Source organism: Pristis pectinata, chromosome 6 (assembly GCF_009764475.1).
Source record: "Pristis pectinata isolate sPriPec2 chromosome 6, sPriPec2.1.pri, whole genome shotgun sequence".
NCBI lineage: Eukaryota > Metazoa > Chordata > Chondrichthyes > Rhinopristiformes > Pristidae > Pristis > Pristis pectinata.
This window is the reverse complement of record NC_067410.1, coordinates 104,097,341-104,214,570: the sequence shown is the minus strand read 5'-3', so window position 1 is coordinate 104,214,570 and position 117,230 is coordinate 104,097,341. Positions and strand designations below refer to the sequence as shown.

The following is a 117,230-nucleotide window of genomic DNA, read 5'->3' as shown; positions in this document are numbered from 1 at the left end:
AGACAGTAATAGTGAGGTAAGGTTACACTGAGCTCAGCCACAATCTTATTAACTGCCAGGCTTCAGGGGCCACGTGCATCTCCTGTACCCAATCTGTGCATTGATATTTCCTTTCCTACCTATCACCCCCAATCAAATGATAGTCTATGCAAGTCCAAGAACCAGCTTGCACTCTTGTTATACTGTTTTACAAGCAGTCGAATTCTCGTCATCAATTTCAACCCTTGCAATTGAAGTTAGACACAAGGAGAGATTTGTTTTTTTTTAAATCTATTGCTGCAGTTTTGCACACTTTAATTTAACCACTCAGGACAAATCGCACATCTGAATCGGCACGTTGCATTTATTAAATACAATAAAATCTGCAATGTAACAAAACTTTATGCATATGAAATTCAAAACACCATTTAAACAAAAGATGGCTCACTCCATTTTTTTCTGACTAGCACTTAACACTAGCTCGAATCCAACAGCTGTTTTTTTATAGTTTTCATTGGACATTGTTCACAGACTAAACTTGTTACAGTAAGAGTGCTCAGTAAAATCATGAGGTAAGAAACTGGTTTGACAAAAGGGATCATGCAGAACATGCTGAAGATTAAAAAGAAAATAAAGGATGCATGTTACAGCTCAAGAAAAAAAGTATAAACTAAAATACATACAGAATAGGTGTACAAAATAAATGAATTCAGATACAGGTTTGCTTCTTTGGTTACAAAGTAGGTTGAACAATTTCACAGCTTATCATTCCCCCCAAACATACTGAGGAAAGGAGAAAAAAAAATGTAGAACTATCATGGCAATTCCCCCCTCCTCCCCCCCCCCCACCCCGAGCTTCAGAAAGAAAATCAGCAACAGAAGTGAGCACAGTTTATTTTTCTTTATCCAAAAAAAAGCCCAAATATCCTTTCAAGGTCTTAAGTCGCAATGTCTGGTGCCTACTTGTACATGTCTGCTATGGTCTTCCTTACAATACTTACACACTATACAAAATTTACATTCAAATCGGGATTCAACTATTACAGAAGAAAACCCCCAAGGTAAAACTGCCATTAGTGTTAGAACTCAAGCCAGGATTTTTTTTTTTGAATTTTATTGCCTATATATTTTTTAAACTAATATATGCAATCCCAACTATCGCTTGCTTTTACCAGTAATCTTATCTTTTAATTTCAAACTTACAAAAAAAAAGATTCTGTGACATTGTTCATTTACATATGAAAATAGCAGCCCTGTAATAAATAAAAACAAACAGTAAATGAAAATTCATGTATGCAAAAAGTTACTAGAACAGTGGCTCTTTTCGAACAGAGCTGCTAACAGGATCTTGATGTTAGACAGAAAAGGCTCATGGCCTACAGATTCCTATAATATGTTTTATATATATTATTTATATATATATATAAAAACCTCAGTAAGCCAGAAAGATGTAGGTACCCACTTGTCCAAAAACCTGATGAAAATCAGCTTTCCTCCAACAAGATACAGATCCTTCAACCACCTCTCACTGTGCAGTCACACACTTGCTGATGCCAACTGGGACATCACACGCAGAAAGCTCTTGCAGATGATTGTCTAATACTGAAAAGGCCAAGGAGCAAAAAACACATTTAAGCATGGCTATTTGCTGTTCAATGGAGAGTGGTAAGAACACCAGTGGCACACAGAGACAGGATTTTTCTTTTTTTTCTGAAGTATTTCCTATGCAGGCGAGCAATTTTCATGCAGAAGGAACATTAGGCTGCAGAGGAGGCTGCGTCTGTTGTGCGCTTTGTTGAGGTTGTGCTACTGCTGTCGGCTGCTGTGGTTGTGAAGTGCTACTGAGATTGGTCACCTGGGTTTGAAGCTGAGACAGCTGGTCATTGTTCGCTAGTGATTTTAATAGTGAATTCTCTCTTTCGAGTATACAGTTCTTTTCAATCAGCTCTTTGATTTGCTCCTTTAAGACTTCCACTTCTTCTCTCACCGCGTACATCAGATGACTCTTCACTAAATCCTGTGTTAAAAACATGTAATCAATGACACATACAGTGAAATATATTTCACGATGATCTGAAATCCTTCCGCAAAACAGAAATGGCCTGGTCTGTTATCAAGATAAAGTGAAATCAAGGCAAAAGTGTGGGCAAAACTGGAGTATCTTTTGTTGAATGTAACTTGCAAACAAAAATTTAGTTGAAAGAAAACAATTTCCTTTCCAAGACAGAGTTGTAACGTACATTGTTGATTACCACTCCCATTACCTCAGCTCTACAAGAGACCCATGCAGTTCTACTGCAGGAATTTATAGTCATGGTTTCAGACTGGCCTCCAGTCCAGATGGAACTGCAATGTTTGAACCCTGGAAGTATTTAAGTGCTCAGAATAGAGTTCCTCCCACATTGCACTATCCAGGAAATAATTTGATAATTTTATTATATTGACTTGGTTTAGAGGGTTACCTACAATCATATTTATAGATATTCTCAGGATTTGCCCATTCTAAAGACAGACTGCTTATGATGATTTACTAGATGAACTCAGGACTGACCCAGTTCTTCATCCAGCAGTTGTAGCACTCAGTGGAGGAATTCTTACATCCAAGAGTCAAGAGCTAGCAAAACTCTAGTAAAGAAAACTCCCCTAGGTGGCAATAGCCCAATAAACATGTGGGGTTAAGTATCAAATATCATGAAAGCATGCAAATGACCCACCTGGGCAGCAGTATTGCTGAGCTATTTATTGTATTAATTTCAAATCGGTTTTTGTTAAATTTATTCTTCAGTATTAGGTATTACTGGCGAGAACAGCATTTATAGCTCAGCCACAACTGCCCTGGAGGTGATGAGAAACTTCCTTCAACCACTGCAGTCAAGGTACTCCCGTAGCACTGCTGGGGAGGGAGGTCAAAGATTTAAAACTGAAGGATTGGTGGTATCTCCAAATTAGAACATTGCACAACTTGGAGGGGAACTTGCACGAGATGGTGTTCCCATATGTTTGGAGCCTTTGCTCATCTTGGTGGTAGGGGTCAAAGGTTTGTGAGGTGCTGTTCGACAAGCCTAGGCAAGTAATGCAGATGGTGCACAAAGCAGCCAGTGTGTAGGTGGGAGAGAGAATGAATGTTTAGGGTGGTTGACAGGGTGCCAATGCTGCCTCATCCTACACGCCATTGATTTCTTGGAGCTGCACTAAGGCTAATGGAGGCTAAACTCCATCACACCCCCAGCGCGTACCTTGCCTTGAGGTTGACAGGTCACTCATGGCAGACACCAAGCTCCTGACCTACCACAATTACTTGTGGCTTGCCCAGGTTAGTTTCTGGTCAATGATGACCCCCAGGACATTGACAATGGGACAGGGTAATGTTAATGCCACTGAATGGTGCTTCGATTATTGTTGGAGATGGTCATTGTCTGACCCTTTTGTGGCACGATTATTACTTCTACTCGTCAGCCCATGCCTAATTGTCTAGATCTTGCCCCAAGCAGGCATGGACTGACAAGTGCATGGACAGCTCCATTTGCTGAGTTATGACAATGGACTTGAAACACTGCAATCAGCAAACATCCCGCATCTGACATGATGAAAAGTGGTCATTCATGAAGCAACTGATGGTAGGGTGTAGGACATTGTTCCTGCAGCGATATCGATGGCAACTTCCGTCCATGTACGACGAGGAAGGCCCATGGTTTATCCCTGTTCTATATAAATCTTATTGATCTCAGCTGGAAGGGACAGAATCAAGACAGTAGTTGGATGACAAACTGGAAAAAATCTACTCCAAGGGAGAGCCAAGGTAAGGGGATTTTAAAAAGTCAAACTGACTGCTTTTACTATGGGCTGGAGATGTTATGATAGAGGGTGAGAATAAGACAACCACCATTTTAATTACCGTTATGTTGCTTACCAACTTCCATCAGTAAATCAATTTGTCAGCAGGAACTGCTGTACAATTTAGATTTCTACCCAAAAGAATGTTACCAGTAATACTGTTCAGCTGAGTATCAAAACATAACCTCCATTTAGCCACAAAAGTGCCAAGAAATGCCTACCACCAAGTGTCCAAGCACCTATCCTAGGTATTCAACAGCATTACTATCACAGCCTTCATTACCAACACCCTACAGGCCTCCATGACCAAAAACTTAACTGGGGCAGACGCAAATACTAAGGCCACAAAAATACGTCAGAACTTGGGGATCCTCCAGTGACCAACTCAGACTTGCTTCTGCCAGCCAAAACCATTGCACCAAGAAAACGGCACAAGTCGTAAATGCACTTGCCTTCAAATCGGTGGTGGTGCCGAGGATAAAAGTCAGGAATTTACGCTGTAGCTGTGTAAAACTTTGGTTATGCCACATTTGGAGTATTGTGTGCAGTTCTGGTTGGCTCACCACAGGGTGAATGTGGTGGCTTTGGAGGTGGCGCAGAAGAGGTTCACCAGGATGTTTCCTGGATCGGAGGGTATTAGCTATGAGGGGCTGGACAAACTTGGATTGTTGTTTCTGGAGTAGAGGCTGAGGGGCGACCTGATAGAAGTGTGTAAAATGAGAGGCACTGAGAGGGTAGATAGTCAAGAGTCTTTTTCCCCTAGTGTGGAAATGTCAAATAGTAGAGGGTATAGCCTTAAAGGAGAGAAGGGGAAAGTTCAAGGGAGATTTACATGGCAAGTTTTTATTTCCCCAAAGCAAACTGGTAGGTGCCTAGAATGCATTGCCGGGGAAGTGGTGGAAGCAAGTATATAAAACATTTAAGAAATGTTTAGACAGGCACATGAACAGGCAGGGAATTGAGAGATATAGATCATGTGCAATTTAAATTGGAATCATGGTCAGCAGAGACGTGTGCCAAAGGGAGTGTTCCTGAGCTGTACTGTTGTGTGTTGGAATACCCTCCCATTTACCTTGGCAAGTATAGATCCAACAACGGAAGTAGTTCATTATACAGGTCAAAGCCGCTCACTTGATCCCATCCACCAACCTATGCATTCACTACCTCCCACCACTGGTGGCAGTATACATCAAGAAACACTGCAGTTACTTGTTAAGCCTGCTGCAACACCATCTCCCTTTCATGTGACCTCTGCCACCAAGAAGTGCAACAGGCAAATGGAAATATCACCTCCTTCACGTTCCCCTCACACTATCCCGACTTGGAAATATAACACCATTCCTTCAACATTGGGTCTAAATCCCAGAACTTCCTAACTAACAGCACTGTTGGGAGAAGGACTGCAGCACTTAGGAGGGCAGGTCACCACCATCTTTAGGACAAATTGGGATAGGCAATGAATGCTCGCCTTATCAGTGATACCCCCACATTCCATAAAATAAATTAGGAGTGTAGTGCAGTAAGACATGCATTTATTTACAAAATATAGATTTTGGACCACAGAACAAACAGCAAGTATTAACACTTGATCAAATTATTAAAAGACATTAATACCTAATCAGTAAAACAGTAAACTTGCTCCATTTTTCGACAAATACTAATTTTTTTTCTTTTAAAATAGAGTAAATGCAAGGTTATATTTACAACTCAAACTTGCAAACAGGAAACTTTTCATTATTAATTTGAAGAGGAAACAAATTGAATAATAAGGAATAATTTGACTTACCATGGCCTGTTCTATTTTGTTGTCAATTGCTACCACACTAGCTCCTGAAGCACTGTAACAGAAACAAAGTGCACCATGGTTACAAAGTACAGCACTTTCAGAAGCTTCTAATGAGCCACCAAACCTTTACTGCATGCAATGTTGCAAAACCAGAGGCTGGTAAACATTGACACAGATTCTGCAGATGCTGCAATCTGAAGCAACATACACACACAATGCTGGAAGAACTCAGCAGGTCAGGAAGCATCTATGGAGGGCTCTGCCCTCTTCCTTTCCAGTCCTGATGAAAGATCTTGACCCAAAACGTCAACTGTCCATTTCCCTCCATAGATGCTGTCCAACCTGCTGAGTTCCTCCGGCATTGTGTGTGTTGTTGGTGAAACCTTGCCTGGAACAGTAGCTGCAGATTGTAAACTACATGACTGACTGCTTAAAAAGTGAACTAAAGCCAGAAAAGAAAAACTACATTTAGAAAAGGGTTTTAATGTGTTTCCCCAAAACTCCAGTAGCTTTATTCAAACTCCACTACACTGATTTATTATGGTTTTACATTTCTCAGTACAAGTTTCAGCACAAACTTAACATTCCAAAACCTGTGTTACCAATATCTAAAAAGGCAAAAGTATTTTTTTTACTTGTACAAGGGCAACCCTTAAGCCCATTATATAGATCAATGTAAATCTTGGTTGATTTGTTTACAATTCACCTGCATTCAAGACTCTCAGTAATATGACGTTTGTCTTTACAACTTAGAATATTGAGCAATACATGGAAGGCACTTGGCAGCAACCTGTATTAACACCTACACCAGTGCAAGGCAGTACATCACCACATTAAGACCTTAAAATAACTTTCTGATATTCACGTTTACTAAAACAACTGCGGACAAGTTTAAATTTTAGGTAAAAAAAATGAGAGATTCTGGTCAGATGCTAGTACTGCAAGTGTCTTAACACCACCCAAAGCAAACTTGCCAGCTTATCAAAACTCACAGGAAACAATTTGTGTTTGAGCTGTTGCCAGCTGTACATTTGTACTAACACTTCTCTAAACAAGATCTAATAGAAACCATATAAAGGCACAAACTTCTTCCAGTTTTTTTTCCACTTCACCCTCTCTACTGAGATCAAGGTACACAGATTAAACCTGGGAAAGCACCATGACTAGATTTAGATTGGAGTGCCTCTCTCACACCAGGTTGGTCAGCAGTATCATAGAGCCTGTTTCTATGACTTTGATGCAACTTAAATTTTCTACTCAACAGGAAGTTCATTGAATCACCAGCTTATACTAATCTCCTTGTATTGCAAGAACGTGATTGCTAACACCTACTTGGGGATGGAGGCGGGGAAGACCCAGGGAAGTGCTCAGCGCACTTCCCTTTAAACAAAAAGAAACCGCTGGAAGATCTCAGCAGGTCATGTAATGTCTGTGAAGGCAAAGGGATGGTCGACATTTTAGGTCGAGACCCTGCATCAGGGCTGGGAGTGTAAAGGGAAGGTAGACAGGATATAAAAGTGAGAGGGAGGGGTGAGACAGAGGTTGATGGAGACAGATGAGGGAAGAATGATGGGCAGATGGAACTAGGTGGCGGAGGAAGGGATGGAAAGGTTGACCGTAGGGAGAGGGAACCTGGGTGGAGTGGGAAAGGAACAAGGAGTGTGGGTTACCTGAGACTGGAAAATTCAACATCCATGCCATTGGGTTGTAGGCTACCCAAGCAGAACTCTAAGGTGCTGTGCGAGAACAATTAAGCAAAAAAAAATCTTAGCTCAAGCATGCTCCAAAAATAGCAATGCTTTGGAAAAAAGAGTCACAACACCGGATATTAATTTTAAAGCCAACATTTTATACATAAGTGTGGTGAATAGTATGCAGGCAACCACTCTACATAAACAAGGTGACCAGGTGATAGGCAAAAGAATTAGAGTAATGAGGAAATTACACTGTAGAGTTTCAAACTTAACTGCAGTGCCTCAATGAAGTGAGAAGCAGAAGCAGGTTCATTAGTTACTTTCAAAGGCAGGTTGGATAAAACTTTAAATTTACATGACTGTGCCATCTCATCCTATGACTACATTTTACTCATTGAGACCAGAACACTGATGGTGGGAGAGGTCAAGGTTTGCCCACAGAACCTTCAAACACCCATTTGAAGGGCATATTTAATGAAAATCTGTTGCAGATAGATAGCAAACTAACTTGACCTTGTCCTCACTAAACGCACCTAACCTACAGCAGCACTGGTAAAAGAGACCACTGCACAGCCTCTGGAGTTCCATCCTCTCACCATTGTGTGTGTAGGACTACGGTTGCACCAACTGGGATAGCCTCAGATAGCTCTGGCACTGCTAGACTGGGCATCCATGAAAGTTCTATAGCCAATCTGCAGTAAAAGCTCATCCCGTCATATATCTCCACATAATCACACCAGGAGATCAGCCCAGGCTCAGTGCAGACAGTCATGCTAAAAGTATGCCAGGCATACTTAAGTGCCAACCTGCTGAAACTGCAACACAGAACTAGTCACTAAACAGCAAGCAATTCAAAGAGCTTAAAAAAAAATCACACAACCAAAGTTTTGCAATGGCCCCAAAGCTAGACATGAAGGGTGGCAATACGTTAACAGGCAAAGACTCCAAGGATATCCCATCCTTAAAGAAGGCAGAGATGCATCGGGCAAGCTACATTCACAACAATATCTAGCCAGTGTTCAATGATCCACCTTTGTTTCCTCCTTAGATTACATTCACAGTAGCCTGTCTTCAGCCAGTTCAATAGACTTCACATGATATCACGATATAGATGAGAACAATGAATACAGAGGCTATAAGACTGCAAAACAACTTGTGTACTGAAGACATGCACTCCAGAATAAATCCTGCTTCTAACCGAAATCTTTCAGTACAGTTGCAATACTGGCAACTACCTAACAATGTGGAAAATTTTCACTATACCCCAAGCACAAAAAGCAGGACAAATCCAACTAGCTAGTTCCTGTCTAATTAGTCTACTCTCAATCATCATTAAATTGATGAAGGTATTGGTGACAGTGCTAGAAAACATGGACCATAGTGAACGAGGGGAATTGAGAGCGACTTTCTTTGATGGTATTTGCCAGAGTATGGCATCAAGGGGAAAACACTCCAATGGTTGGAGTCGTACCTCACATGGGAAAATGGCTATGATTTTTGGAGGTCAACCATCCCAGCCCCATGATATCACTGGCATTCTTTAGTATAGTCTCCTAGGCCCAACCAGCTTCAGTTGCTTCACTGGTAGAGAAGATCTTCACCGAGTCTGTTGTTCAGTTCCAGAATCCAAACCTTTACGGTTCCATAGTGGTATCATCTCACAATTAACAGACTGGGTTTACCTGACCAGAAACTAAAGCAAATCAGTTGCTTAAACACTGTAGCCACTCGAGCTCTTCAGTGAGCAGGTATCCTGCAGCAAACCTCCCAGACCTGACACTTCAAAACTTTCCAACATCTGTAAAGCCACACATCACAAGTGTGATAGAATACCCTTCATTTGTTAGTATGAATGGAGCTTCCAACAAGTAGCTCAAACACACTTGAGAAAGCTTGATTGGCACTTCATTCACCACATTAAAAATGTTCCCTCCATCAACACTTGCTGCATTTTGTAGATGGTACAAGCTGCACTGGGGTTACAGGTCTAGGTCACTCCAATAACAACTCCCAAACAGACTCTCCATCACCAAGGGCAAGGGCAGAAAGCATACGAGAACATGTAGGTTCTCTTTCAATTCTCACACCATCCTGACATGGAAATGTTTCACTTTCTTATCGTCACTAGGTCTAAATCCAGGAACTTCCATTCACAATGGCACTGTGGAGTACCTTCCTCAGGAGGACAATAATTCAAGGTGGGCCAAAACCAGCTCAAGGAAGAATGTTAATAAATGCTGGCTTTGTTAGTGATGTCTACATCTGAAAAAAAATGAATTGAGCTCAAAAGACAGACAGGCAATGAGCTTCAACATCCCATGAAATGAAGCAGTGGGAGGAATATGGATACATGTCACTGGCCTGTGTTGTTTAAGGAATGCCCGAAGTTAAAAAAAGTGAGACAGTGACTATGTAATTCACAGGGACCGAAAAACTACCTCAAAAGCACAGAAAAATACAAATAAAGAAATACCATTTTATTCAAATATTATGCCTACATATTTGAATACAGATAGTTGCACATTTTGGAATCTGATTTAAAACAATTTGTAGATAATTCAACCAGACCAACAGCAGCAAGATTTGTTTTTACAACTGCAAAAAACAAATCAGAACTACAGAGGTTCTCAATCATCCTCAGCACAAAAAAAATATAGTTTCAATGTACTGAGTTGACGGTTTCCTTTGGGCAAATTGGTGCAAGAATTCACTAGAAATCCAATCCAATACATTCAGCTAATCAGATGCATACCAGTGGCAAACAAAATTGGAGAAAGTCTATGATTTATTTGTCAATCAATTGCATAAAACCAGAAATTTATAATAGCCAGAACTACAGGTCTTTGGCTAAGTGAAGCCCAATTCTCCAGTTCAAAATGTGTAATGCCACACAAAGGCAGTACCCTGATACAGAATCCAGTGGCAGCACAAATAAAAAAATCCAGATGCCTGAGCAATTGGCACACAGATCTTTAATTTGCCATGTCAGGAAAAAATTTAATTGCACTAGTGGTTTCTGTAAATTTGTCTATTTATATATAGATACACTGACTTATATAAATATTTACAATTCCCCTGTGGCCAATCTTTCATAAATACTCTGGAATTCTTGGCTATGCATCTCCATTCCCACCTCTTCTTCACATATGCTTGTTGCTACTCCTAAACTCCTTCCTTTCTGCCTTCATTGTGTCCAGTTACCTTTCAGTGTACAGAGTGCTCATACACTCATTAAAATGAGTGCTATGAAGTTGTAAAATGTCTAGTTAGGGTGGTTTGAAATCAAAACACCCAAATATTAATTAATGCTCCTCTCACTTTGGCAAAGCTAGTACAAATCAATATCATAAAATTTAAATAGCTTAGAAAGAGGCTAAGTATACCAAAAATAAATGGAGGTCTTTTAAGTGTAACCAGTGATTTCATGCATAATACAAGTTAATGACAGTTCACGTACGATTAAGGTGAACACTACAAAACCAGCCAACACACAGACCAAACTGGCCAGCATCCCAAAGGCATTTTCTTTTTATTTTAACAGTCACATCTTTACATTGCTGCTTCATCCAACATTTGTCTGAATTGCAACCCTTGTCCCAGTTGTCAATTTTAAATCTGCTTTCCTGACATCTTGCTTTGTCATCTCCCGTTTGATTCCGCAACAGAGTCCCAGGCAAGTCCAAATTAAAGGAAACATCTCCATTTTACAGTTTGTTTGACATCACTGCTGGGTCCCCAACAAAACTGGTTAGGCAAATCTGTCAGAAACTGCTGAGCAGGGTGCTTTTTTGCCCAAAAGAAATTAGTTTCTGATCTTGTAATTTTTATGCACCATTTTGTAGCACCAAATAGCTCAAAGGTTAGGATTGCTAGTGGAGCAAATAGATTGCAAGTAGCATTTTCCTCGAGTTTAATGGCACTAATGAATGGAACTTGTATACTTGATGCCAAACATCAATACTATTTCGGAACATGAAGCACCCTCATTTTATTCCCACTCTCCAAATTCAAAAGAACTCACACATTACAATACTTTAAACAGTTTGACAAATTCAACTAACCGGCATTTACATAGTAACACTTATTAAAACGTTTTCTCCTGCATCTTCTGTGATCCCAGTTCAATTGGTTTTACTGAAAGTATTGAAATCTTGTTAAAAAAAACTATTTCACTGATCATATTTTTAAGTGTAATGCTGTAAATGATCACAAACTTGAACATCAGTTGATCTATAATGTTAAGCGATCATTATGTGTAGGTCACAGCAAATGAAATCCCGCTGTTAAGACACAATAATGAACACTTACCCCATAGCCTTACTTTTAATGCTGTACGAATTTCTTCGGCAAGTCATTTTTAGAGGCATGGGTAATTCTGAAGAACAAACTCCAAATAACTGTAAGAGAACAGCAAATGCTGTCTGGTAATATATGCTACAGCCTTCCGGCTTCGGTAACAGGATGTATCACATGAAAAAAAATGGCAGAGTCAATCAGCAAAAGGCAAGTAGAGGCAAAACTCAGCGTCGGCATTTGCATAGGCACTGATTGTATGAGTGTCTAACCACCACCTCTTAGCTATCTACATCTAGGAGATACGAAAAATGACACTTATCTAAACGTAAAAATAATTTCCGCAACCTTCACAGGAAACAGGTCAAACTGGCTGCTGTTTAATAGTAAAAGTAGTTTAGGGTTATTCCAAGCAAGTTTCCAGTTACTTAAAAAAAACAAATGATTTCATATCCTCTGAAATTTAAAGAACACAAGGCCCCCAGGTGACTCCGTCATCATTACTGATGCTGAGTAATCATTTGTCATGTGGCTGCATGTAGCTGAAGTCTCCAGCTACGTGAAATTTTGGGAAACATTTTTACTAATCTTTTGAAAAGCATCAGCAACGTGGCACACTAGCCCCCAGCTACAAGACTATTAGCAAATCAGGTTGCAGTAACCTTTCACCCCTTACTTTTCAAGTTTCAAACTGTGCCTCAAAAATAGTCAACACCATGCTTCCAATGATCAAGGAAGGAGTTCTAAAGACTAACAACCCTCTGGGGGAAAATACAGTAACCTTCTTAAAACAGTGATCTCAGTCTAGATTCTCTCATAGAAGTAACATCCACTCTGCAGCCAGTTTGTCTTGTTTCTATAAAGGACCCTCTTCTTCTTATAAACTGAAGCCTGTCAATCTTGGCCCAAGACAACCCACCCATTCCAAAATTTAGTTTAGTAAGCCTTCTCTGAACTGCTTTTAACACATCATTCCTTAAATAAGTAGACCAATACTATTCCAGGATTGTTTCAACAATGCTCTAAATAAATGAAGCATAATCTCCCTAGTTTTTTTTTGTTCAATCCCTCTAGCAGCAAACCACAGCAATCAGCTTGCCTAATTACTTGCTGTTGTTCCAAACTATCCTCTTGAAAATCTTGCACTAGGACACCCAAATCCACTTGAATCTCAGAACGGTGCATTATATTTTTCCAGCAAAATTTTCCTCACATTATACTCCATTTGCCAAATCTTTGCTCTTAACCTATCCATATCCCTTCTGCAGCCTCCATTATATCCTCTTCATACTTTACTTTTCCTTTGTCATCAGCAAATTCAGCAACTACACTTCTGGGGACTTCATATCAAGTAACTTGAGACTCCAGCATCATTCCCTGAAGCACACTACTCATTACATCTTGCCAAACAGAAAGACACATTTATGCCTTTTGTTTCTTGTTGGTTGGCCAATGATCTATCCACACCAACATTACCTCCTGCACCACTAGCTTTTATTTTCTATAATAACCTTTGATGCAGCATTTTTTCCATAATCTTCTGCAGCTAGTGGAGCTACCTCAGCACTGGGAGGTGAAGGTGTGAGTGGAGTTTTCATGTTATCCCTGTGACTGTGTGGATCCCCCCCCCAGTGCTCCAGTTTCCTCCCACATCCTGAATACGTGTTGATTGTACTGTAAATTAGCCCTGTGTTTGTGGCTGGAGACTCAGGAATGTTAATGGATGAGGGCATGCAAACGATAGGATTACTCAGAGCTGGCACAGAATGGCCGTCTTCTACATGAAGCAAAACAAATGAAAATATACGCATCAGTTGTCCTTTTTCTGCAGCATGCATTATTCTACTTTCTTCTCTTAAATCTCTTAAGAGTTGCTATTTTCAGGGGACAGGAATAGTTGCAGAGAAAATGGTTAAAACTAGGAATAGGAAAATGAAACAAAACTTAGAACTGAAAAAACAAGCTTAAATCACATACTGCTCAATTGACTTCTAGCTTCTCCCAAAATTTAAGCATTATATCTTAGTTTTGCCCTTGTAAAAAGATAATGTATTAAAAATAATTAGCCACAATATTCTAATTTGACCAAACCCTGCAGGTGATACTTAAAGGCTAACAACTGTACAATCTCCAATGATAATAGCCCCACTAAGAGGTAAATTAGAATAGGCACTTGGAACAGTGTCACCACTGCCTCGATGTTTCTGACCGCAAGGACACCTCCATCCAGAAAACACCACTCCTTTTTTATTTCCACCCAGCATGACTATTCCCTTATCAATCATGAGCTTATTGTCATCATTTGTATCAGCTCTTTCATGAAAATTTGAGGTATGCGTTCCCTTTAACTTCAGCCTTCCTGTCTAGTTATAGCTTACACCACTTGCCCAGCCCAAACTATGGTAGACACAAATCCAATCACAGTGCTGTCTCCATGCTGCTCTGGCACCTTCTTTCAATATCTAAGTCTCATTCCAGCCCTCCCATCTCAAAGTCTCATTCTCTGCCGCTCATCATAGAAATTCTTACCATGATTCCCTCTCTCAACCTCTGCAAAGTGATATTTCATTCTCATTGATTCAATTGTTTCGATACATCATGCACTGTGCGCTCCAAGTTCATCGTTCTGTAACTGCTCCTTCAGCAAACTGCCTACATTCATGACCATCCTTTTAACTAATTTCCATCATCTCACTCAGGTGATCTCTCTCTCGCAACTTTATATTGCTCTCCATCCACATACCCTTTCCTCCCTCAACATCACTTGTCCTTTTTTTGAAAGAAAACCCCCTAATTCAATTTCAAGATCCCAGCTTTCCAGTCTTTGGCCTTAGATTCTGCAAACATTAATCTGATCAATAAGCTTCACTTTCACATACTGATACCTGGTTCTAATCAAATTAGACCTATACTTTGGCTTCTCTCCATTTATCCCATGTCTGTTCCCTTAAATCAAAAGGAAGTTATTGAAAAAAATTGGTCAACTAGTTCATCAGTTCAACAGAACAGACTACAAGATAAAGCACTATTGGGCTTCACTCCTATCCGATAATGCTTCTAAGTATTCCATCCGAAATAGTTTCATGAAAGATAACACTTGACTATTTCCGTCCTACCTCAAGACATATTGAGCTCTACAACAAAAATTTATGGATTCATCAAACCCTCCATCTCCTGCACAAAGACTTTTGTCACCAAGGTTGATACCATTCAATCTGCCATCTCTGCGGCATCCCTCCCTTCTACTAGTGCTCAGGGTTCCAAGGCTCTTCACCTGCCCTGAACACTGATCTCACATCCTTCACTAATTTTAAGTCCACCTCCTTCATGGCCTTCAAACTAATTTGGTCCATGTGATCCACCTCAAGCTCCTTCAATCAATTATGACAAACCTTTCCAACTTCCCTACCTGGATCTAATATCACCTGATATTGTTAACATTTCCCTCACACCAGTACTCTTCAAATCTACTATTAACAACACCTTCCAAAATAAACTAAAGTTTAACCTCTTCCTCCTATTAAACTTCAATCTCTCTCCCCTCCAAAGTCCATGGATGCTCCCGTCTCCGAAATCCACACCCAGCTTTCACAGAAGTTTGTGTTTGAATTCTCCAGTCAAGTTTCCACCCATGCCATAGTATCAAGATCATTCTCATGCAAAAATAATGACCATAACATAACTAATCTGACCTATCTGCAGATTTTGACATTGTCAATGATGTGTCTTTACCATTTTCAACAAAGATGGAGCTGCATCTCATCTCTAATGCCTCTAACCCACAATGGTTCATCGTCCCATTCCCACACCAGGTAGGGAAGGAAAAGTGGGTATAAGTTCAACAGGAAAGCACTTGACTGCAGATCCTGATTTAAATCCAGGTGTTCATTTTGCTAATTTTAAATTAATGGAATCAAGCAATAAGGGACTGGTAAAGTGACACTGATGCAAAAGATCAGCCATGACCTTACTGAGAGGCAGAGAGGGCAAAAACGGCTAACTCTGCTTCCAATTATGTACGGAGGTACCCTCTGTTGCCCCTCCCAGATCCATCCCTTCCCATGGCCTATCTATTTACATGTAAAGATCATGTGTATGCTGATTCCACCTGGTTCTACCTGCACTCTGTTCTACCTACAACTTTACGACCTCTAAATTTTCCTTCTGCAAACAGTACTTGCTAGGTCAAAGTTTCTTCCACTTAACTACTGAAAGACTGATGCCATCTTCTGTCCTTACCACAGAGTCAGAGTTATCCAGTAGGATAACAGGTGCTTTGGCCCAATTCATCCTTCCCAACTAAGTTGCCTACCTCAGCTAGTCCCACATGCCTGTGCTTGGCCCATATCCCTCTAAACCTTTCCTACCCAAGTACATGTCTAAATGCCTTTTAAACATTGTAATTGCATCTGCCTCTACCACTTCCTCTGGCAGCTTGGGCCACATAACCAACACTCTGTAAAAGTTGCTCCTCACATCCCCTTTTAATTTTTCCCCCTCTCACCTTAAATAGATTCCCCTACCCTGGGGAAAAAGACTATGACCAGCCTGTGCTCCCCGTGATTTTATACACCTCCAATAAGGTCACCCCTCAGCCTCCTATACTCCAAGGAAAAAAAGCCGAAGCCTATCCACTCTCTCCTTATAACTCAAGCCCTCCAGTCTGAGTCTTGTGAATCTTTTCTGCACCCTTTCCAGCTTGATGACATCCTTCTTGCAGCTCGACATTAGAACTGCACACAATACTGTGGTCTCACCAACACCTTTGTACAGGCATAACATAATGACCCAACTATTGTACTCAATTGCACAGAAATTTACGATCATAACCACTGACATTTCCAGAATCACCAACTTCACCTCAGTGGCAACTGCCCAAGTTTTAACTGTGCTTGCAAACTCAGTTATACAAGGCCACAAGATGAGCATCCAGATGACAGAATTGAATCAGCACCAAGATCACCTGTCAATTGCCTAACTTGTACCATCCTGTTCACCATTGCACCTTTGTTCTGGCTGATCAACAGTGACTCCAGATGAAGCAAAATCTTGATTCTGAAATTATGAGTATTGCATTCTAATCCCTACATGGCCCCAGTTCTACTAATCTAATCTCCAATAACACTCCTCACTTATGGTATTTACCATCGTCGATATAAATTGATCTATTACTGCTGATTTTGCTTTCAGACATGAATGTCCTAAACTCTGGAATTCTCGCTGAAACTTGTGCTGAAAGACAATACTTTAAACCTACTTCTCTTAACAATGCTTTCATGAAGCACATGATTTAGAGTCAAATTCATCCTGTGATAGAGCTTAAAAACAGGTCCTTCAGCCCACCAAATCAACATTGACCAGTCACTTATTTACAATAATCCTACATTAATACCTTTTTTTTTAAATTCTCCCCACATTCTCATCAACTCCCCCACAGATTTTGCCACTCATCTACATACTAATGGAAATTTACAGTGGCTAATTAACCTTCCAATTTGCATGTTTTTGGGATGTGGGAGGAGACCTCATGTAGTCACAGGGAGAACGTGCAAACTCCACATAGACAGCCCCCGAGGTCAGGAGGTCTCCGATGCTAAGGCAGCAGTTCTACTCATTGCACCACTGTGCTGCCCTAATTTACTAAAAGCATAATACAAATAGTAAACAGGACATGCCACAGCTGAAGGGATACAAGATCTTGTCAATTTCCCAATCTGGGAACTTGTGATTGAAACTCTGGCATCATGGAAGTTGCCATATAGAAGTCAAGGGAGAAAAAGCTCAGCCACTCAAACTAAAAGTCCCTTTGGTTTGGGTATGGCTCACAAATATCTCAATTTTTATTGGGTTTGTATCTCTCCATGACACCCACTCCCACATTCTCCACCAGTCATAGGGCCCTCGATCTCCGCAATCACCCATCTGTGGTGTTTTACACTTTCCCACTTCCTATGTTACATCACTGAATGCCATGTCCTTCGCTGTCTTGATTCTTAAGCTCCAAAGTTTCCTCTAAACCTCTGGCTTTCTAACTCCATCTTTTAGATAATCCTTGCATTCTAAATCACTCTCATTAACTGTTTGGTCATCCAGCCAAATATTTCAATTAACTTTTGCCTGATTATGCTGCAAAGCATGTTGGGGTGGTTTACTACATTAAAAGCACCATCTAAACAAGTTGAGTAAAAACTCAACAGTTCATGACCCATGGATTTAAAGAGGGGAGATTGGAGCACAAATGTGTTTGATGACTGCATATTCGACATATAGACTTATTAAATGTCAATAGGGATCAATAACTGGTTGAATGTTTCCATAGAGCATCCCTTTGGCCATCAACTACTAAACATGATTAACAGACTTCATAAATTAACCTCCCAAATGAGAATCTTGGAACAAATCAAGGTGCTGTCTTATCCCTACTTTGAGGGCAATAAATTGGCATTAAATGAAATCCTTCCAACATCACCCCTATTCCAAAACACAGTAATTTCCTCATGCCAAGTTTGATCAGATGCAGGTCAACCACCAGCTGGGATTAATACCAAAACAGCTCAATTTGCAGTGCATGCAGGAAACCCACAAAATATATTTAACTTCAATATTTGAGGAATACTGGCAGGGGGCATATTTATTGCACATTGCAAATTACTGGTGGCAACTGTTTTGAATGACTGCATTTTAAATTCAGCAATTCAAAACAGTTGCCACCAGTAATAATGTACTTTGACAAGGATTTCCAGGAAATTGTGACAATTAAGGTATGGTAATTCTTATCCAAATCAGGATAGAAGTTTGATCATGTTTGGCTAAGAGTCAAGACCTAAAAATACAACTCTGGTTCGTCAAGTACAAAAATAAGCTTAATTTTCCATTACTACTCAACCCCAATAAATTTATTCCTAATGGTTATTTTATACTATGAACATGTTGCCTCAAATTTTAAATATTAGGTAAAAGTTGTTGGAGTATTGCTTTGAGAATTTTATGCTTCGGAGCTTGTAGATTTTCATCAGGCAATTTTGGTTTCAGCGTCCACCTTGAATAAATCTAAAGAGGTACATGTCAAACTGTCCATGGAGTATTCAATTAAAAACCATGTAATGAACCTTAAGGAAAATGAAATTCAAAGTAAGGTGCATATGGATTTTGTTGTAGTATCAGTTCAGTTTTAAAGTATTCATGTGTCTGCTAAAACTGTCCACCAGTGAAAGTAACATACTAATGCAAATGTATGCAAATATCACTCACTTAATTTTTGCCCCATTCTGCATTTATAGCTGCAAGATGATCAAGAATAAGCAAGCGCTTCGGCTGACTTTGTGGTTAACAGCACAAATGTTCCACAGCTGAGTGGACAGTGCAAAGTGAATGACCATTGGTGAACAAAGAACACCGAAAGATAGCCCAGTATTCAAGGAACTATATTTAAGCACATGGCTTCAATCATCCAATTGTGGACAGCAGTTCTCAACGCTGTCCAGATCGTTACAGAAGAGAATGAGAAATTTGTGAATTTTTAATTCTGAGCATTCATGAGGCACCACTATGCATCCACATTAAAAACAAATTTAAAAATGACTTTGCATTAGTAGCAACCCTTGAATCAATAGGCAATGAGCAGTCAGCACTCATACAGGGAAAAAAAATTCTCATCACATGCACACTGCAGCATCTCTTCTGCACTGCAGAACGTGGCCAGCTCAGTCATATCTGAATCAGTTCCAGAAATGCAACCTCTGTGTCTGCGTTATTACCCTATTCTAAGTTCCTCTCACACTAACCCCTGGCAACACCAGACACCCACACCAACTTACTCAGAACATGCACTTCAGAAACACTTAATTGAAAAATAGGGGTTAAATTCTCCATTTCTGTCAGTGGAGAGAGGGGTGGGACGGGGGAGAAAGATGAAACAGGAGGAAAGAACTAGCAGAACAGCATTTCCCTCACTAGCACACACACTAGTTTTCTATTCCTGAGCACCAAATACACCAAGATTAGGAAACACTGGGTAGCAGGTGGAGGAAGATTAACAAGACAACATAAAATCAATATTTGTCATTTCCAGATTGCTATAGAAATTAAAATGCTTTATTTAACTAATGTTTCAATAGGGGAAAAAACTCAGTATGCTGTTAAAATCAATTTAGAAACTAAAACAATACAACTCAATGCTTTTTGCCATATGCTTTTTAATTAACACTGAACATTTTTAGTTTACACCTGCATATAAATGCAGATGTTTCTGATTATACCATGCTTCTGAGCTGCCATCTTTGCTCGAAAATAATTACAGTTGTGGGGTGAGATTGGGAAATGTATGCGGTTATGCAGAGAGATACTGCTGCAATGTAAGAACTTAGTTTTAAAATTGCCTGTGTATAACATACACCAAAAATAACCTAAAATAAAAAGTAACATTAATACAGATGTTAGAATGCAGACTGTTTAAACAAATGCTGCATAACCAGACAAGGTGTACAAAAGCAAACATTTATGATCTGCTTTTATTTTTGCTTTTCTATTAAACACATCAGTACATTGACTTGTCTCTTCTGCAATACACAGATCCAAGCTGAGCAAGGAATGATGATCTTTGAAATGGTGCACTGATTAAACCTGCAGTCTCCAAGCACTTTAATTCATGATCATGCGTACAAAACCCTCATCAAGTATTCCAGAATACTGCAAATCCCAAGTGTGGTTAACCTCCTGTACCCTGCATAGCTCTTGCAGAACATCAGCTGGTTTAAGAGCACCAACGCCCTCCAGTGGCTGCAGTACATACACCTGGCTATACCCAAACATAATACAGATGACCACCTTGTTACAGGGGAAGGGCACGTTCCTAGAAAACAGTCCATATCATGATTTTCTGTAACACAAACCCGCACCATGAAACAAGAGTTAAAATAAGTGTTGGTTTATTTATTTTATCCACCCCACATAAATTGTGAAGGTGCATTTTATTCTGAACCTCAAATTTTTGGATACTGATTTGTGAATTCTTTAAGTATGAATTTCCATAACCTAAATGGCTGTAATGCAGGGGTCACTTGTATGCAGGAAATCTAAAGGACAACTCCACACTAATAGTTTATCCTCAATTAAAGTCAATAGTTATTTTCTACCTGAACTCAAATCTTACTTTGTTACAAAATTTGCTTAACTTTTGCAAGCGGATTTCCTTCCGCAAAAGAACTCAATTCAAATTCTAATGGTCAACTTTGGGATGTGCTTAATCATTCCAAAAGGATTGCAGCTATATACATAAATTAGGATTGCAGCAACTAATTACATGTAACCTATATTTAAATTTTCACTTCATTACTGTGATGATCATGACAATGAGCCAGCCAGCAAATGCAAAGCACATTTCTCTCTACAGATCTAAGTACACCTGATGAGAATTTTAGCAAGACTTGTTTGTTAATGAATCCTAGTCATAGAACACAAATCACATGGAGATAAGCAACTTTCCATCTCGCCTTCCCTAAACACTCCCAGCCAAAATAATGAATCTGGAACCAATTCAGTTTCTTTGAATAATCATTTTGGAATATTGCTAACACACAACTCCTAACAGTTCAATATCATGCCAACATTATCCAAATCTGCGCAACAAACATGATGCAGCAAGGGCCAGACCATACAAGTACATCAAATATTTATAGGTTAGTGCACCACTAAAAATGGTGAAAAGCTGAGAGCTTTTATGGATGCATTTACATCAGTTGCTTGTCAAAAGCAGTCCCCGAGTTTGGCATTAATTGCTAAAGCTAATAGTTTGTATTCCCTTTGAGAACTGGTGAGCCGCTAAAAGTTGTGATTTAGGCCTTGCCTTACAAAAACCTGCTTCACAAATGGGGGTTGTATCGTCAGAACTCCTGGCCATTTGTTTATCGGCAGACTCTTCCCAGTTCCTTAACAGGCAGCAAAAACATTTTTCCATTTGCTGTTCTTTATGGACTATTTTGAGCCACCATTGGGAAATGATTGCAAGGTTGCTCTGACATTATTCCATAAAAACCACCCTGTCCCAGGATGAAAAGTGACTATCCACAGAAATGAGTGATGCAGATGGCAATTTGGCAAACAAATGGAAGCTTCAACTGCAGTTTGATCATATTTTAAAAATATCAACGGGAGCAGCCTCTTGGCCCACTGAGCCTGCTTCATCATTGTTAGCCATGGCAACTTCAACTGTTTAAATAACAACTGTCACCACTTTGACAGCATCAAACAACAGCTAGAAAAATGGAATGATTACCTATAATAACTTGTTTATAACATTACTAGGTTTTTCCACAAAGTAGCTCAGTTGAAGACACAAGGTTGTGGGGTCAAATTCCATTCCAGAAACTCCAGCACAAGATCTCTAATGGAGTTTCAGGGCAACGTAGTGGTGGCTGTCCTTCATCTGAGGCACCAGGGTCCTACCTGTCGCCTCAGGAGGATGCAAGTTCTTTGCCACTACATTGAGTAAGAATTTACCTAGCCAGTATCTATTCCTCAACATTATATTCAGAATGGTTACAGCAGACGCCATTCAGCCCATGGTGACTACACCAGGCATATGTGAGAACAATCCAGAAAGTCTCATTAGCATCTGCACCCACCCCCCCACACCCACCAATATAGCTCTGCAATTTCCCTGCTGTTATATACTTATTCAGCTCCCTTTTGAACTCTACAGTTGAATCTGCATCCACTGCTACCTTAGCACTGCAATCCAGACCCTTTAACCATGTGGGGTAAAAATACCACTTTTTGGTTCTTCTGCTAGTTATTTTCATTCTTTGCCTCCCAAATTCATGACCCCACTGCTTATGGGAACAGTTTCTCTATTAACATCCTTCATGATTTTTTTTTTAAGTACTTCTACCAGATCTCCTCATAATATCCCGTTCCAGGGGGGACAACCCCAGCTTCTCCACAAGTCTGATTCCTAGAATCATCTCAATAAATCTGTTATGCAACCTCTCCAAAGCCTTTGTATCTTTCCTGAAGTTTGGCATCCTGAATAGTATACACTACTCCAGATGTGGCCAAACCAGTGTTTTAAACAAGGTTCATCATTCTGTCAATGATTACTGCTTCCAGAACTTACCCATCTCATGATTACAGATCTGCAAGTTACTTGATTTCTATGTACTTTGTCTGAAAAAGGGGTCAATATTGGCAATTTTCCAGTCCTGAGGCACACCCCTTGTATTGTTGGAAGATTATAGCCAGAGCCTCTGCAATTTCCTCTGTCAGCAACTAGGTTGCACCCACCAGGACCAGGTGATTTATCCACACTCAGTGCCATAGGCATTTCCAGTACCTCCTCTTCAGCAGTTTAGGTGAGACTCCAGCAGTCACTTCTTACTTGTGAAGATTAATGTAAAGAACTTTTTGGAACCTCAACTCGCCCTCTGCATCCATGAGTAAATGGAGAGTTTATATAATCACGATTATATTGATATATGCAGGACCTTGATGCATACAAATGAATTACAAAGAATGCATTCCAAGAGGTATTTTGTAAACTATTCTGTAATAATCTGGAGGCCACAAAAAGCACAATTCTTTTTCTCAGTATTCCATTCAATGCAAATGTACAAATTCGTTCAGCTTACTCTGAATTGGCTGCTTGCTCTGGTGAAACTTTTACCTTAGTCAGCATAGCAACATTTTCACATTGTTAATTTAGTAACTTTTTTCCCAGCTTTTTTAAATTTAGTAACATTTCTAGATTAAGAGCATGAAAACTATCCAGCACTGCAAGCAAGTTATGGTTTAATCACTTACAACCAGATCTATGTAACCCAAGTTCACATTCCCATAAAAAAACTATTTTTTCTTCAAAGCAAGAATTTAGCTATAGCTTTCCTTTTCGACCCTGAATGCACGTTAAAATATTTTTAAAGAATTTCTGTTAATTTCCAGAAGGAATAAAAAGTGTACACATGCAATTCTGCGCATTAAGTGTTGAAGGCTTGCCCCTGACACAAGAATACTAGCCAATGCCTTTTAGATATGCAATATCAGAAAAAGGATGGGATCACACAGGTACATTTGGGCACACCCTAGTCTGGAATTGCTTCAGGATAATGAGGTAACTAAAGAAACTTCAAACAAATTTTGCATGCGACTAATTTGAGTCATAGGGTCAACTATGCCTCACTGGTGGAATTCACCTGTAAGTCAGAAGGTTGCAGGTTTATGCTTCAATCCATAAACATGAGAACATAACAGGGTAACAAGTACACTGCATGTTGAAGGGACCACCTTTCAGACTTGACATTAGGCATTTCTGTGGGTTCAGCACTACTCAGGGCAAGAAGTCCTTCAGCATGCCCCAGCCTCAAACATAATCACCAAAACAGATTTGGTCATTATCACATTAGGTGAGAATTTGCTTTGTGAAAATGGAAAAATGGAACACTTTCGGATTTAATCATATACTACTTATTAGAAGCATTTCTTTGGTTGTGGAATATTGAAAGGTGTTTTAGAGATGAATGATAGTACACGAACACAACTTCACAGCCAACCTGCATGGAATTCATTCACAATGGCTTGGAGAAAGCAGTTTCAGATACATTCATACACAAAAAAAAAATCGGTGAGTCACTAAATGATTTAAATCAAATCCGGCCACCTTACTCACAAAGTCCAGGAAAAGGAAGGGTTAGAATGAACGTTTATGCAGTGAGTCAGTTTACAGATACTTGGCAGACCAACCTCCCTGCCTTCAAGCCCTTTAATAGTCACATTCATACTTGCACTTCAGTTTAATCCCTTGTCTTAACACCAAGCTAAAACTATTTTTCAATTTACCAATTTTAAGATATAACCCAGATTCTTATTAATTGCAATTTCTAGAGGTATTAGAGAGAGTGAAACTAAAATGTTTCATACAAACTGGCACCGGCCAAATTTCAGTACAAATATGGGAACCGTTTCAGCCTCAACAGCGAGAGCTTCACATCAAATGGAAACATGGAAACACACAATGTTGTGAAAACCGACAAAATTCAAGTAGATGCTTAAATAATTTCAAGAATTAATGTGATTAAATATTCAAAACACTGCTGGGAGAGAGGGGTGGGGGGGGAGAGGGAGGGGGGGCGGAGAGCGCGACAGAAGGGCGGGGGGGAGCGAGCAGGGGGGTGGGCGGAGAGAGAGAGAGAGAGAAAGGGGGGTGGGGGGAGAGAGAGAGAGAGAAAGGGGGGTGGGGGAGAGAGAGAGAGAGAGAGAGAGAAAGGGGGGTGGGGGAAGAGAGAGAGAGAGAGAGAGAGAGAGAGAGAAAGGGGGGTGGGGGGGAGAGAGAGAGAGAGGGGGGGTGGGGGAGAGAGAGAGGTGGGGTGGGGGGGAGAGATTACAGACTTCTCTGCTCCCTTATGACATGGGAAGACATTTGGTCCATCAAGTCTGTGCTTGTTCACAGAGCAATGTCATTCTCCATTTATTGCCCTGTAACCTATTCTCTCATATATGCTCGTCAATTGCACCCTGGTTCTTCCACCAGCCACTCAATCTAGTAACCAATTAATCTAACAACTAGCACATCTTTGGGGTGTTTTAGCTGTCCTTCTGCAGCTGCCAGGGCAGTGTCAAGAATTCTGAATAAACCGCTTTTCTTGTTTATTTCACGTCTGAGGAAACTGCTGTCTAGCACAATATATTTCTGTGCTTCTCACCTTCCAACAGCTCCAAAAGCACCGTCAATTGGACAGCCTTGGTTTTCACCCTAACAGACATTCGATTCCCTTCCACAGATGCTGCCTGACCCGCCAAGTTCCTCCAGCAGTTTGTTGCTCTAGACTCTAGCATCTGCCGTCTCGTGTCTAGATTTCTTTTATTCTCGCCACTTATCCTTTCCACAACTTAAACGCCCTTATTTTATCACTTTTCCAGTTCAGTTGAAAGGTCGACTGGTTGCCTTCAGCCATTTGGGTCCCATGCAAGTGGGTCCTTCCCACTTCCATTTAAATGCCCATTTTAAAATGCTCCAAGCTTTTTGATTTGATTTGTGTCAATATTGTAACACATGCAAATTGTTATATCCAACATAATTAACCACTGGAAGCAGTTTTACTATCTTTAACATACTGGGTGTGTTAACACTGATTTCTCACAATAAGCCAGGAAGCCTGGAGCAATGATTAACAAAGTTAAATTTCATTGTAGCAAATGGAGAATTTAAATTTTAGCTAATTAAATAAATCTGGAATAAAAACCTCCCACCAGTGATGACGACCATTAAACCACTGGAATGTCATAAAAAGCTGACTCAGTTCATTGATACCATTTAGCATGGAACTCTGCCATCTCTACTAGGTCTGGCCTATTCCAGATCCATAGCAACACTGCTAACATAAATGTCTTCTGAAATGGCCTAGCAAACTACTCAATTCAAGCGTAATTGGAGGTTTACAATAAATACTGGCCTTGGCAGCAATGATCAAACTTTATAAATTTTAAAAAGTTCAAGGTATGAGGTAAATTATAATTGGTAGAGATGGAAATCTTTTTTCCTAGTTGCCAACAGCAATCTAATCTCCAATCTGTGAGGCAACTACAGATGGAGTGACATATTGGACTCAGTGACAGGGACTATCGGTGTCTGTTTGGGAGTGGGGTGGGGTGAGGAGGGAGATGGAGAAGAGGGTGATTTCAACTGAGAAGTGGTGCTAGGTGAAGGATAACCAGCTAGAGTGCCCACAGCCAAGTACTATGCAGCGAGATCTGATGGAAATACAACACCTCTGAAGACTGAGGTGAGGTCCAGCTGAAATTAACCACCTCTCATTATCTTGCAAGCATTAAAAAAAAACACAAAATTACTTCAGCAAGTCAACTGGTTCTAGTAACATCACACCCTAACAAAGGCAACGATTTCAAGCGAAGGCAGAGCGACGGGGTGGTGTGGGGGGCTGGTGTGAACACCATAATGTGGAGAAAAATAAGTAGATTTATGTGTGGAGGTATATGTAACACAGATGTGGGTTTTGAAGGATGAAGGAAATGGGTATGCCAAGAAATGCAAGAGGCACAGCTATTTAATAGGCTATTTGCTGAAAATACATACTTACAATTTCATTCAAGTTGACAGGAGGGTGGATGAGCAAAATATAATTATGTCCAAATGAATCAAAACTGGGAATTAGTTGTGTTCTCCTAAATTACTAGTAAAAGATTACCATGTTGGAAATTATTTAGAGCTGGATTATTTGAAGATGCTGAGAAAAAAGCTCAGAGGAGCCACAGGGAGCATATAAAAGTGCAGAAAACAAATTAGAAAATTGGTAACAGTGTGACTTCGAGTGCAGGAAAAAGCCTGGTCATCATGTGCAAGGCGCTCTTGGTCTTGATGTTGTCCACATCCAGCTCCTGCGTTGGAACAATCTTGTGATCAAAAATGATCAAAAAACTGTTTATCTTGTGATCAAAAATTGAATGTGTTCACAGAAGCACAATGTACATATTTCCAAAGGAGGTAGTACTCAACATGGCCAAAAACTTGGTTAACTCCAGCTGTGCACAGATCCTAATAACACAAACAGCAAGTGGCATTGTATGTGGAATTTCCCCAGAGCTGGGAAGGGGAGTTCTGACTACACTGCTGCTGGACATCGCTTTCTGCTAAACATTCCCAAGTGCAGGACTATATGCCAATGGATTCGCTGAAGCTTGGTTCACTGGCCACAAAGACTCTGAGGGCATCCTGTTGTTGCACCCTGAAGGGCAGGGAAACTGCAAAAACTCCCTAGAGCATCTACTAAAGAAACAGAGGAAAATTGATATCACACTGAAATGGAAAGACATAGCCTGTACTACAAATCGTGCAAATGCCCAGTATTACATTTGCAATTATATGAAGTATATATTTGAGAAAAAGTTTAGTGAAAAGGATAACTACAAACTCAGGTGTTTTTCTTAAATCTGCACAATGGTCAACTTCCTCTGGCCTTCAATCTTGTCCAGTGTTATACTTAGCTACTTTGAACGTTTATACTAGAAATTTCACTTTCTGCCCCTTTCACTCAGTTCAGTTTGCAGTGTTTCAAATACATTCCTGTCGGTAATTCACTTCTTCAGAGAGAGCCATGTCTGACTGCTGTTCTCTCCCAATAACTCTGCCTTCACATTGTTCTCACACTCCCTCAAGAATTCTGCAAGTTCCTCCATCAAACCTGTCAGATATTTAGAAGCTAATTTGTTTATTTTTTTAAAAATGGCTGCATGTTGCTTCCAAAGAGGTTAATGAGAAAACATTAAGTTCAGAAATGCAAGCAATAGCCGATTTGGCTGAGTAATAGGGCTGGACAAATTGAAACAGGTGGTTTACAAACAATAGCTATATTATTCATTGCAAGAAACACAAGAGGATATGACCAAAAAAATGATCCTATGACACTTCCATCCTGTAACCCCAGGATGACACAATTTCAATGTGTTTGTTCCCATACCATTACAATTTAAAGGAAGACATCGATGATTAAATTCACTACTACTTTCCATGTGCCAGCATAGCCTTTGCCCGTCTGAGTAGCTGTGTTCTCAGATCAAATCTCAGACCATGAACTTTGTGCCAGGTTTATAAGACAGGAGTGATCCCTGCCTAGCTTGAGACTTCTGAGTCATGAACTGCCTGTGGCAGACATTCAAAACTCTAGAGAGATTGCATCAACAGTCTTCACAAAATCTTCCAAATGCTCTGCAGAGTAAGCAAATCAAAGTTGGTGCCCTCCCCCATACCACCATCTCCAGCATTAAGGTCCTAAATACCCTCAATTGGCTCTGATGAGCAGCTCACGTCATTCATACTGCCAAAACCAAACTCCAGAAAAAGACACCAAGCTCCATGACAAAAAGCACAACATTCCCACTGACTCATGGGGCACTGACCCTGTAGGCACTCAAAATGGACCAGCTTTAGGCATTGCTTTTGAGAACTGAGCCCTATTCATCAAGAGCAGACAGGACATGGACCATCACCCAGGACATGTCCTCTTCTCATTACTACCATCGGGGATGTGGTACAGGAGCCTGAAGACCCACACTCAATGACTTAGGGGCAGCTTCTTCCCCCTCCACCATCAGCTTTCTGAACGGTCCATGAACACTACTATTTTTTGCGCTATTTTGTAACATAGTAATTTTATGTCTTTGCACTGTACTGCTGCAGCAAAACAACAAATTTCACATCATACGTCAGTGATAATAAACCAGACTCAAATGAAGGATGGTGCCAACAGCCTCCCATCACCCTGTCAAGCACTTGCTGCCTCACTGTGGGAGAGTCTCTACCACCTTGTGCTCATCAGCCAATGGAGAAACCAGAGAATAGAAATGCAAGTTACCCTCAAACGAGGAAGAACACTGTAGAGGTAAAAGAATCCATTTTCAGATAATAAGACAAACGTAAGACAAAGGCTGGTAAACTCTATACCCATGACTATTTATTTTTGACCCTTTTAAATAACGGTTACATCACAAAATAAACAGAGTCAGAACAGAAATGCAAATAAAAGATTTCAATGCAGACCTGTGAAACAATTCAGCAAAATTCATTCTCAAGAACTTGTATGTTGTTTTTCCAAGATTAATATAATAAGACATCTTACTAACAGGGCAACCTGTATGAACTGGACTATCAAAAGCTTGCCATACTGTGTTGTTGCAGCAGAAACAGCTTGTGTCAGTAACTACCACCTAATCAAATTAATAAAATATTTTTTTTTAGAAATTGCCTTTCCACCTGACATTGTTTTGCATATTTCATTGTCAGTTAAGTCCACAGTATCTCCTCCATTGATTTTAATCATGCAAGTTTCTTATCTACCTTAGATTGGCAGACCTCTTAAGTATGCAAATGGTACAATTTAACTTAAACCACTATTCTGAAGTCACAAAACAAGGGAGCAGAAGTAGGCCATTCGGCCCATCGAGTCTGCTGTCTGCTCCAAAGGGGAAAAAGAAATGAGAAATGGGTGGAGGGGGGGGGGTAAAGAGTCTGCTCCATGAGCAAAAAAAAGCTATTCCAACCCCAATTTCTAGCCTTATCCCCATATCCCTTGATACCTTGACTAATTAGATATCTATCTCCTCCTTAAATGCCTCCAATGATCTGGCCTCCACTGTTGCACGAGGCAAGGAATTCCATAAATTCACTACCCTCTGCCTAAAGAAATTTCTTCTCATCTGTTTTAAACCTGTACCCTCTAAGATTGTGCCCTCTGGTCTTGGAGTCACCCACCAAGGGAAACAGCTTGGCCACATCTACTCTGTACCATATAGGGTCAATCTACAATGCATTTTATTTGACAATGTATGCAAAAGGGATTTTATTATTGAATTAGGTAATAATAGTGGACAAACTGCTTCTGTGGGTAGTATAATGGCATAGCTAGTAGAGATGCTGCCTCACAGCTCCAGCGACCCAGGTTCAATCCTGACCTCCAATGCTATCCATGTGGAATTTGCACACCCTCTGGACTATACGAGTTTCTTCCAGGTGAACTGATTTCCTCCCACATCCCAATGATGTAGGTTAGTAGCTTAATTAGCCACTAAATTATCCCTGGTATGTAGATGAGTGATAGGAATGTTGGGAGAATAGAGTCAAATTAGTGCATGATTTGTATATCATGGTAGTGTAATGGTTAGCGTAACGCTATTACAGCGCCATCGACCTGGGTTCAATTCCCGCCGCTGTAAGGAGTTTGTATGTTCTCCCCATGTGTCTGCATGGGTTTCCTCTGGGTGCTCTGGTTTCCTCCCACATTCCAAAGACATACGGGTTAGGAGCTGTGGGCATGCTATGTTGACGCCAGAAGAGTGGCGACACTTGCGGGCTGCCCCCAGCACATTCTCAGTAATGCAAAAAGATGCATTTCACTGTGTTTTGATGTACGTGTGACTAATAAATCTCTCTAATTGGATACTAACTTGGTCAGTGCAGACCAGGTGTAGGGCAGCAAGAAGGGCCTACACGACTCTCAGTGCTTAAACAATGCACTTTAAAATATTCACGTTTCAATCAAATGATGCAATGTCGCCATGTTAAACACACTTGTGTCAGCGATTTCCAGTTTAGAGACACCAAAAGGCAAAAGTTTACAGCCAGTCATCTCATTCTTCACAAAGTAAATTTGCAGCCTAACTCTGCTTCTTAAGCAATGAAGCCTTCAATTCAGGGTGGAAAGTGGAAGTGAAGCTAAAACCAGTGCCCAAAATTTAACTATTAAGCTTTTTAGCAGAAGCCAAGATGTTCATTTATGAAAAAAAATTCTTGCTCTGTCTTTATAGACAGGAATCTTTCTCCCTTAGAAGTGAATAAAACTAGAGGACAGATTTAGGGCAAGGGGTTCAAAGGGGATCCGAGGGAGGCTTTTGTCACCCAAAGAGTACCTGGAATGCACTGCCAGAGAGTGGTGGCAACAGAGTTGCTAACAGCATTTAAGAGATGTCTAGACCAGCACTTGAACCACCTAGGCATTGAAAGCTATGGGCTGAGCACTGGAAGATGGGATTAATGGGTGCCCGCTGGTCAGTGCGGACATGGTGGGCCAAATGGCCCATTTCAATGCTGTCTATGACATTACAGCTGTACTCCAATGTACTTACAAAATGTTCTGCTTTCTGCTAACTCTGACCACTTGGGCATGTCCCAATTCATTTGCAACAGCATAGGCTCTAGTGCATTCACCAGTTTGGGCTGAATTCCCCTTACAAACTTCTCCCTAAAACTTTCCTTAATACAGACTTTAAAATAAGGTTTTTGTCACCTGTCCTAATGGTAGTTGGTTTATGACTGTCACATGTACTGAGATACAATGAATCCAGATTCAGCATGCCATCCAGAAGGATCATTCCATACATAAGCACATTGAGATAGTACCACAGGGAAAAAAAATACAGAATAGTATTACAGTTACAGAGAAAATGCAGCGCAAGTAGATAAATAAAAGGGCCATGAGGAGAAAGATTGAGAGATCATGAGTTTATCTTTATCATACAAGAGGTCTGTTTAAGTCTCATAACAGCAGGATAGAAGTTGTCCTCAAGTCTGGTGGTATGTGTTCTCAAGCTTTTATAGCTTCTGCTCAGACTTGGGGGTGTGGGGAGAAGAGGAGAGGAGAGAAGGAGAGAGAAAAAGAGGGGAGAGAATGACTGGGTAGGAGGGGTCATTATGTTGGCTGCTTTTTCAAGATAATGTGAAGTGTAGACAGAGTCAATGGGGGGAAGCAGCAATCTGCTGGAGAAACTCAGTGGGTCAAACAACATCTTGGGGAGGAGGAGAGAGAATTGTCGACATTTCATGTTGAAATCCTGTGTCAGGATTGTCTGTTGCTCCAGATTTCAGCATCTGCAGTCTCTTATGTCTCGATGGAGAGGAGACTGATTTTTGTGATAGACTGGACAGAGTTCACAACTCTCTGCAATTTCTTGCAATCTTGGGTAGAGCAGTTTCCATGCCAAGGTGTGATGCATCCAGATATAGATGCACCATAGAAGGCATTCTAAAACATTGGTGAGAGTCACTGGGGATATGCTGAATTTCCTCAGCCCAAATGTCTCTGCCTATAGCATGATACCAATTTTATTGACCCACTACACTCAAATGACACATTACTTCTTTAAAACAATAAAGCCAATGACTCTCAAACTCCTGTTTGAATTCCTGCTAAGCAGGCCCCAAACTTCAGTCCAAAAAAAAATGGATAGCAATGTTTCTTTGCACAAGGAGTAATCTCCCCTACTCAGTCAGGAACAGCAACCATGAAGTATGGTGGCTCAGAAACAGCGCGCTAGGAAAATTCAGTCTTCAGAGACTAGGTTTATTGAATACTAAAGCAGCCAAGAACTTTCAGCAATTTGAAAATACATTCTTACTTATCACTGCAACAAACAGAATGAGGTATCACTGATTTTACACCTCACCATTATACATATTCATGAATATTTTGCAAGAATATCCATTTCAAAATAAGGGGGCCAGCCGCAAAATACTTAGGGCACTGGATTCAGCCAAATTAGTGTTCCAATAGTGGCACAGTACCTCCCAATGCAACTTCCTCCTCCATTGAGTTTAATCAGACAAGTTCCATATCTACTTTCAATTGGCAGAGTTCTCAAGAAAACTCCTCTACCCACTCCCACTTATGTGGTCATGAGTAACAAATGGAGAATGTAACAGAAGTATGGAATTAATTGGAAACATAGCTCTGCCTTAGCAAGAGGCAGAAAAGTTACACCGAGTTAGGAGGTGTAGACAACTAGGTGTAACCCCCAACTTGCTCTGCCATTCAATAAAAACATGGCTGATATGACTGCAACTTCAACCCAGCCTTCCTGTCCACCCTTTCATCCCCCTATCAAGTGCCTACCTGCCCACTTTAAAAATACTCAAGATTGCTTCCACAACACTAAGGGAATTCTGAATTTTGAGAGTTCTAGGAGTTAAACTTTCTGAACAACTGACCTATTATATAATTTCCATTTACTCCAAACAAAGTTAGGTGGGGAGGGAGAAGGAAAGTGATAACGACTAAGTCACGTGGGTCATTTTGTTGGAGTTAATCAAATTAGATTAGATTAGATTGTGTTTTATTCAGTACCTGCTAGTCTATTCTTTACAAACATAGAAGACACAGGAAGGTTATCACTTCCATTAAGAGCATAGTTTAATGTTCATTTTTAGATTTACAATTACTCTTAAGCATCTTTGGGGTTGGGAACAATGAGGCAGCAGGAAGAATTTTAAATTCTTGCAACATTGCAAAATATTCTCATGCCACATTTTACATGGTTTGCCCAAGTATTAACAATTGCCACAGATCTTCAGTTACGCAAGAGCAGAAAGTTACTGCAAAAAAATTGTAGAGCTTGGTGCAGCCATAAGCCACAAAGAAAGATCTGAGTAACAAAAGCTCTATGGCTTAAAGGGGACAGGATTGAGATTTGGCACGTTGACGCCGTTAACGGCACAAGTGCAGTGAATATTTTAAATTGTTCAATAAATAATTACCATATTAATGAAAAGTAAATCTCAGGAAAAAACTATGCTTGGCTCAATACTTGGAATGATGAGGTAATGGAGATTAAAAACAAGTCATTGATGTTAATGGAAATTGGATGAATTCAAATTAAAGAGGAAACTCAAAGGCTTTTCTCATTTTTCTATTGGTCGGAGAATGTCACACTGCAAACAGGTCCTGCCCAGGTTACTAACCTATGACTAATGGGCATCTGGAACTTACAAACCAGCAGGATGGATGGGGATAGATTTGCCAGCTGCTGCAGGGCTACTGGCATCTTCCACCAGGTGGGAACACAGCAATTCTGTGCACCTTCTCCCCCCACCCCACAACAACCGGGGACTGGTTTCAGCAGAGCAGAGATGGGAGTACTGAGAAGACTCACTTGCTCACGCACGGAGTCCACGAAGCCAGCTGGCAGCCACTCTTTCTGCCCCTGCTCAATCTCCAGTCACAGCTATTTCTGTGATCCTCTCCCACACGCTGTTTGACTTATGAAAGAGTTATGGTTATGAACAGTTCTCAGGAACAGAATGCTGTTGTAACCAGAGGACTGCCTGAATGCACCCAAGGATCTGATTCTATGCAATCTCACTAACATACAGTGGCATGCAAAGATTTGGGCACCCCTGGTTAAAATTTTTGTTACTGTGAATAGCTAAGTAAAACATGACCTGATTTTCAAACAGCATAAAGTTAAAGATGACACATTTCTTTAATATTTTAAGCAAGATTACTTTTATTTCCATCTTTTACAGTTTCAAAATAACAAAGGAAAAAGGGCCCGAAGCAAAAGTTTGGGCACCCTGCATGGTCGGTACTTAGTAACACCCCCTTGGCAAGTATCACAGCTTGTAAACGCTTCCTGTAGCCAGCTAAGAGTCTTTCAATTCTTGTTTGAGAGATTTTCGCCCATTCTTCCTTGCAAAAGTCTTCTAGTTCTGTGAGATTCTTAAGCCGTCCTGCATGCACTGATCTTTTGAGGTCTATCCACAGATTTTCGATGGTGTTTAGGTCGGGGGACTGTGAGGGCCATGGCAAAACCTTCAGCTTGTGCCTCTTGAGGTAGTCCATTGTGGATTTTGAAGTGTGTTTAGGATCGTTATCCTGTTGTTGAAGCCATCCTCTTTTCATCTTCAGCTTTTTTAAAAAAATATGAACAGATGGTGTGATGTTTGCTTCTAGAATTTGCTGGTATTTAATTGAATTCATTCTTCCCTCTACCAGTGAAATGTTCCCTGTGCCACTGGCTGCAACACAAGCCCAAAACATGATCGATCCACCCCCATGCTTAACTGTTGGAGAGGTGTTCTTTTCATGAAATTCTGCACCCTTTTTTCTCCAAACATACCTTTGCTCATTGCGGCCAAAAAGTTCTATTTTAACTTTCAGTCCACAGGACTTGTTTCCAAAATGCATCAAGCTTGTTTAGATGTTCCTTTGCAAACTTCTGACGCAGAATTTTGTGGTGAGGATGCAGAAAAGGTTTTCTTCTGATGTCTCTTGCATGAAGGTCATATTTGTGCAGGTGTCGCTGCACAGTAGAACAGTGCACCACCACTCCAGAGTCTGCTAAATCTTCCTGAAGGTCTTTTGCAGTCAAACGGGGGTTTTGATTTGCCTTTCTAGCAATCCTACAAGCAGTTCTCTTGGAAAGTTTTCTTGGTCTTCCAGACCTCAACTTTACCTCCACCGTTCCTGTTAACTGCCATTTCTTAATTACATTACGAACTGAGGAAGCGGCTACCTGAAAATGCTTTGCTATCTTCTTATAGCCTTCTCCTGCTTTATGGGCATCATTTATTTTAATTTTCAGAGTGCTAGGCAGCTGCTTAGAGGAGACCATGGCTGCTGATTGTTGTGACAAGGTTTGAGGAGTCAGGGTATTTATAAAGCTTTGAAATTTGCATCACCTGGCCTTTCCTAATGATGACTGTGAACAAGCCATAGCCCTAACAAGCTAATGAAAGTCTGAGATCTTGGTAAAAGTTATCTGAGAGCTCAAATCTCTTGGGGTGCCCAAACTTTTGCATGGTGCTCCTTTCCTTTTTTCACTAAAATTGTACAAAACAAAAATAATACACAAATCTTGCTGAAAATGTTGAAAAGAATGTTTCATCTTTAACTTTATGACTTTGAGATCAGTTCATCTGCTACTCACTTAACTATTCACAGTAACAGAAATTTTGACCGGGGTGCCCAAACTTTTGCATGCCACTGTACGTTTGCAAGAGTTCTGCTAGCCTGAATATCAAACATTGCACAGCTCTGAATAGGAAACAGCAAAATCTTCAATGGATAAGAGACAGTAACTAGAAAAAACTTCACCATTTTATACATTACATTTTCCAATTGCAGAGTGTGATCTACTTCCAGATCCAAATGGTCGATCTTGCTGCCCAGGTATATTGGAGCTCACCAACAAGATCTTGTGTAGCACACAGGCTTCAAACCACAACAGTGATGTAGACAGGTCTAAACCAGCCTTGCCCTTGAAACTCAAGGTACCGCATTGGATAGGGAGAATAGGGGAGTCGCATATTACCAAGATGATGAGAGCATAGCTGGGAGAGGAGCAAAGGGTTCTTAGGAATACACATACACCAAAGGCTAAACATTGCACCACAGGTTAGCAAGATAAAAGGCAAACCAAGTAATAGGGTTTATTTCTAGAGGAACGGAATTGGAAAGTTAAAATCTGTGGTGAACCTGGCTTCAACCACAAAGGTACTGTATACAATTCTGGCTGCCATATTATGTAAACGAAAAAGAGACACAGAAGAGGGTACCAGGAAGTTTCAGAAAAGGTGCCAGAGATGGAAGAATTTGTACATAAGAGGATAATCATTTAAACTACAAGGGAGTCAAAGGGCATGGGAAGAGGACAGGAAATTGGTGTTGTTGCCAAGATTAGATCAGCCATGAATGACAGGAGACAAAGGGTAACCTGCTACTGCTACTTCACTTTTGTTCTAACAGATCGACTTTCCTCAAGCAGAGGTGGCTGAAGGGCAACCTAATATGAGGTCTATAAAATTATAATAGTAATGCTTCTACTCGTGGATAAGAGCACAACTAGAGATGATCAATACAAGACAGACACCAAGTAATCCAAAGGCAATTGAAAAACTTCTTCAGAGAGTGCTGAGAACACAGAACTCACTACCAACAGGAAGCAAATAGTATAGATGCACTACAGGATAGGCTGAACATGCATGAAGGAAAAGGGTACAGAGGGTTTAAGATGAGGAAAGACAGGAGAGGCATGAGTGGAGTACAAACACCAGGATGGACTTATTGGGCCAGTGGCCCTTTTTCATGCATATATCCTACATAACTTCGAGAAGTTTGATGGAGGGAAAAGTCATATCCCCAGCTTTGCAGATCGATAAAGCTAACAATATATTTTTGAGAGCTCATGAATGCCCTTGACATAAAAGATTTAAAAGCCATTAAATCAAAAACATTCAAAAAATGCAACTTACCTTTCTTATACACTGCTGTACAAACGTCAATTAAATGTGCACACTTACAGGTTAAAGTTCCATACTTAGTAATACTTACAAAGTTAAATGCTGGCAGTTCCATGTGGAATGGTCAGCAAAACACAGGCCATTGTATTTACACTTAGAAGCTTGGAAATGTGCACACCTATGTATTCATATATTATCACTTTAAACCGCATCAACTGAGTGTATTCAAAAGTTAAGATTCTGTGATGTACTGTGATGTGATGTGTTGCTTTCAGCACATTTTCCCACCCCACCCTGCAAACCACACCAGCGCCCCCCCCAAAAAAATGTTTCCCAAATGACTACATCCTTATGAAATATAAAACAGTATTCTGAAATGCAATACAAATAATGATTACTAAATGATTGTAATTACTAATTTAAAAGCCCAACTTAAATAAGCAGTAGCAAAGGCAGAAAAACTATTGCCACTAAAGGAACTGTAATTGTTTAGGTGAAGAAACAGGTCATACAAGTAAGAGTTATAATGAAGAGTCCCACATGACTCGTGGCACACAACGCAAGGAAATAAAGGTCAAGAGTAATTGAAGTTTCTTTAACCTGAACTGTTGCTTAATCAGATTATTGCCATCTTGAAATAACAAATGTACATCTATATTTTTGAATTGATATTCACATTACAATCCAGTTTGCACTTTTTAAAAGTCTTTAGTTATATAAATCTTTTATTTTTTTTTATTCACCTGAGAATCATGTACCAACCCATTTGCATTTTATGCCCTTTCAAGAGAAAAAGTAATTAGGCTCTGCAATTTGTTGTCTGAAGGATTCAACACACTGGTTTTCTCCTCCCTTGCCAGGAAAAAACAGGGATAAAGCAGAATAAAAGTGCTTACATTCAGATTTAGTGATTGGACCACAATGCAAAGTTTGTGCCCTTAAGCTTTCTGAAATGCAGTTCAAAGAATTGATTGGCTACATTAAAACATTTATTCCACTGTTATTTTCATATCCTATAATGTCCTTAATACAAGAAAATGGAAGTTGCCAAAAAAATTAGGTTAATCGTGGAAGCTGCTATTTATAGTAACATCGATGTTACGGCTCAATTCACGTAGTTATCAATTGATCAACAGAACATTAAATGAACTAGAAAGGTCAACATCCAAATGCACGCTTCCAGTATAAATAATTATGTAAATAGTCATAGAAGCATAAACTTGTAGTTTTAAACACCTCCACAACCTCATCCCTCCCAATTTCTGATCTCCACCACCAATACCATCATTATCACAGTATCTGCACTCCTCCACTTCTGGCATCTTAAACCCTCCACTATTGGTGTTCATTCCTTCAGCTACAATGATCACAAGCTTCAAGCTCCCTTACAGACACCCCAACCCTTAACCTCCCTCCAAGATGCTAAAAACCTATTTGTTTGATCAGATTTTTGGTAGTTGCCTAATTATCACTACATGGTTCAATTTTGCTCATGATCCCCTTTGAACACTTTACAACATTAAAAGCATGAGAAGACATTCAACCAGTGACAGATTATTCAAGTACAATGTCCATACAAGTTTTTAAAGCTATTGCATTTTTTGGTTGGTACAATTCTTGCATCCAAGCCAGGTGATGGGTTCTAGTTTTGCTCCAGAGACATGAACAGAAAAAAAATCTAGGCTGATATTCCAGTGCAGTGGTGCACTTGCCAGAAATGCCATCTTCCTAATGAACCATTAACCAAGGTCACATCCAGATAAAATAGTAATATTCTGAAGACAGGGAGATTTACCTATAGTTTGTCTAGTATTAATTACTCAATCAACATTAGTAAAACAGGTCATCTGATCATAACAGGTTGATGTTTGTGGTAGCTTGCAGTATTCAAATTGGTTGCAGTGTTTCCTATCATTATAGGAATGATCAGACTTCAAAAGCACGTCATTAGCTGCATATCACTTGGAATGCCTCGAGAGACCCAAAAGCACTACATAAATGCAAATCTTTTTCAAGTGCCACCTATCCAAATCAATTATTTCATTGAAATGGTCCTTTAAAAACAATAAATATCATCCCTTAAGCAATATAGACATCTTTCCTCCATTACTGATGGCACCAATGGAAACTGTTGCCTTGCTGTACAAAATAAGTGAAAATTAAACATTCTTATACAAATATACTTTACAATTCTCAGTTCAAATCGGGCGTTTTCACCTTACCGCACTTGCTTCCTGTTAAGTGGTAACTTAGTTGTAAAATTCAGATATGGCCAGCTGTTTCAGAACACCACCATCTGACTTAGCAATACACTTGAAGTGGCTGATAGGCTGGATGTGGAGTTGATATTTCCCTTGCTGGGGAACCAGTTTCTAAAACCAGGGTGCTGTATCTTAAAATAAGAGGTCAGCCAATGTAGCACAGAATTAAGGAGAAATCTTCATTAAGTGATAACGAATCTTTGGAATTCTCTACCCAAGAGTATATTGATAGATTTGTATTTAAGGGAACCAAAGGATATGGGTTTGTGTAGTAAGGTGGTGCTCAGCCACAAGATGAACTATATTATTGAATGGTGGAACAGGTACCAGGGTTCAAATGACCTATGCTGCTTCTATTTATGTTCTTCTTTGATCTCACAACAGCGGCAAACAAAAAAGGAAAATGCTGCATTACGGAGCATATCAAGTAGGACCAGTGCAGGGAGCAGGGAATTCCATATACTTTGCTTCCCTTATTATCTGATAATCTATCAATTGCCGTCTTGACAGGCAGCATCTATGGAGGGAGCAATTAACATTTACAATCCACAAATCTGCTGCCCTAGTATTTCCCAACATTTTCTGTTATTATAGATGGCCAATAATCACAGTATTTTAACTGTAGTAACATCGTGTGACCTGTTCATTTTTGCTGACTTTATATTTCTATATAAAGAGGCAATGGTTGATGTAAATTCCACAATCCTGGAGTAGATCTTGAAAAATAACACAAAGCAGTTTCATTTACTCTAACTGCATTGAAGCAAGATGAGACCTAAAATAAAATGGATCTAGTCATTTGCAAATCACAGAAGTTATACTTATAAAAACTGATAGTATATACCAACAAGTGGAATGAAAGATGAACTTTAACGTTTTCCAGAAAAATGACCTTGCTGAAAAAAAATGGTGCTCAACTTTACAAACCAACACACAACACTGCAGTGTTGCAGCAGATTTTTTAGTGGCATTTCAAGTTGTGTGCTCTACTCTGTGCCTCACACAAGCATTACCAGGCAGTGAAGAAAAGCAACATCCACACAAACATACTCAATGTTATTTATCACGGTGCACCTTAGAAGCTGTAATGATGAAGGCAAGAGAGAGAAGCTCGAACGTAAGAATTAGCAGTGCAGCTTTTCAACGGGTATCTCAAACATCCGATTAGCTCACGTGAAAGTAACACTCATTAAGAATGTTTCTCGCCAAACTTTTAAAATAATGTAGAAGAGGATAAATTCATAATTGAGGTTGGAGACAGTTTTTGTTTGAAAAAGGCCAAATGCTGGCTTTCCTTTAACAGAAGCTAGTCCTCACAGAAGTTACCTGACAGATAGCAGCAACACCAGAAGATAACTCCAGGCATTCTGGCACGCAGGTTTTGAGAAAGAATATTCAGTGTGGTATCTAATGAGCAAATATATGTCTCTCTAGTTTGGGGAATTAAAAATGTCAGCTGTCTGGGGTGTACATTTTCCTTTTAAATTCTAACAGCATTAAATTTTTGCTTATACCTAGATGACACTTGGGTACTTAGCAGACTGCTAGGTTATCAATGCAATGACAATAAAATGGTGTGATCTCTGCTCAGATTTTCTACAAATAAAATCATCCTAGCATGCCTTCAAATTGAAAGCTGTGCTTCTTGACCTTCAAGTAATCCTGCTTTATTATTGCTTAAATGTTAATTTTGTATGCACTCTAATGATGACACGGAGCACAATGCTAACAGGGCAGAAGCATAGTTTCTCCTCTCTTCCCATCCAAACTCTCTCATTTAATGAGCATTGCACCCCAATGTGAAGTTACCTTGCCTGAAAGGATTACTAATCAAGGTTGGGTATAACTTCTAATAGTATTTTGAGGGCTCTTGGTATATACCAATACCCCTAAGATATTTGACTGCATGTGTGACATAAATTGCACTTATTCTTTCTAAATGGTTGACGAGAAACCAGAACAGTGCGAAGCAAATACATGCATACTACTGCTTGTATGCATTTTCATGTACAGTCATACCTATCGTAGAGGTTCTTTGCATCCCGAGACTTGTTTACAGGGAAAGCTCGGTAGAAAGCAGCAGATGGATTCCTATGTTTCAAGAATCAAAGATGGAGACAAAAGAGTAGTAAATAAAACATTAGAATAAGCAGAATATAGATCAGATAAATCTTATCCAGAATTAAATCGAATAGCATATTTGTCAGAGCAGAAAGCGTCACCAGGAAATAACAGAACAAAGTGCTTGAGGGGAAGGGGGGAGTTGGTTAAGGCTTGCGCAGGGTGAGAAGTTTGTCATTAAATTCCAAATTCAGATTATTGCCCAGAAGTTCATTTTAGTAGTAAGCTATGGTTCCACAATATTTCAACCTTCCACATTTGAGTAGATTTGTTAATTCAGTGGGTCAAACTTTAAAGTAACTAAGAAAATTTGTGAATCTTCCTTAGAGAATAAAAGATGCAACCTTTCAGCAAATATTGGAGTCCAGCGCAATCTGGAAGTTTTTAGTCGGCATGATTCAATGCCATATTTTAAGATAACAGAACTCTGCTAATACTGACATGCCTTCTCCACATCCCATTCCCCCATACAAGCAGAATAGTGTTTATAATCAAATGCTTCACTAGTTTTCTGAATTTCAGGAGTGAATTTCCAAACCAAAATTAGAAGCAAACATGAATGAGCTAACATAAAAGTAATCTTGTCTAGGTAGATTATCCGCATACCCAATGGCCAGAATTATGTACATGAAACACTGCCTTCATTAAGGCAACTTTGTTACTGCTGTGGCTGTACAAAAATATTGACCGTTACAAAGAACTAACCACATATTGTTAGAATATGGTTTAAAATAAATTACAATTTGTAACATTATAGCACTTCAGCTGGAAACCCAACATTTCAGTCAACAAGGAGCTTCAAACAGTTCTGTAAATCATGGCAGATAACTGAGGCAGAGGCTTGGCCACTAGCAAGGAAATGGTGGTAAAATGCAGAGAAGTGTGCTAGTGTTTGAAAATGGGAAGCTGTTGTTGGCATCATATTGAGCTTTACAAAAAAAAAGTGCTACATTTTTATGTAAACAATTAAAATTCTTTATTATCCCTCGAGTGGTCATTACATGAGCCATTCATGAAGCAATCTTTCCCGCTCTAGTTATACCAACATCTCCCATATAGAATTTAATGTACAAGTTCTGCATTGGAAGTCTTCAAGAAAAGGCAGATAACATTCCAATAATTGTTAATTTTCTCTCTCAGATTGTTACATTATTGTCAGCCAATGATACTAGGGCATAAGGAGAAAAGGTAGATATATGAAGTCAGGCCATAAGCAATGATTGGGTCCATGTCATACTAGTCTTATGCTATGTCAAGTCCTATCCTCAATATTTACATGTTATTTTGGTATAATAAAAAACAGGTTAAAAATTCAAATGGCAACCATGAATGACAATGTTGCAAGATGAGCACTTTTAAAGAAAAACTGCAATGATCTCCATGTAACCATAGTTACCTAGCTGCTTATGATCCTCTCCATTTTCCAGTCTTGAAAATTTATTTTGATTTGATATTTAAAATCAATTATTTTGGGAAAAAAAATGTTCACATGATCCATATAAATCTCCATGCTGAGCTATTATCATGAGATCTCCCATAAGACAATAGTTCAATTCAAGCACCGGTTTAAAACAAAAAGTCAATTAGTGGATTGTTCTATGGAACAATTTCAGTATCCTGTAAACACAGTCAATCAAAATCTTGCCTTAAAAAACTGTAATCTTTACTTTGCATAGCAACAGTACCACTCAATAGGATCAAATAAGAGAATGGTAAGAGAAAGAAGATTTTATTCAATCATTCTTTAAAAAAAACTGAACTTTAGCACAGGCCCCAGGTTACGGCAGGGTTCTGTTCCTGTGAATTGTTCATAACCCGAACAATTCACAAGTCAGAAATGCAGCCACGAACTGAGTTCCCATGCAGTAGATGCCGCATCCCCGCAACTGCCGGCAAATCCCTCCTGCCCGTCTCCCAAACTCTTGTTTTTATGTATAGGTGCACACAAATCGGAAGTTTGTAAGCATTGTTCATGAGAAACATACTTGTATAGCCAAGTATACTTAAAGCTAGAGGAAAACAGCCCCCAATTTTGTCCCTTAAAAAAAATACTTACCACCTCAAATTTCACCAATGATCCTTATTAGGTTGAGAAACACAAATATTGGATCATGGAAAAGATTTGCAAAACAAACAATTCAAAACATGATTCCTTGACTATGAAAAGAAAGAAAGAACTACATTGATTAAAAAAAAGCTAATCCGATCTTCTGGAAAACAGCTCAGACCAGTATCTTAACAAGCAAACTATTTTCATTCATCTAAGTTGAAGATACCAAGTGCATTACAACATTTTTAAAAATAGCAATTACTCAAACCAGATGCTGCATAATCATTCAAATCACTTAACAACAGCTCCTTGCTAGGAATAGCTTTTTAGAACAAAAATGGAATGATTATTTTATATTCAGAAGTTGAGGCAGCAGAATGTAATAACATCACTACTCATTTCATTCTTTGTCAGGGGTTGGGAGGGATGGGGAAAGAGTGGCCACTTTGCATTTTATTTCCAGCAACTTCAAATTTAAGTACGATTCCCCCCTCCCCCAAAAAAAGAATTCTTGTGAACTGTCCTCCGAGCTATCACCATACACTGTCAAACCAAATGGCAAAGCATCTTTGTTGTACGAAAGCCCCAGGTTTTCACAGATTTTGCTATTCTTAGTACAGCTTTGGAAAGCACCCCCCACCCCCCCAACTGTTATCCACATTGGTTGATTCAAATTATTGGGTAATTCAATTTTTTTGGCACAAACATCTCAATGTTATAAGGAAGAGTACTCAGAGGAACTTTTACACATTATAATTAGACCCGAGGCCTCATAAAAACCATGATTATATAAGATGGTGGCCTTGGTATTCTACCAATCCCTTTTCCTTGAAATTTCCAAGTGTCTGATTATCCCCACTGTGCCAGATTATTCTAACAGCACTTTCAAGAGTGAAAGAGCAACCAAAGCTGTTTTATACTGGCACGGTTGGATTCAGTGGAACAACATCATGGTTCCAGGTGACACAGTAACAACAGACCTGTGATTTTGAAAACGTAGACTAGTATCTGTGGCCTGAATATGAGTGGCAGATTGGAAGCTTACAAACTGGTCTTCCAGAATCTGGCCCAACTTTAAAGGAATAGCTAAAACCACTTGACATCAGTAACTTAGCAGTTCTAAGACCATAAGACTTAAGTGGACCAGAGGCCCCCTCAAACTTGTTCCATCATTTAGATCCCAGATGATCCGACAATCAAGTCCATTTAGCCTGATTCTCACATTCCTCGGTTTCCTTAGTCAAGAAACCTATCCCTCTCAGTTCAATGACTTAGCCATCAATACGCAATATGAAAGAAAAGTTTTATGAAAGAGAAACACTGACAAATTTTAGTGTTTTTTTTGTGGATGCAATGAGCAAAGTGAATAAAGAGGAACCACTAGTTATACCAAAAGGCATTCTAAAAGGACCCAGATAATAGGTAATGGTACAAGGTAGGAATTCAAGGCATTTGGTCAAATATATGACAATGGACAGGGGATAAACTAATAATAGTAAACAGGAAAAATGGGTCATTTGCAGGTTGGCAAGCTATTACAGATGGAGATGCCACAAGGATCATTTCTGGACTTCAACTATATACAAGCTTGGTAAGTGACTTAGAAGAGGCCAAGTGTATTGTAGCAACATTTTCTTGATGAAAAGATAGGTGGGAAAGCAAGTCGTGAGGACAAAGTTTGTAAATGGATATACGCAAGTTAACCAAACAGGCAAAAATTTGGCAAATGGAGTATAATGTGGCAAAAGGGAGGTTATCTAGTTTGATATGGAAAAACAGAAAATATTGTTTGACAGGAGAGAAACTGCAGAATGTGGCTGTACAGAGATCTGGGTGACTGTCAATGAAATATAAAGTTTGCATTTAATACATCAAATAAGGAAAATAGATTGTTAATTTTTATTGCTAGAGGATGGAGCATAAAGGGCTTGCTATAAGGAGGAATGTACAGTGAAGGCAAATATCGATCAGCTGTGATCTCCTTGGCGTAACAGAGCAGACTTGCTGAAACAATTGTTACTACTCGTGTTCTATAAAAGACTCATTTCACTCCAAAATGGCTGACTTCTTAATTTCTAGCATTCAATTCCTTAACTGATTTCAAATCATTATTCTGTATTTACACCTATAATCACGTGTTTGTACCCTGCACCATCACGCCTTTTGTCATTTTACCTCCAAAGCCTAACATTCCATCACTAACCTCTTGTTCTGTCCACCTTTCCCTCCAAGGCTCTGCATATCAAAACTTCTAATTATGATGAAGGATCTAAGCCCGAAACGTTGACTGTTTATGTCCTTCCATAGATGCTGCCTGACCTGCTGAGTTCCTCCAGCACTTTTTGTGTATTAGTCCAGATTCCAGCATCTGCAGAATTTCTTGTGTTTCTAATTATTCTCACTTGGACCTGAAATGTCAACTGTCTTTCACCATAGATGCTGCCCAACATGAGAGTTTTCAGTACCTCCAGCTTCTCGGCACATGCTAGTCTAGCTGAAATCTCAGCAAAGGACAAATTCAGTATGACTTGCTCACTCTTTTGGGTAAATCCCCTTGAAATAACAGGCAATGTAACATTTTCTTTCTAACTTGTTCTAAATGCACCAAAATCCTTTGAATACCAATGAATGTACTTGCTGTTTACAAAATTCTGTATTTTGTACCAGTAAACATTCTCATTTCCTCCATTTAACTTCAAATCCCCGTGGTTCAGCAACTGCCATGGTTGGGCATGTTTTGAATCTGTAGTACAGATTTATACTAACTAATTTTAACTAAATTCTGTACTAATCTGTAGCTAATTAAACTACCAGTGCAACAGCTTTCCAACTTACAGATACTTCAGGTTATGGCCAGTCCTCTGACCTATGTGACCCAGGGAATGTCTATACTTAAAAACAGCTCCCTTACTCAGAGGATGATGGTCAGGGGCAATTTGTGATTCAGCACCAGTCAGGTCCCAAGGGCGCCAGACCAGAGTTTCAACCTGTACCATCTTCATTAAATACTTAATGTTCAATCCCTTTCTGGTGTGCTTTAAAATCCTCATTCACCACCACGCTCCAGAATCTTTTTGATCTCCCTCTTGCTTTTCTTCAACTTAGCAATTCTGTCTATGGTGATTTCAACCCTCATCACAATTAATTTTCTCCACTGATCCGATTTCATAACCTTTCCACCTTCTCTATAGGTGTCCTTTGTAAGCTCACCCCATTGCGCTTGCTACTTCAAACACTTGTTATTCTTGATTACATGCAATACCATTAACAACCAACTCGTCACATGCCTTATCTTCCATTTCTGCAATGAAAAACCAAACTTTCTTCAAACTCAGTTGTCTACAGCAGGTACAAGATTTAGAAACCAGTTTACAAACAAAATCAGTTGAAAGCTCCAAATTCCCAATTGGAATTTTCCTTTATCATTAGCCCAATTATTCAACCTACCAATTTCAAAAAATAAAGTTTAATCCTATATAAACATTTCAACATAGAAATATTGCCTGAAATTTCTGGAATGTTTTCTTCTTCATGAAAATTACTTTGGGATTCAGTGGTGCCCAAGCATGCTTTCAGATTAAGCAAATTTCAACACTTCATTTTGGAAAGCTGGGGGCATATGTGAAGCCATTTGTGGAATACAGCGGCTCATGATCTGTTTCAAGCTAGAGACATACCAAATTCAATTTGGGAATAGAAGTTCCCTTTGTCCTCTACCTAAGTATGGACAGACCGTACCATTGACATTTATAGTTAAGTATCCATCCAGAGAGGGGAAACTAATTTTCCTGAAAGCTGGAAACAAAGATGTGGACAAGACACACGTACAATCAATTTTTCAAACAAGAGATCGTGAAGGGCCTGCTGAAGGCCTGGAGGTGGTATCTAAAATGCAGGAACACATTATTGCAATTAGTCTTACAGTCAATTTAGGCAATTGGGCAAGGTGACTACCCAGAACATTTTATTTTTGCACTTTTTTGATGAAGCAGAAGAAAATTAAATAATGCAATATTAACTTTGAGTATTACTCCGTGTACTTCCTGGTTGTGAAATATGGCGATTTCAAGATTTATACCGAGCCTCATTTCATTTCTGCCAGAATGATTGCAAATACACACAAAATACACAATATGAATACAAGATCCAATACTATTCACAAGACATGACTATTACATGTTAATCAGTTAGATATTTGGAGATCCAAGATTCATTAAACTAATTTGAATGACAAGCACCACTGCAACAAATTATTCGAACTGATGAAAGATTTAAGTCACCAAGCAGAACAAGTTTTAAAGAGTTACTCTGTTAAAACTATCCCATTTCCTCATTACAACTTTCATTATGGCCAGGACCATTTTTCCCTCACATGACTTTTCCAGAAAATATTCTACTCAGCAGGTTCAAATTTAGAGCAAGCAGAAGTCAAAACTGTACTAAGAAAAGGGCTTTATACAGTCATTTTGGCTGAATGAATATATATACACACACACACACACACACACACCAAAAAAAAGGTACATGGATTGAACAGCAGAGAGGAAACTATTTTTTCCAGTCACCTTATCAAAGTGAAAAATGTGCCTCTCAGCAATAAAGGTAAAGCTAATGAATCCACTTCCCCAGGAAACCATTCATACAAGTAGACTGTCATTTCCTCAGCCTACCTACTTTTTGTAAGAGTAGTACACAAAATGAAGTACATTCCGAGACAGATTCAAGAATCAACAATTAAGAGCTGCAGAGGCTGGTACTTGCATTTAAAATGCTGAAAACATTGAGTGGGTCAGGATGTATGTGGGAATAACAGGCCAGATAACATTTCAAATCAGATCCTCCTTGAAGATTATGATTCAGTGGTACTGAATTTAGTCTTTTCTTTCTCATCCATGCACATCATTGCTTTTAAAAATAGAAATGATTGTACATAGCCAGCAACTTGGGCTGATTAGTCAAGAATGTGAATAACTATGCCTTTGCACATGGTTATGACACTGGATAATTTACAAAATTATAAAGCAATTCAAATATAGCAAACACCTGGTTGAAATTAAATCTAATGGGCCAGATATGGAAGTCTACTTACAGCTTAAATGTGCAAGTGATGCACCTGCTATTAAAAATGGCTTGTGAGAATCTAGCTCAGAATCTTCAATAGTGTCACAATCATTTTAGTTTCAATGATTAGATTATAGCAACCAATAACCTAAAAATAATTAAGGGCAAAATTCCTTAATGTGATTCGGTTTAGTATACAGTACACCGAATAATTTCTTAAAGTGATATAGAAAATAATGTATGATGAGGGGCACGTTGTGTGTGGAGAGATGGAGTAAGAAAGCCTCGTCCTCACAACCATGGAATTCAGAAAGGAATTGATGGGGTAGATGTTGAGAGACCATTCCTTCAGGTTTGGGTTCATGAACTTGGGGAGATGGTCTTAGATCGAGTGGTTAGCAACTGAGGGGTGAAATGGGTAAGTTACAAATCTCTGGAATTCCCAGCTCCATTAAGGCAGTGGACATTCAAAGTGTATTCAAGATGATGATCGATTCTAGAGTCCAGAAATCTATCAAAGTAACAGGTTAAGTGAGTGAATACAAGATAGACAGGGTCAACCACAGCCTTAATGAAAGGGAGGCTTTAAGGGTACCTTGATGTCTATACTTCATCTTTTTTTTTAAAAAATCTCATCGATTTCTTTGCATTGAGTCAAAATTGTATTTATCAGTTCAGCTGTTATAAACTACAAGAACATCTGCTTTAGACATGTGATCTGAACATCAGGAAGATTGTTACACTGCAAATGCATCAACCCCAATGTCCTGACAAAATTCAAGTACAAAAAGGTTTAGCAATGTATGGGCCAAAGGGCACATTTTCATGCTGTATAGCTTTATGACTAATTCTGAGTTGGGGGCTATAACATAAATGCAATTTCAGATTGTCTGTGCTCTCAAGATACAAGGACAGTTTTACAGTCATAATGCAACTAATATTTAGGGACAACAATTTGACACTACTTCCACCTGCATAAACCAGCTATGCTATATGATCAAGTCCTTGGCTCCGAATTAGCACCCTGCTTCAAATCTAAATTAAAGTGAGATTTTAAATCTTAACTGCTTGCAATGATTTGCACATTTTTCAGAGGAATAACACCAGAGATCAAAGGGTTAAGTTTTCATGGCATGCTTCATAAAGTTGTATATTGCCTAGGGTTTAAGTTAGGATGAAGGGATCCACTAGTGATTGGGGAGAAGCCACAGGAGAGGAAATCTAGGACAAGGGGCACACAGTCTTAGCTAAACCATTCCGGAATCAATTATTTTCGTACATGAAAGATAATGGAAATTGGGAATCTGACTTTCTGGAGATTCAGGACATTGTTACAAAGTTAGATTAGATTTTCACTAGGATCACTCACCCAAAACTTGAATGGCACAACAGAGGGGCTGAATAACCTACTCCTGATCCCATGCACTTCTCCTGTTCTTATGCAATGACAACCGTTTGCCGCTATCTTCAAAGAACTTTCAAAATAGAGTTTTAAATACATCTTTGCCTGCAACCAAATCTTTCAATGGGACATGAATCATTCTCTTTGCATACCAAGAATTCACTGAGGGGGGATTTTGCAAAACATAATAAATCCATACTTCAAATGTAAGCACTAAGCTACTGTTTGGTTATCAGAAAGAATGTTTTTAATAAATGGATCAGTTCCACATAAATACACACTTAACTGTACCAACACTGTACAAAAAGTGTTTCATCCGTGACATTGGCAGAAGATATTACAAAACAAGCAGCCTAAGACACAAAGAAACAAAAGTGAATTAGTATTTTGGAAAGGATGTTGGTCAGTAGCACAATTATGGGATAAAAATAATTTTAGAAACCACAAGACTGCACAGTTTCTAAAAATGTAATTTGGTCTTGTTAGATTGTTTAGACAGACAAAAAGAAAATCAGTTTTGCTCTACTGGAACAGCATACATTTCTCTACTTTTCTCCTCCATACAAGAAAAGTGATAATTGGTCTTCAACCACTATTTATTGGAAAGAACAAGTACTCCATGAGTAAACAATTCAGAAAAGACGAAACCTCCATGTTCACATTATGTATTGCTGATAGGTCAAATGTTACATATTCTTGAATTTGATAAGTATTAAATATCAAACCTTTGGCCAGCAACCCTTAGTAGAATAGACTAACAAACATCCATAGATACTAAATTTGTTTGAGGTCCCCACTGCAGAAAATTACCACAAATAATTTCTGCAGATCTTAACATTGCTCATTTGTACAGGATATGCAGCACTTTTATATTGGGACATGATAATGTAGCGTGGAGTCAGATTTGAGTGCTGGTAGATTAGTGAAATTACCACACTACCAAGGTGGGTTTACACTAGTCTTAATTTTAAAAAAAGCTTCACAAAAGCTAAAGGCCAACCTTTAAATTTGAGAAGTTCAACAGCATCACGTCATAAATCAGGACACACCATGATTAGGGTTTTTCCCCCACTCCCCAAGCTTATTACACTACGCAGTCTCAAATGCAAGATTGTGAGAACATGATCACAGGTGAACAAAGCAAGCTCAAAATTAATTTGCAGAAGAGACCTGTATGAGTAATGGTACAATATAACTGTGTCTATAAATTCTACTACATTAACATCTTAATACAAAAAAACCTGCAGTTATATTTATATCACTCCATTAATGAAAACCAGTGACTTATGCACTTAAGTTGTAGAAATCAGGGTGAAAGTCAAAAAAAAACTGCAGATGGAGATCTGAAACAAAAACAATGCTGGAAAAACTCTGCAGGTAAGTCAGCATTGGTGGAAAGAGAAATAGTCAAAGTTTCAGGTCTGTGATTCTTTGTCAGAACTGGGAAAGAGGTGCAAGTTAAGTTTTCGGTAGCAGAGAAGGTGGGACAGACGTGTAGAACAAAGGAAACATCTGTGACGGGATGAGCTTAAATGGTAGTATTCACCAGCACATTAAGCTTCTTGGTCAGTGTAATGAGTTGTTAACAGCGGGCTAGACTTACAAGAGTAGGATTAAAAAGGTGAGCCAACATGATATAAAAACAAAGTGGAAAATGCTGGTTAGGCAGTATTGGGGGAAAAGAGAAAGTGACCCTTCAGACCTGAAAAAGAGAAGTTAGTCAGTCTGGGTAGCAGTGAAATGTGGGAGAAATCAGGGTCACTGGCTTCATAACTGAAACAGATTTATCTTGCTACAAGTTAAAAAGTCAAATACATTTTTCCAACTTTGACTATCCAAAAGGCAGCACTCCCTGCTTACAATAGCTTTTGTTGTCTTGCTCATATGATCAGTACCACTACTAAAGCCCAAACATCCAGTGGCACTAGAGGTAAACTCAAATGGTTCGGTTCTCAATAGGCATGCAGGGTTACTGATATTTCAACCTTGGTCTATGGCGACCAAAACCATGTAGCATTTCTGCTACAAAACCACACAGTACAGGTGCCTCTTCAACCCATCAGGCCTGTGCTAGCTGATTAATGGCTAATTACAAACTAGTGTACTCTCGAAGTGAAAGAAGGTGCTTTCAACAGTCCTATCAAGCAGCACTTATTCACCAATTCCCAGATTGTGTTCCATTCATATAGCTCAGCACATCACATCACGGAAACCAGTCAGCCCTTCATGGACTATCTACTCTTCTCGCTGCCTCAGTAAAGCAGACAACGATCAAAAGACCCTATCCAGCTCGGACATTCTCTCTTCTCCCCCCTCCCATTGGGCAGAAGATACAAAAGCCTGAAAGCACATGCCACCAGGCTCAAGGACACCTCCTATCCTGCTGTTATATTATTGAACAGTCCCCTAATACAATAAGATGGATTCCTGACCTCAATCTACTTTGTCATGGTCTTGCAACTTAGTGCAGTGCAGGCAGACAATTTCTCTGTAACTGTAGCACTTTGCATTGTTATTGTTTTCCCTTGTACTACCTCAATGCACTGTTGTAATGAAATGATCTGTATGGATGGCATGCAAAATGTTTTTCCACTGTACATCAGACCATGTGACAATAATAAACCAATTCACCATCCAGGACTACATGGCTCTAGATTGCATCAGTCTTGGTCCAAACAGACAAAAAAAAAGCAGAATTCTGAACGTAGGAGTGACTGCCCTTGACATCAGACAGAATTTAGCCAAGTGTAGTATCAAGGCACTCCAGTAAAATTGAAGTCAATGAAGATCAAAAGGGAAATATTCCAGAGGGTGGAGCCAAACCTTGCACAAAGGAAGATGGCTGTAGTTGTTTAAAGTCAATAAACTCAGCCCCAGAATATCACTGTAGGAGTTCCTCAGAGAAGCATCTCAGACCCAATCATCTTCAGCTGCTTCATCAATGACCTTCCATTACAAGGTCAGAATTGGACGGCTTGCTGCTGACTGCACATTGTTCAATTCCATTTGCAAGTTCTCAGTAAATGAAGCAGCTAATACCTCATGCCAGAAAACCTAGACAACATTTAGGCACAGGCTGATTAGTACATAACATTTGTCCACATCTCGAACAAGAGATTAATCACCTACCATCAACATTCTATAGCATTACCACTGAGTCCTTCACCAACAATAACCCTGAAGGGGTTGGGGGTGGTGGGCAGGGGTGTTACTCTCCAGAAACACACAAGAGTAGATCAGTAGCCAAGTATTCTGCTGCAAGCGACTCACCTCACGACAACCCAACACTTCAATGCCTTTCCACAATCTACAAAGAGTGCAATGGAATACTTGCTACTGGCCTGGATGAATCCAGCACTAACTTCTCTCAAGAAGCTCTTCAGGATAAAGCAGCCTTCCTGATTGGCATCCCACCAACAATCCACAACCTTCATTCGGTATGCAGTTGTTGCAGGATGTGCCACTTATAAAATTTATTGCAGGTACTCATCCAGAATACTCTGACAGCACCTCTCAAACCTGCAGTCTCTAATATGAAGGCCAGGGCAACAGATGGACAAGAATGTCACCACCTGCAGACTTCCCTCAAAGTCACATTGTCAACAGGCTAGGAGAAAGGAGTGTCACAAGTAAGACTAAATGCAATTTCTTCTTCATGTAACAATGTCAGTAAAACCCACATTGTTACCAGGGTGACTGGGTAACAAATAGGAACAGAAAATCATGTTAACTTTGATGAATTGAGCACCATCAAACTGACTAAGGTCAGTTGATATGATAAAAATATTAAATTAGAGCCTTTTAGTTTGGAGAGTTACTTGCCATCTGATCTATCATGGGAAACTTACAAGCATTACATAACCAAAGACAAACTCAATATAACATTTAGTATTAGAATTAAATTCACAATACAGCAGAAATCTATCCGACAGTGTTCATCTATGCACTCATTGTCTTCTAAAGGCAGAAGCAACAAATTCAAAATACAAACATATGAATTAGGAACAAGAGGAAACTACCTGGATCCTTGAGCCTAATCTCCCATTTAATAAGATCATGGCTGATCTCATCATAATCTTAACATATACCCTTCTACCTGCAGTAACCTTTCACTTAATAAGAATCAATGCACTTCTGTCTTAAAAATATTTGAAGACTCTGTTCCTAAAAGAATGTTGGGAGCAGAGTTCTAGAGACTCACAAAAAATATTTTATCTCAGCTTAAATTGGCAACCCCATATTTTTAAACAGTGATTCCTAGTTCTAGGTTGCCCCACAAGAGGCAGCATCCTCTCCATGCCACTGTGTTAAGACTCCAGAGGATTTTATGCTTCAAGTCCCTAGCACTGTATATTCCAGTGCATCCAAGTTTAGCCTTGTAAGGATGACTAGACTGTGGGTGTCTTTTTTCAAAAGACAACCCTAGTTTAGTAGCCCTTCCTTACAGGGAAGTCGGAAACCCCATTCCTCTTTTCACACTTCTCCCCAACATAAAACATAACAAAAAATCTCATTGAAATCTCTTAGCCAAAGATCTCTGAAGGGGAAGTACCCAAGGAAATTTCTACAGCAGTGGTTAAACCCAATGACTAATGCACATCCTTCCTATGGACTTAAAATATAAACACTGAGCTAAGACTGCTGGGAGCTCCAAGAAATGGAAGTCTTCCGGGGCCAGTCAGTTCTGTAAGTTTTCAGAGTGTTTTATTGCTGTAATTAATCCTAAACCACAGATTCACATATATGGATTAACAAAGAACAGTACAGCACAGGAACTGGCCCTTCAGCCCACTTTGTCTGTATTAACCATGATGCCAATCTAATTCCATCTGCCTGCATATTGTCTGTATCCCTCTATTCCCTAGCTGTTCATGCGCCTGTCTAAATGTCGCTATTGTATCTGCTTTAACCACCTCCTCTGGCAGTGTGTTTCAGGCACCTGCTGCTGTATTAAAATCTTTTTCCCCTCTCCCCTTAAACCTACGCCCTCTAGTATTTGACATTTCCACCCTAGGAAAAAGACCACTATCCTATGCCACAATTTTTTTTCATATCCTTTTAAGATTTAGGCTTTTTTTGTACTCACTTTCTCACCTATATTCTTAGAGCTTTTTCTCTTAAATTTATAATCTTTAAATCACCAAGACTTGTGCCTTTATTTACATTGATTGTGAACAAATTAATGCATGTTCCTGCTGAACACTTACTTCAAGCTCTAAAGCTTTAGTTTTGGAATTAATGTAACAGAAAATGAAACAGAAGTTTCTCCCCCTCCTTTGTCAAGGAGCTTAATCTTCGTACTGATCCCATGACACTGACGCAGGAACATTTCTCTTCTAAATTCCATCCTAAAAAGATGCTTGACTGCAAGTAAAGGTCATTAAAGCACATTCATCTTCGTCTTGATGGAAAGAGTACCACTAACTAAAAAGCTCTCAGTTTTAACCTGACTTTTGCAGAACATTATTGGTGACATTCAAGTTTATATTTGGTAATAAATAGTCAGCTACCATCATTTCCCACAGAGCAACAACACAAAATGTCTAACCATTAAAATCTGATTTATAAAAAGATTAGGCAGGAATTACTTTAAAAGGAAGTTATTCATGCAGAAGGTTCTACACAAGTAGAGAAATAATACTGGATACCTAATGTTCAGTTGAAGCTTCAGTTTATGTATGTCTTAAGTGTCAGATAGGCAATGAGACAGCACACAGGTTCTTGAAGGAGGCAAGGGAGATGCACAGTGGGTTGCCTTCAACATGCAGTAGAAAGTTGAATCTTTGCCACTATTTAGTTAGTTCTAGCAAATGGAAGCACTGTGTAGAAGGGATCAGGTGAAGGATTAGATCAAACTGTTGAGGAATGATAAGGAATTGAGGCACGAAGTACCTGTTCAAGATGCACAATGGAGCAAATGCCCAAATCAAATGCTGCAGTGGAATCAAGGAGAGGTTCCTGTTACAAATATATCATTGTAATTTTAGATTAATTTATGACTGGCCAGAGCAATCCTGCCATTATGGATGAACACCCAGGTCATATCCACCCATTCAATTAGATGCAAAGATCCTTTGCCATTTGTTCAATGAGAGCAAGGAGTATGCTCCTGGTCAACATTAGTCTCTCAATGAAAATTAAGAAAACATACCTCAATCTGTTATTTTGGATATCAAAGCAATTCTGTGTAGTTAAGATGCTTTGAGGTATGATACAACACTAAATAGAAGTTAGAACACAGATTCGTCTGATGATAGCTTAAGTTTAAAAAGATAAGAAAGGAGGATCGAAAATGTATACATTTTAAATAATGATTAGAACTTCACAGAAAAAAGGTCTTGGATTTAGCCATACTGCAGAATAGGATATTTTAAAAAATGGATTTAGAGAACTTCAGCAGGAACCATGAAAAAAATATCATAGATGTTATCTTACAGATTTTTATATTCTTCCCTTTATGTTCATAAAATGAATTAACCTACAATGAGGCATAAACAAATGGTAAAAGATGAAGGTGCAAATTTAGGTCCTTATGTGTTGGAATTTCTCATCTTAAACAATTGATTCAGAAAAGGTACTTCCAAAAGACAGGAAGACTGACCAGTCATCTCCAAGCCAACATTCTTCATCTCCAGAAGTCTGAGTTTCCATTACGCAATAACTTTTGTGCCACTATTTCCTCACCTTGGGGAAGTTTATGCTAGGGCAGTGGAAAGGAAGACAATTACCTGTTATGATGGTTCTTGCATATTTCAAAATGCTTTTGCTGAATGTTTTCAATTGAAATGCAACACAGCCACTGATAATTTATCAAATTCTGGTAATGATTACTTAATTTGGGAATAGGAAAGGGGAGGAATAAAGATTTACAGTGTCTGAGCGAGAAACAAGGATGAATCAATGTCCAGAGGTGATTCAAGTCCATCAATTCTGCTTTTTCACACTGTCTGGACTTAATTTCCAGTGGGGTTCATATAGAAGAAACATTATTCAGTACTGGAAACAAAAGACTATGTTGAAATGTCCCAACATTTTGTAATAATTTTATGTTATTGATGGCATGAATACTATTCACACTTTTCCTACTCGGATTATACACAAGCAAGATTGAAATTACCTAACACTACCTTTGGTTCAGTTTTAAACAGCATCAAAAAGACAGCCAAAAAAAAGCATACAGAGTTCAAGCTGCATTGCAGATGCAACAGGGAGGCAGAGTACAGCAAGTACTGCAGAGCATGGGAAAACCTTGAACCCAGACATGATCACAATTTTTTTATATAACAAAAACAGGATAACAATGGATAAGGAAAGCTTAGCTCATCCACATCAAAAATCCTTGTATTCAAATGGACCTCACTACCTTAAACTGTAATTCCAAGCATTAATTCTCTCCACAATAAAGCCATCAGCCTTTAGTTTGCCCTTCACTAGTCTGAACATGACTTCCACATAATTTACTGGATTTAGCTTTCCTACACAATTTGATCTCAGATATACTTTTTTTTATATAAAGGTTCCATTTGGCTAAGTATTTAACAACCCAGTGTATTCATTTTTTTTTAATTCTCTAATTAGCTTCATGGTTTTTCCTTTATTATACCCAAGGACATCCAAAACTCAGCTGTCTGTGTCCTAACACGTACCAAATCCCATTCAACCTTCATCTATGTACTTGCTTATTCTACACTTGCTCCTGATTGAGCAAATGCTCAAGATGAAAATTCCCACTTACATTCAAATCCTTCCATGCCCTAACCCCTACTTCTCTCCAGCATTCTCCAGATCCACAATCCTCTGGGATAATGGTACCCCTCCATCTACGGCACTTGATTATCACTGAACTTAATTGTTCAATCAGACATGTGTGCCTTCAGTCGTCAATTGTCTCCCCAATCCCTTCTGCTTCCTTTAAATGCTGCTACTCTTTGACCAAGCTTTTTGGTCCTTACCCAATTCCTCAAGTGGCCATGTCAACTTTTTTGATAATGCTCATGAGAAGCATCTTGGGACTGTGCTACATTAAAGGCACTAAATAAATACAAGTTGTTGCCACTGTACTCCTCCAGGCTTTAAATGCACCTCTTGAATTGTGGTAATCTTAATCACGGCAGACACTATATTCGAAGTGTGACATGCAAAGATAACAGCACAACACCCGAATTCTTTAAATTGCATTGCAATTATACTACTTGCCAAGCACTCACTTTTTACTGAGTCTGGCGCCAGTTGGGCTATATCATTTCTTCCTCTTTCCCATTCAAATTGCTACTTTATCTTTTCCAAATTCAACTAGTGGGGGACAAAAACAGAATAATTTATCTTCAACTTTAATTCTACTTTAAATGCATTTGCAATTCATGTTGAAGATCTGCAAATACACTAGCCCAAAGCAACTTTGCATCATTAGTTATTTTACTACTCCTATAGCACCCAGAGGTCCCACTATGACTTTTTTTTACAGAAAAATCAAAACCAGTGTTAAACATCTAAATTCAAAAGACAGACCATCTATATTCAATTTCAAAAACAAAACCAGACCCTGCAAAAAATTTTATAGCCCATTTACAATGATGACCAACCAGTAACAATTCAGAACAAAGAGTCACCAAATTTATTGTTCTGCACATGAAAGAGAGTGAAGAACCACTATTCTTTTTATTAGCTCTAGCAAATAGAATACTAAGAAAGCTAGCTGCCCAGTAAACACCTCAATGATTTAAATGGTCATTAAATAAACTACATACTTGCTTAATGAGTTAACTATCCTCCAATTTAAATTCACCAAGCCAAAATGAAGAAGTTCATTAAGTTGTTCTTGTACATTGAAGTCTTGCTGGGACCTCATGTAATTCTGAAAATACTTTTAAGAAACTATAATAACAAATATGTCTTTATCACCCAATCTGCACTTGTTTTTCCTGCAGATATTGGACATTGTACTCACACAGAGCTGCACAATGTAATAGCTGAGCAGGAAGAGAACAGATACAGAAAAGGACAAAGTCACAGCATACTACAGTACTGTTGCCCTGAGCTACACCTTTTGCAACTCTAAACCGAATACCAGGTGTAGTTCAACATATTCAACACATTTCAAAATAATAAATGACCAAATCCAGAATAATACCATGCACCCAACTGAAGTATTCACACAGTGGCATTGTACGTTCAACAAAATCTAATGAACCTATAGACGACTACTTTAAATTTAAATTTTTCTAACAGTGACAACCCAGTATTCCAATTTCTACCACTGGAATTACGTTGAGATTCTTTAGATCTGGATTGGTTTATAAATCCAGACTATTAAATAGGCAAGAGACTAATGCAATAAATGGTACAAAGCAACAAAGACTACAAAGAAACTATGTTTAATCATTGATCTGTAGAGATGCAATATAAAAGGATGTCAGAGATTCTAGTCTGAGGTACAAGACCCATATCTGAATTGCTTCTTTCAGGTAATGGTGAGCAGTGTAAAATGTTAACAAATGAACCTCTTGAGAAATGACACGCACAGCAAAATCAAATGTGGCTTCATACTAGCTTCAAATTGACACAACTTTAAGGGTAATATAACTGGCTGAACATACTACATTTTGTAACCTTCTAAATGACTTACAACATAGCTTTGCAGTATAGAAATTTGCCTTAACTTCATATTAAGACTGCAGTAAAATGGCAACACTCAAGTCTGCTGGAAGTCCAGCTTTGGGCTTATCCTAGTCAAAGGATTCCTCTAATTAAGTTTCAAAAACTTACCATTCCAATAACACTTTGGAAATGGCTTGAGGCAGTGATAGCTGAATAGTTTTCAATCAAAATTGATCAATTTGCAACTGTCTACATGTCATTTTTCATCCAACAACTTGTGGGTTCAGAAGAGTTCATCTAAATATGCAGAATTTATTGACTGAAGGCAAAAGCCAAATAATAACTGAAACTGTCGGGTGCCATATTTCACTCTGGAAATTCATGCAAAAATGTTATTTAACTTCTGCTACATACATCAGTGCAACTAGTAGAAGCTCGAAGCTCATCATGCTGGCTACATTCTGATGAAGGGGCAATGTACAAACATTAGCATACAATTGGGATTAATTTGTGCTATTCTCAGACAGAACAGACTTGCTTAGGTTAATATTTCAGATTGTTCTACAATCCCCAATTCCCTGATGCAGTCACTCTTAAGGAGTTTCTACTACACATCAGTTCTTGAAAGTCATTTTCAATCCTCATTGCAGGGGATTTGATATTTAAAATTTGACAAAGCCAGGAAGACAAAATAGTCATTGCCATGTCAGATAAGATATCTTTATTAGTCACATGTACATCGAAACAGACAGTGAAATGCATCTTTTGCGTAGTGTGTTCTGGGACAGCCCACAAGTGTTGCCACGCTTCCAGCGCCAACGTAGCATGCCCACAATTTCCCAACCCGTACATCTTTGGAATGTGGGAGGAAACAGACATGGGGAGAATGTATAAACTCCTTACAGATGGCAGTGGGAATGGAACCCGGGTCACTGGCACTGTAATAGTGTTACATTAACTGCTACACTACCGTGCAAACTCCTTGCAATGTCACGGAGACAAAACCAATCTGTTGTCATCCTGTCTGGTGTTGTAATGCTCATTCATACATTCGAATTCAGTATGTTCAGCCAATTACAACATACTAAGTTTTACAACATATGGATTACTCTAGCTTAGGTTCTCAAATACATTCAAAACCTTTGCTATAAGTATCCTTACTTGCCAACTGCCACGGTCCCTAGTGATATCTGCCCAGTGCAATGAATCGAAATAAATCTGAGGTTTTGAACCAGCCTTTCTGATGATGGAGCTCTATGATCGTTACTCTCTGGAACTCTCTCAAAACCACTCTACCTCTTGAAAACCAACTTCATACCATTCCTTTGGATTGCCTTCCATTCTACATGCTGCCTCGGTTATATTGCCTCTGTCAACCTTGTGCACCAAGTGCCTCCAGAACAATGAAATCCAGAGCCAAAACAAAGCTGCTTAATGTGCAGATTGAAATTGCTTTTTACCTCCTGATGTGCCAAGTTCAGCACCAAGTGTCCATGTCTACCTCAGTTCTGAAGAACAAAGCCTTTCAGACAGCTGCACAATTAGACAGACAGCGATGCGAAGGTTAGTTTTAAGTAACAAAAACACTTGTGGGCATTGCCACAGGTGATATCCTGCTGAAAATAAATTTGAGGGAAATAGATAACCCAGCAAAACATTTGCGGTCTCATACCATGGTCTCTAACAAAGGCCCTTAGACTTTGGCACTTTGGAACTTAGAATTTCATGCGACTTTTGAGAAAAGATATATTTATTAAGTCAATAACTATAATAAAAATCACAGAAACATTGTTTTATGTACAAGTACCTTCAATGTAGCAAATAATCCCACAGGTATAAGAACATGATCAAACAAAATTGAGGTAACAGGATGAAAAAGATCAGTCAAAAACATGGGTTTCAAAGGGAACCTCAAAACAGCAAACAGGGAGAAAGGCAGAGATGCTTATGGAAGGAATTTCAACTACCAACCCAGATGTGATTTAAAAAAAAGGGATGCTTAAGCAAACAAAATTGGAGTACAGGTATCTTGGGTGACAGGGTTCAAGGAGATTATAGAGAAAGGGAAATGCAAAGCAAGAAAGGGATTTGAAAACAAAGGAGAGAACTGAGAAATCGGTTAAATGGTGGCTGAAGGAGATTAGCCTGATAGGTAGACAGCCCTTGGAACAAATTGGGTCACAAGAGGAGCCTTTGTAAACTTAAAAGTTCATGAGAGTAGAAAATGCTTTGGTTCGGCCCAAGCAGTTACAAAGGGATGGATCAAGGTTTCAGCAGTAAATGCATTGAAATGGGGTAGAGTCAGGTGATGCTATGGAGTCAGTCTTTGCGTTAGCACAGAGATGTGATGTAAAGCTCATCCAGGTGAGCCATCATATCAAGATTTAGAGTCCTGTTTGGCCTTGAACATTTCCCATGATGGAAGCTAGGAAACAGACCAAAAACAATCGTTTCGGTTGTTCCAGCAGTCATTGGAAATTTCTGTCCACCTGGTACTAGGGTTTAAACAGGCAGTCTGACAATTTAGAGACCATGAGGGGAGATCATGGAAGATGACGGTGAGAATGAAAACGCTGTTGCCGAGATTGGAGGATGCCACGGAAAGATCCTTGTAGAATACCAGAGATAAGTGTTGGGAACAGGAAGAAAGTCATTACAGAAGATTCTCTGCCAACAAATGGATAATGAAGATGAGATCAAGGCAAATAAAATAGTGCAAACAAGAATCTGAGAGCCAAACACTTATGTATAAGTAGAGCAGAGAATACACTTCACAGGAACCACACTTTTCTAAAAATGATCACCATAATTATTTGCAGGATCTTCCACTGGAAGGAGGCTCACTTGCATTATGTTCTATAGAGAAGCGATTTTGAAGAACTCATTTCTGAAACAGCCACACAAATTTTAAAGAAAGTCACATCTATTACAGAACACTACATATCAACATATGCACTATATTTTTCTTGCATTAACTTACTACCTGGATCTTATCTAGTACCAAAAGTAGCTCAAACTTGCAGAACTGGACAGAGCATTTACATAGGGCAATTTAATTCCAACAACCAAGTTAAAATGAACCAAACCAATTCTACAAATGTTGTCTGGAAATTTTCAACAAACAATGCAATTAGGTGAATGTTCAAAAGTGAGGATTACGCTCAAGAATGATGATTTTCTGTAAAATGGCCTGCTGACATTCACTATTTAAGTGACAAAGAACAGTTGGAATCAGAGCTGGCAGCATTCTAGAAAAAAAGTAGCAAAACACGAGTCAGCAACTGGAGAGGGGGAAGAAAATTAGACAGTGAGCTGGGGGTGGTGGTGGGAGGGGAAAGGTAGAACTAGCTCCAAGATCCTGTATGGATTTATGACCACAGATATCCACATAATTTTTATACTGCAATTCAGAAAAACTCAACCTCAAAGTGAAAATGGACAGAACTTCTCAGGCCACCCAAGATTAGGTATGGATTCTTTATGAGTACACAGCAATGTTTACATTCCTTCTTTCAAATACTATCTGGAAGCCTTTTAATCAACTCATTGCAGATGAAAGGCACAACCTTAACTTTAAAGAAAAATTGTGAACTTTATTTTTCTTTTGAAAGAGGTGTTCCTGCAACAATATTGACAGTGCATTTTATGCATTATTGGTGGCAATTTATAGAAACTACTCCACTCAGTAACTTTTAACTGGAAGATATAAATAGGCTGCAGATTTCCATGAACCCTTTGCATTTGTTGCAGTGTGGGTTCACAATTGCAACCATTCAATGTGATCTTGGAACACAGCCCAGAGTTCACGGAGGTTAGCGAGTTCTGTAAAATCTGCACCATGTCCTCATTCCCATATGCTGTTATGTGCCAGATGATAGCAGCCATTGGTCCATACATTTCACAATTGAAATGATTCACATAAACCAAGAAATGCAGTAAATGAAAATCTTAACTTTACAACTTTTTAAAGCCTCTGTAACTGGGATAAGAGCAACAAATGGTTTTTTTTCTTGTATTTTGGGGGAATGAGATTATATACTTCCCTTTACCTTAGAATGCACCACATTCAAGATATGGAGTTGTTTCCATTTCAGAAAAAGTAACAGGGAACTACTAGCCAAGACATACCACTGGCTCCCACCTCAGAGATTAGCACCACATGACGTTCAGTGTTCAGAAAACAGAAAAGCCCAGTATTTTATCCAAATATTGTTGTCCCAAAACAGGAAAAGTGTTCCTGCAATCTATGCACATAAACTTAAATCACCAAATTAAAAACAGGTTCTTCAATCTCCCCCTCTCATTCTCATTAAATTAACATACCATCTGAGACCTAAAGAACAAACCTTTGCTACTGTCATACATTCAATCTAATTTCAGTGAAAGGAAATCTGTTACTAATAACTTCAAGATCTGTACAATTATTTCAGTAAATTAACTATATTGATCGTTTTATGCAATTTGAGATTGATTGCTTATGTATTATTTGCATTCTTTTAAAAGATATTGTGAAATTTATATATTCACACCAAGCTGTGCCTTGAGATATTAGATGAAGTCAAAACTTCCACTAGTCTGGAACTTGTTTGGGTATCTAACTACAAAACAGAGTCCCATGGACTTGCGAAAGTACTCCAATACTGGTGTTGTCATTCAAAGAACACCCAAGGACTATCAGCTTCCACAGGAATAACTGGCAACCTCTCTCAAATAAATAAGCAACGAACTTGACTATCACCCTATCCACCACACTAAACATTTGTTCTCTTCAACACTGGTATACTATGCTTGCAATGTATCTGCAAAATGTACTGCAGTTACTTGCCTAGGTTACTCTACAGCACCACCAAAACCCACAACCTCCACCACAGGAACGACAAGGGCAGCAGGCACATTGGACCAGCACTACCTGCTGACTCTTTCAAGTTACACAAAATCCTTGCATGGAAATGTATTACTGTTTCTTCATCGTCACAGTTTAAATGCAGGAAATGCCTACCAATGAGCACTGTGGAGTATATTCATGAGGACTGCAAGTGGCTCATCTGCACTTTCTAAGAGGGATGGGCAATAAATGCTCATCTTGCCAGAAACACCCACAAATCCAAAAAAGAGAGTAAATTAAGAGGACTTGAGACCTGGGACAACACTGCATTCAATCCATCATACACAACACAATGCTAGCCTGTGAAAAGAATTCTTCAATTATCAGCTCATGGTTTCTCAGCTTTAAAGCAACACTAAATGGCTTTAAAGACAATACAAAATAGTTACTGAATAAAGTACAAGAAGATGCACCTTAGTAAATTACAATATATCTATTACTTTCTTCCAATGGACATAGGCAAAAGAAGGATTGTTACCAAAAATACATGACTGCTTTTTTTTTTAAAATGCAAACAGACAGCTATATCAATATGTAGCTTAACTAGGTCACAAAATTACAGATCAACTACTAACAATTCTTTTCACTTTTATAGATATTCAATATCCAGTACTTATTTTGATACATAGAACATATCTGATGCAACTATGGTTTGCCCTTCACTGGTTCATCCTGCATTAAATCAGCATTGGAGGTCAAAGTACAATTTCACTCTGGAAATAATACTTCTCCCAAGCCAGACAGTCTGTTAATTATGGAGGTCTGTTAAAACTATGTCACATTTCTCTACATGTACAAACACCAGTGGCGCTGAAAGCCAATACCTCATTTAAATGCACTAAAAGTGGGTAACCACAACTAGTAACCCATCATCATACTGGCAGTCCGCTAATGACTAGAAATATGGAAGGGTATACTCATTACAAAATGAATGAGTCAAAAGCAAAATCCAAACTAAAGATTAGTTCTAAATTTATTACACTATTCTAAATATGACAACGCTACAGGATGCTAATATGTAAAATTTTAATCAATCCTCTTTTCTCCCGTTTGGCAGTGGAACCATCTTAAATCCCTATTTAAATTTTAGTTTTTAAAGCCACAGTGTTTCTGGTTTAACTGTTTTACCAAATGGCAACAGTATAAAATCTGTACATCAGAGTATAAATATGATGTACAGGTTATTTGATGCAGTGTAACATACATTTCTTTAAGGATATATAGGCATGAACCTCAAGGTATTCAGTATCTGGTTCAAGTGTCTGCTTAAGGAGAAAAAAAATGGCTTTAGTCATATTTAAGCCTTATGAAATTGGTTTTAAAAAATTCTGACATGCAACAAATAATGAACTCTTAAGCAATGGGCAAAGGATCACAGCATAAACAGCAAGAAAGGAACACAATTTTTTAAACTTCAGATTTTAAGTGTTTGATTATTCCAAAGTTTATAGATTAATCAATTGTTGCATCAGGTCTAAAGCTTCCTGCCTACATTTTTTGCCATACCATAATGAACAATTTTCTAAAGGTCATTCTGCACTCCCCTCTCCCCACACACACAGGAAAATCTTCAAAATGAAGTTTGTATATCAGAACTATATACAATTGTTTAAAATAGTGGACAAAATGGAATAAATTATCTTTCTGCAACAAAACTAAATCATGACAATTAGCAGGCACTGGCATCCAACTGGAAGTCTAGAGAAACTAAACCAAGATCAATAGGTGACACTCAGATGGAGAATAATGCATTAGGATATAAGAATAAATTATTGCCATATGAGGTTGCTCAATTAGCTAGATACAACAGAATGATCTATATTTGAAACCAGTCTAATCAATTTCAAATTTTAACTGTTTAAAAATGTTTACATACCGAGTTGTTAAATTTAAGTACGCTTCACAGACACAATAAAAGCTGGATAAATTAATAAATTAATGAAGTGCAATGTTATGATTGGATTGTTAACCATAACTGTGGTTATAATAGTTATACATATTTCTGTTATAGATCAAAGTTTTAATATTTCAATCTACAAAATAACAATAATATTTTAAGTGATTTATTCCCTCCACAAGTGAATAAAGGTCTTTTTTTTAAAAAAGCAAGGCAATATATCTACTGAACAGTCCATGCAATTTCAAACCATAAATGGAATTGGACTTGGCTCTGGAAGAGACTAGCACCTGCTCATGTAGACCATCTGATATCAGTCCCAAAAGGTGGGTCATTAGCCAAGACTCATTGTCATAATCAATTTCCTGGATATCTCCTCCATCAACACATGCACAAAAGCTGTTAGTTCATTTCAGAACAGTTATCTTTGATCCCTTGTCTTTGCTGTCAAGTCAGGTGCCAGCAAATAAGTTACTAAATTTGCCTCTGCATTCCCAAAGGGAAAACAAAGCATTCCCACTTCTGCGGACTATTTAATGATCCATGCTGGAAAAATACACTATGATTAGGCTCAGCTGTGAGGACTCCTACAGTCCAATAATCCATCCCCACATACTGTTCAGGATCACGTGAACTATTGCCGAATAACCCATCGAAGTACTGGTACTCATGAAACCACAGCCCAACACCAACACTTCTGGGTAAAAAGAATATTGTTTATAAACTGGTTACCATTTCATTAGAATACAGTATGTTGATCCAATAAGAACAAATGTTTATTCAGAGAATAACATACCTGTCTTCATCTCCATCGATTTGTATTGAGAACACAGAATTTGTGAGGCTGTTCATTGGGCTGGCCACTTGCAAATTCAAAGGGTTACCAAGAATTTCTGGAATAAGAGGCTTCATGGAGGACTTGCTTTCACCAGACTGAGAAGTCTGAGGTATAAGCTGCTCTGAATTCCGTCTCTCTTCTAGGTGACCTGTACCTTGCTGTGTCTGAAGCAGGTTGGTCTGTGACACGATTGAAGATAAGTTGATTGAACCTTGCATCGCAGGAGGAAGCCCAGATTGTATTAGGCCAGTACTCCCAGTCATTGGTATCTGGGTACTTTGCTGGGATTGAACCATTGTTGCTGGAACACTTGGCATTGTAACAGACGTAGCAGATACACTAGGCACCACAGCAGGCACACTTGAAACACCAGTACTAGGCACATTTTGGATGCCAGCAGCCACAGTAGGTAACCCAGACACCTGACTGACCATTCCAGACAGACCCAGAGCTTGATGCTGTTGGGTTAAATGTTGTTGCTGAACAGCAGATGACCCCAAACTTTGCTGCTGTAAGATCAAACCTTTTGTAGGACCTGGCCGAGCATTTTGTTTCCCTTGGCCACTCTGACTGTCCAAATCACTGCTCTGGGCTGGCACTCCTACCACCTGTGTCCCACTGGCAGGTGACTGCATCACTGGTGAAGGACCCTGACTTGTCACTTGACCAGCAGGAAGGCTCATAGCTGCGGTGTTCTGAATTACTGTACCTGGTGAAGATTGCTGTACAGTTCCTAGACCGTGCATGGCCGGCAGATGTTGCATATATTCTGTGTGGCTGTTCAGAACAGTGGATTGAGATGGCAGTAAATGTGGAATCGGAGAAAACTGAAACTGCTGAGTTTGCGAAGCATGAACATTAGCAGCTACATTAGTCTGGGAGCTTGATGCACTGGCTGTATGAATGGCCATGCCATTAATCCCCGTTTGCAGAACACTGAGCTGCCCCAAGCTGTTCTGCGATTGATGCTGCTGGGCACCCACCGCAGAAGTATAGATCTGAGTGCCGGATGCAGCTTGAGTCACTGGAAGCCCGCTTGTGGACTGCTGGCCCTTCGCGAAACTTTGGTGTTGGTTGATCACATCGGTCTGAGCTAATTGCGTTACCGCGGCGCTGATGGAAATGTCAGCCGGGGAGTCGGTGCCGTGCACGGACTGAAGGGAGGTAGCCGTGGCCCCTAGGCCGCTGTCTCTGTCGGCGCACTGCTGCTGCTCCAAGGCGACGCTGCTGCTGCTGCTGCTGTTGTGTCTGATGCTGTCGGCCGACCTCGCCAGCATCGTGCCGTCCGAATCGCGGTCGTAAAACTCGGTGCAGGTCCACCGGCCCCTGCGGAAAGGCTCGCCCGAGCCGTGGTCCAGCTTGATCACCCTGAACCGCGAGGTGCAAGCCACCGCCGGCTGCATCATGGCCAGCCCTCCGGCGGAGGTGCCGCTGACCGACGTGGAGGCGGGCGGCGTGGCTCCCGGAGCGGTGGCGGGCCCGGAGACGGGCCCGCTGGCAGGCACCGGGGTGACCGTCCCACCCCCACCTCCTGCCCCGGGGAGCCGGCCTCCGAAAGTTTCCCGGTCGTGAGGGATGTTGGGCGAGAGCGCCCCGGGGGTGTCCGCCTCGCCCACGTTGTTGAGGGTCTCGTCGGACGAGCTGCGGTCGCACACCTCGGCGTGTTCATAGTCCGTGGCCCGGGACGAAACGTCGAAGATCTCGGAGGAGATGTCCTCGGTGCGGGACTCGTCCGGGTCCTCCAGGCTCTCGGTATCCTCGGTGATACTGCTGGCCGCCACCTGAGCCGTGGTCACACTGGTGATCTGGAATCCGCTCTTCTTTTTCACCGGCATCTTGAACGGCAATAAATAGCTACAACACGGGATCCCTTCCCTCCCCTCCGCCGCTCAAAGGCTGTAAAACCGAGTATAAAGTCTGTGGTCCTGCTTGAAGTGTTGCTGAAACACCCTCGTTCTATAATAATTCACAGACGGCCAGAGAGACCATCTTCTCCTTGCAGTGGAAATATCCCAACAGAAAATGATAATAATTAGGCAAATAAATCTCCAAGAGTTTGTAGGTTGTCCTGTAGGTAAGAGGGTTTTGTTTTAAATCCTCCCCCCCCCCCCCCCCCCTTTGCTCTCACACGCTGCGACAGCCGTGGAGAGTGTCCATGTCTGCTACTCCTCGCTGGGTTTTTTTTCCGCTCGGACGAGGTGTGTTAGGGTCGCGTCTCTCGCCCTGTCCTTCCACTTTTCCTCCGCTGCGGCAGCTCGGGCAACGTGTGTGGGTGACTCCAGCTCGTCGTTCAGTCACGGCGCCTCTTCACATCTCACCGGCTCGGCTCCCCCCACCCGGCTGAAACTACCCCCCTCCCAACCTTCGGGTCCGAGGGAGGGAAGGGGGGGGTGGGGTGGAGGGGAAGGGTGCGACAGAGTCGGGCTCCGAGATCCTGCCCTACCCGGAGGGGAAGGGGGGGGGGGAGAAAAGGAATTCAGCCGCTACTCTAACTGGTCTCTCTTTCCCACCACCCCCCTTCCAGAAAAAGAATGGAAGACCGGGCCGGTGTCGCAGATGAAACGCCGCCTGCCTCCCTCCTCTTCCTCCTCCTCCTCCCCCTCTCCCTCCCCCAGCACCAAGCAGCGCCTTCCTCCTCCTCCTCCTCACCCGGGGGGCAGGGGAGCTCGGGCCCCCGGCTGCCTGGGGGAGGGAGAGAGAGAGAGAGAGAGCGCGAGCCGGCCGGCGGGGAGAGAGGGGAGGGAGGGAGGGAGGGAGGGGGAAAAGGCTGCTTGTCCTGACTAGCCGGAGCAGCCGAGCGATGCCATCGTCCAACCACCTTGGTCTCCCCGTGCGAATGGGGCCGGCGACGGTGTGAGGAGGGGAGGTAGGGGGGTAGGAGGAGGGGGAGGGAGGTAGGAGAGGAGGGGAGGGAGGTAGGGTGAGGGGGGAGGAGGAGGGTGAGGGTGAGGGGGGAGGAGAGGAGGGAGGAGGCTCCCCGCCCGGAGCCGGGGCCTTCACCTAACTCACCCACACGCTCGCTAAACGCACACCCGCCCCGGCAGCTGGCTGCACAGGCCGGGGGAAGGGGAGGGGGGGAAGGTTTTAAATAAAAGGGGGGGGCTCCTTTATTAATTTATCCCGGGGGTTCCTCTCACGCAGCGCCCGGTCTCCCCGCTCTCCCTCTCCCTCTCCCCCTCACTGCAAGATGGCTCGCCGCCTGCCGCACGGCACCCTGGGAACGTCCTCTCTCCTCCTCCCTCCGCCCGACGGCGCCGTGACGTCACCGCGCAGACGCTCCTCCCTGTGTCAATGTGGGACCACGTGTGGCAGGGCAGGAAGGGATCTGTCCGCACTCACCAACACCCCCCCTTTCTGAGATAAACCCATTAAAAGCATTGCACTTTAATCATCCCTTGACTCATAAGTTGAGAAATGTTGCTGTTATATTTTAAAAAACATTCCATAACAGGATAAGCATTTACTGCCCATCCCTAATTGTCCCATGAGTGGTGGTGATGAACCACTGATTTGATTTGACTTCTTTATTAGTCACACGTACATCGAGGCACACAGTGAAATGCTTCTCTTTGCGTAGAGTTTTCTGGGGGCAGCCTGCAAGTGTCGCCACACTTCCGGCGCCAACATAGCATGCCCGCAACTTCCTAACCCTTACGTCTTTTGGAATGTGGGAGGAAACCGGAGCACCCGGAGGAAACCCACGCAGACACGGGGAGAACGTACAAACTCCTTACAGACAGCGGCGGGAATTGAACCCGGGTCGCTGGTGCTGTAATAGCGTTACGCTAACTGCTACACTATCAGTCCTCAAAGTCAAGTTTGTTGTCACATGCACAAATACATGTATGCACAGGTGCAATGGAAAACTTACTTGCAGCATCTTCAAGACCAAAGAATTGATTGTGGACTTCAGGGAGGGGAAGTCGGGAGAACGCACACCTGTCCTCATTGAGGGGTCAGTGGTGCAAAGGGGGAGCAGCTTCAAGTTCCTAGGCATCAACATCTCAGGAGACCTATCTCGGGCCCAACACATTGATACAATCAGGAAGAAGGCACGTCAGCGGCTCTACTTCATTAGGAGTTTGAGGAGATTTGGTACATCACCAAGAATCTTGCAAATTTCTACAGATGTATGGTGGAGAGCATTCTGACTGGTTCCATTACCGCCTAGTACGGAGGCTCCAATGCACAGGATTGAAAGAGGCTGCAGGGGGTTGTAGACCCAGCCAGCTCCGCCACGGGCACAACACTCCCTGCCATCGAGGACATCTCCAAGAGGCGGTGCCTCAAGAAGGCGGCATCCATCATTAAGGACCCTCACCATCCGGGACATGCCCTCTTCGCATTACTACCATCAGGGAGGAGGTACAGGAGCCTGAAGACCCACACTCAATGACTTAGACCCATTCTTCTTCCCCTCTGCCATCTGATTTTTGAACGGTCCATGAACCCATCAACAATACCTCATTACTCCACTTTTGCACGATTTATATTTTTGTAACTTATAGTAATTTTTATGTCTTACACTGTACTTCTGCAGCAAAACAACAAATTTCATGACATATGTCACTGATATTAAACCTGATTCTGAATTCTGAATCATAGGCACTTTGTATTAGAGACACAACCCTCCCCACCATTGACAACATTTTCAAGAGGCAGTGCCTTAAGAAGGCAGCATCCTTCACTAAGGACCCTCACCATCCGGGACATGCCCTCCTTGTTACTACCATCAGGGAGGAGGTACAGGAGCCTGAAGACCCACACTCAACGATTTAGGAACAGCTTCTTCCCCTCCGCCATCAGATTTCTGAACGGTCCATGAACCCATGAACACCAGTTCGTCATTCCTTTATTTTAACTATTTATTTATTTTCTAATTTATAGCCTTTTTTATGTCCTTGCACTGTCCTGCTGTCTCAAAACAACAAATCTCGCGACATATAAGTCATTGATAATAAACCTGATTCTGATTCCAAACATTCATAAGATTATTGATGAAGGTGGCCCCACACTGGCACTGAGTACTTAGACCCAGTGATGATGAAGGTGGCCCCACACTGGCACTGAGTACTTAGACCCAGTGATGATGAAGGTGGCCCCACACTGGCACTGAGTACTTAGACCCAGTGATGATGAAGGTTCAATTCCAAATTAGTTTGTTAGATCATTTGTAGGTGATGGTGTTCCTTAGTTACCTGTTGCCCTTGTCCTTCTTGGAGGCAGAGGCTATGGATTTGGAAAGTGCTGCCAAAGTAGGCTTGGCAAGTCATTGCAAGGCATGTAGGCAATGTAGATAAATGTCGTGATAATGTTACCTACAGGTTAATTCATTCATAATACGTGTAAGTAACCTTGTGAATATCGGCTTATTGTGAAACAAACGGCATTTATACAGTATGTTTCACATTCTTTCCAGAAGGCTCATTCAGTACTTCTGAAGTGTTATCATGATTGTAGGAAACTTGGCAGCCAACTCTACACATGATGTAATGATCAAGTAATCATATTTTTTTTATCATGTGATTATGGCCAGGACACTGGGTAATTCTCTTTCGTTGTGAGATATCCATGAGATCTTCTACACATGGAACAATCTAGAAGAAGATGAGGGTTATCTCTGTGGTCCTGGTCAATATCTTCCAGTTTCCTATATAATCAAGGTGGTTGATGAGACCAATTTGGGAGTGGCAGACTCTGCCAATGGACAGGCAGTAAGGCCCATTGAGAGGTGGCTCCTGAGATAAGGAAAATGGTACTTATTTTCCTGAATATTTTCATAGAATCATAGAACAGTACAGCACAATACAGGCCCTTCAGCCCACAATGTTGTGCCGACCTTTAAACCTTGCCTAAGACTTTCTAACCCCTTCCTCCCACATATCCCTCTATTTTAAATTCCTCCATATGCTTACCTAGCAATCTCTTGAATTTGACCAATGTACCTGCCTCCACCACCACCCCAGGCAGCACATTCCATGCCCCAACCACTCTCTGGGTAAAAGACCTCCCTCCGATATCTCCCTTGAACTTCCCACCCAAAGATTCTGGAATGGACATGTACTTTTTACCTCAGTCATTCCCATGACGGCTTTGAGTGAGCCTGTCATTTGTGGATAGCTTTGCTTTGCAGATCCATGGACATTGACAGCTGAGTTGAGAATACCAAAACTCAGGTAACATTTGTGTCTCTGAAACTGGAGTCTAGTCTTGTAAATTTTAGTTGGAATTTTTATGGAGATGGATAGAAAGATAATTCTAAAACATAAACAAAGCATAACAAAATACTTAAGAAAAGCAACTGAGTGGTCAAAGAAATGCAGGTACCATTGCAAAACATGACATTTTCAGAAGATAGTAGTCTGCATGGATTCCAAATACACCTTCAGTTGTCTGAAGTATTCACAGTATAAAATCCTAAAGCTAATTCATCCTTTTGTGTCAGGGATTCCCATGAGTATGAGGGATGTTACATTTTTTTTCAATGGAGCCTTGAGGACATCCTTAAACTATTCCCTGTATCCACTCAATAATCTCTCACAGTAATGGACTTTGAGTAGAGTGCCGTTATCCAGAATCCCATGCTAGGCATGCACCCCTGTGCTCCTATAAGAGGCAGAAGGAAAACAAAAAGGCTAATGAGGGGAAAATGTTTTGGAAAATTGCTCCCACCTTCATGATAATCAAAAAGGAAATAATATAGAACAAGTGCTAATTTTAAAGGCAAATGTGAAATATTGTTAATACTACAGATCTAGAACAGAAAATACTGGAAGTAGTCAGCCAGTCAGGCAGCGTCTGTGGAGAGAGGGAAACAGAGTTAATCTTTCAGATAAATGGCTTTTCAGCAGAAAGGTGATTGACTGAACGTCCTGTTTCTTTCTCGACATACTAAATGGTTGCTGCCATATCTTGCATAAGTTAAGATAGTTGTGATGGTTGGAGGTTGATCATCCCAGGATATTGCTGCAAGACAGTGTCTGTGGCCCAATTATGTTCAGCTGATTCATCAACAGCCTTCAATTCATCATAAGATCAGAAGTGGGTATATTCATCGATGATTGCACATTGTTCAATTCCATTCACCACTCCTCAGGATGTGAAACAGTCCATCCCTGCATGCAACAAAGTCCCAGCCAACATTCAGGCATGAGATAAGTGGCAAGTAACACTTTCCCCACAAAGGTACCATCCAATTACAATCTCGAACAAGAATGTGTATTACCACTCATCATAGAACATAGAACAGTACAGCACAGAACAGGCCCTTCGGCCCACAATGTTGTGTCAACATAGCTAATCCCTCCTGCCCACATCCCTCTATTTTCCTGTCATTCATGTGCCCATCCAAGCCCCTCTTAAAAGCCCCCAATGAATTTGCCTCCACCACCCTATCAGGCAACGCATTCCAGGCATCCACCACTCTCTCAGTAAAAAACGCACCCCTCATGTCTGTTCTGAACCTACCCCCTCTCACCTTAAATGCATGTCCTCCGGTATTGGATCGCTCAATAATGGGAAAAAGATATTGCTTGTCCACCCTAACTATGCCCCTCATAATTTCATACACTTCCAACAGATCACCCCTCAGCCTCCATCACTCCAGAGAAAAGAGCCCTAGTTTGTCCAGCCTCTCCTGATAGCACATGCCCTCTAATCCAGGCAGCATCCTAGTAAACCTCCTCTGCACCCTCTCTAAAGCCTTGACATCCTTCCTGCAGTGAGGTGACCAGAACTGCACGCAATACTCTAAATGCAGCCTAACCAGAATTCTACAGAGATGCATCATAACTTCTTGACTCCTATACTCAATTAATGAAAGCAAGCATTCCATAAGCCTTCTTAACCACCCTATCTACCTGTGTAGCCACTTTCAATGAGTCATGGACTTGCACCCCAAGGTCTCTCTGGTCTTCAACACTGATAAGGGTCTTGCCCCTAAGAGTGTACTGCCTCTTGGCATTAGTCCTACCAAGATGCAACACCTCACATTTATCTGGGTTAAACTCCATCTGCCATTTCTCTGACCACATTTGCAATTGAGCTATATCCCGCTGTATCCGTCGCCAGTCATCCCTTGGTCCCAGACCATCAACATCACTGGGAGTCACTGTTGACCAGAAACTCAACTGGATCAGCCACATAAGTACAATGGCTACAAGAGCACTTTAGAGTCTGTGGTGTATGACTCATTAGCTGAAGGCTGAAACCTTATTCACCATCTCTTGACAGGAGTGCGATGGAATACTCTGCACTTGCCCTGGATGAGTACAGCTACAATTTCCAGGTGGCTTGGCATTGTCCAGGATAAAGCAGCCTACTTGACAGGCATCTCATTCACAACCTTCCGTCACTGGCAGGTGCATTGTGGCAGCAGTGTCTACCATCTGCAAATGAACTGAAGTCATTCACCTATCTTACTCTGATGATAGTTCCAAAGCTACCAAAAAGACAATGCCAGTCAGCACGTGGGAATACCACCATCAGTATATTCCCCTCCAAAATGCACACTGTCTTGACATGGAAGTATATCGCTGATTATTCATTGTCACTGAGTCCAAATCTTGGCACCCTTTACTCAGCAGCACTGTTGGAGTTACTTCACCCAGAAGGAATTCAGTGATTCGGGACGTGTCTCCCCTCCACCGCTGCCTCAGGAGCAATTAAAGACGGAAGGGTAACACATGTTGGCTTTGCCATCAATAGCCACATCCCAAAATAGCTACTGGCCCAGGTTCCACTCTATTCCTAAATTTTGCAGAGTTTAAACTCATGTCCTCTTGATTCTCCCCAGTTAGTTACACTGAAACAACTCAGTTATTCAGGTATGAGCTTAGACAGCCCAAATAGGTAGGTTATTTGACTGCATGAGGCACCATAGCCAAGCCTTATCCTGAGGGAAGCACATACATTTCAAGCAGGAGTCACTCGATAGTAATTGAAAGTGAAAACCCTGACTGATTGTACCACATTCTAATGCCAAAGTACAGAGGCTAATTGTAGCTTCCCAGCGGCAGTGCTGGCTGAGATCAGGCATATCAGCCATAGTCAGCAGCTCAACCTGTGGCTTTTTGATTGGTATGATTCCGCCATTCATTTTGTAAATATGAGTCAATGGTCAATGAGGCACTTTCCTACTTAGACTCCTACATAGAGGGGAATCTAAAGAAAACAAGAGCATTGAAACAGGAACAGCCAAACTACCACTTGAGCCTGTTCCACAATTAGGCAGAAACATATTTATTTATTAGTCACATGTACATTGAAACACACAGTGAAATGCGTCTTCTGCGTAGAGTGTTCTGGGAGCAGCCTGCAAGTGTCGCCACGCTTCTGGCGCCAACATAGCATGCCCACAACTTCCTAACCTATACGCCTTTGGAATGTGGGAGGAGACCAGAGCACCCGGAGGAAACCCACACAGACACACAGGGAGAACGTACAAACTCCTTACAGACAGCGGTGGGAATTGAACCCGGGTCGCTGGCACTGTAATAGCATTATGCTAACCGCTACGCTACTAACCTTCTTCCTCAGCTCCACTTTCCCAGCTACTCCCACCCTATCTTGATCCACCACCAATCTTAACCTTGAATATACTGAGTGACTGGGTGTCCACAGCCCCCTGGGGTAGAAAATTCCAAAGATTCACAACAGTCTGGGTGATGAAATTCCTCCTGACCTCAATTCTAAATATCTGATCCCTTATCCTGAGACAATACCTCTAGTTCTAGTCTCTCAAGCCAAGAGAAACAAGTTCTCAGCATCCTCCTTGTCAAGTCCCTTTAGAATCTTATATGAGATATACTTCAAGGCTTCAAACTACTCTGGGTTATTTATTTTAAAAAGGTTAAAGTTCCTCTTTAAATAACAAAGACAGGAATTTCAGATGAATCCATTAGGTGCTCTTATGTTTGCATGCCTTGGTGTAATTTTTTTTGAGGCCTGGTTTTTATATGCACCAGATGTGATATTCTGGGACTTAACCAGATAAGGCACAATCTCAGCTTTCAGTGGCTATTTAATTAGGTTAATTATTACCAATATTATTGCAATTATTATTAGGTAATCAAATATTTGATACCTTTTTTGAACAGGCCAGCACTCTTTTCTCCAGAACACAGAAGACTGAAGGGGGTGAAGGTGGTGACCTGATAGAAGATAATGAAAAGGTTTTATATGGTTGACATTAGTGCAGAACAAGAGGCTGTAAATATAAGGTAATCACCAATAAATCTGATAGAGATTTCAGTAGAAACTTATTTGCCCAAAGAATGGTTGGAATGGAGGGAGCTGCTGAGGCAAATATCATTAATGCATTTCAGGAAAGCTAGTAAACTCTTGAAGGAAAGAGAAATGGAAGACCATATTGATGAGGTTAGAAGAAGACTGGAATAATTGGGCTGCAAGGGGTTGTTTCTGAATTGGAAGTTCTTCCTTGTAATACCTATGGGTTTATTTCAGTGTCTGTAATAGAAGCAACAAATGTGGATTATGCTTGTCTGAAATTAATCTTTTCATAACCTTAAGGATGATGCTAATACAAAAATATTAACAATAAAAAAATTAATTCTTTAGTTCAATGAAAACACATAAAATAAAGTTACAAGGCAGAGAGTCTCACCAAAAGGGCGGCATGGTAGCGTAGCGGTTAGCGCCACGCTATTACAGCGCCAGCGATCGGGGTTCGATTCCCGTCACTGTCTGTAAGGAGTTTGTACGTTCTCCCATGTCTGCGTGGGTCTCCTCCAGGTGCTCCGGTTTCCTCCCACATTGCAAAGCTGAATGGGTAGGTTAATTTGGGTTTAAAATGGGCGGCGTGGACTCGTTGGGCCTGAAGGGCCTGTTACCACGCTGTAAATAAAATTTTTTAAAAAATTTTTTAAAAAGTGCAAAATTCTTTTTTCTCAGGTGTTGACTGACATTGCAGAATGTTGTCTTGCTTTCAAATTGTCTCCTTTTGTGGCTATGTTTTTATCCTTGTAAATTTATTACCAGTTTAATTGTCAAGACCATATTGATCCCATAAATCAATTAGGTGACCTGTGTGGCTTTTTTAAAGCCTCAGTACAGTTCAATTTATAATCCAAATCCAACAGTACAACTTCTTTGGGTAAACTTGTTGCTTAACTGACAATGCATGCCACATCGAATCATAAACGGAGATATGGTATACAATCTATTACATATTTAACTGCAGGAGTTTATGTGCATGTCATTACAAGAATATCAGTGTGAATCCATTGTTCATTTCACTTATCTTTAGTATCATATTAAATTTTAATTTATTGTAAAATAAGACAAATAACTACTAATTAAGATCCCAAATTTAATTGAGAGTTATATCGATCGAAATGGAATTATAAATCTACAGATGTTTCATTACGAAAGAGAAAACAAGGGAGAGAAAATATTATTGTTCTTTTGAGACTAGCCAAAAGCTTTGGATAAGTTAAGAAAGTTACTGAAGTCTTTTAATAGGTAGGTACAGCGACTAAGAAGAGATCGCCTTATGTAATCATTGTTGAACACATTTCATTCAAATCCGTCTCGAAATTCCATTCATTTTCTTCAAAGATCAAGAAAGCTAAATGATTAAAACAGGTAAAGGAAAATATGAAGCAAAATAAATTTAACCTAATGTCCATGCCAGTAAGGAGAGTATGCTTTGGTTATGTAGGGCACTGGTGAGACCATGTCTGGAGTACTGTGTACAGTACTCATCTCCTTACTTAAGGAAGGATGTTAATGCTGTGTTGTTCAGAGGAAGTTCACTTGACCACTACCTGGTGTGGGCGGGTTGTCATGAGGAAAGTTTGGATAGGCTAGGCTCACATCTATTGGAGTTTAGAAGAGGGAAAGGGGACAATTGGAACATATAAGATCTTAAGGGTTCTTGAGAGGATAGCTGTGGAGAGATGAGGTAATTTCTTTTTCACAGAGTGTTTTGAGTCTTAGGAACTCTGTTCCTCAACGGGTGGAAGCAGAGTCTTTCAATATTTTAAGGCAGGGTAGATAAGCAAGGGGATGAAAAGTCACTGTGTGTAAAGAAGAATGCATAGTTGACATTACATTTAGATCAGCCGTGATCTTATTAAATGGTCAAACAAGTCTGAGGGGCCAAATGGTCCGACCTGCTCCTAATTCGTATCTTCTTATGTAGCGGTTAGTGTAACGCTTTATAGTGCCAGCAGCCCGAGTTCAATTCCGGCCGCTGTCTGTAAGGCGTTTGTACGTTCTCCCCATGTCTGCGTGGGTTTCCTCCGGGTGCTCCGGTTTCCTCTCACATCCCAAAGATGTACAGGTTAGGAAGTTGTGGGCATGCTATGTTGGCGCCGGAAGCGTGGCGTCACTTGCGGGCTGCCCCCAGATCACTACGCAAAAGATGCATTTCACTGTGTGTTTCGATGTACGTGTGACTAATAAAGATATCTTATATATGCACTTCCCTGCTAGAGTTGCTGGACACTGGTCAAGAGGGAAAAGTCTATCTAATTTCCCCTCTGAATCTGGAGCTTTCTTTTAGCCTGATTAGAGGGGCTAATCAGAGTCTTTTATGATGATTTCTGAATCATGGCTCAATTGTTTCCATGGGCCATACTGTGTCTGGGAACTAATAGGTTCCTTTTGGAGACTGTGAAGTTTATTTCCTGCTTGTCGAGTTGCCAAAGGTCCTGCTTTGGCTTTGGTTTGCAAAACGTGACATCGGGGCAAGTTGATCAGATTGAGCTGAGTGTTCTCAGGTATCATTGATTGCTTGTAAATTGAAGCCAACTCCTTAGCCAGAGATCTAAATGGCCAAATGCTAGAAAATTGGTTTGATACTTAAAAAGGGATTAGGCCGTTTATTATATTACCAGCCAACAAAGAGCACCTGACAATATTTACTAAATAAAAAGAACAGTTGGTGAATATTGACCAATAAAAAAAGGTCAACTTTCCATCTTGGACAACGTATTCTGTTCTGGCTGGTTATACTAACAGTACTGTTAAAGTATGAACAGGAACTAGTAATGGGAAACAATTATGGTCCCTTAGTATGAGTATTTATTGTTTATTCCTAATTTCCCTTAAATAGGTGGTAATGAGCAGCCTTCTGGATATCTGGAACGCAGTGCCAGAGGATGTAGATGGAATCAGATGCAATCACTACATTTAAGAGGCATTTAGACAGATATATAAATAGGCAAGGCATAGAAGAATACAGTCCTAATGTGGGCAAATTGAATTAGTGTCAGTGGGCAAAAGGGTCGGCATGGATGTGGTGGGCCGAAGGGGCCATTTCTGTGCTGTACAACTCTATGACTCTCGAGCACCTCGCTGTCCATATTCCCCTAAGATGTAGCAACAATCTGCAGGAGGAACTCAGTGGGTCGAGCAGCATCTGTGGGGGGAAAGGAATTGTCGACGATTGGGCTCTAAACCCTGCATCGCAACTCCTGATGCAAGGTTTCAAACCAAAACATCAACAGTTCCTTTCCCCTCGCCACAGGTGCTGCTCGACCTGCCGAGTTCCTCCAGCAGACTGTCTGGTGCTCCAGATTCCAGCATCTGCAGTCTCTTGCGTCTCCGTTCTCCTACAGTGTGTTTGGGTAGGGAGTCCATTTAGATCTAGCAATAGTGAAGGAAATGCAATATGTTTGCAAGTCAAGATGTTGTGTGGCTTGGAGGGGAACTAGCAAACAGTGGTGTTCCAGTTCATCTGTTCCCCTTGTGCATCTTGGTTTTAGAGGTCATGTATTTTGGAGCAGCCTTCTGGATACCAGCAATGCATTTTGCAAATGGCACACAATGCAACTATAGTGTGCTGGTGGTGGAGGGGGAGATCATTAACCATATGATAAATCAGAAATAAAACGATGGAAACAACTGAAATGTTGAAAAAGTGAAATGGGAAAATGAAAATGCTGAAAATAGGCAATTATAATCTGAAAAGGAGAGGTGATTAATGCAAATCAAAAAACTGCAGGTATTGGCAAGGTCATTGACATGAAATGCTAACTCTGTTTCTCTCTGTTGAAAGTTGTCTGACCTGCTGAGTTTTTCCAGTACTCTCTGATTTTATTTCAGGTGGTTAATGTGTCAGGAAGAATTGTTTATCAGGCCTTGAACTCACCCGTATTACAACAGGGACTGCACTTTGTGGCTGCTTAATTGGCTCCAAAACAGTTTGGGAGGTTCAGAGGTTGTGAAGAGCTCTGCAGAAAATACAAGTTTTTCTTATCTTCATTTTGTGTCCTTGCCTAATTCAGTTTTGACCCTTAGCTGCTCCAAACCTCTGCCGCAGACACAAAACTGCAACACGGATAACCATGACAATAGAGGTGATGAGGTGGTAGGATCACACAAGAGTGCATAGAGGTTCCAGAGGGAAATTGCAGAGGGAGTAGAGGATAGGTGGGGGAGATGGGATGGGGTGGGGTGGGGTGGGGTGGGGTGGGGTGGGGGGAAGTAGTTTGAGAGTGGTTGGAGTTGAGGGGACGTGGTTTTGGAAGAGGAGATTGGATGGTTCTGATGCTTGGAGTTTGGGAGTGAGTTTTACATTCTAAATACCCTTGAATAATAAAGTTTCTTCTGAATTCTTTTCTGCTTATTCGTAGCTATCATATCTGTGGCCACCAGTTTTGATCTCCTGTAGAAGTGGAAATGTTGTGCACCGTTCAATCAAAGGGTGCACAGATAAAAAGTACAATTAAAATGTTTGCAACTTTGAAGTCATCCAAAAGAAAGAATATTTATCAGAATCAGGTTTATTATCACTGACAATGTCTTGAAATTTGTTGTTTTGCGACAGCAGTACTGTGCAAGACATAAGAATTACGTTGTTACAAAAATAAATAAATAGTGCAAAAGAGGAATAACGAGGTAGTGTCCATCGGTTCATGGACCGTTCAGAAATCTGATGACAGAGAGGAAGAAGCTGTTCCTGAAACGTTGAGTGTGGGTCTTCAGGCTCCTGTACCTCCTCCCCGATGGTAGTATTTTGATATCTGTGCATCGAAGTATTTGAACACAGTGAGGTTACTTACTGAGAAGCACTGTGAGCTTATTGGAAACAGAGCAGCAATCAGTCCCTCAACCTCCTTCCACCCCATGTACATTGGGAAAAGCATTTAAATGGTGGAAGTTTCAGAGGCAAAACCTTTAAATCAATCCGGGAATTTTGTTGGTTCGTAAATAATAGCAGTGTAAAGATCAATCAATAATGGATTATTTTTATAAATCTGACAGAGAAAAGCTTTGTGAGGTTTTTTTGAAGGAATAAAATTCAGTGTTTGTTAAATATTAATTGATTGGAAGGTGGGAGACCAAGAATAGGGACAAAGGGAAAGCACTCTAATTGGTGGTTTGTGAAAACTGTTGTTCACCATGGATTTGCACCAAGAACTCAGTTTTCTACCTTTGGTGATGAAATAAAAGTCCTAAATGCAAGATTGCAGCTGGGAGCAGAAAGTAGTAAATGGACAAGGGCAGGTTAAGTGAGTGGGCAAAACTGTGGCGGATGAAGTTTAATGTGGAGAAATGGAAACATTTAAGGTTGACAGATCAGAACCTTTTTCAAAATGCAAATGCGAGGAACTCTAATGGGTCAAATTTATAATACGGGGCCAGGTCTCCACTTTCTTGAGTTCCCTGGTTTTGCTGCCCACTTCAGCACCATACCCTATCTCCATTCAACCCCTCCTTTAACATTGCAATCCAAATGATTGCGTCATCTTCAGTAATTCCCACAGTGTAAATGGTTCAATCCATCAACTGCCCTTAAAGTATTACTACCAGTTAAAAAAAGATTAAAATTGCTCCCATGAACTCCAAAGTACATACTAACAGAGTAACAGTTACATTGGAATGATTTAAAACTGTAATCACTGTAATCTCTGGGTTTCTGATGCAATTTGACCACTGTAGAGATGGTAACACTGTAATCAGACTTGGGTTATCATTGTTCTTTATTTATTCTTCAGAGGCTTATTGGTAATTGCACTGCCAGAAGGATCAATATTTTATAGCTGTCAAGTCCCAAATAGCTCAAACACGAAATAGCACTTAATGAGAACAACATTCAATGCTTTACAATGTCTCCCTGCAAAATTTTAACTATTTTGTTGAGGAGCAAGAGATATTATGACCAGTTATATAACATATATAATTTAGTTTACTTAGCAGAATATCTGTTGCATGTATGGGTTAGAAAAGCAACATATAAAAAGCACATGTTTCTATTGTGTTCTTTGTAAGTCAAGTCAAGTTGAGTTTATTGTCATATGCACAAGTACGGAGAGGTACAGGTACTTGCTTGCTTGCAGCAGTGTCACAGGAACGTAGATTCAGACTAGACACATAATGTAAAATTGTACGTAAATGGTGCATAAATTATACAGCACAATAAAGAAAAAAGACTGTGCAAAACAAGACATTAATGCTAAAGCACAATTAGAAACAAGTCCACGGTAGTGCAAGAGGTGGTCTGTAGTGTTCCGTTGCTGAGGTAGGGTTAGGGTTGTGTAGGTTGTTTCAAGAATCTGATGGTTGTTGGCTGGACTGTGGAGGTGGAAGGGGAGGAGCGAGTTTGGGATTGCTCCAAGTCGGTGGACTGGACCACATTCATCAGTGGACCTAAAATGAATATGCCACCGTTATCAATGACTTCATAAGGACATGCGTGGACAAGTGTGTACCCACAAAAACTTTCTGAGTCTTCCCCAACCATAAGCCCTGGATGAACCAGAAGATTCATAAGCTGCTGAGGGCTAGATCTGTGGGAGAACTATAACACACCCACAGGAGTCCCCATATCTCCGGATGTCCCTGTAATCTCAGTCTCTGAGACCGACGTCCAGGCATCCTTCAAGAGGATGAATTTATGAAAGGCAACTGATCCAGACGCTGTACCTGGCCGGGTACTAAAGATCTGTACAGACCAACTGGTGGGAGTATTTACAGACATATTCAACCTCTCACTTCTGCGGTTTCCACCTGCTTCATAAAGACATCTATTGTACCAGTGCCCAAGAAGAGCGTGGTGACCTGCCTCAATGACTACCGTCCGGTAGCGCTTGCATCAACCATAATGAAGTGCTTCGAGAGGTTGGTTATGGCGCGAATCAACTCCAGCCTCAGAGGTGACCTGGATCTGCTTCAATTTGCCGACCACCACAACAGGTCAACAGCAGATGCGATCTCTCTGGCTCTTCACTCTGCTCTGGACCATCTGGACAACAGGAACTCGTACATCAGGCTGCTGTTCATTGACTACAGCTCGACATTCAAAATTATCCTCTCCAACCTTATCACCAAGCTTCAAGACCTGGGCCACTGTACCTCCCTCTGTAACTGGATACTCGACTTCCTCATCGGCAGACCTCAGTAACAACGTCTCCTCCTCGCTGACCATCAACACAGGTACACCTCAAGGCTGCGTGCTTAGCCCCCTGCTCTATTCTCTATACACACATGACTGTGTGGCTAAGCACAGCTCCAACAGCATATACAAATTCACTAATGACACCACTTGGACAAATCACAGGTGATGAGTCAGCTTACTGGTGATGAGCGAGCTAGGACCACCTGGTTGGGTGGTGCCACAACAACAACCTCTCTCTCAACGTCAGTAAAACTAAAGAGCTGACTGGTGGCTTCAGGAAGGGGAAGGAGGGTGAACATGCCCCAGTCTACTTTGGTGGGCCTGCAGTGGAGAGGGTCAGCAGCTTTAAATTCCTGGGTGTGAACATATTGGATGATCTGCCCTGGGCCCAGCACATTGATGCACTAATAAGGAAAACATGCCAACGTCTTTACTTTCTTAGGAGGTTAAGGAGGTTCGGCTTGTCACCAAACACACTAACAAACTTCCACAGATGTACTGTTGAAAGTATCCTGACTGGTTGCACAAGGTCCGGTACGGCAATTGGAATGCACAGGAATATAAGAAGCTGCAGAGAGCAGGGGACTCTGCCCAATACATTCCTCCCCATCATCGGTAGTATCGACAGGAGGTGCTGCCCCAAGAAGGCAACATCCATCATCAAAGAACCCCACCATCCGGGCCATGCCATCTTCTTGCAGCTACCATTAGGCAAGAGGTAAATAAGCCTGAAGTCCCACACCACCAGGTTCAAGAACAGTTACTTCCCTTCAACCTTTCGGTTCTTGAACCAACCTGCACAACCCTAATCACTACCTCAATAGAACAACACTATGACCACTTTGATCACTTTGCACTAAAATGGATTTACTGGTTTTTTTGTTCTAATTGTGTTCTTCTTGTAAAAGTTGTGTATAATTAATGTTTAATGTATGTTTTTCTTGTGAATGCTGCTTATATGATGCTATGTGCCTGTGATGCTGCTGCAGGTAAGTTTTTCATTGCGCCTGTGCACATGTGTACTTGTGCATATGACAATAAACTTGACTTTGCCTTTGACTTTGGTTGCAGGATAGTTGCTGTTCCTGAACCCGGTGGTACGTGGTATGATGTATGCATAATGTTCTCACCAAATGAGCAGATTATACCCACATGCAAAACTCAAACGTGGGTGAAGTAAAGGGTTAGGTTGGCAAAACTGACAATGGACAACTTTGCATAAATAGTGAATGTGGAAACATCTAGGAAATACATTAAAGGTGAGAGTATTTATTTCTCTTCATTATTTCCATGCAGGAAGGGCTGAAAATCAGAAGTTATTTTTAAGCTGTCTTGAAAAGTAATGGTCAAATTCCCATTGATTCCAGTCATATGCCAGACTTTGAGTTTTTCTAACCCCTATCCAGTGTCTTGAGGTGCTTTGCACTGCTAGAAGTATTAAGTAAATACAAACTGTTGCCGCAAAAATGATATAATCTTGATATGATTCAAGTTTGTCTCTGTTAGTCCTGTTTATTTTAAGAAAAAGTTGAATAGCAGGGTCTAAAATTGATTAGCAATCGGTTTATTATTGTCACATGTACAGAGATACAGTGAAAAGCTTTTGTTTGCATTGCCATTCAGACAGAGACCTACTGCATCAGTAGTGCTGAACAAGTTAGCCCTTGTGGCCCATTTCACGGTGTGCCCCAGGAAATCAGGCATGATGTGGATTGGATTGGCAGTGGCGATGTCCTTTTCACTGGACTGGGATTTACGAATTTCAGGAGACATGATAGAGGTGTACAAAATATTGAGAGGAATAGATAGAGTGGACAGCCAGCGCCTCTTTCCCAGGGCACCAATATTCAATACAAGTGGGCATGGCTTTAAGGTAATGGGTGGGAAGTTCAAGGGAGATATCAGAGAAGGTTTTTTACCCAGAGAGTGGTTGGGGCATGGAATGTGCTGCCTGGGATGGTGGTGGAGGCAGGTACATTGGTCAAATTCAAGAGATTATTAGATAATCCTTGAGAATCATGGACTGATTAGGGACAGCCAGCATGGCTTTGTGGAGGAGCAGAGGGATCTGGGGGTTCATATTCACAGTTCATTGAAAGTTGCCTCACAGGTGGAAAGAGCAGTTAAGAAGGCCAATGGGATGTTGGCTTTCATAAATTGCGGGATTGAGTTTAAGAGCCGCGAGGTGACGATGCAGCTTTACAAAACTCTAGTTAGGCCACACTTAGAGTACTGTGTTCAGTTCTGGTCGCCTCATTATAGGAAGGATGTGGAGGCATTGGAGAGGGTGCAGAGGAGATTTACCAGGATGCTGCCTGGATTGGAGAGTATTGAATATGAGGAGAGGCTTAAGGTGCTAGGGCTTTATTCACTGGAAAGGAGGAGGATGAGAGGAGACATGATAGAGGTATATAAAATATTGAGAGGAATAGATAGACAGTCAGCGCCTCCTTCCCAGGGCACCAATGCTCAAGACGAGAGGTCATGGCTTTAAGGTTATGGGTGGGAGGTTCAGGGGAGATGTCAGAGGGAGGTTTTTCACCCAGAGAGTGGTTGGTGCATGGAATGCACTGCCTGGGGTGGTGGTGGAGGCAGATACATTGAACAGGTTCAAGAGCTTGTTGGATAGGCATATGGAGGAATGTGAGATAGAGGGATATGCGGGAGGAAGGGGTTAGGTAGTATGAGGGTGGTCTGATGGACAGCACAACATGGTGGGCCGAAGGGCCTGTTTTGTGCTGTATGGTTCTATGGTTCTATGGTTATAAACATATGGAGGAATTTAAAATAGGGGGATATGTGGGAGGAAGGGGTTAGATAGTCTTAGGCAAGGTTTAAAGTTCGGCAAAATGTTGTGGGCCGAAGGGCCTGTATTGTGCTGTACCGTTCTATGTTCTATGTCAGTCGAAGTGAGTGGTGACGGCATCGCTGGGGGAGTACAGATTGGAGGAGTTTGAAGAAGCTAAAATAACAAATACAAAATGCTTGAGGAGCTCTAGCTCTAACTCTCTAACTTCCAGTAACCACTCCTCTCTGTTTCCTTCCCCCCCCACCTTTGTTTTCCCTCTTTCCTGTGGCCCCCTCACCCTTTCTTTAGCCAGAGGGTGGTGAATCTGTGGAATTCATTGCCACAGACGGCTGTGGGGGCCAAGTCATTCGATATATCTAAGGCGGAGGTCGATAGGTTCTTGATTAGTGAGGGCGTCAAAGGTTACGGGGAGAAGGCAAGAGAATGGTGTGGAGAGGGAAAAATAAATCAGGCACGATCGAATGGCGGAGCAGACTCGAGGGGCCGAATGGCCTAGCTCTGCTCCTATGTCTTATGGTCGTCTCTTTCCGCTCCCTTGCCCTCACAACCTGCCCACCTCCTTCCCTTTATTCCATGGTCCACTGTCCTCTCCGATCAGATTCCTTCTTCTTCGTCCCTTTGCCTCTTCCACCCATCTCCTCCCAGCTTCTTACATCGTTCCCTTACACTCCCCTCCCCCACCTACCTACCTTCCACCTCTCACCTGGACTCACCTATCACCTGCCAGCTCATACTCCTCCCCTTCCCCCTACCCCCCACCCTTTTATTCTGGCTTCTGCCCTCTTCATTTCCAGTCCTGATGAAGGGTCTCAGCCCGAAAGGTCGACTGTCCATTTCCTTCCATAGATGCTCCTGACCCACTGAGTTCCTCCAGCATTTTGTGCTCGAGATTTCCAGCAACTGCAGTCTCTCTTGTGATAATGTACACACAGCTGGGTTGATCTCTTAGACAGCATACCTCACTATTTAATGAATTATATTGAGAGAAACAAAAATTGGAAAAGGAATTAAGCAGGTGTTCAAGTTCCTCCTGACTCCTTTGTAATGGCTTGATTTTTGAAACTGATTTTATTGCTGAGTCCCTTAAAACAAGTGGATAAAAAATAGGGATTAAACGGTTAATGAAAGACCAATTAAATTTAACTGGATTATATTTTCTCTATGATCCTCTTGACCTTCTTCTCATGCCAACTACTGAATCCATTTATCTTTCCTTTGACGGGTACAATGCAAAGCACACAAGCTGGCCTTGGCAAGATCTTGAATCAAATGGTGTGCCTTTTGTTACAATCAGGTATCATAGCATAGCCCAAGTTCCTCATGTCTGTCTTTGACTGACTAGAGCTAGTTTAGGGCCTTCAACTTCATACATTTCTCCTCTGCCACTGCAGGAAGCTGCTTAGTCACACACAAGTAGCTTTATCTTTGTTGATGGCCTGGCAGGAGCAGCACAAGCAGAGGACTTTGCTCAGATCGAGTGCATTATAGCAGCTGGACCAGCCAGACTGCCTACTTTGATCCTGGTCAACTTAAACCAACAACAAACTCAAACAAATCACAGTTCAGGCTTTCTCAGCTACTGTGAACAAAACTCTGAATATCAGCTGGAAAAATGCCCATCTCACTGACTGCACAAACCCAATCTACCTCAGAGTAACTCTGGACCACACACTCTCTAATAAGAGCCACATTGAGGCGGTAATGAATAAAGTCCGTGGCTAAAACAGTGTCAGCTAGAGGCCTGCACACTCAAAACAGGGAGAACACTCACTTAAAATTAGAACTTGGCACTCTCCCTGTTTTACTCCAGTACTGAATGAATCTTGCTTGAGATGAGAATTTTTTCATTTAATTTCAAAAATAAACTTTATTCATAATAAAAAAGATAAGATAAGGTATCTTTATTAGTCACATGTAAATCAAAACACACAGTGAAATGCATCTTTTTGCGCAGAGTGTTCGCAAGTGTCACCACGCTTCCAGCGCCAACATAGCATGCCCACAACTTCCTAACCCGTACGTCTTTTGGAATGTGGAAGGAAACCAGAGCACCCGGAGGAAATCCATGCAGACACAGGGAGGACATACAAACTCCTTACAGACAGCGGCCAGAATTGAACCTGGGGCATTGGCGCTACAGTAGCGTTATGCTAACCGCTACACTACCGTGCCTGCCCTATACAAGAAGAAAAATACAAAAAGAGAAAAAAGTTTAAAAACATTTTACATTCTTAGTCTCATTTGGTCAATACATTCAGTAGTGCTAGCACTTTTCTTGTAAACACAGCACCATTGCCACTCATGTGCCCCCCCACCCCTGGGGTGATACACCCTTTCATTGTTTGAGGGGCTTCCCCACCTGACTCGGCCCCTCAATGTCCAGTAGCAGAAGGACCCTAGACTGAGCCTTTGCGTTGGCTGCACCAAGGTCCAGTGCATCCCTCTGCGTGTACTCCCGCAGCCTGGAATGTGTCAGTTGGCAGCGTTCCCTTACGGACATCTTGCTTGGGATGAGAAAATGCTCAAATCCTTCTTGGTGGGTCACCTGGTGAGCGTTACTTCGTTATCATACTATCTAGGCCTGTGATTCTCTGCTGCATTGCCAGAAGGCAGTGTCAGAAGCACCACAATTGGTTTTAATATCCTCAGGCTAGGGAGGGTAGACATCAGTCTGAGAACACATCCCTGATAGTACTTCAGCATTCCTGCTGATTAATGTGGATTAGTCAATAGAGGAAAAACACTGAAGCTTGATTATGACACCCATCCCTTTCTCCCAAAGGTGATAATTCATTCTCTCACAAGCAGTAACATTGCAGTTGATGTACTGAAGGGAAAGTTATCAGTAAAAAATTCCCATCTTGTGAAATTATTGAAAACAATAATTCTGGTGGAAATATATTGGTATATCTCTGAAATCACCCCTGTGCTCCATATAAAATGGAAGTAAGCTCTTTTAACTAATATTGTAAGATAAGTATTGAAGCAGGACTACAGAGTTACTTCTGTAACCTTTTGAACAAAAACTAAACTGATAACATACATTTCTGCACAGGGGAATTACTCTGGGCTCAATTTACTTGAGAGTGAGAGACATATTTTATGCTAATAATGTATACATTATTGAAGCTGTTTTATTTTTTAATGAATAATTAAGAGTTATTTTAGCTATCTATGCCCTAAGCACTGGATTTCCCACTCTCAACTCTCAACTCTCCAACTCTCCCTCTGCCCTTTCGACGATACTGAATCTTTGACTTAGGGAGTCCTGATGTGTAGCTCAGTATCACATTTTGTTTGACAACACTGCTGTGAGCATCTTGGAATATCTTACTCTATAAAAGTTGGAGTATAAATGCAAAAGTAAAATAATACTGGAAATCTAAAATAAAAACAGAAAATAACTGGGGAGATTCAGTGGGTTAGTTACTATCTGTGGAGAGTGAAGCAGAATTAACAGTGCAGGTGCAGGTGCTATAGAAATGTAGGTTATGGTTGTTGTAAATTGTACCATTGTTAGAAAGCACTTTGGAAGTATACAGTAAGCAAGAAGTAGAAAGAGACTTGTGTAATGTACTCAATATGATTGGAGCCACATCAACAGAAAACTTGATAGTGGGCAAACCTGAAAATGTAGCCGAATTGAAACATAGGGAGATCAACCTGCTGTTTATACTGGGACTGAACATTTTGAAACAAAACGTCACAGAGTGAATAAAGCAAGGAAAATAATGAATTTATGTTGAAGGCACAAGGGGAAAGGAACATCAATGGCATGTGCTGCTGTAGAGACTAGGATAAGAGTAATCAAGAAAATGTATGTGAAACCATGACGCACCATCTAGTTGGGAGAGGCAGTGAGATCACTGTTATGACAAGAGGTTAAAGGAATGGTACACTGATCATAATTTCTGTTTGGAAGTGTAAATATAATGAGCTTTTATCTAGCCAGATAATCTTATTTACTTTGTATTTATTTCACCTTCTACTTGTTCCTTGAAACATCTGGGAGCTCTTCACGCTATCAATTAGTTTTGAAGTGTAATTATGTTATGAAGGCAAATGTAGCAGCTTTCCGAACCAGTGCACAGAGAGCAATGGACTGAATTGCTATTGTACTAGCATGTGCATTTTTCATGTTCTTGTCTGAGCGAAGCTCCCCAGTTGTATTTATATAGCACCTTGTAATGTATAACACCTGAACGAGCATGAGGAATATATTCCATACTAGTGTATCCAATATTCTTCCCTTTTCCTCAATTAAACGGACTACTGAACAGACCTCTTGTACAATAAAATGGACTCTTGACCTCACAATCTACCTCATCGTGGCCCTTGCACCTTATTGTCTGCCTGCACTGCACTTTCTCTGTGACTGTAACACTGTATTCTGCATTCTGTAATTGCTTTTCCTTTGTACTACCTCTGTGCACTGATGTGATGAAATGATCTGTATGCATGGTATGCAAAACAAAGTTTTTCACTGTACCTCGGTACATGTGACAATAATAAACCCATTTACCGGTTGACGATTCCCCTGTACTGACGGTGACAGGCTCTTGATTATGTCCATCACATGTCAGGTATTTCAGGCCTCATCCTTTACCCTCCCTCCCAGAATCTCATTTCTCCCATCACATTAGCCATTACGTTCTATGTTTTTGCTATTGCCATCACCTGCAGTGCAATGCCTCCTTCAGACACCTCTTCCCCTGCCCTCTCCTACCAGCATTCTGATAGGACTTTTCCCTCTGTTACAGCCTCTTCTGTTCTTCGATCCAACTTTCCCATGGTGCCTTCCTGTGAAAACAAGAGGTCATTGAGTCATATTGTAGAAGAGTCATACAGCACGGAAGTAGACCCTTCAGCCCAATTTGTCTATACTGACCAAGTTGCCTACCTGAACTAATCGCATTTGCCTGCATTTGGCCCATATCCGTCTAAACCTTTTCCGTCTATAAGGTGCAGGACCTTCCTTTTATGTCCCCTCCCCAACATCTAAAGTCCCACACTGTGCTTCTAGTTGAAACACTGATGTATGTGAAATAAAAACAGAAACACTCAGCAGATGGGACAAAGCCTCTGTGGAAAGAGAAGCAGAGTTGACATTGCAGATCTGAAACCCTTCTAGTTCTGATCATTTATTTTGCCACCCAGTCTCTCCTACTTTTCACCCTGTCACAGACTTCTCCTTTCATTCTTTTCTTCCGTCCTGTCCCCCCACAACACACCAAACCACCAACGCCACTCCCCGTCATTTCTCTAACAAATGGCAATTGTAATGCAAGATCAACATTCTGAAATTTTAATTCTGTTTCTCACTCCACAGATTACTGACCATTGGGCATTTCCAGCAACTTTTCATTTAAGACACGATCTCTGTGCAATGTTTTAACCAGAGGGTGTGAGCGCTTATTCACAAAAATAATTTTGTTTTAACATTTTATTTGATCCATATTTTATCGGTTGAACTGCATCAGTGACTAAGAAGCATTCTAGCCAAGGGAAGGTGCCAGATGCGGAGGAGGTGTTGGTTAAGGTTTTTTTTCCTATTTGCCAGTTACACAAACTACTCGTGGGCTACGCCAACTGATTTTCACAACCAGTTGGGAAACAGATGTCACGTTTGAATGCAAAATCCACAATCCTTTCTAATTCCAGCCATTGCAATCCACGTCAGGTAGTAGAGGAAAATAATGGAAGATTATGGGGAAATAGCAGGAGCTATTGGATTAGTCTGACAAGGTGCTGCCACAGACAAGCTGAACAGACTGGCTTCCTCCTGCATTGTGCAGGTTAATGATACAATTTGGGCTTTTGCTACCCACTTCCCCACTGTCCATCAACAGCTCATTTATATAGTTGGAAAGCAATTTCAGAAAGCATTATTAAGAATTGAACCCTTCATCCCTTCTGCCCTTTGTATTGTGCTTAGCCTTATGGTTAACCATGAAGGCTACAAATTGCTTCTGAGCTGCCAAATATTTTTCTACTGACCATGAATTGTGGAATGTCCCATACTTCTGAGCAACTTAATAAACACTAAGCAGCTCTGCCAGATTTTGTTGCAAGTATGTCTGAGAGAAAAATTAAATGCAAATTATTATAAATAAAGCATTAATTTACACCAAGCAGAATGCACATTCTAAATTCTTAGTAAGACATGACTCCAAGATGGCACCTAGTGTGTGGCAACTCTTTGCGAGCTGCTTTCAGCAGATCTATTCATTTCATTTATTATAATCATTCTACTCTTTTAAATCTCAATTCTATGACTGTAGAGTTACAATTACTCTGTAACTCTACAGTCTGCATTCTGTTATTGTTTTCCTTTTACACTACCTCAGTGTACTAATGCATGGAATGATCTGTCTGGATGGCATGTAAAACAAAGTTTTTCACTGTATCTCGTTACTTGTGACTATTATAAACCAATTACCAATTACCTCAGAATACCTAGGGCTAGAAACTTGTCCTTGGTCACTGGTGCTAAATGCTCATAAGCAGAGTGCAGCATACAGCCACATTGGGTTTGTGCATTTAGTGTTAATAACCAAAGGTGTAATTCCAGGTAAGTACTCTGGTAATGAACAACCAGTATTAATTTTGTATTAAGATTCATTTATAGTAGGACTCATTTCTTTATACCAATTGAAGTCAATGTAGGACTCATTTCTTTATACCAATTGAAGTCAATGTATCAAAATACCAATTGAAGTCAATGTATGGGCTTCTTCTGCCCGTTCGCTGCTCTACGGCAACCCCAGCAAGAGGCCATCACAGGCTGACATTAGGAAAGGGGCAAATTCAGAAAAGACCATTAAAAATTATTATCAGCAAGAGGGTCATCCGATACTAGATAAGATAAGATTTTTTTATTAGTCACATGTACATCAAAACACACAGTGAAAGGCACCTTTTTGCATTGAGTGTTCTGGGAGCTGCCCGCAAGTGTCGCCACGCTTCCGGCGCCAACATAGCACACCCACAACTTCCTAACCCGGACATCTTTCGAACGTAGGAGCCAAAGTATGAAGCAAAGTGTGACAATAATATCCTTCCCCACTCCCACCACCTCAATTCCTATTGCGTCAATATATTATTCAAACCTATTTCTTATCCTTTAACAGATAGATGGATGTATAACTAATATATGGGGAAGCAGTCATAATTCAAAGTCAAGTTCAGCAATCTTCAGGTGAGGCTGTGTGATGTCAGCAGAAATGGTTCTCTCAGTGCAGGAGTTCATAATGTGGACAATGGTATGACTTGGGCTGCCACGGTCACAATTGGGTGATTCCTTATGTTTCACGGGTGGAGCGGATGTAGTGACATCTTCCCTGGCTTGTCCTCAAGCACTGTCCAAAGTGTTCAAGAAAGGTTAAGGTTTCAGCCTTCATTGCTCGGGTCAGTTACAAAGTTATGGTTTGTAATGAGATCAGTCTCTGAGGAGAAAGCATTGTGCCTTAGTTTCCTTCTGATCCTAGCAGGTTTAAGTTATATGGTAGGATTAGAGGGAAGCTAAGAAAAGATGTTTTCATCCAAAAGGTAATGGGAGTCTGAAGTTCACAATCTGAAAAGCTGATGGAGACAGAAACCCTCATTTAAATATACATTTAAAGAGTACTTGTATGAGCACTAAACCACTTCCAACAAGGCTATGGAAGAGGGAGTAACCAAAGTTGCTCAGTTCGCTTTTGCCATGTACATGATTACCTATCAGCCTCCTATCAATGTCATAATTTGGACATGGGACAGGGAGACTTCCACTAATTCTAAGGTACTTGCAGATGCAGTAATCTCAAGGCACTGTTTTGCAGTCATAGGATTGTGCAGTGATCCAGCACGGAAACAGCCCCTTTGGCCCACCGAACCCATACTGATCATCAAGCACCCATTTATGCTAATCATGGTCATACAGGATAGAAACTGGCCTTCAGCTCACTGAATCTTCAGCAACCATCAAGCACCTAGTCACACTAATCATAGAATCATTCAGTGCAGAAACAGGCCCTTCATCCCACTGAACACTTGACTAACACCAAGCACCCATTTACACTGATCCCATTTTTTATTCTCCCCACATTCTCATCAACTCCCTTGATATTTTACCATTCACTTACCATTCACTTCGGGTAATTTGCAGCGGCCAATTAACCTATGAACATACATGTCTTTGGCATGTGGAAGGAAACTAGAGCACCAGTGGGGGAGTCCCATGTGTTTACAGGGAGACCATGCAAACTCCACACAGACAGCACTAGAGATCAGGATTAAACCCTGGCCACCGGAGCTCTATTCACTGCACCATTGCCCTTCTGATAGCATATAGAATCGTAGAATCCAACAACATGGTAAGCAGGCCCTTTGACCCACTGTATCCATGCCAACCATCACGTTTCTATCCATACTAGTCCCATTTTCCAGCATTTGACCAGAAGATCATCCATCGGCTATGGAGTTCCATGTGCCTCTATCTGAAGTAACATTACAAGGAATAAAGAGTAGAAGAATTAGAAAGCTCATGGGTTAAAAGATGTCTTTCCATCAAAGCTGGAGAAAATTCCTCCATTTAATGATCAGATTGATTACATTAAGCATCAAAAGCAGAACGGACTTCCTGCCTTGTGACCATGATGTCAGTTCTCAAAGACAGTTTACAATGGGTTGCTGATTACTATGTAAACAGTCCTATGCACCCTGCAATTTATTTAGGGATGGTGGAGAAGCCACTGACATTCTCAACAGACCAGTTGTAAACAGTATTCTCATCTGGAGGTTTGCTGTGGAGTTAGCAGTTAAAATGCCCCTCCCTTCCAGGGTGACCTTTAGTGTAGGTAATCCTTGGTCAAACCTTGCCTTTTGATGTAACAAAACCATCTGTTTGAAGGACTCACAGTCCTTCCTATCACAGGTTTAAAATGATTTTTGTATGAGATATACATATTTTACAGGACAAAAGAATGTGGCTTTCAACACATACGCTAACTCAAAATGTTCCACATTTATGATTTTATGGATAAGGCTTAAGTTTGGACTTTGCTTACTTGCTGGTAAGGTAAATTTGAACTGCAGGAACTGTTGAATCTATAAAGAAACTGAACAAAGGAATCCAACTCCACGTATTAATTTCCCAAAAGACATATTGTACAGTTAAAAGACCCCCAAAGGTATGAACAGTGAACGTTTCTCTTATTCAGTCGTGGGATATTAAGATGGCCAGTGTTTGTTGCCCAGTTCATTGGGATTGACAGTCATTTTGATAATGCTTTTATTTCACCCATTAAAAGTCCTCAATTCTAAAATTCTCATCCTTATTTTCAAATCACCCTATCCTATCTCTGTATCATCTCGTCCCCTGTGAATTTCCCAGCTCTGACCGCTTGCAAACTCCCTATTTCCATCACTCCAACAATTGCCTCTCTGAATCTCTTTGCCTCTGTCTCTCCTCTCTTTTCTTTCCTTTAAGATGCCTCATTAAAATTACCCCTTTAACCAATTATGTGAATCGGTGTAAAAATTCTCTCTGCTCTCTCCTCTCCCATCAGGCAGAAGATACAAGAGCCTGAGGGCACATACCACCAGGCTCAAGGACAGCTTCTACCCCACTGTTATATTGAATGGTTCCCTTATACAATGAGATGGACTCTTGACCACACAATCTACCTTGTTATGACCTTGCACCTTATTGTCTACCTGCAATGCACTTCCTCTGTAGCTGTGACTCTTTACTCTGCATTCTGTTATTGTTTTACCTTGTACTACCTCAATGCACTGTGTAATGAATTGATCTGTATGAATAGTATGCAAGACAAGTTTTTCACTGTACCTCGGTACAAGTGACAGTCATAAACCAATACTAATACCAATACCAGCTCTCTTTGCGAATCATTAATTGAAACTATTGCAAAACAACCTAAAAACATCTTGAAGGAAATTTTGAGGAGTTGAGCAGAATGATTAAGAATGATTACGTTGTGGGAAAGACTATAGTCTAATCAGACCCAGACCATGTATGTATGGTCTGATCCAGACCAGACCAGACCCAGACCCAGACATTATCAGGAACTTTTCATTCCTCCATCACTGGTTACTCTTTCGGCTATAAGCCCTTGGCACAAGAACTGCCCTCCTTATTTTGTCACTTCCCTTCCTCATTACAAGGGTCTCCCATACCAAAACTCTTATGTTCAACCAGGCTTTTAGCCTCTACTCCTCTCCTTGTTAACATACACCTTTTTTGCCCCTGTTACCCGATGAGCACATTAGAAATATAAGTTGTTGTGGGCTCTATTCACTTATTCCTCTAGAGTTTTTATGTTTACATTTATTGTCATAGCCATACATACACAGGGTATAAATGCCACTAAAGTTAGCTTTTTGTAGCAGCAGCACAGTGCATTATAAACATGACAAACGTAAGTTAACATAGATCTAAATTAACATAAATTATACATAACTTACATGACAAAATAAACACAATGACATTGGTGCAAGTTGAGAGAAAAAAGAAAGATAGTCCGAGGTAGTGTTAGGTGGGTTCAAGAACCTGATGGCAGTGGGGAAGAAGCTGTTGTTGAACCTTGAAGTGTGGGTCTTCAGGCTCCTGTACCTCCTGCCTGATGCCAGCATCGAGAAGAGGGCACAGCCCGGATGGTGGGGGTCCTTAATGATAGATGTCACCTTCCTGAGACAGAGAGTCATAGAGCAATACAGCTCGGATACAGGCCCTTCGGCCCAATGAGACCATGCCATCCACGGTGCCCACCCAGCTAGTCCCAATTTCCTGCATTCAGCCCATATCCATCTAAGCCCCGCCCCTGCATGTACCCATCCAAATGCTTCTTAAATCATATTATACCTGTCTAAACCACTTCCTCTGGCAGCTTGTTCCATATACTCACCACCCTCTGCATGAAAATGTTCCCCCTCAGGTCACTTTTAAATCTTTCCCCTCTCACCCTGGATCTAAGCCCCCTAGTTTTGGACTCCCCTACCCTGGGGAAAAGTGCTACCATCCACCTTATCTATGCTGTACCATGATTTTATAAACCTCTATAAGGTCACCCCTCATTCTCCTATGCCCCAAGGAATAAAGACCTAGCCTGACCAACCTCTCCCTGTAACTCAGACCCTCCAGGCTAGGCAACATCCTCGTAAATCTTTTCTGCACTCTTTCAGTTTAACCACATCCTTCCTATAACAGGATGACCAAAACTGTACACAGTACTCCAAGTGCAGCCTCACCAATGACTTATATAACTGCAACATAATGTCCCAACTCCTGTACTCAGTGCCCTGACTGATGAAGGCCAGCGTGTGAAACGCCTCTTTCACCACCCTGTCTACCTGTGATGCTGCTTTCGACAAACTGTTCACTTGTACCCCTAGGTCCCTCTGTTCCATTACACTCCCTAGTGCTCTGCCATTCATAGTACAAGTCCTACGCTGGTTTGACTTTCCAAAATACAGCACCTCACACTTGTCTGTATTGAAATCCATTTGCCACTCCTCGGCCCACTCCCCTAACTGATCAAGATCCCCTGTAATCCACGATAACCTTCTTCACTATCAACGACACCTCCTAATTTCGTGTCATCCACAAAATTACTGATCCAGCCTTGTGCATTTGCATCCAAATCATTTATATTAATAACAAATAACAAGGATCTCAACACCGACCCCTGCAGCACACCACTTGTCACTGGTCTCTATTCTGAGAAACAACCTTTAACCACCACCTTTGGTTTCGTACCTCCAAAGCAATTCTGAATCCACCTAACTAGCTCTCCCTGGATTCCATGGGACCTAACCATCCAGACCAGCCTACCATGTGGGACCTTGTCGAAGGCCTTGCTAAAGTCCAAATGGACAACATCCACTGCCCTACCCTCATCGACCTTTTTGGTTACCTCTTCAAAAACTCTAAAAGGTTCATCAAGCACAACGCACAAAACCATGCTGACTCCTCCTGATCAGGCTCTGTCTATCCAAATTCTGGTAGATCCTGTCCCTCAGAATTTCCTCCAGTAACTTCTCCACTACAGGCTGACTGACCTATAGTTCCCTGGCTTGTCCTTGCTATCCTTTTTAAACAACAGAACAAAATTAGCCACCTTTCAGTCTCTGGGAACTTTACCAGTGGCTAACGATGAAGCAAATATTTCCGGAAGGGCCTCTGCAATTTCTTCTCTAGCCTCCCACAAAGTCTGAGGATGCACTCGGTCAGGCCCTGGGGATTTATCCACCTTAATGTGCTGTAAGGCTGCAAATACCTCCTCCCTGGTAACGTGAATGTCCTCCAAAACATCTCTACTTGTTTCCCTTATCTCTTGAGCAACCATGATTTTCTCCTCAGTAAACACCGAGGAGAAATACTTGTTAAAAATCCCACCCATCTCCTGCTGATTGAGACATAGGCAGCCCTGCTGAACTCTAATGGGACCTACTCTGTCCTTAGCCACCCACTTACTCTTAATACAGCTATAGAACCTCTTGGGATTTTCCTTAACCTTACCTGCCAGATCCATCTCAAACCCTCTTTTTGCCCTCCTGATAAGAGGGAAATCAGGAGTACTAATCTTATTATAGTCTTTAAGGGATTCACTTGTCCCCAACCTCCTAAACCCAATGTATGCTTTCTTCTTTTTCTTGACCAGAGCCTCAATATCTTTCGTCAGCCAAGATTCCCTAAACTTGCCAGGTTTACCCTTCACCCTAACAGGAACATGCTGCTCCTGGACTCTTGATATCTCACTCTTAAAAGCCTCCCACCTGCTATTTGTTCCTTTCCCTTCAAACTGGCTCACCCAATTGATCTCTGCTAGATCCTGCCTAATTCCCCCAAAATTAGCCCTGCTCCAATTTAGGACCCTAACGTGGACCTGTCCTATCCTTTTCCATCACTATCTTAAAACATCGCTTCTTGTAGATGTCCTCAATGGTGGGGAGAGCTGCACCCATGATGGAACTGGCTGAGTCCACCACTCTCTGTAGCCTCTTGCGTTCCTGTACATTGCAGTTTCCATACCAGGCCGTGATGCAACCAGTTAGAATGCTTTCCACTGTACATCTGTAGAAGCATGGTTATAAATGAAGTCTGAAAATACCCGTGAAATCTCAGATGGCGACGAGGAGGCACACAGGAGTGAGATAGATCGGTTGGTTAAGTGGTGTTGCAACAATAACCTCACACTCAACGTCAGCAAGACCAAGGAATTGATTGTGGACTTCAGGAAGGGGAAGATGAGAGAACACACACCAGTCCTCATTGAGGGGTCAGCAGTGGAAAGAGTGACTGCTTCAAGTCCTGGGTGTCAACATCTTGGAGGAGGTATCCTGGGCCCAACATATTGATGCAATCACAAAGAATCACAAGTGGTTCTACTTCGTTAAGAGTTTGCTTTCGTTAGGATTTGGTATGTCACCAAAGACTTACAAATTTGGAGGCTCCAATACACAGGATCGCCAGAGGCTGCAGAGGGTTGTAGACTCAGCCAGCTCCATCACGGGCACAACCCTCCCCACCATCAAGGACGTCTTCAAGACGTAGTGCCTCAAGAAGGCAGCATCCATCACAAACAAACCACACCATCTGGGTCATGCCCTCTTCTTGTTACTACCATCGGGGAGAAGGTACAGGAGCCTGAAGACCCACCCTCAATAAGTTAGACCCACTCTTCTTCCCCTCTGCCATCAGATTTTTGAACGATCTGTGAACCCCTGAACATTACTTCGTTATTCCTTTTTTTTGCACTATTTATTTATTTTGCTATTTATAGTAATTTTATGTCCTTGCACCGTACTGCTACTGCAAAACAACATATTTCACGACATATGACAGTGATAATAAATCTGATTCTGATTCTGATTCTGAAATCTCTCCCAATCATCGGAGGTAATTGAATTTTAACTACAAATTATGTAACCTCAATAAACTTCTTACAGTATGTTCAAGGCCCAGATCATAGACATGAACACATAATTCACACAAATGTATTCACGGTAGTGTAGCGGTTAGCGTAACACTATTACAGCGCCAGCGACCTGGGTTCAAATCTGGCCAACTGTCTGTAAGGAGTTTGTACGTTCTCTCCATGACTACATGGGTTTCCTCCGGGTGCTCTGATTTCCTCCCACATTCCAAAGACGTACGGGTTAGGAAGTCATGGGCATGCTATGTTGGCGCTGGAAGCGTGGCGACACTTGCGGGCTGCCCCCAGAACACTCTATGCAAAAGATACATTTCACTGTGTGTTTTGATGTACATGTGACTAACAAAGAAATCTTATCTTTTCTTATGAATTTAGGTTGCCACTTCAGTCATCATTGAGAGCTATTGTTTTGGATGATGCAGTAAATCTGATGACCTTTTTATACTGACTATCTCCCCTCTTTCTTTCCAGTCCTGATGAAGGGTCTCAACCCGAAATGTCAACTGTCCATTTCTCTCCATAGATGCTGCCTGACCCATTGAGTTCCTCCAGATCCTTTGTGTGTTGCTACAGTCCTTATCTGCCTGCTCAAGTAGAAATGAATGATCCTATGGCATTGTATAAAGAAAAACAGGGGAACTGCAATACCCTGACCGTATTTTTAAGACTTAAGTAATATAACCAAACACACATGGTTGTTATTTATCTCATTGCTATTTGTGGAATCCTGCTGTGTACACTTCTCCTGTGTACAAGCCAACAGAGATTATATTTCAAATTAATTAATTTTATGAGTATCCTGAAGGTGTGAAAGGTTATATATAAATATAAACAGGAACAGGGAAAGAAATTAAGGACATTTCAAACCTATTTCACCATACAATATGATCAAGGATGATCTGACAAAAATACTTCCTTTTTTACTTAACATTAATGCTGATTATTCAACCTTCACCGACTGACATCTCCGATGGATCTAAATGAGACTCGAGTGATAGAGTTCCTGTCATGACCAATTCACTCTGCCTATTGATTATCAGTTCATATATGTATCCTCTCCTTTTGATTTGTTTTAAGTTCTATTTTTATCTAGTTTGTTCAAAGGAATCTATTAGCTGCAATAAATGGCTTTTCTGAAATGTTTCAGCTGTTCCTTGAGACCCGCACAAAAACAAAATTGCTTTTAAAGTTAGCATTGTTCAATTTTTACCTTGCAATAATGACACTTGAAGAGGACACATCTTGAGAGAGGTAACGTCTGCGATGTGACATCAAACGACAGGTCAGAGGACCTGCGCTTGCCTAAAGGCGTTTTCGGATGAGAATCAGGATGTTCCCACCTGGTTCTGCAAGTCTGAATTTATGCGCAGCTACCACCCATTGTTAGTACATGTATCTTATTTCAATTGCTGTGCTGTTGAGTGTGAGCGCATAAGCGGCCTGTGAAAGAGTGATTGAAAAAGATGGAAAGCCCTGGCATAAAGAAAGCACTTGAGCAAGCATTTTCTCTCAGGGAGCCTCAGCAAGTCTGGATGCTACCATATCAACAGAGACAGTTCAAACCCAATTGAGGCATTAATATGCATACCTCTTACTCAATGCAGTCTCTGAGTCCTAAAAGTGCCATTCATAGAGGGAGATACAGTGTGACGACTTTAGTTTATTCAGGGTATGCAACCTTGGTCCTTGAAGGTCAAGTACCTCACTGTGGCTGAATTCACAAGCATGGCCCAGTTTGTTGAAAAGTTGTCTCCTGTTGAACGTGACATGCACACAGTAGGAGTTTTGCTGTTACCCTGAGTTACAGACAATAATCTCACCCCCACCCCCACTTCTGAGGGGTAGTCCTAACACAGTTGTCACAAATTCTTACCATTTTGGATAACGAGATCAGAACATAGTTAATTGGTGGGGGTTGAAAATGAGTGTGCTACGTTTACAGTCAACTGGGGCTTCCTGCAACATATGTGCTGCTGCAGATATTTTATCTATCCCTGGCAGAGGAACTTACAGGAACTTTTGAAGCCATGTTATGGACATTTGACACTGAGGCAAATTGCATTCATCGATTTTCAGTGAACTGCTATCTTTCTGAAACCCTGCATCAATAAATTTAAACAGTCTTTTTTTTAGGTCTGCTTTTTCTCTGGTTGCTGGGGACTTTTCAATGAAGTTGTTAAGAAACTGTCAGGTCCTTTCCAAGAATACATGTTTGGAAGACAGCGGCTTTCAAAGGGACTGTCAAGGTTTTAAATTAATTTTTAGAGGGTATGGCCATCCTTGGTTTAGCCTGCTTTTCTTGCCCTTTCTAGATTGGGTGTGGGAAGGTGATGGTGAGCTATCTTCCTGAACTACTGTGAAGATGCACCTACAAAATGGTAGGTAGGGAGCTGCACAATGTAGATCCAGCAGTGTCATAGAACCAGAGTCATCCAGTACGGAAACAGGACCTTCAGCCCAAGTGGTCCATACTGACCAAGACACTCATCTAAGCTAGTCCCATTTGCCCATATCCCTCTAAACCTTTTCTATCTATGTACTTGTCTAAGTGTCTTTTAAAATGTTGTTAATGTACCTGCCTCAGCCAGTTACCCTGGCACCTCATTCCATATATGCACTAACCTCTGGGTGAAAAAGATGCCCGTCGGGTTCCTGTTAACTCTCTCCCTCTCACCCTAAACCTACAGTATGTCCTCTAGTCAACATTGTACTCCATCTGCTCGACCCTTGCCCACTCACTTAACCTATCTATATCTCTCTGTAGAGCATCCTCTGCTACATCTATTTCTTGGTTTATTGCCTGTGCCACTGTAATGTTATTATTTGGTGGCCTATAGACAACCCCACCAGTTATTTTTTCCCTTTACTATTCCTAAGGGCAGGCACAGTAGTGTAGCGGTTAGCGTAACGTTATTACAGCGCCAGAGACCGAGGTTCAATTCTGGCCACCATCTATAAGGATGTAAGGATCTGTATGTCCTCTCTGTATGTCTGCGTGAGATTCCTCCGGGTGCTCCGGTTTCCTCCCACATTCCAAAGACGTACGGGTTAGGAAGTTGTGGGCACGCTATGTTGGCGCTGGAAGCGTGGTGATGCTTGCGGGCTGCCCCCAGAACACTCGACACAAAAGATGCATTTCACTGTGTGTTTTAATGTACATGTGACTAATAAAGAAATCTTGTCTTGTCTTGTCTTGATTCCCCAACCCTGGGAATCAGACTGAGTGCATTCACCCTATCTATGCCCCTCTTGATTTTATACACCTCTATGAGATCATCCTTCATTCTCCTGCACTCTGAAGAATAAAGTCCCAGCCTGCTCAACCTCTCTCCATAACTCAGTCCCTCGAGCCCCAACTCAATCCCTCGAGTCCCATCTCAGTCCCTCGAGTCCTTTCGGTGAAAAAAGAACAGCAAAATATTTCCAAGTCAGGATGATTTGCGACCTGGAGAGGAATTTGCTGGCAGCTGGGTTCCCATGCATTCCAGGTGAGGTGGTGTTGGAGTAGCTACGGTGATTTGTGACGATGTATTTTGTAGATAAACCCAGAAGACATAGGAGGTGAATTAGGCCACTTGGCCCATCCAGTCTGCTCCACCATTCGATCATGGCTGATTTATTTTTCCTTCTCGTCCCCATTCTCCTGCCTTCTCCCCATAACCTTTGATGCCCTTACTAATCAGGAACCTATCAACCGCCACTTTAAATACACCCAATGACTTGGCCTTCACAGCCATCTGTGGCAACGAATTCCACAGATTCACCACCCTCTGGCTAAAGAAATTCCTCCTTTTTCTGTTCTAAAGGAATGTCCTATTCTGAGGCTGTGACCTCTGGTCCTAGACTCTCCCACTGCTGGAAACATCCTCTCCCGTCCACTCTATCCAGGCCTTTCAATGCATACACTGCAGCCAAAAGCCTATTATACAGATTAGCTCTTGGAAACTATATATCCTTTTGTGATACCGAAAGAAGCTTTGGAATAAGATTTAATTTATGAAACAAACCAAAATACAGCAGAAATCTGAAATAAAATCAGAAAATGGAAATACCAAGCAGGTCAGGCAGCATATATGGAGGAAGATGCAGGGTTGATGTTTAGATGAGTGACCTTCCAGCACAAGTTAGAGTAGCGTAGTGGTTAGCGTAACACTATTACAGCACCAGCGACCCGGGTTCAATTCCCACCGCTGTCAGTAAGGAATTTATACGTTCTCCCAGTGTCTGCATGGGTTTCCTCCGGGTGCTCTGGTTTCCTCCCACATTCCAAAGACATACATGTTAGGAGCTGTGGGCATGCTATGTTGGTGCCAAAAGAGTGGCGACACTTGCGGGCTGCCCCCAGCACATTCCCAGTAACGCAAAAGATGTATTTCACTGCGTGTTTCGATGTCCATGTGACAAATAAGTAAATATCTTATCTTATATCTTAAAAACAAGTTTTAAAACACATAGGAAGAGGTAAGATAAGATAAAATCTTTATTAGTCACCTGTACATCGAAACACACAGTAAAATGTATCTTTTGTGTAGAGTGTTCTGGGGTCAGCACTCAAGTGCCACCATGCTTCCGGCACCAAAATAGCATGCCCACAACTTCCTAACCCGTACGTCTTTGGAATGTGGGAGGAAACCGGAGCACCCAGAGGAAACCCACACAGACACGAGGAGAATGTACAAACTCCTTATAGACAGCGGCGGGAATTGAACCCGGGTCGCTGGTGCTATAATATTGTTACACTAACCGCTACACTACCGTGCCTGCCACATGAGAGGAAGGGAAGTAAAGGAAAAGGCTGATAGGATGGAAGGCAGGACAGATTAACTAAACAAAATGATGATGGTGCAGGCAAACGGGAACAAGAGAAAAAAATCTGGAGAAAGTATTAATCAGACTTTTGTAAATAGGATTATAGTGAATTGGATTTTGTTGCAAATAGTAGGATGTTGTACTGTGATGAGAGAAAAAGTGGATCAGAAGAGAGAGTAGAGCAGGAAAGTAAATTAATTAAATGGTACGTACTTGAGTCAAGTTACCAGAGGCAGGCTGGGACCCAGCTTGAGGAAGTCCCCTTTAAATTAGATAGTGCATCTCTATTAAAGCCACAAAATAACACGATTTAATTTTCCTGCAATGCTCTAAAGGGCCATTATTGTGCAGGAAATATTGTCATGAGGTGTGCGTTAGAAGTAGAAAATGCATCATCAGTGCAGGCACAAATCACAGCACAAAGTGCCCAATCGAATTTCCAGAGTGACACGATTTGACCCAGAAATGCTTGTAGCCATGTTCCACTCCAGAAGAAAGAATCAACTTCGGTGCACATAGCACTGACTACGTGTCTGAATTTCTAGGCCATTGTTCCTTTCTAAGACTTACAAAGCATATTAGGTTATCTCTTTTCATCAATATTGACATTGGTATTGGTATTGGTTTATTATTGTCACTTGTACCGAGGTACAGTGAAAAACTTGTCTTGTAAACCGATCGTACAGGTCAATTCATTACACAGTGCAGATACATTGAGTTAGTACAGAGTGCATTGAGGTAGTACAGGGTAAGAACAATAACAGAATACAGTGTAAAGTGTCACAGCTACAGGGAAATGGATTGCGGGTAGACAATAAGGTGCAAGGTCAAACAAGGTAGATTGTGAGGTCAAGAGTCCATCTCATCATATAAGGGAAACATTCAATAGACTTATCACTGTGGGATAGAAGCTGTCCTTGAACCTGGTGGTATGTGCCCTCAGGTTCCTGTATCTTCTGCCTGATGGGAGAGGAGAGAAGAGAGAATGACCTGGGTGGGTGGGGTCTTTGATTATGTTGGCTGCTTCACCAAGGCAGCAAGAGGTATAGACGGAGTCCACGGAGGGGAGGCTGGTTTCCGTGATGCACTGAGCTGTGTCCACAACTCTATGCAGTTTCTTGTGGTCCTGGGCAGAACAGTTGCCATACCAAGCTGTGATGCATCCAGATAGGATGCTTTCTATGGTGCATCGATAAAAGTTGGTGAGTGTCAAATGGGACATGCCAAATTTCTTTAGCCTCCTGAGGAAATAGAGGCACTGGTGAGCTTTCTTGGCCATAGTGTCTACGTGGTTGGACCTGGACAGGCTATTGGTGATATTCACTCCTAGAGCTACATTGAGAATAGATAACCAGTTGAATAAATTGTTGATTGAGATGCTAGTCCAGGTTAGGTTAACCAGATCTCTTCTGATCAACTATTCTTCTCATCTCAGTATAACATCCTAATACGTCCACCAAAATCCAATCACTATAAATAAGTAAGCTGACTGTTCCAGTGGCTCTGAGTATAACCAGGGTTGTTAAGGAATGGGCCAGCTGGTTTTGCAGAGACTTGAGATTTAATTAGAAAGAACGGTGCACAATAAGTTTCAAGGATTACACAGATAAGTTGGGGGGAGGCGATATTGATAGTAATATGGTTCACCTGATTAGCAGCTACAGGCATAGTGAGAAAAGCAGACAATCCTCTGTTAAAAGGTCAGCAATACCACAGTTAAGATGGTCGAGAAGCCATTGAATCTGCCTCTTATGCAATCATTCACATATCCTTCAATACCTGGGGTTTTACTTAGGATGTGGTAAAATCTTCGGCTTTGTAAATACATGCATAGAGCATACTCCTTATAACCTCAGGATGTCCCAAAATGGTTCGTAGCTAAGAAAATACTTTTGAAATTTCCTCAATGTTGCAATGCAGAAAAAATAGCAGCTAATTTGTATACTGTAGGCTCCCACAAAAAACAATGTTGAAAATAACCAGATACTCTGTTTGATTCTGTGACGTTGGTTGAGGGAAAAATATTGGCCAAGATAGTGAAGATAATTCTCCTGCTCTGCTTCCTAGTAATGCAATGAGATTTTCCATGTCACTGAAAGAGTGGATGGAACCTATTTTTCACAGGCAGCATTAATAAATGCGTCAAACTGTCAGGCTGGAGTGAATGGACTTTAACCTAGAACCTGCCACTCAGTTTTGGTACAGGTTCAGATTTTGATAAATTACACACTTTCTGATAAATGTGTTGATTGTCTGGTTCGGAATACAATGGAAAAAGCGTAGAACTTGCAACCCATGTTACTTATTCAAAGTCAGCTCTCAGTCCTTCCACATAAATCACCTTCCACTCCCTCCCTCCTCGTCTTCCCCGGGTTCCTTAGTAATGAACACAGTAGCATGTTCTTTAGGTCAGTCCTATTATCAAATCAGTGGGAAGGTTACACTGGCCATACAGCATTCTGCTGTCCTTAGTAAAACTTTCCAATACTATGTTTTGTTTCCCCTGCTGTGAAATTACTGGCAATTGACCCAGTCTAGTGGTTGCTAAATTATTCTTGTTGCTTGCTCAGCCTAGATGTGGATTTGTGGAAGCTATCCTCTGATGTTTTCAGCCTAAATAGTTTCATCTCAATGTAAGTAGAAAGGATTGTTATGAAGATTGTTGTTAATTCATGAGATAGGCACATCAGATCAGGTATCTTTATTAGTCACATGTAAATTGAAACACACAGTGAAATGCACCTTTTTGCGTAAAGTGTTCTGGGGGCAGCCCGCAAGTGTCGCCACGCTTCCAGCGCCAACAGAGCATGACCACAGCTCCTAACCTGTACGTCTTTGGAATGTGGGAGGAAACCGGAGCACCCGGAGGAAACCCACGCAGACACTGAGAGAACATACAAACTTCTTACGGACAGTGGCCGGAATTGAACCTGGGTCGCTGGCGCTGTAAAGCGTTATGCTAACTGCTACACTACCGTGCCTGCCTGCGTTCTTACAGTTGATCACTTTGGCAATGACATGTGTCTTCTCCTCAATTCTCCCTCCGAGCTTGATTCTAAACCTTTAGGCCTCCTATCACTGTAATGGGGCCATTTCAGTATTCACCTCAGTATAACAACCTGGATCATACCTGAATGCTTCCATAGTGAAAATAGTTAAAAATCCCAAGCTGAATTATCTATGTTGCCATATTTCCCCACATCTGGGCCTCAACAAATTCAGTGCATATTGATCAAATAAAGGACCTGAAAAATGGATCCCATAGTATTAAGATTTAATTAGAAAGAATGGTGCACATTAAGTTTCAAGGATTAGACAGATAAATTGGGCGGTGGGGGGGGGGGTGGTGGTAAGGTGATATTGATAGTAATATGGTTCACCTGATTAGCAGCTACAGGCATAGTGAGAAAAGCAGACAATCCTCTGTTAAAAGGTCACCAATACCACAGTTAAGATGGTCGAGAAGCCATTGAATCTGCACACCCAGAAATTACCAAAAATCCACATGGAAAGAAAATTATTCTGATTGTGCAGATTTGGACAAAGCTCATTCTACTCTGCCCTAACAATGAGTGGACAGTTTGGAGAGAAGCTAGTGATACACTGGAAGCAAAATAGAACCATGGCCTGGAAGGAAGATAGGTAAGTGACCCATCTATAAAACAAATGTGTAGAAGACTGAATATAAGCAAACTTTACACACCACAAAGCCTGAAATTCAATTTTGTTACAATGCCAAGTTAGTTTAAGTGAGCAAAGTAGAGTTGGAACAATGAGTTTTAATTAGTTTGATGAAAATGTAGGAATTCATGCCATGTTTGTACTGTGCCATGGACCCAGACCATTGACAATTGTAGTAATATCATGAAACTTTCCACGCTTCTTTCAATTTGTTCATACAGAGGGTGGAGGTTGTTTTTGTCTCAGTATCTCTCTCTATGATATTGAAAAACAGTCAGTGATTTAGTCACATGCTATCATTCTTAAAGGGGTAAACAGCCACAATTATGTAAGTTGCATACTTGCACACCTCCTTCAATCACGAAAAACAAAAGGAAAAAAAAATCCAAAATAAATATCAAGCTTCTTTAGGTTTTGTTTTATCACGATGTCTTTCAGATACTCAGCTGAAAGACATTGTGATAAAGCAAAACCTAAATCCAACTCCAGGAGTCATCTGATCCTTCTCAGTTTCTCTTGGAGTCCGCTGCTGAGCTCTGACGTTACTGCTCTGTGGGATTAATGATGCATCTTTTGGTATCTCCATATCTGCTCCCATCCAGCAAACCTCTTCAATGGACTTGATGAATTGACGGAAGAAATCTTAGAGCTTTCATTGGGAAATGACTCCTTGGAGCTCCATTAAGATTCCTTGGATCCAGGCAAATTAAGCACTTGCCCCTTGATTTCTCAACAACACCAACCTGAATACCTAAGAGTTAGACATACTGTATCTACTGAGGCTACTATCTCTACCTTAGTCCCACTCTCCAACCTAACTTTAAGTTTCCTATTCAGAGCTACTGGAATATACCATGGTGGCTGTACAGTTAGTTGCTTCCTCTTATCTAGGATTGTATTTGTTTCCTGGTTTCTATCTTATGTGAAAGACATCTGCATACGCAAATATGGATTACGTGGCTGAAGTGACTTCTTGCATCAAGCAATCTTATGACCCTGCCATTGTGTAACATTATCAGTTCTCTCCACTGCACTGTTCTACTTCCAAGTATGTAAGGCGATATTTTTGCAGACTGCTAGAATGAAATCCGTATCACGTCTCACTCGATTCTTTAGGTTCACCACCTACTAAGAGCATCTGTAGTCTTGCTGTATATCAATAGCACATGACTCATTGGTTTTAACTTCGTAGTCTCCAGATTGATGGCTTGCTTTGAGAGTATGTTAATGGTTGCTCCTGTCAGGTTTTCCTTGCATCAACATCTTGGCAAAGATACATCTGGTGGGCGTTTGACACCAGGTACGCTGTTTTCAATCAGTATTCTAAATTCTGACCCCTCTCTCTCTCCCTGCAAGGCTCATCTTGTCCACCATATGGACTTTTGATGTTCACCTCACATTATTTGTAGAAAAGATTTTCTAATCTTTATTAGAACAAAAAAAACAAAGAAAAATTAGAACACAAAAAAAGTCCAGTGATCACTTTGCACTACAATGGACATTTCTGTTCTAATTGTGTTCTTACCTGTATAATTTATGTTTAATATATGTTTGTCTTGTAAGTGTTGTGTCTCTGAAGCTATGTGTCTGTGATGCTGCTGCAAGTAAGTTTCTCATTGCAGCTGTGCATACACGTACTTGTGCAGGAGAAACACAGGACTGCGGATGCTGGAATCTAGAAGAAAAACACGATGCTGGAGGAACTCAGCAGGCCAGGCAGCATCCACGGAGAAAAGCAGGCGGTCAACGTTTCGGGTCAGGGTCCTTCTTCAGGACTGTTCCTCCAGCATCATCATGTTTTTCATGTACTTGTCACTGTCTCTAAGGAGTTTGTATGTTCTCCCCATGTCTGTGTGGGTTTCCTCCGGGTGCTCCGGTTTCCTCCCACATTCCAAAGATGTACTGGTTAGGGAGTTGTGGGCACGCTATGTTCACGCTGGAAGTGTGGCGACACTTGCGGGCTGCCCCAGAACACTCTACACAAAAGATGCATTTCATTGTGTGTTTCGATGTACATGTGACTAATAAAGATCTCCCATCCTATATGACAATAAACTCGACTTTGACTGACTAGTCCACATTGTGCACCCCTTTTCCCACATACAGGGCATTTCTTTTTCAGCCACTCATGTTGCTGTCCACAGTACTTGCACATGTAAGCCGTTATAGCAGTACGTTCCTTCTTCTGCCCTTTGCCTCTCACTTCACAGCAGGTACTTCATTCAGTTGGCCACCCAACAATGCCAGGCTTGATTTAGATAGCCTATTAGCTTTGCAAGTTTTCATGCACCTTGCTTGAATTAACTGTGTCATGTTGTAACCATCCCCTCAGGTTTGTGTCTCAGATTCTGCAAATACTCTATCTCTGGTGAGCAATACCCTCGAATCTGTAAAGCTGCAGTTGTATACTATTAGCTTTGTCAATAATGTAATGAAGGATGGACACAAAAGAGATGCTGATGCTGGAATCTGGAGCACAAAGCAAACTGCTGGAGGATCAGACAGCATCTGTGGAGGAAAAAGGATGGTTGACGTTTCTGGTTGAGACCCTTCATCTATTACAAAATGTGCCTCCTGCTCCTGGTTGGGAATAAAGGAACAGTATTGGTCAACCATTTAATTTTGGGTCAGTTTCATTCTGCTTGTAATGCATTCTCTACATGAGAGCTTTATGGTATGGTGACCAAAGAGATACAATAATTTAGTCAAGGAGTTGTACGGCACAGAAGAAGACCCTTCAGCCCACCAGGTCTATGCCAGCCTTTTTGCCCATCTACACTAAACTCATTTCAGAATCAACATGAGAATCAGGTTTATTATCACTGACATATGTCATGAAATTTGTTGTTTTGTGGCAGCAGTACAGTGCAGGACATAAAAATTACTGCAAGTTGTAAAAAAAAGTGCAAAGGAAGAATAACGAGGTGGTGTTCATGGGTTCGTGGACCGTTCAGAAATCTGATGGCGGAGGGGAAGAAGCTGTTTCTGAAATGTTGAGTGTGGGTCTTCAGGCTCCTGTACCTCCTCCTCAATGGTAGTAATGAGAATAGGGCATGTCCTGGATGGTGAGGATCCTTATTGATGGATGCTGCCTTCCTGAGGCACTGCCTCTTGAAGATGTCCTTGATGGTGGGGAGGATTGTGCCTGTGATGGAGCTGACTGAGTCTACAACCCTCTTCAGCCTCTTTTGATCCTGCACATTGGAGCCTTCGTACCAGGCGGTGATGCAACCTGTCAGGATGCTCTCCACCGTATATCTGCAGAAATTTGCAACAGTCTTTAGTGACATATCAAATCTCCTCAAACTCCTAACAAAGTAGAGCCACTGGTGTGCCTTCTTCATGATTACATCAATGTGTTGGGCCCAGGATGGATCCTCTGAGATGTTGACGTCCAGGAACTTGAATCTGCTCACCCTTCCCACCACTGACCCATCAATGAGGACTAGTGTGTGTTCTCACAACTTCCCCTTCCTGAAGTCCACAATCAGTTCCTTGGTCTTGCTGACATTGAGTGTGAGGTTGTTGTTGCAACACCACTCAACCAGCTGATCTATCTCACTCCTGTACGCCTCCTCATCGCCATTTGAGATTCTGCCAACAACAGTGGTGTCATCAGCGAATTTATAGATGGTGTTTGAGCTGTGCCTGGTCTCAGAGTCATGAGTGTAGAGAGAGTAGGCTAAGCACATATCCTTGAGGTGTGCCTGTGTTGATTGTCAGCGAGGAGGAGATCATTTGCCTTTATTAGGACCATATCCTTCTGCAACTTGCCTCCTTAAGTGTCTGTCTAAATGCCTCTTAAACATAATAATTGTAATCTCGACTGAAGTTCTTTGTAATGCCTTAGCCTTTGTCTGTAATGATTTACCTGCCATTGCCAACTCAACATAGATTTCTCTCCATTGTCTCCATTCCTAGGTTGGTCACTTGCCTGGTCTGGTGCCTCAGGGCACTTTATTCGTTCTTTCATGTACTCTCCAGATTGAATTATACAGCTTGGCATATGTCCACGTGGCTTTTCACTTGGGAGGGATCACTGCTAACGTTCAGTATTCCGATTCAAGCCTAGTGTCTAATTTTCCTAATTTTGTCATTGACACTTCAACAGTGCGTTGAGATAGTACAAGGGAAAACAATAACAGAATGCAGAATAAAGTGTTACAGTTACAGAGAAAGTGCAATGCAGGCAGGCAATAAGGTGCAAGGCCATAACGAAGCTGATTGTGAGGTCAAGAGTCCATCTTATCGTACTAGGGGATCGTTCAGTAGTCTTATAACAGCGGGATAGAAGCTGTCCCTGAGCCTGGTGGTGCGACACACTTGGACGGCATAATGGCTCAGCTAATGGAGCTGCCTCACAGCTCCAGCGAGCCGGGTTCAAACCTATCGTCCGGTGCTATGCAGAGTTTCCATGTTTTCCATGTGACTACGTGGATTTCCTCTGGTTCCTCCACAGTCCAAAAATATGCAGGTTGGTAAATTCACTGGCCACTGTAAATTGCCCCTTAGTGTGTAGATGAGTGGTGGAATCTGTGGAGGAGTTCATGGGAATGTGGAGAGAATAAAGATGAGTTCTTGATGAGTGGCGTTGATTCTATCGGGCTTATGGGCCTTAGCTGTATCCCTTTATGACTGTATGACTTTAACCTGCCTCCAAGATAGTGGAAAATAGACGGTGATTTGGTTTACAACAAAGTTAGTTTATTAAACAAAAGGAAATCACACAATGAGGCACCACATTCCTGCTGGGTTTATGGCCACACAGGCAGACCAGTTCTATATCGAAACATCTGTCGCAACTTGCAACGATCAGAACGTCACGTGCCACAATCCTTAAAGAGCAATGTATGAAGTATTATATAAGCACGTATGTTATAGCTGTTTATTAATGTAGGAACTGATAGGAGATCTCACAAGACACTCCACCACCTCCCACCTCGGACATTTTCTCTTCTACCCCCTCCCACTTGGCAGAAGATAGAAAAGCCTAGAAGTACATACCACCAGGCTCAAGGACAGCTTCTATCCCGCAGTTATAAGACTATTGAATGGTCCCCTAGTACGATAAGATGGACTCTTGACCTGACAATCTACCTCGTTATGGCCTTGCACCTTATTGTCTGCCTGCACTGCACTTTCTCTGTAACTGTAACACTTAATTCTGCATTCTGTTATTGCTTTCCTTTGTACTTCCTCAATGCACTGTGTAATGAAATGATCTGTATGGATGGCATGCAAAACAAGTTTTTCTCTGTACCTCGGTCCATATGACAATAATAAAACCAATTTATCAATTTACCAAACCATTTGATGTTTCTCAGTGTGGATGCACTGTCGCTGGGTCAGTCTTTGCCTAACACTGCTGTGAGAGGAATCTTCTCAGGCTAAATCATAATGGGCAATAGTTGTGACCTTGTCAGTATTGGCCACATGCTGATGGTAAGAGAAAGAACTCAGACTGACAGCAGCCACAGAAGTTGACCTAAATTCATTTCCCCGTGACTTTAGAGGATAACTGTGCTTTCATGTTCACTTCTGTTTAACTGATTTGATAAAACAATTTTTAAAACTTCCGGTAGTGGGGAAAAAGTAAATAGTTTTAGGCCACAGAAAATAATTGAAAAGCAATGAGCACACTCTATCCTCTATCGAATGAAATTAGTTTTAGATTGCTATTTTCATGATTTTTTTCTTTCCCAGGATTATTTAAAAATGGGATGACTTAAGGAAACTAAATTAGCACAGTTTAAATCCAAGTATTTCATCATTTGCAAAACATTTGAACATACTTATAGCATTCAAGTATTTGATTCGATCTGTGCTCATGAGCCACAGAAGACTTCTCAGATTCCAGCTAACTCTATCAATACATCTCACCAGTGCCTTCTTCACGTAGTCAAAGCATGAACTTCTGTAGATGCTGGAAGAATAAAATAGGAAGCACTGGGATTATTCAGCAAGTCAGACAGCATATTTAAAAAGACAAAGAAAGTAATGTTTCCGGTCAATGACCTTTCATCACAATCGGTTACGATGAAAGGTCGTTGGCTTGAAATGTCGCTGCTTCTCTCTCCACCTACTGAGCAGTTCTGTTTCTGTCTCACATATGAATATTTAACTTCCCCTATAGTCATGCTGTTCACCTCCTCCATTCCTTACAGATTTCAGGTGCAAAAATAAACTGATTTTATTTCAAGAATTGTGCAGTGAAAGGTTTCACTTTTAGGACACAAGGCAATTTGGTACATTGGGAGATATACCACTGGAGGGAATCAGATCCTGATCTCTATAGTTTATGGTGAACTCTATACTCAGAGTCATAGAGTCACAGAGCATTGAGAATGCACTGACCATCAAGCATCCATTTACACTAATCCCATTTCATTCTCCCCTCATTTCTCCCCAGATTCTACCACTAACATACACACAGGGGACAATTAACAGCATCTAACCCACCAACCCACATGTCTTTGGGACGTTGAAGGAAACCACAGCAGTCAGAGGAAACCCATATGGTCACAGGGAGGACATGCAAACAACAGACAAGACCGCAGCTCAGGACTGAACCTATGTCGCTGAAGCCTCCTTTCATTTTTCAGGTTAAAGTATCTATAAATTAATTTAGATCGCAAATACAAAATTCTCGTAGTTTCCAAAATACTAGCAAGCTATCCGGATAAAATGTTAAAAATCAATTGAATAACTCTTTGATTCATCCATAGGACTGCTCAAAAGTGCAGCTTGTCAGTTGTCAGCTTGAGCTGATTTATTTTTAGATCCATCTACATGTTGGTTGGTATTGCTGGTTACCTCTTGCAAATAGAGTTGGTGAACTTATATAACAGGAGCTGCTGGCAATATGCATCAGCAGGTGCACTTAGGTTTCATACCAGTTAGTACTACTACTGGTATTTTTCAGTTAGCACATAAGTGAATGCTTGTAGTTTTTTTGCAGAATTTATGAAACAGTCTATATACAGTATATGTAGAATGTGCATGAAAACATTTAGCAGGTAAAACATTTATGTTAATTAGTGCAAGGATTAGAGAGTTTAAGAGCAAACTTTCACTCAGACAGTTCAGTGGTTCTCATAGAGTCATCAAGTAACGCAGCACGGAAACAGGCCTTTCGGCCCCATTGATCCATGCTGACCAAGAATCCCATCTGAGCTAGTCCCATTTGCCCTCATTTGGCCCATATCCCTCTAAACATTTCCTATCCATGTATCTGTCCAGGTATCTTTTAAATGTTGTTATTGTATCTGCCTCAACCACTTCCTCTGGCAGCTCATTCCATGTACGGAACACCCTCTGGGTGAAAAAGTTGCCCCACAAGTTCCTATTAGATCTCTCCCCTCTCACCCTAAACCTATACACTCTAGTTCTTGACTCCCCAACCCTGGGGAAAAGACTGTGTGCAT

The 117,230-nt window shown here is 41.0% G+C and overlaps 1 protein-coding gene across 2 annotated transcripts; it reads right to left on the bottom strand.

Moving 5' to 3' along the window:
• Nucleotides 1–835: 835 nt before the first annotated feature.
• LOC127571927 (TSC22 domain family protein 2-like) lies at nt 836–70,439 on the bottom strand. Of its 2 annotated transcripts, XM_052018677.1 has the most exons (4): nt 67,167–70,439; nt 41,377–41,448; nt 5,600–5,651; nt 836–1,996 (listed from the first exon to the last, which is right to left on the bottom strand). In XM_052018677.1, the coding sequence occupies exons 1-4, from the start codon at nt 69,041–69,043 to the stop codon at nt 1,721–1,723; spliced, it is 2,277 nt and encodes a 758-aa protein (XP_051874637.1). In that variant the 5' UTR covers nt 69,044–70,439; the 3' UTR covers nt 836–1,720. The 2 variants fall into 2 exon arrangements, with proteins under 2 accessions (XP_051874637.1, XP_051874638.1); XM_052018678.1 differs by lacking the exon at nt 41,377–41,448.
• Between the last annotated feature and the right edge of the window lie 46,791 nt (nt 70,440–117,230).

Bases quoted from the DNA above. Each gene is read 5' to 3' on its own strand.
- LOC127571927 (XM_052018677.1), bottom strand. From the start codon at position 69,043: ATGCCGGTGAAAAAGAAGAGCGGATTCCAGATCACCAGTGTGACCACG. The intron at 5,652-41,376 runs GTATGACTGTAC...TTTCTGTTACAG, and splicing joins GCAAAGAACCTCTACGATAG to TGCTTCAGGAGCTAGTGTGG. The intron at 1,997-5,599 runs GTAAGTCAAATT...TTTTTAACACAG, and splicing joins ACAAAATAGAACAGGCCATG to GATTTAGTGAAGAGTCATCT.